Source organism: Cygnus atratus, chromosome 4 (genome assembly GCF_013377495.2).
Source record: "Cygnus atratus isolate AKBS03 ecotype Queensland, Australia chromosome 4, CAtr_DNAZoo_HiC_assembly, whole genome shotgun sequence".
Lineage (NCBI taxonomy): Eukaryota > Metazoa > Chordata > Aves > Anseriformes > Anatidae > Cygnus > Cygnus atratus.
The window spans coordinates 69,765,437-69,887,332 of record NC_066365.1 but is presented as its reverse complement, the minus strand read 5'-3'; the positions used below and the strand labels follow the sequence as shown (position 1 = coordinate 69,887,332).

The 121,896-nt window shown below is 43.0% G+C and overlaps 4 protein-coding genes across 14 annotated transcripts; 1 reads left to right on the top strand and 3 right to left on the bottom strand.

Annotated features, from left to right (window-relative positions):
* Nucleotides 1–10,038: 10,038 nt before the first annotated feature.
* SLBP (stem-loop binding protein) lies at nucleotides 10,039–17,808 on the bottom strand. 2 transcript variants are annotated; one of them, XM_035547266.1, is made up of 9 exons: nucleotides 17,680–17,808; nucleotides 17,281–17,412; nucleotides 14,750–14,854; nucleotides 14,164–14,223; nucleotides 13,797–13,928; nucleotides 12,999–13,148; nucleotides 11,778–11,862; nucleotides 10,925–11,032; nucleotides 10,039–10,570 (listed from the first exon to the last, which is right to left on the bottom strand). In XM_035547266.1, exons 1-9 carry the CDS (start codon nucleotides 17,721–17,723, stop codon nucleotides 10,541–10,543), a joined length of 846 nt encoding a protein of 281 aa, XP_035403159.1. In that variant the 5' UTR covers nucleotides 17,724–17,808; the 3' UTR covers nucleotides 10,039–10,540. The 2 variants fall into 2 exon arrangements, with proteins under 2 accessions (XP_035403159.1, XP_035403158.1); XM_035547265.2 differs by having other exon boundaries at nucleotides 17,281–17,448; nucleotides 17,680–17,792.
* A 3,382-nt stretch (nucleotides 17,809–21,190) lies between these two features.
* LOC118248378 (uncharacterized) lies at nucleotides 21,191–35,410 on the bottom strand. Of its 9 annotated transcripts, none has more exons than XR_004778739.2 (12): nucleotides 35,264–35,378; nucleotides 33,848–33,964; nucleotides 31,951–32,055; nucleotides 31,117–31,248; nucleotides 28,590–28,739; nucleotides 27,647–27,784; nucleotides 26,931–27,047; nucleotides 25,742–25,846; nucleotides 25,250–25,363; nucleotides 24,851–24,958; nucleotides 23,908–24,097; nucleotides 21,191–23,006 (listed from the first exon to the last, which is right to left on the bottom strand). XR_004778739.2 is itself a non-coding variant. In XM_035547267.1 (11 exons), exons 1-10 carry the CDS (start codon nucleotides 35,326–35,328, stop codon nucleotides 24,859–24,861), a joined length of 1,143 nt encoding a protein of 380 aa, XP_035403160.1. In that variant the 5' UTR covers nucleotides 35,329–35,389; the 3' UTR covers nucleotides 21,191–23,006; nucleotides 24,851–24,858. The 9 variants fall into 9 exon arrangements, 1 of the variants encoding a protein (XP_035403160.1); XR_004778741.2 differs by having other exon boundaries at nucleotides 23,921–24,097; nucleotides 35,264–35,373; XR_004778740.2 differs by having other exon boundaries at nucleotides 23,908–24,080; nucleotides 35,264–35,363.
* Nucleotides 35,411–35,648: 238 nt separating this feature from the next.
* Nucleotides 35,649–46,602, bottom strand: TMEM129 (transmembrane protein 129, E3 ubiquitin ligase). The gene is made up of 4 exons (XM_035547268.2): nucleotides 45,727–46,602; nucleotides 44,842–45,316; nucleotides 42,212–42,371; nucleotides 35,649–39,871 (listed from the first exon to the last, which is right to left on the bottom strand). The coding sequence occupies exons 1-4, from the start codon at nucleotides 45,929–45,931 to the stop codon at nucleotides 39,623–39,625; spliced, it is 1,089 nt and encodes a 362-aa protein (XP_035403161.1). The 5' UTR covers nucleotides 45,932–46,602; the 3' UTR covers nucleotides 35,649–39,622.
* Nucleotides 46,603–47,975: 1,373 nt separating this feature from the next.
* Nucleotides 47,976–70,575, top strand: TACC3 (transforming acidic coiled-coil containing protein 3). 2 transcript variants are annotated; one of them, XM_035547306.2, is made up of 16 exons: nucleotides 47,976–48,135; nucleotides 51,631–51,811; nucleotides 51,962–52,107; nucleotides 54,544–55,587; nucleotides 56,787–56,883; nucleotides 57,332–57,524; nucleotides 58,585–58,637; nucleotides 59,471–59,604; nucleotides 59,691–59,802; nucleotides 60,517–60,669; nucleotides 66,593–66,669; nucleotides 66,750–66,793; nucleotides 67,692–67,852; nucleotides 68,662–68,768; nucleotides 68,980–69,100; nucleotides 70,396–70,575. In XM_035547306.2, exons 2-16 carry the CDS (start codon nucleotides 51,632–51,634, stop codon nucleotides 70,462–70,464), a joined length of 2,691 nt encoding a protein of 896 aa, XP_035403199.1. In that variant the 5' UTR covers nucleotides 47,976–48,135; nucleotide 51,631; the 3' UTR covers nucleotides 70,465–70,575. The 2 variants fall into 2 exon arrangements, with proteins under 2 accessions (XP_035403199.1, XP_035403200.1); XM_035547307.2 differs by lacking the exons at nucleotides 47,976–48,135; nucleotides 51,631–51,811; nucleotides 51,962–52,107 and adding an exon at nucleotides 53,644–53,811.
* The last annotated feature ends 51,321 nt before the right edge of the window (nucleotides 70,576–121,896 follow it).

Genomic DNA, 121,896 nt, shown 5'->3' with positions numbered 1-121,896 from the left:
TACTGAAGGGGTGGAAGTAAATGACTGAAAAAATGAGAACGGGGATAAATGCTGAACTGCAGTCTTAGCCAACAGGGTCTTACAAGGGGTCCCCTTTGCTTCCATTTTCCCTGTGCTGCTCGTAAAGCAAACAGAGCTCTACAAACAAAGCACCGCACACAGGATGCGCAAGCCTTTCTGGAAAAAGTTGGTTAAGTCAATGAGTAAACAGTTTTGTTCGGATCGAGATGAAAGTGACCTGGAGTACAGCAAAAGCTTCTTACCTTCTTTCTTTGCAACCGCAAAGCTCACGCGACAGGACCCTTATGCTCTTGCTGAAGGGTTTATATAGTCCCTGTGCGTGGGAGTGAGTGCTCGCGGATTTGGGGAGGGAGGGGGAAGGGGGAAGGGTCCAAACAAAACATTTAAATGTACCTCCTTTGATGGTGCAGCTGTGAGAGGGCAACTATCTGAGCCTATTTTGCTGTGATATTTCAGAGGCTGCGTGGTTTTACTGACCTTTATTAAATATGCTTCAGAAGCAGCACAGAACTCATGTTTCCACAGCCAGCCTCTCCTGAAGTCCTCTCCTCTGCATAGTGTACTGCTGCTCTACACTCATACACAACACCGGCTTCGTTTTCACCCTTTCTTGTGCCCTCACCTTTCCACCTTCTCTCCCAAACATTGCACGCAGGAGGTATTTCCTAAACACTACAAGCAAAAAAGTGAGAATGAGCCCTATCTGGTTTGGGATAAAACTGCACAAAAGCCCCCAAATGAGGAAGATAAGTCAGGGTATTGTCCTTTCCCAATTCCTTTAGGTGCCTGCGCATTCCCTTACGTTGCGCATGATGGGTGCACCACTGAATCTTGGCCTCCACAGTGCGGGGAGCGCAGAGCAGGCACCCCAGCTAAAGGCAATCCAGCAGCATCAGAAATTGGGGCTGTAGAACTGGCTCCCGCGGCCACATGGCTTCAGATCCAGGTGTTGTACTGTGCTGAACGACTTGTCCAAGAGAGCAGACCCTTGGTAGCTTCAGCATGCCCGCACCACACCTCCCTACCTGCCCCGTCTCAGGATGGCAGCACGCAACTTTAGGGGATGTTTTCAGAACAAACGCATTGTAGGGCAGTTCCCTTTCCTTCAGCGCTCCGTTCTTGTTCTGCAAACCTCTAGCCCCTAGCTCGAACTACTCAACCTGCTCCTGCTAATACTGGGTAAATCAGTAAGGGCACAAACACAAGCGTGCTACAGGGCCAGGCTGGTGTCAGCAGGCTGCAGGATCGCGGATAAAGGAGCACGTGGCACAACAAGAAACCCGCTACCTGCAGCGTTAACGCTGCTGTATGGTGATGGAAACAGGGAGGGGGAGCGGGCCAAGAGAAGTTTTGCAGTTCTCTTTTTGGTTTTAGCCTCCATATTCAATAACATATTCAATAAAGGGCTAAACCATTCAGAAATGTCACAAAGAAATGCAGATACAGAGCAAAAGTCTCTCTTCAACCCCTAGCATCTCCAGCAAGCGCTGGTGTTACACGCCCGACGTGATTACAGAGGAATATGTAAATACCCTCCCTTCCAAACCATTCTCATCTTCATAACCTAGCACCTGGCTCCCTGGCTAAGTTCCCCAGTATCTCTGCGTCCTTGATATTTGCATCATTACCATCGGGTCTGCAAAACCCAGCCACTTCTGTCAGGCTCCGAGCTGCATCTGACAGCCTCCAGAAAGGGGGGAGGCGTGGGGAGGGAAAGTGTTACCTAGGAGCTTCGGGATTTTCTCCGATAGACTTGGTGCATTTTCTCTGAAGCTTGTGTTTTCTTTTTTTTTTTTTTTTTTCCCCCTTTCGCCCCACTTCTCTCAATGGTCTGGTGCCCTCGGAGAGCCCAGGAGCAGACACCAGCTGGCCCTAGCAAAGGCCACATCCCCCACCGCCTGCCTTGTTCTCTGCAGCCCGGCTATATGGATCCCTTAATTGCATGCATGTCTTTCAGGCTATTCGCCATGCATGAGCTGTCAGCAAAACCTTGCTGGAAACGCTGGAATTTCACATTTTTCATGGAGATTTTTCCATATCAACTGGGCAGTTTTACATTTTCCATGAAATTCCGAATGACTACAGAAAAATACAGCCGTGGCGTTTGGGAGGACTTGCTCAGCTTGCCTTCAGGCACCATTTGAGCGTTAAACGCAAGTGTGTGAATTTACTTAGCATCTCATTTCGGGGATGGGATCGGAAGATTTTTTTTTGTCGCAGATGACAGGGGAGAAGCATGCATTCATCCATTCATTCATAAACTCGACTTGTGGCACTGCACGCTGGGGAAGGGATCTTTCGCATCATTTTTAAAACAGAAAGAGTGCAAAGCCCTGTCAACTGACAATATCCATCCAAGCTGTCATTGCCAATCACTTGAATGGACTGCAGCAGAGAGTATTTTCCACAATGAGATACCAATGGGGGTGACCATTAGGTCAGGAATCTTATTTTCTCAGCTCACCAACCCCTGCAAATAAATTCTCACCAAAAGGAGAGAAAAGCCTCATTGATTTGACAAGCGATCAGACACTGCAGTTGTCATTTTCCCAGCAGTTGCTGGCATATTTTTGCCTGGTGTGCGAGATATGAATTTCCTGACTTAACCTATCAAGCTCTTAAAGGGATCATCCCTTTTTCATCTGCATCCATGTGAAAAGCAGAACTCTCAGCAAGAAGAGTCCGAAAGCAAAACACTGCTCTCGGCTTTAACTTGCTATTAGTTGATTTACAACAGTCGAAGTTCAGAGGGGCTATTTTGCTGTTAAGAGTCTGACACACTCACTCTACCAGCAAGAATGTGTTTTTCCCCCATCAACACCCATCTTAATTCGTAAAACAAATCTTCACCAAATTCAGTTGTTTTTCCTTATGTTTTTCCATCAAAACCAAACCAAGAGAGGCAATGAAAGCGAGAAAGCTGCATTCTTCAACGGAAGAAGTCACATTTTCAGGTCTCTTTTTCTAAGAAATACACATGGAGTTGAATTATCTTTTTGGAAAAAAGATCTTAAAGTTCTGTACTAATGTGAAAGAATCTTTACGCTGAATTCCAGCAAAGGGCTTAAATTCTACTTACAGTTTTAGCGTCACAGACTGGTGCTGGGAGACAAAGCGTGCCTTACTCCGTGCTACCTGTATCTACGCTTAAAAGTTCACATTAGACTTGTCTGGGAGTTTTTGGAAGGAATATCTTTGCTGACATTTGTACACGAAGGTTTTTAGGGAGTATTTTCTGACCACGAGGAGAGCCCTAGCTGAAGAATAATTAAGAGTCTGCAGGGATGCAACAGTCCTTCCTCTGCCTCCTCCACATCAGGCAGCTGTGGTGAAGCAAGGATCTGAATCCGAATTTTCCAGGGTGACATCTTTGCTTTTCCCATTTTTTTTTGTTTAAAAACAGAAGTTCAACATACAGACGTTTTTCACAAGAAGCCCATCCCTGCCCAGTTCTAGACACTTGCTAAAGGTCTAGCTGAAGTGCTCACCGCTTATTTGAATAGAGCTATTTTATCACCCCAGATTAAGATTTGCAAAACCTGTAATTCCGTTCAGCCATTCTATCTCTAGTTCCCAATAATAAAAATTGCCACAGGCCTCGCTTAATCTATGGCATGATTATTATTCAGAAAAATAATGTCATCCATTAATACTGGAAGGACTTAACGTTAACATTTCAGTAGATGTGCATATATATACATATATATATAAAATATATGTATATGCACATACATATTTATTATATATATGTATAAATTCATCCCAATACTATATATATTTACTATCGGGATCAAAAATCTAAGAAAGTTATATTCTGAATAGTGCCGCAAAAAATTGATTAAAAGTCAGGTAAAGCCTCGCATCCATACTTTACGCTTCGTGCCATACTTGGTCTAGTATAAAGATTGTTAATTTGCCCTAATGGTACTCTCTAAAAAGAGAAAAAGAAGGGAAGGAGTTTTATGGTCAAACGCCAGAGAAAGAAAATTAATAAATTTTCTGGTAAATTGACAGTTTAATAGAGTTGGTATCAAATGCATTAACTGTTGCCAGAGCATTGCCTGTTAATCAGCAGTGTATATTTTCTTGCTGGTCTTTTCTTTGGAGCATATTGTTCCAGAAATCCTAGTTGCATAGTGCAGCATGAATTTGCTTCCAGAGCAGCCTGGCTAGCTTGAAGTTCTTCCTCCTTCTTTTTCATTGCAGACGAGGAATACTGCCTGTGCTCAAGGACAGAGGACCACCAGAACATCATCTTATTCCTTATACATTTACCAGTGCTGGCTTTGCCACCACCTTGCATACAATGCTCAACAATTCAGGCTATGAGCAGTCTCTAGATTGTACTGACACTTTTTTAACTACATTTTCTAGCATTCTTTCCTCTATGCATTGTACATGGTAACCTTACCAACGTGTTCTTTTCAGTTGCTGCTAATTTCCTACTTTGATTTTACACCCAACTCTGCAACTACAGCATATAATTTTTAATTCATACAGCAATGCTTTTAGAGCACTAATGATCTAGTAGATATGCGACTAACACAGTCTAAACGATTATGTCAAAGAAAATGAATTCAATGGTCGGAAAGGTTCTGAAAACAATTATCTGTGGACAAAATCCTAAAAGGAGTCTTCTTTGGGAAATTTAAAACCCTCAGGGAAAAAAAAAGTTTCCTTTATTCTTTGCATATGAAAAAATGTCTTTATAGCAAATTAAAAAAGCATTTTTATATACTTCCACTGTATAGCAGTAGGGGTTTTTAAATGCAAGCAGGCTAGTGCTATCTGTCAGGAGGACTTTCCCCCCCCCAGGTCCATTTTTTTTTCTCTCTGTCTGCTGTTAAGTTTCTATTATCCTCCATTCCCTGTAATAATGGGCTTAAGATCAAGTGAAACTGGAAATGGAAAGAACAGTGAAAGATGACAGACTTGAAGGGATTTTATTGGAACTATGGGTTGCTCCTAAGGTCAGAATCAGTAAGTATAATTAGATTCCTAGCATTTACAGCAAATGTAAAGCAACTCGGAGATTTCTTTTGTGTGCATGTAATTAAACATGCACTTTTACTGCCCTCTGCAGTATTGCAAAGTTACTTTGATTCCAGCACATGAAAGCTGTTTGAAAGAACAGACACAAATCTTCATCTCTATATTGCGCTCATATTTCTGAAAACAAAGCATTTTTCAGAAGAAATGGAATAGCCCCTTTCTAACCGGACACAAAAGGGAACATTGTTTTTACTAATAATTAGAGCCTTTTCAGTACCTCCCAGGAACTCTCTCAATGGGAACTTGGATAGAAAGAAAGCCCCCAGCGCAGACAGCTGAACCCCAGTTTAACCCATGAAGGAAGCTCCAAGGTTCCACTTCAAACTAGCTTATTTCTCAAGTGTATGAATCAGCACTTTGGGGATAAATTCGTTTCCTACTGTGTTTCAACACAATCCAAGGGAGGCAAGTGGCAAACTCCGAGAAGAAACTTGCATTGGGAATCCAAAAATACAGTGCGGGGCAGAAGTGACAGATGCTGGACCTTGATTCCTTGCACATCTTGTATTTAGGTAGTGGATGCTGCAAAATGAAATACCAAATGTATTGAATAAATTCTGCCCTGCAACACTGCTTTCTCTCCTCATTTCTTACATATACTGCTTCCTAACTACACTGGGTTCTTTGAAACTAAAATGGATTTTGACCCTTCCCAAAGTAACTTCAATCTCTTTGCCGGTCATGTTGTATTTTGCCAAAATTATCCCTATTTGTCATGAAGCTCTCAGGAAGGAATTCCCAAATAGTTATTAACCAATCTTCTCACGTTTTGAGAAGCCATATAGAAGAAAACAGAAGAATGGGAACTTCCACTAAGTTCAAATTTCTTTCAAAAGAGCTCTTTTTCCAATCCAGTTTTGATTAAAAAAAAGCCCCCAGTAGACTTCCCCACAGATCCACATTCAAATGTAATTACAAAAACCTTGCCTTTGTACCAGGGATCTTATGTGCATTAGCAACACAACAAAGCAGATAATCCTGAAAATAACTTTAGTAAATACACGCATGAACAAAATGTTGTTTGAATGGGTATTTTTGACTTAAAAATGGATTCATGGAACAAAGCTGGCTTTAGCTTGGCTTCCTTAAAGAGGCTTAAATCATTGCATTGTCAAGTCTTTTTCAGAACATCTGTCCCACCCTTTCTAATTTTTAAACTAGCTTTCCATTTTCCTCTGTATTTAACAAAAGGGTACATACCTTCCTGTAAGCTTTATGTGACACCAGCTAAGTAGTGAAGGAAGGCCCAGTTAATGCACAAGTGAAGGAAGAGCTGGGACAGCTTAGCTCCTACGTGCTCAGCACGTTACCAAATATCCAGTCAAAAAAGATGGAGCTTTGAATTAGCCAGAGCCAAGACTACTGTCAGTTTGCTAGGCATGGTATGAAGGATGCTGAAAGAGGACACAAGGCTCTTGCGATGAAGGGAGTAAGAGAAACATAAAACAGAAGGCTCAAATCTGTAAAAAGCAAGGCTGATAGATTCTGCTGCCCATGTAACAACCTGCACATTTTTAAGGGGCTTTAACCTATTAACTCTGCTGTTTGACTCACCAGTTCTCCATCTGAAGCAAACTCCATCGTAGGCAATTATGCACAATTGAAAAAAAAAAAGATTTTATTCTACGTAATATTATTTTATTAACTAGACATTAACTTAAACAGATGATGTTATCCCACATTTAACCACCAGAGGACTTCGCTGAGAGCAGCCCTGAGGAGAAGGACCTGGGGACATTGGTTGATGAGAAGCTCAACATGAGCCAGCAATGTGTGCTAGCAGCCCAGAAAGCCAACCGTGTCCTGGGCTGCATCAAAAGCCGGGTGGCAGCAGGGCGAGGGAGGGGATTGTCCCCCTGTGCTCTGCTCTCGTGAGACCCCACCTGGAGCCCTGCATTCAGCTCTGGGGGCCCCAGCACAAGGACATGGAGCTGTTGGATCAGATAGAGACAGGAGGAGGGAATTGGGGTTGTTCAGCATGGAGAAGAGAAGGCTCCAGGGAGACCTTACAGCGGCTTTCCAGTATCTAAAGGGAGCTGCAGGAAAGCTGGGGAGGGACTCTTTGTCAGGGGGCGCAGTGACAGCACAAGAGGGAATGGTTTTAAACTAAAAAAGTGAAGATTTAGATTAGATATTTTTAAGAAATTCTTCACTCAGAAGGTGGTGAGGCACTGAACAGGCTGCCCAGAGAAGCTGTGGATGCCCCATCCCTGGAAGTGCCCAAGGCCAGGCTGGATGGGGCTTTGGGCAGCCTGGGCTGGTGGGAGGTGTCCCTGCCCATGGCAGGGGGCTGGAAATGGATGGACGTTAAGGTCAATTCCAACCTAAATCACTCTATGATTCATTCAATTTTGCATTCAGTGAAAAAAATATATATATTTCCTGCTCATTATTTAGTGAAAAAACATCTCATCTCAGAAAACATGGGTGCTCTCTTTAAACCCCTACCTAGATGCAGTCCATAAACACGAAGTTCTCTAAATCGCTGAAGTGAAGGGGAATAACTCATAGGATTAAAACCAATACCACAGATGCCCTGTTGTTTCAGGACAAACTCAAAATCTGAGCCTGTTTCATAGACACTGAACATCGTGCAGCTAAAAAGACTTCTAAGCTGATACGGTTTACCAACAAGTACCAGTGCTTGGGTAAGAACGCATGTTGAACACCCCAGACCTGCATCTAACGGTTGCTTTTAAGCAAGCCAGGAGAAATAAATTATCTAAGCTTACGGATAAACCTCTGAGAAGTTTCTCTGTAGAAACTTAAGTGTCCCAGGATGCTTGCCAAAGGAGAAATATTTTATACGTTTTGTTATAACAGAAAGGCACTCTACTCTTTGCCTAACATCTTCCTATTCTGCATAGGTACTATGGTTCTTTGTGAAGTTTTCCCCTTTTTCCCCCAGGCCTGAAACTTTTAGCATGCACCTTTTGCTTTACTTACTAAACAGCCTTTAAAAAACGCTGTAAAAACTCAACCCACAAGTTTTCTTTTAACTTTCTGACTCTCTCCCTCATTCCACTGGGGGGAGTGAGTGAGCAGCTGAGCGATGCTTAGCTGCCTATGGGCGTTAAATCGGGTGTTAAATCTACCATCCCCCCTTTAAAAAGTCGAATTGCTTCTCTTGACTCCAGTACTGCCTCATCCTGGTTCTCCACACGAGGCTTAAAATTACTCACTACAGGAATAAGGTGATATTGTATGACCCGTGTTACCCAGGAGACCAGACTGGATGTATCTGCTAGCATCTCTGGACTTAATTTTATTCAAAACAACCTGAACAGCCTGGGTATAATATAACCTTGTGTCCTGGCTTCAGCTGGGATAGTTAACTTTCTTCCTAGTAGCTGGTAGGGTGCTGTTTTGGATTTAGGATGAGAATAATGCTGATAACACGCCGATGTTCAGTTGTTGCAGAGCAGTGCTTACTTACACTGAGTCAAAGACTTTTCAGCTTCTCGTGCCAGCCCGCCAGGGCGCACCAGGGGCTAGGAGGGGACAGAGCCAGGGCAGCGGGCCCAGGCTGGGTCGGGTTAAACCACAATACCTCGACAAGTTTTGCCACGCTATGTGTGGGAAGTTTAGATATAGCATGGTATTATGAATAACATGGAGAAGCCAATTCACTGATCATCTAATTCCTTGCACAGTCTTTTCAGTAAAACAACAGCAAAGTAGACAGCTCGACTATTTCTACCCGCTAGAGCAAGTGTACGAGCAGCACGAGCACCTGGTATCTCCTGAAAACATGCAAATTGAGACAACAGCTCAGTGTCAACTACCACCCTACGGTTATGCAGAATCAAGCACTTCAGGACTATGAATACAGAATCAAGATGAAACAAAGAATTAATTTGCAGCTCTGCAATATGTAGTTCTCTCCAGAAACCCTGCTGTACTAGTTCACATTGAGTAAAGACACCACCTCATCTAACATTAGTACTTTATTCTTGACCGATGCTGAAGTGTGTACTATCGGTTGCTTATTTACGATATGAATAGTTTTGTTCTTGACTTCGTGTGACTCATTACGAACCTTCAAAATATTTAAAAGTGAAACAAAACAAACAAAAAAAACCTTATGAAAACATTTAGTACCACCATTTGCCAACAGTAAGCGGCACAGTGGCAGAACTACATTAAGTTTTAAGCGGTTGATGCAAATTAGATGCACTAACCATTAAAAAAAAACAACCAAACAAAAATACATAATAGTAGGTAGTCGTGATTTGGAATAGTGTTCCCAAGGAACTTCACGTGCAATTGCCTGTCAGCCCTATCACCCAAGTTAAAAACCTTGATGCTCAGAACAGTTACTGTGCTGCCCAGGAAGTCTGGTTTTAAGGCCATTTAGCACGATGAAGCCTTAGGTAAAGGCATCAAATGCCTCCAGTGTGACATGGAAGATCTTGGCTGGACCTTAAGACCACCTTATCTCCACACCACAGCTTCCTCTTGGATGTTTCCCCATCAGATCAAGACAAAAGCTACAGAATTTTAAGAGTGCCTGACAAACTTGACAACTAGTAATAGTCCTTATAGGTAGGATACTCACTGGAGAGTTGAGAAGTTTGCGTCTCCTTTGAGCCTGAGAGTGTTCTAACACCAACACCCAGAAATTCCAGGTTAGAGGTCAAATCAGGTGAGGTCCAGTTAACAGAGCTTCAAGTGTCCACCTAGCTTTTCCAGCAGCAGTTCTAGAGAACGCAACCTTGTAACCAGCTCAGGGAGACCTACTAATCTAAACTGCTTTGAAGGGGACTGCAAAAGGCTCACCCATTACAAACCAGTCTTAAATTCACCACGGTGGCCTCACACAACTAGACTCTAGGTCTTCCTCTAAAACCCATATTACACCCTAGCTTATTAGTATCAGTCTCAGATATATGGCTTTCAGTATTTTCTCTGCATTTTGTTATCCACGAACACCAGTAGTAGGAAATGAAGTTGGAGAGTCGTAAATAAATTCACATCCATTTATTTTCCAGCAACATCCCATACAAAAGCAATAGAAACATTAACTGCTTTCAGCAGAAAGTCTGTACAGTGTTATCATTTACAAGTTTTACATTTAAAATCGGCAAATTAAAAAGCATCAATTATTTTCCCTAAACATTTTGTTTTCTTGACTGTATTAACAAACAACTCATTAATATTTACAGATTTCAAATTCAGGCTACTGCTTCTTAAAACAATATTACTGCTACCTAGTCTTTACAATATTGACTAATTTCTTGAGTAATTCTTCTCCAATTGTTTCAGAAACATTTTTGCAAATAAAAGAATCTGTTTTTTTGTTTGTTTTTAAAAGGTAAGGCAGTTTAAACTTTAGTGACTGCAACAGACAAGTATACTAGTACTAATCAGCAGTATGCTTCAGCTACCGCCTGCATTACTTCCAGACGGATCTTTGTAGAGACAGATGGAAAAGCAAAATGACATACAGATGCTGAAAAACATTTCCCTATTTTGCTCTTGATCTGCAGGTGGACAACTGAAATTAGGGACACAATGGGGGAAAAAAAAATGGTAAGATCTTGATGAACTTTATAATCACTTGAGAATAGCACTGCCTTCGGCTGTTTTTTCTATTAGAAGGTTTTATAAAAAAATCTGACATACATAAATTAAAAATTAAAAAGAAATCACAAAATTTAATTCTACTTTTTACATAAATTTGGTCCAGAGAATATGTAGACCAACCACAACTTAGAGAACAGTCTTTAACTTTGCTTAACCCTTCTTACTATTAAAAGGTAGAAAACACCCAGTTTATGAATCAAGCTAACCTCTCAAATTTAAAAAGAAACTTCCCCTAAAACAATTGGCATAAGACTATTTAACTCACAGTATTGAAATCTTTAAGTGGCTCACTCAAACAGGCTTCCAAGTCAAATTCACCTTCTGCTTGATAGTCAATGTGTCTAACTTTGGTGGGAGTGCCAGAACAGGTATCCTGGAATACAAAAAACATGAAAAACAAGCAGTTATATACAGGTTTGCTTAGGCAATAATTCATGTAACTTCTTCAATTCATTTAGACCACTCTATAGCAGAGGCTTACAAACACTTTTTTTAAAGGCCATACAAAGACCTTAAGCTAGTCTCAAATCTGAAGAGATTCAAGTGAAGGCCATTGAACCACTTTCTACGGTTTCTTACTTACATCTTAAGGATCAGTGTACGCATACACCAAAACCTTATACAGATTCAATATTCATCATGAGAGATGTACTAAGAAAACAGCAAGAAAAACATTACTACATCTTCAGAACAGGGCACTGCTCAGCTGTGCTAAGTGTTTTCTAGGTATAAAAAGAGCATCCAAAATGTCTACTCATGCCCAGAAAACTGTACCAATTGTTTCCTGTTTTAAAATCAGATATTTCAATGTAAAGTAGTATTTCCTCTTTACATCACAGTTCACAAGTGACATATTTTGAACAGATGTATTCTCTTCTGCCAGCTATGAAAAATTAGGGAAGTGACCATCTCAGATGACAGTTAAGTTCTAATTCTCTAAATTCAGACTACAGACAGACACTGATTACAGCTGTGAAAGTGTCTGAATTTAATAATTGCTCAGCCCCTAAACACAGCTGACTGTGGAGCCTCTCGTGTATTCAGGCTACTCTGGTTACAATTCTAATCAACGGACCAATTACTAAACAAATATTTATGCAAATGACAGGCATTCTTACATCATTATCTTGACAGCTCGTTTGAGATTCTGTAGAATGGCTTCCTACGGATTCTGTCTCCATCTCACCAAGGTCAACAGGACTACTGTAAATAATTTAAAAGCATATACCTTAGAACCAATTACATTTTTTAATAGGAGGTTTATTGTAGTTCATGGGCACAGACCGGAAAGCAATGTCAGAACGAGAGCAACGAGACCTACAGAGGTTATACAGAGGTGACAAAAGTGCTGAGACAAAACAGAACAGCAGGTTACCTTACACAGCCAAAATGGCTGAAGACTACGGTAAAGCCTTGAGACTGAGTACTGCAACTAAAACCACCCAACGCGCAAGCAATGCCTCAATATAGAGGACAACGGTTACGGAAAGAGCAAACAATTTTTATTTCCCTGGACAAGGTTTTCATTAATTTGTTTTCCACTCAAGATTTAACAGCCACAATACACAGAACCGGGCACCAGTATCTGAAGACAGACTAGCATTTCAACACCAACAGATACCGCAGGCTTCAGGATGAAATACCACTTAACTCCCTTCTTGTTGATTACAAGTAAAAGAAAGCTAAAGTAAGCCACTGCTTTTTATATCCCACTGCTCCACACTGATTTTAAAATCATCACCATTGTTTGGGGGGGGTGCCAAGGGAGGTGATAAAGTAGTCTGTCACCACAAATCTGTTTCCTGAGGAATTAGTTACGTCTGCATCCCTTCATTCTGTAATCCAACAGTTTTCTTTTGGATATTCCCTGACCAGTTTTATTGCTTTCTGTAGAGAAAAATAACTATTTGCATTATTCTGTTCTGAGTTCAATATTCATGAGATCTCTCAGTCTGAACTCTCCAGCACTGCTTCTACCACAGCTTAATTAATCTACGCTGGCCTGAAAGAACATTCTGCCTTTCTGGCGTGGTATTTCCCACTATAAAGCACTGCAGCATGAACTCTGATCTCATCCAGTGGAAATACATTACAAGAAATGGGGGATATATAGATATGCCCTTACAAGTCCAGTCTCACCAGTTAGGTCCAGAAAGCTGTTACATACTCTGAGAAGGAACTGAGCAGCTCTCAAGAACACTAACTGTGGACAAGTAACTAATGAAAACGTTCAGTAATCTCTGACTTGTCTCACAAATGGCTACAATTCTTTATTTTTTTGAACATAAGGTGTTGTTGTTTTTTAATATATACATCTATCTTTAAGATTCTATACATACATTTCTTGCAGATCACATCCTTCTTCAGTAGGTGGATCCCAGGAATGCAGTGCAACTTTCCACAGTTTTATTTGCTGGTCCCATGACCTACGGCTGTACTTCTTAAATTTATTTGGAGTTCTGGGGTGAACTCCTGGTATACGATGGCATCTATGTTAGACATGAAAAAAATTATTAATGCTTTTCACACAGAGATATCAAATAGCTGTAAAAGTTAAGACTGCCTGCTGCCCATGCTCATTACAACCCAGCAAATTCTAAGTGTTTTTCTGAGGAAAAACAACAACAACAAAGACTACTGCACAATTCCAGTACTCAAGTGAAAGGCTGGCATCTACACATGAACATTTTAGTGTTTCCATTTTTGGGTCACATGGGGAAAAAAAAAGTCAACGTTAGATCTGAAAACTTAATTGTGCAGTTTCTGCATATAACATATATTCCAAATTTAAGAGCAACCATAGTCCATTTTGTCTGTCAGTTTACTAATGAGAAAACTGGCTGCAAAAAAAGCAGTTTCATTTCCCCTAACTGACAAGCACAGCAAAAGAACTTACACTTTCATTTCTGCAGCATGAAAAAGTTAAAAAGGCCTCATGTACAGAGTAGTTATAAAATAAACAAAAATCCAAGACATATTTAATTTGTTCATTTTGCTTATCTGGTAAGAAAAAAAAAAAAGCCTTAGTTTCGTTTGTAGATACCTCAGATATCAAGTTTAGTATGTTCACATGCTTACAAAGAACAGGTATGACCTCTATTTGAATGTTTAGTTTTCCAGAAACTCAAGCAACTTACCTAGGAACTTCTTTAATGTATCTATCGTACGCAATCGTATTTTTTCCATAGTTTATCTGTTTTTGTCTTCTCATCAAAACCACTTCATCCGTCTCAAGTTCTACTGTTGCAGTGGACTCCTTTGAATCAGAACTAAGAAAAAAATAATATAAAATGGGGGTACCAGAAAACAAGTGATACACCTAGAACAAACTTGCATGCCGAAAATTAAAAAGAAACATTAAAAATTTTCAAATGGATGCTGAGAATGTTACTGAATTACAATATCAGGGGAGACCTCCGATGAACTACTTAAACAGTTTTCAGAAGCAACACAGTACATTTGAAAATTCAAACCTATTATTTGTCAGCTAAGTTAGAAACCTACCTTCCAGAAGAGGACCTCCTTTCCCTTGAAAACTCATTTATCAGGAGTTTTCTTCTGTATCTGTAAGAGTTCAAGTCAGTATTAAGAATATACAAAAAGAGAACAGACAAGGCTGCACTGTCCCAGCTCACAGTTAATTTTACTTCTCAGTTAAGCAGTAGCCTTGAATAAGTCAACCTAAGTACCTTCCCACTATGGAATGGTTGCTTCAGTTTTTCCCTAAAAAAAACAAAACTCCAAAGGACTTTCACTTCCTAAGTCTTCCGTCTAAAAACCCTTCCTATGGTAATGATATGCCAAAACAGTAAATACCAAAAGGATATTCAAAGGAGATGATTTAAATCTGGAGACACGGGAGAGGTTTTGTCCAAAAGGGAGAGGTTTAGTGACTTTCCAGTGTGCTATGTCACTGCTACAGGACTTAAGCCGCAGCTGGCCTAACGCAGAACTTGCTACCTCTGGCTCTCAGGCCAAGGTTGGTCTGATTTTACTACAGCATTTAAGTTAAAAATACAAGTCAATGCAGATTCTACAGGAAAACTGCCATTTTCCCTCCCTTCTCCACATGTTAAAAACCCACGGGCACCTTGCAATTTCTTTGTTAACGTTGGTTCTCATTTCATCTTCTTCCACTGCAGTTCCCCAGTCTGAACACCGGGAAAGGGGGCCAGGGCCTTCTGGTGTTGTAAAACTGAAGAAGAAAAAAATTACAGATTTGTTTTATTGTATTTCATCCCTCTCCTACCATCTCCCCCATTCACAGCTTGATAGCTATTTGACATACTCATGTATAGTAGTCATGATAATTCTGAAGATCTTCTATAGTTCTATGAAAATGGTAGCATTTTAAAACTAAACAATTGACAGTTCCATTCTGAGGTTGTCTGGTTTTGTTTTGTTTTAGTTAAGAAGTTTACGTAGATATCTGTAGAAACTAACCACTGTAACAAGTTACCTAGCCTACACTTCAGTAAGTTTAAGTTGGTTTCCTTCAGAATATGGTATGTGAACTATCATCTTCACTCGTTTACTCACTTCCGTATTTTCACTCCACTGAACAATGTATCAAATATTTACCCTTTCATGATTGCAGACTCCTTAGCTATAAGAGACAAAAGTTAGAACATGTAATTATATTATACAGATCATTAAAGAAAACACTCAGTTTTCAGTTGGTAACCTGAGATTTGCTCTGACCTTGCAAACAGCATTTAACAACTTTATTGCAGCCCATTAACATCACGAGCAGATCTGGACTATTAAAAGGGAGTAAGCTTATAACCTTTCTCAGCTGACAGTTGCCCACATTCAGATTATTAAATATGTTTTCCAGACCACCTCCTGTCCTGATGATTTATCTTCCTAAAGTACAAAACCAAAACCACGTCCTACAGACCAGAGTTTTCTCATTAGATCTGGAAATTCTCTGGAGAGTTACGAAGGTTCTGCCCAGAGAAGTCTCTTGAAGTCAGGGAATTTGACCCATCTGCACTAAAACCAGCTCCAAATCCCTCCCTGCTCCCAACTCAGAAATAGGCTTGCACTACTTTGATGTTTTTGTTAAATTCACAGTGGAAGTCCTTTTTAGATGAACCTCAGTTACCAACTCAGAAAAGTTTAAAATTCTGTACCAAACAGCACAGGTCCCTTTGCAAATATCTGTTCATCCAAAAATGATTTCTATCATTTACTTAAATCCATCTCTAACTGAAAAAGCAGGCCACATTTGATTACTGCTCCCCAACGGAAAAAAAAGGGTGCACTGCTGCCTGTCCCAAAGTAAACAATTCAAGCATGCTTCCTGAAATTAATTTAGTAATTTATTTTTGATATCAGCCTTTGAGCCGTTGACCAGTGTCTTCTGGGCTTACCATCAGCAAACAAAAACGTGTAATTCTACGGTACAACCCATCTCATTCTGGATCAGAAGCCTAGGTTCAATCAACAGGGCTGTAGGCTGCAACTCAGATCCACTGATGAGAGGAACAAAAGGGACCCTGGTATTTATAGCTCAGATGTAAACAGTGCTATAAAATAAGATACGTTCACTAAATTGCCATTTCCTGTGCTGGGGAAATGGTAAGGAAGGCAAATGGCAGCACTAGGAACAGAATGACTGACCTCAGAAGTGGACCCCCCTCCCACATTTGCTCGCATATTTAGAAACAACTTTTTGGGATGATGTAGCATTCTCAGAAGTAAGACTTCAGAAAAATAAGCGCAGATTACTTTGCAGACTTGCATGTTTCATCAGTCAACTTATTTTTTTTTGACCGTAACAGTAAGCACAGCCTGTACCCACAAAGATACACAGTTTTTTTTTGTGCTGTTAGCACTTCATGGTAAACAGCAGTAAACAAGCATAAAGTGCAAGCATAAAAAAATGAAGAAAAATAGTGCAAATCATGAGAATTAATCACAGAATGGCTGAAGTTGGAAGGGACCTCCAGAGATCATCTACTCCAAGCCCTCTGCTGAACAGGATCTCCTGGAGCACATTGTGCAGGATGGCCTCCAGGTGGGTTTTGAGTATCTCCAGAGGACACTCCACAACCCCTCTGGGCAACCTGTTGCAGTGCTCTGTCACCCTCACAGCAAAGAAATGTCCTCTCATATTCAGTCGGAACCTTCTGTGCTTCAGTTTGTGCCTGTTGCCTCTCATTCTGTCGCTGAGCACAACTGAAAAGAGCACAGCTCCATCCTCTTGACACTCTCCGCTCAGATATTTATATGCATTGACGAGGTTAAAAGATTAAAGAGCCTTATTTCTCAAGGAGCAACTCTGAGACAAAAACACCGCACCAGATTAATTTCTTCTGGACCAACTATTTAGTGTGTGTGTTGGAACAGCACAGAGCTGTGTCAGGGGAGGATCATAGTGGGTGCGAGGAAAAATTGCCTTGCTGTGCAGGCAGTAAGACCCTGGGACATGTTCCTGGAGAGATGGCTGGTGCCCCGCGCCTGTCGGTGCTCAGAAGGCATCTGGATGATGCCCTCAGCAACATGCTTTAGCTTCTGGTTTGCCATGAGGCAGTTGAGGGCTCGATGACTTCGTGTTCCCCTGCAGGTGCTGTATTCCAGAGGGGTGTTTTCTGAGGGGAGCAGCCCACGACCTACCTGCCCAGCCTGCCGTCGGCAGCCCTGCCGGAGCTCTCGTCCCTCGCCTCCCCGCCGTCTTGGCTCTGCCTCCGCCGCTTCCCATCCGCGCCGCGCTTCCTCCCCTGGCACCACCGAGGGGCAGACTGCGGGCTGCCGGCAGACAAGACAGAGCCGTTATTTCCATCTCTGTTAAAAATAATTAAGTAAATAAATAAAAAAAAAAAAACGACTCGCCGCCTTCACTCCCCGCAACGAAGCGGCGTCCCCTCAGCGAGGGGCCGGCGGCTCGCAACATGGCGGCGGCGGCGCCCCCCACACGAGGCGGCCTCGCTGAGGGGAAGCGAGGGAGGGAAGCGAGGAGGAACGGGTGAAGGGAGCTGGCCGAGGGGGACCTCCAGGCTCCCCGCTGGCTCCTACCTGGCGGTCTCGGCGCCGTGAGGGCTCCGCTGCCGGGCAGCCATGGCGTGGGGCGGCAGGGAGAGCAGCCGGCCCCGCTTCGCATCTCCCGCCGCCGCCGTGCCGAGCCCGCCTCCCCGCCGGCCCCTCCACCGCGGCGCCGCGGGGGGATACGCAGGCGTGTGGAAGGGCTGAGGAGGGGAGAAACGCGCCCGCCGAGCCGCCGCCGAGCCTCGCCGAGAACCAAGAGGGCTCCTCGGTGGTTCACGGAGGAACGGGAGGCGTCAGGACGCTCCCGGCTCCGTCCCCGTCCCCCCCGCCGCCATGGTTGGGCCCGGCCCGGGGCGTGTTGGCGGGAGCTCCGAGCGCGGCCCCCCGGAGCGCCATGGCTGAGGCACCTCCCCCTCGGCACCAAAAACCCCGCAAAAAAAGGCGAAAGAGGGAAAGGGGAGGTTGGCTGGGATTTAAAGGTTAAGGCCTGGAGGCATCAGGACGGTGCAATAATCCAGGAGGAGGAGAAGGGTATTTAAACAGCCCGTTCAAGCCCACACTTAAGAGCTACAGTATAAATTTATATCTTATAAAGAGACATAATCTTAAATAATAATTAAGATCGGTATCGAATAACATTGCTTATGCCATAAGGTCGCTAAGCTTCCAAATAAGTGGAGCTTTTTGGGTTACTATAACTTCAAACACAGGCATCACGAGTTCCCATCCACCTGTGATATCTGCTGCATGCTGATATTTACCAATAACCCAGAAACTGTCTGGAAAACACCCCCAGGAAAACACAAGCACACCTTTAAATATCATGTCTCTGCATTTAGTCTAATGGACTAAAGGTTGATGACATGCTTTGGGAAAGATGCATAGAAACCAGGCAGTGTTTTCTTGCTGGACAATGGATGTAGCTATTGCAGGAGCAATAGTAAAGGCCTCTACATAAAGGAATTTTATATCTACAAAGAGGTGTTGTTTTATTTAAAAAAGTCATTAGATTATTTTTTGGAATGTAATAATGGCCGGATTTCTGCAGATTCTGTCAGCGTTCAAAAAGTGGCAAGGTGGAAACAAGAATGGGATGTTTAGATAAAGATAACACGTAATAGTTGTGCTAGATTTCTGGTTGTAAATTTAGTGCTGTCAAGGGGTTACTTCTCAGGAACTGTAAGCTTTTTAAGAACTATTGTCCCTATGGCCATAGCAGCACTCTCTTGCTGCAGAAGCTGGCACAATTTTGCATTAATTCTAAGAATGCAGTGTCCTGCATCACGAACCCAACAGTCTCGCACTGACCCAGGTGGCCTCTCCGTTAGGGGCATTTGGTTACTACCTGCAGCATGGGATAACTTATTTTCACTATCCACGTCTTCATCATGTCTTTTAAATAAATTAAAAAATATTACCACTGTACAGCAGCTAACTTTGAGGGTAAATACATCTTACACGTCCTGCTTTCAGATCTTAGTGTTTTACTGAGCATGGAGCCAGCCTGTTATCACAGAACGACAGCATCTTGGAGACTTCCTACAACAGACCTCAAAGAGAAAAAGCACAGGACCTGCCTACAAACTTTGAGGAAAAAAAAACCCATGAGGTGTCTCTGGGCATAAGAGCGAAAGGAAGAGGTCAGATATAAAGGTCTCAGATCAGCACAGTAATATTCTGCCAGGGATCACTGCAGTATTACCTATGTAGTCTTGAAGGCCAATAGGAGGAACCTACCAGCTCTGTGAAGCTTAGCATCGTCCTGATGTGGTGAACATCCTCTTCATGGTGATTTACAGAGCTCATTGTCTCTTGTCTTCCTGTAGCGGGAGAAACTCACACTATTAATTTCCCCCAAAAGGCCCAAACGCTATTTAAGCACTTGGCTAAACTTTCTTTTGCAAAGCTGGGCCAGACAACGGATGGATGAGTAAAGACATTGCCACAAACTTCCCAACAAAATGAACAGCTTCAAATTGAAAGTGCTTACTGCCTGCCTGCCCTTGTTGAGCTGCACCAGGCCAGAGCAAGAATCTTCAGCCAATAGTTTGCAAGAGCTTTTAGAAATTAAAGTTTGAAATCTCAGCAGGTAGCTGGCTTGCTTTGAGTTTTTGCATTATTTTGATTTCACAAGTGGAAAAAAAAAACCATTGAGAATGCACTGAAATTAATTCTTTCACTTGTAGAAAATTAATCTGCATTCTCATTATATATATATATACACACACACCCCCCAGAGACTCCTGCTATGTATGCATTTAGAAGTGTTTTTAGCTGTTTCATAATGCCCTTTAGGTAGTGTCTACATACACAGCGCTCCTGGCTGAAATCAATAGTATTTAGGGAAGATGTATTGAGGAAACATGTAAGGAAAAACTGAGTTCACTTTCCATCATCTCATGTTTTTCTCCCCCCCCTCCTCAAAGTTTGCACACAGGTCCTGCACTTTTCTCCTCTGCAAGACCTGTTGCAGGATGTCTCCAAGTTGCCCATCTTTGTGGGGTAACAATCAGGCTGGCTCTGTGCTCAGGAAAATGCTAAGATGTGAAAGCAGTACAATTTAAGTGATGTACCCATCTTGGAAGTTCCTTCCCCTTTGCCCACATCTCTTGTGCAGCATTTGTATAAATATCTGTGCTCGCGCAGGAATGTTACTGCTGCAGTAGCACTGCATAATTACAAACTGAGCACAGATTTACGCAAACTGCATTTAATTAAAGAGGTTAAAGTAATGGAAAACTATCAACTAGAAACATTTCAGCTTTGCTTGCCTGAGTTATAAATCCTTACGTCAAATAGCTTTGGATAGATAAACAAGCAAATGGATGGATTGCATTCAAGTTTTAACTGCTCTATTTAGACTGATGGTGTTGCTAATTAAAAGGTGTTAAAATGGTTCTATATCCAGTGGCAGCACTGCAGGAGATGACTTTAGTAGAGCTCAAACCTTATCTGCTCAGTATCATTTCCTTCATTATGCTATCATAGCTCGTCCAACTGTGTGGAACCTGGATTAGGGAACAAGCCTGTCCAAAATGTAACTGCCACAGGCAGATTGGTTATTCTATTCCTAGTTTAAGTATCTTCAACCAAGAAATACACATTAAGGACTGACTAATTACAAATCCTATGGATTTTTGTCCATAAATCAGCTGCAGACCCCATCTATCACAGACAAAAGCTTAAGGGCTCTAACAGATGAGCTTAAACATTTCATGATAGCCTATTACCCCCAAGTGACAGCTCCACCTGCTCCACAAGGACACCTTTCTCCAGGTAGAATAGGTTCTGGAACCTCAGCTGCCCCCTACCACCAAGCTACAATGCATTAAATGCAAGCTCATGACAAGATGTCAAAATACAAACTGAGGAGTTGGACCCAATCCAAATGTACTGCAAATTTTCTTCCCTCCCCTTTCAGCAAGAACTAGACCCCCATCCAAAAAAAACACCCTAAAGCAAACAAAAAGACTACCGAACCCACATACTCCTTTTATAATGAAGCACCAACAAATTCAACACGGAAAAAACGACTAACAGGGATTTTTAAAGTCTTTAATTCTTCTGCATAAAGACAATATGCCAAAAACATAACATTCTCGTATTTACAATCATAAAGCACGTGGAAACATGCACACTGGAACGATGCTCTAAATATTACTTTAAAAGGTGCTGTACAGATTTGTACCCTGTATACACACCCCATGCTCTGCAGTGTGTGACTGAGCCACCTTGTGCTGGGATACTACCGAACCCCGTGCCTAAGCACAGATGGAAGAATCCCAACAGCCACAGGAACTGCACAGGACAAAACTCACCAACCCACAGGCAGCTTCCCCCCACACCACCCCACAATGGTGAGAGGTTAAGTAATTTTTTTTAGGTAGCAAAGGCCTCAGCCTCTTCCTGTGTTTGGAAACAGAGCACAGAGCCAAAAGGACATCCTTACCACTGAGCAGTAGCTGTGACCAGTCCTAACATACTCCTGTTAAAGCAGCAGCACATATTCCCCTGCGTAATCAAAGTTTGTTCTTTGCTGGGAACTGTCAAACTCGTGATAAAAAACCACTGTAGCAAATTTCTACACATGTGGCATGCCTTGGCAAAGGCAAGCTAATGCTCCAGCCCACTGCAATAATGCTGTTTGCAGTCAGGTTTTCCTGATACACCGGACAGATCAGAAATGTGTCTGAAAATCCCAGACAAGCACAGAAATTCTGCAAAAACTCATCTGGAAAAGATCTTAGCAACAACTGGAAATATGGTTTTGGAAGGGACTGGAAGTAGTTCCTGAGGAAGCAGCTTATTTCTGCTTTAGCAGAACAGCTGGTTTCTGGCCCTTGGGTACATGGCAAGCCCCACAACAAAGCCACCGTGCACCGTCCCTAGGCCACGGTTTCTGCAGAGGCCTTACGAAGGGCTGCAACAGCAAAGCTGAGCTACTGCAAAGAGAATTCCCAGCTCTAAGAGAGACTTGTACCTCAATACATGCTACATAAGTCACAAGGTCTGTAAAAAAATTCTTCCAATTGAAACATAGTTCTGGTCTAAACTCCACTGGAGCCACAGCCCTCACTTTTGAGGTTTTCAGCGCAGTGATAAAAAGGTAGAGCAAGGGAGAGTCAGCACCATCGTGGAGTTTAGCCAGGACACCCCATGTCCAAGAGCAGCCCCAAACCTGCAAGTACTGCTGGCTCTCCTCCATTTCCTATAACAACAATACCACTGACCTCATCCACTTTCAGCAGATTGTTTTTTTAGGACATGCTGCAACACACATGAAAGTGAAATCCAGGTATTCAGACAGTCATTCATCCCCTCGAAGAGACAGAGCTGATTCAAATAAACCATCTACCTTTCCCTTTCTCTCCTCTCACTTAGGCAGATGCTAGCTTAACACGTTTTATCTCAGAGAACGGAAAATATGCTGAAGAGATGATCACCAAAAGTTAAAAGCAGTCTGTTTTTAGCAACTGAAGACAGGCTGGAATTATCTACATTCTTTTGAAGCAGTTCTCCAGGTTGCATGTACAATTCTGGTCCAGTAGGAGAAAGAGGGTTTAAGTCCTTGGTTTAACAGGAAGCATTCTTCGTTCTGACTCGATATTGGACCAATTCACCAGCAAAACAGTTCACTTTAAGCATCACGGTCTCCAAATAGCAACAGCAAAAGCCATCAACTGAAGTAGCCTTTACAGTATGATGCAAGTCATCTGTCAGTGCAGGTCAAGAAGAAACAGTCTCACAAACTTTAAGGAGCATCCATCATTATCTCAGCAAAGCTTAATGAAATTTGAGGTTTTACACTTGAGGCAGAGCTCGCAGAAGACAATCTATCCTTAAAGATCTGGAGAAACCTAAACAAAAGACAGATTGTATTTATAAATACAATATATCTAGTAATTAACAGTAAAACATTTACTCTCTTAAGCTGTGGTATTACAGTACTAAGAAATGGATCAGAGCATTGTACAGGGTGAACTTAAAGCACAGTGTAAAAGACAAAGCCATACTTCCCATACTGAAGGAAGTGTTACAGGCTGCATGAACACTTTGAGAACGTAACTTACTGTAAAAAGAACACATACCTGATATAACTAAACTATTCACCAATAAGAAAATGAAGTGAGCCTATATCCCAACCCCTTACGTCATCTTCACCTAAATATTTACTAATTCACAAAATACATTTCTCTCAATTCTTATCAACACATTCCTGACACGTATCTGAATTATTTTTTTTTCTCTTTAAAAATCAACCAGATGCATTCAAAATTATAGACATGTAACGGGGCTCAGAACAGCTCCATTTATTTTTTTTTTCCTGAGACTAAAACTCCAAGTAGAAATTTTCAAAAATGGGGCGGAGTGGGGTTCTCCTTCATAACTCACAAGCTGGTTTTAAAGCAACATTCGCTTTCCACAGATAAGTCAGAAAGCTCCTGCCATTTGAGAGCTTGAGCTCATCACTCCTGAAAACTATTGTAAAAGGTATTGTCTCTCTCTGAACATTGATCTTTGTATCCCAGGCAATCTAGGTGTTATCTCAGAGAGAAGCTATTTAATTCACTTTCTGTATTTTGCGTGTCACAAAGATAGCTTTTCAATTAGAACGAGTGATTACGAACCCACTGAGCATAAACAATCATTATAGCCTTGTTTAAAACCAAGACAACTGCAAAGCAGGTAAATATCAAGTGACTACCCAGAAGACCAGAAAAGCTCCCAACTCTGATTACAGATGCATGCTTTTTTCACCTGCTCATTTCACCTTGTGCTGATTGTACATATGCTGACTGTAAATGTCGTCTTCTTTCAGCACAGAATTTATGAGACTTTACCAGTCTTCCAAGTCTTGATCTGCTGATCTCGTGCTATATCCTATTCTTCAAATCATTCTGTCACAGGAGGAAAGTCCTTCTTTGATAGTTCTATATACAAAGACAGACTAAATATTTACAAATACTGAATTAGCACTTTAGAAAAAATAACACATTAGGCTTTAGTCATGCTGAAAGAATTTAACTTAAAATAATTGAGAAAACAGCAAAAAAAATGCTAGTAGAACAGCTTTTTTATTAGAGTGCTACCTGCCTTTTCCTCATATTCCTAGGGGAATGCAAAATCTAAGTAGTGTAAAACTAGTTACGTGGCATATTTTTAATGAGGCGATATTTTAATGATTTTATTATGCAATATATTTCATGATAATGACTGTTAAAGACATCTGTATCCTATTCCATATTTCAGTCTTCATTAAGCGTAGATCAAATTACATAAACTACTATGCTCATAAAACTGACTCAAGATACAAACCATCCTATTAACGCATCAAAAGGATCTACAGTTCAAAAGAAAAAACTTTAATTGAAACCTATTGCTGCAAATGCAGAGTTGATTTCATCACAAAATACTAAGGGCAGAAAATCTGCTATTAAAATAGTTTTCAAAAAAAAATGGCAATTGGGTGATAAGACGCATTCTCTAACCAAACAGATAAATATGTCAATTGATTAAGTTTGAAGTATTAGAACTTTCAAGGTAATGCATTAAATACAGGAGGATAAGACAAAATACTTATCATAAAGGAATAAAAAAAGAAACTGATCAGCTTGAGCTGAACAGTTGGATTCTGTTACACAATGCTGCACATGGGCTAATGAAACAGAATAGGTAAAATAAGTAGTCACCATGAACTCACCTTGGTATTTAAATTCTTTTTGTCATTATTCTCTCTTCAGTGCTTCCCCATCCCTTTTCAGAGTATTCTGACTGATGTCCTTCCAGTAAACTGCTACAAAGCTTAAGCCTACAAATAAAAATCCACGTTTTCCTTCTGTATCCATTTTTCAATTCAAAATGATTAGGTGGCTTTATTACAGTAACTTTTTTCTACTAAGAACAGCGACAACCTCCTACTTAATCTAATAGACTATCACAAGAGAACAGTAAGGATAGAATTTTACCACACAACACATCCCGAAAACCAATAGTAAAAAAAAATATCATGAAAGCTTGGATTGGAATATAGTAATAATGCAAGCTTGCTTCTAACTTAATACGTGGAAAAAAAAAACAATTGATAAGCTGCATTTTATACCTCTCCAGCCTGCAGTCTGAATCTCTAAAAGTTTTGCTGTCAGGCAGAAGGATGCTTGTGTTTTTCTGTTTCTGATCATTCCATCCTGAGGAACAAGTCGCTGGAATCAGGTCACTGCATAAAAACAAGGAACTGTCATTGTTACCAGCTGTAGAGCAGCTTCACCTCTGAGGAGAAGCAAGTTTTCAGCTCCTAGGCTTAGCAGGCTGGTAACAACCACAGGGACCAATTCTACAAATTGCCACATTGCTTTCCGTAAGACAACCGGGGAAAGACTGTCAGCATCTTACAGCATTTCCTAACTGCAGAAAGCACTAGGTGGGGAGTTAGACTACGAAAAGCCAAGTAAATTCAAAGAACAAAATTAACTGTGTGTTGCAGGAAGGAGAAAAAAGCAGTATTAAACAAGGATGGAAAAGCAAGATAAAAAAAAAAGCCATGAACACCTTCAGAGCATGAACAATTAACAGAGATCATCATTACAGTATTTACCTTATTTCTATACCATGTTGTACTGTCATTACTTCATCATTGTTGCCTAAGGTCTCCCACTCTGAACAATTCGAAAAAGCCTTCTGATGTCCTGATTCAGTAAAACTGAAAATAAAACGAGAAGGTCTGAAACCATAGAGCTTTATATCATAGTCCCTCCTAATTCTTCACAGGATAAGGTGCTAAGCAGAGAAAAAACATAACCGTATAAGCATTTTTCCTAAGGTGTGTGGAAAAAAAACTACTTACCCCCCCCCACCTTAAATCATTGCTCCATTTTTTGTGGTTCTGACACAGCTTTATATAGAGTGAAACCACACTCTCCTTTATTAACTTATTTTCTTGGACGACTTTTACACCAAAACTACGAAGGGGTAAGAAGAAATAAGACCAAAACCAACCACTAGAGTAGAAATTTAATTCCCGAGCAACTTTAAACAAAAAAGGTATTAGCCTGAAAAACTCTACCTTTCTGTTAGGCATTTTTGAACATTAAACTGACTCTGTCCTAGTCCCAGGCTGGGTCACCAATTCTGTTGTTCCAGAAGCACTTTTTTCTCATACTACCTTTCATAAGCAGGGAAAAGCTTAATCAAAATACAGAAAGGATATGAAAAGAGAACTTTTCATAAACACAATTTCTCTATAATATCTGTAGTAAATGTAACAGGGTAATAAATTAATAGGCGGCAAGTTTCAGTATTTGCTGACAGACTCATGAATGCACATTTTTTTGTGCATTCCATTCCTTCACTATAACATTCATTAACTTCTATATAGCCAAACTTCTGCATGCCAAAAGGTAGAATGCAGCGCATGTAACACGTACAGGAAGTAACTACTGCAGAGCCACAATAATTTCAGAATTACAACCACTGAAGCAGAAACCACATTCCATGTGGAATCAAGAGCAAGACATTAATGTCATCTAAACATATACACAAGAGAACACCTGCCCCAAAATAACCTGTGCTGTATCTCCTGATGTTTTCTTCAACTTTGCAATAGAACACTGTAAATATCTCCAATTATACAGCATAATTATTCTGGAATGATTTCCTGTCCTCACTAAATTGCACATGTTTACATAAAATTAGAGCTATTAGCAAATGGAAGGATAAATTCCAGTTATATTCCAAAAGTCTGTTTGTAATATGAATGCATCACCACATGGAGAATCATTTCATACCTTTCCAGTGCATGGTACATATGCATATAATGGCTTTTGCCCTTTGAAACCACAGAAGGGTCAGGATTGTTTCGTTTTCTGCGTTTCCATACTGGAGAACAATCAGGAGAGCAGGAACTACAAAAATAAGATGTGGAGTTTTACACAGTATTTTTCATCTGTGTTTAAACGTTTATCAGTTGTGCAAAGTAACGGCATGTGACACACGGGAATATTTTTTTTCTTCGTGGTGTGATCCTTCAGTCATAACAGAGGAATACCGAAGAAGAAAATGGCTCAAATTTGGTAATCACTCCATTGTATTCTGAAAACTGAACCCAGTCAGAATTGCCCAAGAAACTCCAGTGAGCTTGGAAGTGGAACCATTTTCAGCACACACAACCCCCGATCAAAGTAATTCAGTAGAAGAGAGGTAAGTGCATGAGGTGCTTCAGTTTTACACTCCCTGCTGTTCTGCTGACAAGCACAGTACTGCTAAAACACAGAAGCAGAAAGAATGCTGCTCTTCTGCTGTTCATCATACAATTCTGTAATGCTGGTGGTTTTTCCACATTCAGTGCTCTGTACCAGAGATGGTCTACATTCAGCAGTGTAAATGTGAAGCTCAGTCCCAGCATCAACTGCTCACAAAACATTTCCTACAAAAAAAAAAACTAACAGCAGCAACGTGTATTTAGTTATCTCAGTAAGTTGATCAAAGAAGTTTTACTTCATACCTCTCTGGTGCATAGTCTGTCTGTCTGTGTTGGTTTCCACACTCACTCCTCTTCAGTTTTTCATCAAATACGGGGAAAACAGAATCATCATCATCTCCACAAAACCATTCCTGAGAGCTGCCTGAGGGTTCTGTATTACTAAAAACAGAACAAAGAAAAAATCTGGATTTAAAATACTACCCAACTAGCTTACTGCTCCAAGAAGAAGACACATAAGAAGTGGTTAATGGCTCATCTGATACAACACCCAAATGGTGCAAACCACTGCAGGTTAATCACAACACAGCTAAAAACTATTTACACACTGCAGTTGCAGTGCTTACAGAAGTACACTCACTCTTCTACTCCCACTTTACTAGTCCAAAACTTGTGAAATGTTAAGTGGTGTGAGTGAATGAAGCTAGCCTTGTTACAAAAATTCAAAGGTATGAAAAAAAAATAAATTTCCATCTTGAACACAGTTGCCACTCTCCAGCAAAGAGCACAAAACTCTCTCTAATCTTCACAGAATTCTTGAAATCTCTCATGTATCATTATCACAGGACAGTGGTTCTGCTGACAACAGAAAAAGGAAAGATGGAAAGCTTGTCAAGGTCAAGGAACAGTAACGACCAGATTTCTACTTATGCTTATCCTTTTCTAAGATAATTTTGTCTTGTGATGACTGGTGTAAATGCACAGGGGAATAGTGTGTACTACCGCAAAGAGACCAAACGCGTTCTTCCTTCAAGTGGAAGGAGATTCATTGGAGATGAATTTAGACTAAATAAAATGGACTTGAAGATTAACAGAATTCAAAAATTAAAACAAGGTTTTCAAGTAGGCTCCCATTCCTGAGTCTGAGACTTGTTTCTTCTCCTGCTCCCAGTTAGGAACACTCTGAAGGAAACACAGAGTCTTCCTGTGAAGCAGTAGGTGCGATGATCAATTCACCAATACATACACTGGCTGCAGATCCCAGGTCTCTTCACTAGGAGGATCCCACGCGTGCAGTGCTATCTTCCACAGCCTGATCTGCTGGTCCCAGGATCTACGGCTGTACTTCTTAAATTTGTTGGGTGTTCTAGGATGCACTCCTGGTATTCGTTGATTCCTGTAAATACACAGTAATGTTTGTACTTCAGGATATTATTTTTGTTCTTCAAAAAGTCCTGTCCATCAGATCAAGCAAGCAGTAGTAGTCTAATAGTTTTCCTATTTCTAAACACTTACACTGAGATAGGTATATTCTAAAGCATTGCTGACAACAGACTGCACAACCAACAACAAAATACCGAATCAGACCAGAGGTTCATCCAGTCCAGCAAGACACCAAAGCAGGTGCCTACTGGCTGCAGACAAACATGAAACCAAAGAAACATACCTCAATAGCATCCTAGCCTCTGGATATTTTTATCTCAAACTTTGTGAATCTCGTCCAGTTTCTTTGTACTCACTATTGTACTAGGCATAGCTGGGATGGAGGTAGCTTTCTTCATAGGAACCCCTCCGTGCTGCGTTGTAGATTTACGGCTAAACAGCGTTGATAAGAAACTACTATTTTGACTACTAATATTTTGACTCTTTTTTCCCTAATCTGCCCAGCTCCGTCCTGCAGCCAGTAAGCTGGGAGCAGGCAAGAAGAGGGGAAAACAGCTGTCACAGCTGACTCAAATTGCCCAAAGCAGTATTCCATATTATTTAACATCCAGCTCAGCAATAAAAACTGGGGTAGAGGAAGAAGAGGACGTGTCTTCCAAAGTGGCTGCTTCTCAGAGACCAGCAGACAATCAGTGTTCTTGTGGGAGGCAGTAAGTGATGGCCTTTGCATCCACCAAGTTTCCCCCCTCCTCCTTTCCATCACCTATTAAATTTCCCTGATCTCAATCCATGAGTTTTCTTAATTTTGCTCTCCCTATTCTCTCTCCAAGCCACTGGGAAAGGGGAAGTGCGCAAGGAGCCGTGTGGGTATGTGGCTGCCAGGGGTCAACCTACAAGTGTCTTCACTGAACACTTCTTCCACCGTTTTCCACGCATTATTACAAGGTGGATTGCTCTACTTCTAAATATCATTTTTCCTTTGGGAGCGTGGAGAGCTGTGTACCCACATGCTCCAGGTAATACACAAATGGTGTGCCCTTCCTGAATCACCGCTGGGTAGATGCTGGAACAATGCTGGGATCAACCAGTGACCGGAGGCAGTATTTCTCAGATGGTGCCTCCAACCCAGACCCTGATCACTACTGGTAAGTTCACTCAAACCGTGGCTCCAGTACAAAATACTGTTCATAGGAACAAAAACGTAATCATGCTTTAAATGACACAAAGCACCTTTACCTCAAGTAGTTCTCCCTACCACCTTCACAGATCAATATAATCATCCACAGCAGTTTTGCTATCATTTTGTAAGATAAATAGATCCCTGCTTAAGAACAGTATTATTAACTGCCCTGTTAAAATGCCACCCAGAAAACTTTTTAAATAGTTTACCCATTTTTTTTCCCCTCCTCAATGTTGTTCTCACCTTTTCCTATTTTCCACCTACAATTTAACTGATCACAGCACAGCTACACAGCAGCCAGGCACCACTGTAAGACTGGCTGCAGTCCTATCACTGCCGACACAGAGACAAGCAAAACCACAATTCAAAAGGCAGTCTGCAACGCTGAAGAAAGAACTTTACTGAAGATGCGATCATGATATTGTGGAATATCTGTGATCATTTATGACATCTGTTGTTGATATTTAATCAAGTTTTTAATATTTTGTTCAACAGAAAGCTTGCTGCACTCACTGCACTGGCTGGCAATTTTCACCATAGACTCTTAGAGTTGCATTCTCTCGATTCTGCCTTTTTAAGTATCAAGTCACATTAAAACCAAAAACTCTATGTAACAACCCCCAAAACTAAAAACCAAGAACACAGATGCACATCCACATGTTACTGCAGAGTAGTTTCTGTATCCTGATAGGTCTGCAGTAAGCAGAGGGGACTAGCTAAAAAGACTTCAACTTCCACAATTCATATAAAAAAGCCTTAAGTGGAATGACAAAGGAGGCAAGAAATCCAAATTTTGGTTTCAGTTAGTTACTGACAGATCATTGAAGATTGGTTGCTCTTACCAATACTTAAACGCAAGGCTCCATTCATTCCTCAGACATCATTTCCTGGTATCAATTAACTTCATAATGGCCTACCAACAGTCACCAGAAAGGTCTCATTAAAAATCCGATTAATACAGATTTTTTTTTCAAGCACGATTGCCACTATACCAACAGCAATACACAAATCCAATACTTAGCTTTAAATCTTCACTAACTAATCTTGCTCCTATACAAAAAATACCTGGCTTCTCTATAAAGAAAAGAATTGATTCAAGTTTTCTTCACTTATCATTCCTATTACTTCAAGCAAACTAAAGCTGTGTGCTGACCTACACTTCACAAAGAAAAACAAAGTATTTGGAAATGTGCAACACGGTACAACTTACTTCGGAACTTCTTTAATATATCTGTCATATGCAAGTGTGTTCTTTCCAAAATTGATCTGTTTTTGTCTTCTCCTCAGAACCACTTCATCTGTCTCCCTTTCAGATGGATTAGCAGAGTCACTTGAAACAGAACTTAAAAATAAAAGTTAGAATGAGACTGTTGTAGAGCTATTAAGGTGCTTTTCAAGTCACATAAACATATAGTCTGCAACTGCAATGACAGACAGCAGGCACAACTCTTACTTCTCTAGTTTACAGAGCTAAAAATTGGACTAACCAAACCAGCCACTAGAACAAACTGACTACTGTTTTCTAGGTTAATGCAATTGCTCAGGTTTGTAATAAGCAGACATATACTTGATGCTACTTAGTGCCAGAGCTGCCTTACAACAAGCTTACAGCTAGTCCCACAACAAGGAAATCAAGTTGTGCATGATTATTGCATACATGAGTAACAACCTCCTAGTATATATTAAAAATTTTCAGCTCAGTAAAACAAAGATGGATAACATAAAGGCTTGAATGACCTCATAGCCATTTCTCTAAGCCTAGAAAATTGGTTTTCATTTTCCCACCTCACTATCTCTATTTTCTTGTACAGACAATTGTAATGAATATGAAATTTAACCTGAAAAGGAAGAGAACTTGCAACGATCACACAACCAGCTTCTGAGTTCTCCAGGCTACTCTCTACTTAAGGTTTCTTTCAGGCTTGATATGAAAAAGCCTGTCCATATTTCAAGTCTTCGTTAATGCATGTGAAGTAGTTGAAAATCATCAGACGGTTATTGCTAAAACCACACAACAGTAATTCAGTAATTATTCAATACTTACTTTGTCATTTTCCTAGCCGACGTTCTCATTGTTTTGCCTTCTTCAATTCCATCTTCCCAGTCGGGGCAATTATAAAGAGGCTGAGAATCTTTTGCTGTCACAGAGCTGTAAAATCAGAACTCTATATGAACATTTGTTGCTCAACTGTATTTAAGCGACAGAACCTTCAGTGGTAGACAAACACAGCTTCCTCCCTAACTGTGACACCATCAGAGTGTTCCTACTCCATTTCAGTTCAAAGTCAAACAAAACATCTCAGCTTAAGTCACCTTCTGTGGCGATGTAAAATAATTTGTTTTCTTTTCCTGAAAAATTAAGCCGTCATAAAGTTTTATATCAAAACATAGACCTTAATCTCTTATAACATTCCCAGCTTAGCTACTGCAAGTAGTTCTCTACTGCAGTTCCATCAAAGAGAAAAATAAATGAAATTATGTAAGGTCAAATATCTTTCATTGGCAAAGGACTTCATAAAACACAGGAGAAATGGAGTAGATTAGAAAAACGTCCATCACCCAAGCAGAACTAAGATCCTGACAGACACCTGTAACATTTCATACTTTTCTGGCACACCATTTCAAAAATGTAAACTCTGCTACATGAGGACAAGAAGGGAGACAGGAAGCTGCTTAATAACTAGTGGATTTATATTTTCTGAGTGAAGTGACACACACCAGTTACAGTTAAAAAACACAGTACAACTGGATAATGAAAACTGGAAACAGTGAAAACTGGATAATGAAGCAATATTCTAAAGCGGTCAGAACTTTTCCTTTCACACTGAAGTCTGTCCACTTCTTCAGCACTAATGCCTCAACTTTTAACATAAAGTAAAATAAAGTAGATTTAGTTTACAGTCTAACTTCCCTGAACTGTTTTGCATCAACAGTTGAAATTACCATCGATGCTGTTAAAATTATTTTAACACTACATGGTATGAAGATCCAGCCTACTCAACTAAAAAGAACTTTTTCTTCAACTTACCTACTCAACCAAAAAAAAACCAAAATATTGTGAATCAAAACAGATGTGTTAGCAATCATAACATGCAATTATTATTTTTTTTTTTAATGACAGCGTCAGAGACATAGGGAACACTCCTGAAGGTAAGATTATTTTTCCTAACCTCTTCAAATGATTTATTTATTAACTGAAACAATATCAAACATACCATCAGAAATTATAAGAGCCACCTTCATATAATGCACTACTCGGAGATGTACAACTCACACAGAAGTTGTCATGTATCTTCAGTAAAATATTTAACCTCTCCTAACTTACGTTCTATGCAGTATTCTGCAGGTATCCAAGCATTCACCACTTCTCATACTTCCTGTCAGACATTAAGACACCAATTGCAATCAGTTGTTCTGCCTGAGGTCTTTAGTCTAGAATATCCAAGAAGCAAAGCAAAATACTCATGGAACTACCTACCTATAATATTTGATTTCATCAAGTTATTACCAACACTAGACTGCAAAGAAAATTGTTATTTACTAAAAATTGTAGTAAAGCTGAATGCACTGTCAAGAGAAGAGACTCCGTCATTGTTTGCCCCACTCACATAAAGATGTACAAACAAGCTAAACATAAAAATTAACAGCACATAGCTTCCATGGGAGATTTATACTACCACTGAAAACATCAATAATAAAGAGCTTAAGCTACTGCCTCAGCATATACCATTTCTTTCTTTCATAAGCATTACTTGCTGATGTGATGGCATGTATTTCAATCAGCCAAACTGAATGGTCTACTGTCGCAGATATAGTTTGCTAACTCCGTGCTATGGCATTATAAGAAAACATTTAATTCAATCACATCCCAAGCTTCGTCAAATTGCTTAAGACAAGTGTGCCAAGTGAGTATTTAAACAAACTTGACATGTATTCCTTACCCCTCCAGCCAGTGGTCTAAATGACTGCATTGATATTCACCAGTCCCCAAAGAACCTGAACCATTCCAGCTTCTACATTTCTGTTCTCGTTGCCAGCAGTCTGGATCTTGCATATAACTAGAAAATAAGAATTTTCATCAAGTCACGGGGAGTCACTGAACACTGACTATGTAAAACACAGTATCATCATTTATAGTTACAAAATGCTGATTACTTTGGCACAGAGATATGCAATTTGTGCCAAATTATTCATTCAAGCGATGCTAACTTAGAGAGTGTGTTAGACAATGCAATTACTGAGAAAAGGGTCTTTTACTATTGCAGTTATAACAGCTGAATTTTAAAATAGACTGTTCATTTTTAGAAAAGCAGAAGTACCCTTTCTCTATTTGCAATAAAAAAGGGGGAAAACACAACTGAAGACCTTGAATATGTGTTTATAGAACTGCTGACGTGTGCCAAAATTCACAGACAGTCTGCAATACATCAGTTTACATTTATATACTATTCTATTCATCATTTAACTCTTGGAAGAGCCAAACATACAGAATCATCACTTCAACACAGGAAACAGCGCGTTTAAAGAGAATTACGTCAAACGTTGACATGGAAACACTTTTACACAGGAAATAGTTTACCAGACACTGCCTTGGGGTCCTCACAAGCACAGAAGGAGGTAGCGTGGGGCACTTGTAACAGGCTGAAAGGACAGCCAAGGATTGCTGAAGGGGATTAGGGGATTAAGTTACCTAATTTTTCCTTGCCTTCCTCCTCAGTTCTGGCGGCTTTGACATCTTAAATGATAGGTTACTACATAAAACAGCTTCACAGCCCTGGCTTCTGGGGTAAGAACCATCAGATCTGCCAGCACCTCCCTGAGAGGATGAGCCCGTGTTGCCGGCTCCACACTCCGGGCACACAGACCCTGTCCCCGTAAGGTAACTGCACTTTTTTAAGTCAAAAAGTGAAAGCGAGGGAAGGGTTTTGTTATTGTAATCCTGGATTAACAGCCTAGGCTTTCTTCCTCCACCCAGACTCGCTGTGGCAGGTCCCGGCTCCCAGAGGGCTCAAAGTCACTCACACACCACACTTACTCCTCATCATGAATCCAGGCAAAAGGACGCTTTCGACGCATTCCTTTTCACAAAGATGGTTAAAAGACAAAACGCCTCCCTAGTCACCCGTGACAATGACTACCCAATTAAAACACCTGAAACAAGCAGCATACAAACCCCAACAAAACCCCCGCGCCCCTTAGCGCTGACCCTAAAACACACCACCAAGGCAAAGCAGCACCTTTCCTCCTCACGACCACGAACCAAGCCCCCCACACAACCCCAGATCCCCCCAGAAGCCGCCTTGAAGGAGCCATACCCTCACCCCCAGCCCTCCCCGGCCCTCCGCGGGGGCTCCCACCTGTGCAGCCCGCCGGGCCCCCCGCCGCCAGTGAGGCGCGGCAGCCCCCGCCGCCCGCCCGACATGGCTGAGGCGAGCCCTGTCGCCGCCGCCGAACATGGCTGCCGGCCTGGCGCACCGCGCAGCCGCGGTAACGGCTGCTTGAGGGGAGCCGGAGAGCGGGCCGCGTTCGCTTGACTTACTTTACGCAGCCTTCCTCATTCATACTATACTAGGGAAATGTATAAAAGAAGGAATTATCAAGTGGTCCTTCAGGAGAATGTTAGCCTTTCTTCCACTGTCATATTCTGAGCTAAGGCCACACCAATAAATTTGTCTGCTTTCCACTCACACACAGTTTTAACTGCTAAACATAACTTAAAAATGAAAAACAATAGTCTTTCTTGCATAAAATCAACTGTATTTTTATTCATCTCTTCACAAAGTTTTAAAATGAACTATATGTAGTCGTTAAGCCTTTAACTTAAAGGCTATCCAATAACTCTGTTTTAAAATAGATACTCTGGATAAAAAAGCAACACAAATAACAAACCTTGTGATACATCTTTGGAAGAAAATGTCTCATAGTGCATGTCAGAGCTTGAATGTTCATATCTCACCTCCTCAAATAACTCAAAGTTTCTTAAGAAATGTCACTCATCAATTGCTGATGTAAGTTTAGGCTGACTGGAATGCTACATAGCTGCAGTCTACAACACTTCAGCACAACAAAAATACTCAATTGGAAGTGATCACATAATAATCAGGTATTCTTGTTGCAGGTTTTGGCAAGCCTCCTGGTAAACAAATGCATTTATAGCATGGATTCCAGCTATATCCTGCTTAGACAACATGCCTTTTGTGGGTTACCAAATTATGCTTGTCACTAACAAATATTTTGTCAATATTATCTGAAATGTTACAATTACAGAAAAACAAACAAATCACAACTGTGGAAATAAATAATACATATAGCCACTGCCCATGTTCTCAGAAACACCTGTTCAGCTGCAGTGCATATGGAAATTTGGGCTATATATGTCTACATACTTATGTGGTATTTACACAGACACTATGCAGCCACATATAGGTTGTCTTACTGTAATGACATTACATAATGTACCGCAGTTTACTAACATTACCTACCTACAGGTTAGTGACGTGGAAGAACATACACGCAGCTGAAAAAGGAACTCTAAGTCACTCCTAATTCAAGAAGTTTTTATTCTTAAAGTAAATATTTTAGCCCATAACATTACTCAGTTCATTTTTCTTTTAGAAAATTGCTGTAAAAAAAAATAATTCTAAACCCTACCCCTACGTTTAAGAAACATATCATGGTTGGGTGGGAGACAATGTATTTATTTTTTTACTGCAAGCAGAATGAGGGCCTGAAGCTATCACGAAGACAAATTCCTATTTTTGTGCTATATAAATTTCATGTTCAGTGAATTATGCAAGACAAATAAGATTATCAGAATACCTGTGTTAAGAAACCTGTCATGGTTTTTCCTTCTACTATCTCTTAGAAGAAAACGTCATACAGATTTTTAACAAGTTAGTTCTGTAACATAGCCTTTAAGAAGCTTACCAACTTTGGAGACATGCCAGATTACTACAAGAATTTAAACTTGGAAAAATGCTTGTTTTAAGGAATTTAAGACAGGCAGTATTATTAACATAAATCATTATTTTATTTTTGTAATTGTTACAAAATTTTCTTAGAGGCACTTCTGTGGACAGAACACTACCATAAAAAAGATGCAACAGTATTATACATTTATGACTATTACTTTGCTATATTGTCATACTGGCAAAAGAAATAAGATGCGTAAAATCAAAGTTCCACTGAAAGGAAAACTTTCAATCAATACAAAGAAGATAGAGTTACCTAAAGAAAAACACTACTGCAAAAGCAATTGGGAGACTAGAGCTTTTACTACATGAGATATTACTGGCAATTGACTTTTTTTTTTTGATAAATATCTGCAACTACATGTGCTTATTGTCTAAAGTTCTCAAGGCCTTTATGATTTTAACTTCATAGATCATTACAATAAATATTTTTATTCCAATCAGGGAAAGAGATATAGGAATTGACTGCCAGTGACAGAGTCCAGAATCCTACCTTCCCTTCTGCAACTATTTCAAGGACCATATCCTTTATATCTGTGCCATATTATGCAAACTTACCGTTAAGTAAATGGTTCAAAATGCTTATTTATAAAGTCTACTGTATAGTAAGAAGGTGCATGCCAGGTGATACCACCTGGCCAACCCTGTAGGACTCTTCCAAAAGTTAAAAAAGTCCTGCAGAGAGACTACTTCATACTTCCAAATAACTTTTCTACAAAAGTACTGGAAAATTCACTCATCAGCTCCTTGATTTTCTACTAATTTTCAGACTTGACAACAAAAACGAAACTCAATTTTATGCTATTCAGATGGCACATGCCATTTAAGATAAAATTGTACTGCCAGTCTCAGTGTTAAATTTTTACCCTTTATGATCCAAAACAACAGGTAATGAAAACCAGAAAAAACACTCTTATTAATAGGCAGTACAGATAACTGTGTAGTAAAAGTTATATATGTAACAACTGAGATATACTCAGTTAGTGTCCTTAAACTCAAGTTTGGTCTTTTATAAGCGCAAATTTAAAAACAAACAAACAAAAAAGAAAAAAAAGCTCCTCCACCAGCAATACAATATAGTATGTCAGATCTCAAATGATGCTGTCAAATCTGTTTTCAACTCCTTATCGCTCTCCAAAACATGGCTTAAAGCCACATACATAACCATTTCCTGACCACATTACTTTAATTGGAGTTTGGTGCATTCAGCATACATCCTATGGCTAGGCTGATACTAGCAAAATCTTTTGCGGCTGCACTTCTAGTACTTGTACCATTTTTAACACCCTGCTACCTATTCCTTCTCAGAGCAGTCTTGCTTCTCAAGGATGTCAAGACTTTTTCAGTTAGCCACTGGCATGTTACGTGTGCTTCTGATTCACAGAACCTTCTGATTACACACTATATAAGGGAAGCATTAGGGCTTTCATTTTCCTAGACCAAAGCATTAAACGACTTCTTTTTCTCACCATCTGCCCCACCTGTCTGCCAGAGGTTACTGCCCCTCTAAGATGGACTACCTGGATAAGCAAATACCTGCATCTCAGCCACTGCAGTGCACAGATCAGCGTGAGAACTCAAACACACATTCTCCAGCACCTTGAAGCTTTTCACCAAGCATTGTGACAAGCAATTGTTCATTGAAGGGTCTGATGGACATACAAAACAGTAAGCATGGCATTTAGGTCCAGGAGAAGGACTCTCTTAAATTTATGGAAAATGCTTTGATTTAAATTTGCAAATTATCCTAGTGCAGACCATATCCCGAAGTGTGCATCAGTACCCTCTGAATGTTAAAACACTGAATACTGCTTATGAGCAGTCTTGAAAGTGCACACCTGAAAAATTCTGATTAGTGAAACGAATGATGGTCATTCTTGGGGCATCTAGCATGGCAACTTATACCTCTGTGATCCCGGCATCTCTTTCAGGGAAAAGGTTACCTTTCAAAACTTAAAGGCTTTGAAAAAGCTGAGCACTCTTTCAGAGTAATTTGATGGTTTGGATATTTGCTGCGCTCCTTTCAAATGTAGAAAAAGATCCATCATCTAGAAAACACTGAAACCCTAAGCAATATAGCTCCTGGAAACCAACAGATTTAATGACGCACAGCATTAGCAGTGTAAGTAAGCAGGGTACGGTTCTGAATCCTTATGTTGTTTGAAATAAATATGTCCATCAAAAAATAAACTAGAGGCAGTTGGAATAAAAAGTCCCTGTGGGAATTGCATATCTTCAGGAATTCAATTCCTGAGTTTACAGAAACCCATCCCCTTTACAAACGGAGGGGACCAGCAGAAGGAACTCAACTGGAATACTTGCTTGGTGAACACTCGCCAAGATGAATAATAACTTGACAAACAGATTAAATAAAAACAAAGGTATCAATGAAGACTAACCAAAGTCATTTTTTTTCAGTTATCCCTTTATGAAAGAATCAGAAATACCTATGTTAAAAAGAGAATACTACTGCAAACATGGACGGGATAACCTTATTCCATCCACAACATAAACAAAATATTGCAGTTCCAGAAACTGACATCTGATGAATAAAAAAACAAAGACACAGGTAAAAATGGAAAGGAACTGAAAAGATCAACATCCATTTTAAAGGCTGTAAAAGAAAGCTCTGGAGTTTGAATTCCTGTAGAATGTGAAGTGTAAGAAAATGCCAACAGGCCGTTTGACCAAAACCACTATGAAATACCTTCAGATTTAAAACGTTAAAGCATATCCAAGTATTATTCATCGTATTATGCAAACATCTAAAATGCAGAACTTGGCTCGGCAAGTTGGACAAGGCACGCGGCTCGACAGCCAGGTCTCTGGGTGCTGCTGATCCTGTCGGCTAGCGAACCATTTGCCCATGCAGGTGAGGCACCACATAGGACGACAGTAGCATTGCTGGCATTCCCCTTCATTTGGCTCCTGGCAGTTCTTGATGAGCTTGATGTTTGCAATAGTCTGCATACACCCTATGCATGGCTCCAGCTCCTGAAGGAGAATAATGTCAAAACTATGAACTGCACACAAAGGCTTGCTATTGCTCTTCAAAAGGCTTTCTGAAAATTATCTGCATACAAGCACAGCATGAACCTGAGCTGGGCAGAGCCTCAAGGCAGAACTGCCTCATCAAAAGATAGCATGTGCTTCAAGTCTCCAGAGCTTCCATGAGAACACAAACTAATGAATGAGAACAAATTTACTCTATAGACAGAAAATCTAGAGCTGCTGCGTGAAACTGATTAAGCACAAATGACTGAAAACAGACTTTCTTCAGGTCTCTGAAGATCTCCACCTGTTTCCAGAATACAGCAGCCACATTAAGGTAAACAAGCAGCCATCTTTATCATTCTGACATGCTCTTTTTCAAATAACACAGAAATATACAGTTAGGAAAATAAGCAAAGCAAACAGTTCTCACCACTTGTTACATCAAGTGGTTCCTATATTCCACGTTTGTAAATAAAAGACATAAATAACAGGAAATATGGGGTCTCCTGAAATCAACGGGCACTGGTCTTGAGGAACCAGAAATTTACTTAATTTTTCTTGGAAAATATTAGAATGATTGTTATTTCCCCACAGTCAGTTATGCCACATGAGCTTGCAGTTGCATACGGAGATCATCTTGCTCTGAAGTGTTTTAGCAATTAGAATCATAGAACGGTTTGGGTTGGAAGGGACCTTAAAGATCATCTAATTCCAACCCCTCTGCCACTAATTAATTGATAAACAATAATAAGCATTTCCCTTGTGTCTTCCAGCTAAAGCTCTCCAAGAACTTGATTAAGTTCAAAAGACAGCACACTGAACAGGCAAGGAGACGTGAATCCTGTTCATACTGCTATCATGGATTTATAAAGTTCTGAGAAAGGCATCTTAACACCTAACTTTGTATTTATATTAAAAAAATGGAAATACTTATCCATCACCTACCTTTTAAAAGTTTTTTAATGGTATAAATGAAAAAACATTGAAGTGCTTACTAGCATTTACAAAACTATCCTCACAGCAGGGTAAAGCCATACTATTGATGTAAAATAGCACTGATATAACAAAAAGCAGCTCTGTTTTGTGGTCTCTGGCTACCACTTCCAAAGCACATTTTACTTTAACCACACAGGCGGTTTGATCGTGGAACAGATACAGACAAAAACTAGTCATCTTTCTTAGCCTCTTTACACCTCAGTCATTTCCCTCAGTCAGGTTCACTGCTGACAAAGTCTTGTGTCAACACGGAGAAAGGAAGAGTGTAGGATGCAGGACTGCTTCTTTCAGGGGCTATATAAGGTTTTAGCTTGAGAAATTAGAGTTTATCTTAGTTTTTGGGCAGGAAAAACTCCAGTGCAGAAAGATTAATTAACTTTTTCAATATGTTCATGGAGCTTTAGAGTAGGGAAAAATCACACGTATTTTTAATGTCTTTTAATGTCATATTATTTTGTTACATTTTTTAATCAATGTCAAACCAAAATTCAGTAGCTCAGTTGACACTTAAATATGTCACAAATTAAAAGCCCTGAAAGAAAGCAACTCTATCAAATAAATAGTATCTTTTCTTTTTTATGTCTTCACACTGTTTGCTGGCACTGCAATCAGAACGCACAACCTCACAATGTGCAGACACGTCTGATCCGGCTTTATTTTACCTATTGCACGTAACCATGCAGTGCAGATAGTATAAGCTCCATGATACTGCCCACGATATCAAGTACTCACTCCACTAGCTGGCACATCTGCCACAGTCTTACTGCAAGGTCACCAGAGCTAGTTCAGTCAATTGCCTCTGTTACACTGAACAGTGCTTTAGTCACACTTATGACTACAGCACAAGTATAATAATAACCAGGTCTCCACAAATGCTACTGAAGGAAGGACTCCATGGCCTTATTTACAACTAAAGCAAGCGCCAGTTAAGTATCTTTAATTTATTAGAGGAGAAGATCCAGCAAAACCTGGCTGTCTAGAAAAGCAAGCTGTAATAGAGCAAACTGCCTAAAGCACAGTAACAACAGCTGTTATTCTAGGTCTCTGTAAACCTTCTGAAAATACAACCTCACCATATCCAAATGTTTTCAAGTAAAAGTTTTATGGAAATTATTATAGGGGACTTTCTTCTACTGTGCTATTTCTCATGTCTCAAAAATGTAATGTTCACAATACAGTTCGTTTCTTAGTAGAAGGAACAGAAGCAGCAGCCGGATCTACATAATAAATGTTTACTGGAACAGGTGAGCCCTAAGTAAACAGAGTTACCAATTACAGTAATCACAGGCTCACCTATATTGAAAAATGTAATTATTACAGTCTCACACAGATAGAAGGTCTCACCTGAGTGCTTGGAACAGAATAAGGCTGGTTAATTTCCACCAGAGAAGTAAAGGTTTCTAGAAATAAATCACTGAGGCTTTGATGGATCACAACATTAGCTGCATTGCTGATGGGAGCACGGAGCTTTTCTCGGAGCTCCCCATACTCTGTGGAGTTCAGCCTGAAGAAGAAAAGATGGAACAAAATGTTACCTTGGTTATCCATTCAAATACCTTGATAGTACAGTGCAGAGATTACCATCAGACAAGTGGATACATAGAAAAGCCATGTAGGTTGGTACATACTGGTCAGAATAAATATGACAGCAATTATTTTATTTTATTTTGCTGTTTGTTTGTTTGTTTGTTTCTGATACAACTTGAAACATGATGTCATCCTGCCTGGATCCCAACCTGCATATATAAGTAAGTTCAGGCTTCATGTCCAGCCGGTTCTTCATCATACCCTTATCAGATTGCCAACAGGATATTCCAGAGATCAGCTAAAACATCATAAAAGGAAGGCTTTTGAAGTCATTAGCATGAATAAAAGTAATACTGGTACATAAATCATACTTTAACTAGAAAATACTGCATGCACACTTTCTGTCCATCTTTTTAATGCCTATTTACTTATACAATAGAACAAGTTCATTATAATAATATATATAGTTCCCTAGAGTTCATTAACTCCTGAGGACAGAAATTACAATTATTATATGATGAGGCATGTATCACATCCCGAAACAGTACATGTAAGTATCAGAAGAATGTCAATTGGTATCAGTTTCTGTGACTTTGTGATACAATTATAGATTAAAACTGTAATTTCACAAAGGCTACAAACGGCTGCTGAATGTGACACGCTCTGATTTAAGGCAGCAGCAGGCTGTGTTTCACACTAGGTCGCCTCTAGTAAAATAAGTCTCCCTAAGAGAGTTGCACAGGCCTTACGTGGCACCAGACTTTGTACAGATCCTGTAGTGACACGTTACTGTCATTACCCTTTTAAATGTAACAGCTCTGAACTGTAGATTCAGAAGTCCCCATGTCAGTGTTTCCGCTCATTAAACAGCTTTCATGAAGGAGCCCTGGGAACATCGCCCTGAAATTCCTTGGTCATTCTGCCACTAGCTCAGTTCCTGCAGCACAGAGCAATGCAAGGCCAGTTTAGCTTTCATTCCTGGTGGTCTCCATTGTTTTAACTGCTGTAGGATAATGTAGTTTGCTGACTACAGTGTCTGTGCAAATAACAGAGACCTTTGTATCCAGAGAATGAACTCACACTGAACACGCAGAGAAACATGGCCTGCCTACACAAAAGCATTTTTCTTTCAGAAACATCCCACTGTATCTACTTCTGATTCTGCATATATACAATGATCCTATATCCTTAAAAAAGGGATTTTTGTCCTATGGCACTTTTCTTAAATACTGTATGACTGCAGTCTAACTGATTTGCTCTTTTTGACATGTCTTATTACAAGAACTTCTAAACAGTCTTCTTGGTGCCGTTCTGTTTAGCCACAGAATTTGGGTTTTTGGAATTTTTTTTCCCTAAAAGGAATTGCCAAGGAAGTCACACTTTTCTCAGCAGGGGATGTAGTTTTATCACTCTGACACTGAAGCACTTATAGAAGAAGATCATTTAGTTGTTTAATACTTGTTTGGTCACCACTCTCACAGGCCTGTAGAAGCATCCTCTTTTCATTGGATTCTGTCATGCTCACCTGAGCTAACCTCTAAGTTTGAGCCGTTCACCTGGATGTCTAATACAATCATCTCATGCCTCCCACATGCTTGCCAGGACCCCTCTGTTCACCTAAACGTCTGGTAATGTCTACTTTTAGTTACCTGGTAAATACATGCTGCTGACTTACAAATTTACAGCAAACAGGCACTCAAATACCTTTTCAAATATGTAGTTGCAGGAGCACAAACATGGCTTTGTGCACTCCTTTTAATGACACAAGAACAACAAAGACTTTAGCACCGTTCTAATCAGTGTTACAGGTTTCTGCAGATCTTGTACTTTTGCCCAGCTACACAGAAATACTGCTAAAAAATAGCACAGGCCCTGGGAAAACAATCCATAACAGTTCACAGAACATTTACTATGATTGACTGCTATGAGAATACATAAATCATAAATGGACCAAAATTATTTCCTTGCTTAAAGGATAGTTGGCTTGCTCAGTGAGATCTCTTTTGTCCAGTGACAAAGTTGCAAGACTTGAGCAGGAGGGGGAAAAAAAGACACAGGTGAACAATAGCCAGTCTTAGACAAATCACTATTTCTTCACCCCCCAAATTTGTGAGACCAAAGATTCAGAGATTCTCCCTTTCTTTCCTATTCTTCACCTTTCACCTAAGTTTTTCCAGTTACTTCTTTCTGCATCCAGAACAACCCTTTTCCTAAGAGAGGACCAAACGGGGCAGTCCCTCTGTTTAACCGTTGTGCATTTATTATTTTAAGTACATGAATCTTTCTAAACAATCTTTCTTCGACACACTGTGTGGTAGAACTGTGCTCACAGCATCTCTCAACACCAGGCAGGAAGCAAGGAGACTTCAGATCTGCCACAAACACACTTCATTAGCACCATCAAATACCATATATATAACATAACAGGGTAGTATATTTTGTTTTACCGAATATCAAACGCCTTCACGTAGGGATTAATACTGGCAACACGGATGGTGAGGAACTGCACAGGCATATTTGAGTCTGGTGTGAGCTCATGCTGTCTGGAGTCTGTCACCGTCAAATGAATGTCCTGCTGCTGGGCAACATGTAAACAGTAGGTGGTCACCTTGATCACCCATGTGTCCGTAACGATCACCCTCGCTCCTGGGGCTCCAGTAGCAAATTTGTCAATTCTCCTAAATTCTGTATTGATGGAAGAAGCCACTGCCCTCCATCCTGACTGTGGGAGAGCATGAACAGCGAGCGTCCGGGCTAACGGATGGTTATTCCAACCCTTCCGTGACCAGTAATATGCCAGGGCACCAGCCACCGCTGGAAAGAGAACAGCGAAAAACAAGAAAGTTTTCCATCCACTTGAAGCCAGGTAGAAAAAATAAAGGTGTTTTTCAGGTGCAGCGAAGCACATACCAAGGTAATAACCTGCAAGGAAGAGGAAGCAGTTAAGTACGCACGTAAAGACACACCCCTGGATCTTACAGTTAATCTAGCCAGTGAGCTCACCCCCAGGACAGCTGTAGGATGGTATCTGTCGTCCTAAGCAATTTCATACTTCGTACCCTTACCTGTCACTGAGTTTTACTAGAAATATATCACTCAAGGAAGCCGATTTGAGGTTCCTGGTTAAATAAAACCCTCTTTTTTTTTTGTAACAGCACGGATGCAGCCAGGTAGTTTCAAAGCTTAGCGTTCCACCGAAGCCGGAGAGCTCCCGCAGCGAAGTGCCGCGTTCCCAAGCCGCCCGCTGTCAGGGAGCTCGCCCACCTTCCCGCACCCAAGGGTGGCAGGCGGGTGCCAGCCCCCTTACACCCCACCGAAGCCGTGTCTCTCACCGAGGGGCAGCAGGGAGTGAGCCAGCAGCGTGCCGGTGCTGCGCCGCAGGTGGTACTGCACGAAGGCCGCGTCCTCGCTGCCCAGCCAGGCGGCCAGCAGGCTCTGCACCGTCAGCCCCGCCGAGCGCACCTCGTCCGGGGGGAAGACGAAGCAGACGGCGAACACCACGTACGCCAGCGTGAAGGTCACCGCCGGGCTCTCCATGCTGAGCCGCCGGGGCGCGCCACGGCTCGGCCCGGCTCGGCTCGGCCTTGCGAGGCTCCCTGGGAGATGTAGTCCTGCGGGCTCGCCAAAGCCCTGCTGCCACGGCACGGCACGGCACGGCCTCAGGAGATGGCCGTGGGGAGGCTGGGCAGGGCCAGGAGGGCTTGGGGTTGCTCCTCACCCCAAGGCTCTTCTTGTCGCGTCACCTGCGGTCTCCATCCCCGGCAGCCAGACACGTGAAGGCGGGGATGCTGAGCTTCATAAAGTTCATAAACTTTTAATTGTACGCTGCACAGGCCCGGCGGATGAAATTAATTAGAGTTCTAAACTCAGAAGAGCGCCGTATGAAGATAACATCCTTCTGAATTAGGCTAATGTTTTACTTAAGGCTCTGAAAAAAAAACCACCACAAAACAACAACAAAAAAACTTTTTCTCTGGGCTTCCTGTTGTGTTTTACGTAATATTTTCTTTAGGGGATGATCAGTTAAGACCTTAATGGGAGACAGATTTAAAGGTACGTTTGTGCACTCCAAAACACAGTAGAATCCCGTCTGTGATTTCTGGTTACTCCTGAAATAGAAAAAATAAATAACTAATAGCCACAAACCGGCTGTTTCTCTCAGAACGCAACAACCCCCCTGCCTGCACCCTGTAGTAACCATGAACTGCAACATTTGTCTGTTATAAAGAAAGGGGAAATTGTGTAATTGGAGAAGCACAGAAAAGAAACCCTTGTGCAACGTTTTAAGCTGCTACTGAGAAAGAACCAAGTAAATAGGAAATGCAGCCCCCACAATGGGAAATCTTATGCTGGCAGATGCTTGCTGTGTTACTGATGTTGTTGGGGATCAGGAATTCATGGTTGTTTAGTGGTTCTTGAATAAGATTGCTGCATCAATACAATTAAACTTGGATTGCGAGCATCTTATTTCATCCTAAAAGATGGCGTTGTTACAAAGTTTGTTTTAACAATCATTTCATTGTTGCTGTCTAATGACTCAGCTGCAAGAACCGTTTTAATTTGTGGGCTGGACTATGAAGATTAATAATAAAAATAAGCTTGTGAAGCCTTTTTTTTTTTTTTGTCAGAGGAATGTCGAAGCAGAATAGCTGAGATGTTGTGGAAGTTATTGTGCCTGCGGGAGGAGGGAGGAGAGGCAAAATACTCTAACAGCTACGTGGGACAGTTGTGCAAAAGTCCTGAAGGTCCATGTGCCTTTATTTACCAACACTGATTTCTCAACAGAACCAAAATTTACATGTGAACCTAAAACTTTTCCGACTTCTGAGCTGATCCTGCGTTATTTTCTGTATCAGCAAGTTTCATTTCTTTTAAAGGATCTTAATGGGAAAATAAAAACAACAGCTTTTCATGAGCTCCCTCAGGGGACGCTCTGGGTTTACTTCCAGCGACCCCTCACAAAGCCTGGCTCAGACCTGACTCCTCCAGTCACCTACACAGAGAATATTAGTCTATACCCGTAATTTTTTACCCGTTTTTGCTTTGTGTGGACATCAGGGGGGGTGTAGCACAGACTAATGAGCACAGGCAGGCACCCGCCTGGGTCCATGAAAATCCCTATGGGCTATCAGTGCTTTGTAGCAGCCCTCTTAGCTCACTTCCTTCTGCTGCAAGTGGGTTTTGGGAATGAAAATGTTGTTTTTCTAAAATGTCACACCGAAAAGTGGAGTTATTTACCACAGGATTTACGGATCCGATTCTCTGCCCTGGTGAAGTGACTGAAGTGACTACACTTCAGTCCTGTGGGGCCCGAGCTTAGGGTGTCAGTAACACCACAAATTTACCCTGAAGAGCACCAAACACTGAGTTTTCTCCCCACAGAACCAGCAGGTGCACGCCCTAGCGGGAAGCAGCGCTCAGCCATTCAGCCGTAACAGGCCGCAGCGCGGCGCCACGGCGGAGCGCCGCAAACTACACTTCCCAGCATGCCTCACGCGGCAACACGCCCTTCCGCGGTGCCCTATTGGCGCGGCGCCCCTCAGTCCCCGCCCCACCTGGCAGCGCGCTTTCCCGATTGGCTAAGGCGTTGTGAATGACGCTTCCCATTCGCTGGCTGGAGCCGCCGTTGAAATTTGAAATCCTGAGGCGGCGGCGGTGGCGGCGGCTGAGCGGGGTTGGTTGGTGCCTGTCGGGTCCCGCTGGACGCGCTGAGGGGGCTCGGCCCCGGGTCCTGCCGGCAGGTAGGGCTGTGGGGGGGGGGGGAGTGAGGGGGTCCTCGTTGTGCTTTGGGGGGTGCTTGGGGACCCTTCTGTGGTTCTTGGGGGTCGAGGGGGGGGGGTGGGGTTGGGAGGGTTTTGGGGGGGGGGGGGGTCTTGTGAGGGGTTTTATGGGGTTGGGGCCAAGAGGGAGGGCTCAGGGGGCGGCGGGGGGCTCAGGAAGGGCTTGAGGTGTCCTTGGGTTTTGGGGGCGGTGTAGGGGGGTCCCGGGGGGGGGGGGGGGTGCGTGGGGGTGAGGGAAGGGGGGTACGGGTCTGGCTCTGTGAGGCTGGGGTCCACCGGGGGGGGGGCTCGGTCAGCAGAGATGCTCGTTTCTGGCTCGGTTGCTGGGGGCTGAGGCCGCCTTTCGGTCCCCCGCAAGGGAGTGGGGTGAGGGGGCTGACTGCTGCCCCCCACGGCTGTTCTGTGCTGGGGCTGCTGCGGGTTCCCGTCCCTCAAACGGTTTGGGAGTCGGGTGGCCTCTGCAGTCAGGCAGGCTATGATTGTGAAGGAGGCTGTTAACGGGAAAAGTCATCGCTGGTGCCGAGCTGTTTGCGCTAGAAAGGAAAGATTTTTTTTTTTTTTTTTTGAGGAAAAACTAAGTGAGCTGGGCCTGCTTAGCCTAGAGAAGAGGAGACTGAGAGGGGATCTCATCAATCTCTACAAATACCTGAGGGGACCATGTGAAGAGGATGGGGCCAAACTCTTCTCAGTGGTGGCCAGTGATAGGACAGGGGGTAATGGGTATAAATTGAACCGCGGGAGGCTTCATTGCCATATGAGGGAGAACTTCTTTACGGTTTGGATGACGGAGCACTGGAACAGGCTGCCCAGCGAGGTTGTGGAGTCTCCTTCTTTGGAGATGCTCAGAACCCGCCTGGATGTGGTCCTGTGCAGCATGCTCTAGGTGATCCTGCTTGAGCAGGGGGGTTGGACTAATGATCTCTGGAGGTCCCTTCCAACCTCAACCCTTTTGTGAAAAGATAGCTGTCAGCTCTGTGGGGAAACACAGCAGCACGTGCCTTGGGTCACTTAGTTATGCATGAGCTGCAGTTAACATGTGAAAACCAGCCTGAAATACTGGGTGTGAATGTTGGTCTTACTGCATTACTCTGTCTGGGGTGAGTGCTCTGTATTTAGCTGCTGGAGGGCTTCAAAAGGAAAAATAAGTAGGAAAAAAAAATCTGCTTTTGCTTTGCATGTTCAGTGCAGGCATTTGAGACCATACTGGCGTATTGGGTGTTGTGCACCTGGGACCAGTAGTAAATAACAGCTGCCAGGAAGCCCTCAATTTATAAATTGGATTCACTTGGTGTCACCAGACGTATGTTCTCAAATACAGAATGGAAGACTGCTGCTTGTACATAGATAAATATTCTTCAGAAACACGAAGCAGTTTCATTTTGGGATCTTCATTTTGGTCATAGTGGGGGAAAAACTTGTCTTTCACAACCCTTACTTGTATGCATTGGCCACTGACCACCTCAAACAAAGATGTATTTTTTTTTACTTAAATATTTTAAATAAATGCAGAATTTGACTTCTAGATTTAATATCTAAAAGTCTGGACAAATATACATACATGTATACAGGGTCAATTTGTTAACCATTTTAGTGATTTGAATCTGGTGCACGTGTAGCTGAATAACAAGCCTGAAGTCTCCAGGTGAGCATCCCATGCTTATGGAGCTTGTTTTAAAGGTGCTGCCAACTTCATCACATCTTAGGCTTTGTTTCTAAACTAATTGATTGCACAAAATAACTGAAGATTTGTTGGTTTGTTGTCCCAATTTTAGCTTGCACTGAAGTGCTTTATTTCAAGTTCTACAGGTTAATGTAAAAATATTTTGTGTGTAAAATAACTTGGGCTAAGTGTGAGTGTGGTGAAAGCTAAAGAAAGAATGAAGAAATAACAAATAGAGGCGTACTTTGCATTGCTTCCATATCTGTTGTTTGCATTCTATTGCTGATTAAAACCCTGCTGTTGTCAGTTTCTCAGACAAAGCAGCTGAGCTCAGTAGAGAGTAGGAAGCAGACTCTCCCATAAGGATTATTGTAAGAGTGGGGAGATGTATGCAGAGACTTAAATATGGAAATTTTAATATACAAGGGCAATGAGATTGCAAATGTGACTTAAAGCTTTCAGTGGGAGTGTTCTTGTTACCTCTTTATGAAAATTAAAATGATCATTTGGAGTCTTCCTCTGCCAATTTTGTTGACTGCATGATGGAGGATGGAAAAAAAGAAGCTAATGGTCAGCTGTTTGTTCAAATCAAGCTTTTGAGATCATTTGGAATGGTTATCCGGTGCAGAAAGCCAACATCTCTACTTGATGATCCTGGTTATCTTGCATAAGTCCTGTCTCATCCCTTCTAATTTTAATTCCTGTGAAAGAAATCACTTGGTGAGAGGCCTGGCAGATAACTGTGCTTCTCAAGAGTCATCCTTGATGGACACTGGTTATACCTAGATCTTGCTTAAAGTGGCTCTTGTGTTCTGGTTCTTTTTGGTTGTTTCTGTTTTGTCAGTAGCACCACTGAGAACTGTTGCTTTAATTTTTAAAAACAGAGGAGACTCCAATGGGAATTAAAAGTAGGCTGAGTTCAAGTACATAAAACATGTTAGCTTGCCTGGGATACTTGAAGTGTTCTTTTTGTATTCCTAACTTATTTTCATCTTTGAGCTCAGATGTGATGGAAGCTTTAGTTTCAAGTCCTTCACATTTGAAATACTAGTAAAATTAGACAAGCCTGTATGGTCTAGTGAAGCTTTGTGCATGTCTTATTTAAGAGCAATATTTCAGAAATATCTATTTATTACTTTTTTTTTTTTCAGATTTACATACTAGTAATGTCTATACAACAAAGGATTCTTAAGTATATGTGCTTCACAAAAGCAGCATGTGTTCAGACAGTGCTGGAAAAAGCTGAATAATCTTATTCAGGACTCTGATCCTAAACACACCCTAACTAAACACATTTGTTTTGTTTTTTTGCTGATATACAATGTAGAAATGAGACCATGTGAATAAAATAGAGGAATGATTGTTATCTGCCCCTTGCAAAAGCTGTAATTTTGCTTAGGATAGGATGCCCTATTACAAGAGACGTGACTGCACGTCACTGCTGGTTTTAAGGCGTTAGGAATGAAGAAACTTGCAAATGATAGAGCTACTCCTAAAGGATGGGCAGCTTAATTAGTAGGGTAGTATGTTAACTGGAAAGCATAATATTAGCAATTAACTGCCTAGACCACTAGCAAAAGCAGAGGGGCCGGACAAATGCTGCATTTAGATGCTTTCATAGTCTCGAGGTACCTTTTCATGTCAGGATTTTTAATGCTTTTAACGCTGCTTTTGAAGCTGTTTTTTTTTTTTTTTTCTAGCCAGTGCCAGGCTTCCAACTTCGGTTATCTGAAAGTGCATCTGGCTGACCACACCCTCTCATTCATGCAGTGATGTTGTATGTGTTGATATTCTAGAATGAGTCTGCAGATTTTAAATGCAGAAAATGGAGAAAATGGAGAAAACATCAGTGATGATCTAACAGCGGAAGACTGTGGCTTTTGCTTCGCACCACCGGAACCTACAGGGAGACCTTCCATTCTGCGCCTGTCCCAGAAAGAAAACTTGCCACCAAAAAGCGTGGCAAAAGCTATGAAGGTAAAGTTTTGCTTTCATATTGATTATGTTCTTCTTCCTCCTATGACCTACACAACTGAATGTGTATGCTGTTTGGAGCTTGAAAATGTTCTGTTGTTCATGTTCTTCTTTTTTTCCTTCCCCCTGCCCTCCCCCGTCACTTTCTTAAAGGTAACCTTTCAAACTCCTCTAAGAGATCCTCAAACTCGAAAAATCTTGAGTCCTACCATGACAGACAAACTTGAGTCTACTTTCACGCTTGATGATTGCAGTGAAGCCTTGCACGATGATCTTTTATCTGCACCCATCAGTATTGAGTAAGTAGAGTATTCACTGCTAGCAGCATTAGCAAAGGGGGACATCTGCAAGCTAATTTCCCCCTTTATAAACCTGTATATTTGAACTGTAATATTGTATTTTGTGACAAGATGGAAATAGTAAAACTTAATGCTGACTTTGATACACAAACTTCTTTCAAAGATAACTGTTACTACTTTTAAGAAAGCCTTCTCATGGTTGCAATATTGAATATTGAACTAGATTTTTAATTCCCTTAGTAACTGATTTCCTAGAGATGACTATAACAAGATATATTTCTGAGTGTATATATTTATCCTAGTAAGCATAAATAATTTAAGAGAAAAGAAGCGCTTTAGGCAGAGAATGAGAAACTGCTTCCTACGGTAAGGTTTCCATGCGAGGCTATGACTATTCTGAAGTTAATCAAGCCATAAAATTTCATCTTTTTTATGTTAGGTACTGTTTTATCTCTTTAGGCTTTCTCCTTAGGATACATCTTCTGGAGGGTTAGCTTGAATTGCCACCTTGAGCCAATGAGTGTTAAGATTAAAGGAAATCTAATAACACAGGGAATATCATGTCAATTCCAAGGAAGAACAGTCTAGCAGTCTGGGTCTTAAGGAGGCTGGTGGCAACTGTCTAGAGAAGAGCACAAGGTCCGCAATGTTACAGTTTAGGGTTTTGCAACCTCTCTTTTACTACAAGTATTGCTATAATGGTATAATGATAAAATATTATCTAAATAGGCAGGCCTCAATGCATACTGTTCTTACTGAATTTTCAGTCCCTTCTTAAACTTGTGCAAACGTCTGGCATCTACAGTGCCCAGTGGCTGGCAAGAAGCCTCAGATCTTAACTTTGTCTTCTGTGAGGAAGTACATCCTTTTGTTTTCAACTACCCTATCGTATTCATTTGATCCCACTTCTTGTGTTTGGTAGAGGGAGAAGGGAGAAAGATTGAATGCTTACATGTTCATTAAATATTTAGGTTTGCTTCAGCTTTAAATTTGTGCATACACTCTAGTTCAGAAAAGTACATCTGAGCCAGCCACCTCAATTTTTAAGTAACTTAATTATGTTTATGCCTCAAACTTATTGCTTAATCAAAGATTTGGTACATGCATGGCTCAATTGAGTTAAAAAGGCTAGCACCTGATTGGCTTTAGTTAGGGGCATGAGTGTGTGTCAAGACACCGCTTTTACTGTGCATATCTTTTCTACGTTTAAAATATAAGAATCTGTTTGTAGCAAACAAACTAAAGGAGTGGGTCTTGCTGAAAGAGGTCACTTTTGACTAGTCTCTGAGTAAAGTAAGCCAAGTTTCAAGCAGGTGTCTTGCTCTGGGCTGGCATTTATTAGGTTAAGCACTGAAGGAGAATGGGAGGGGCCTGAGCAGTTGAACAAGTCTGGGGCTGAACTATCGCAGGGAAGAGGCACTCGGACCTGGTGAGAAGAGCTTCCTGAACTCTATCTCCCGCCTTTGCTTTTGGGCTTATCAAAGTAGTGTTTTTACTGACGGGCTTTTAATCATGACCTGCTCTACAGCAGATATGAATGGCACATAGAAATAGCTACTTTGAGCAGGGACAAAACAATGGGAGGAAATCCTGTTTCAGGAAGTAATGGCTTAACTCTCTGCAGTCTGAGGCAAAGCCTCAGAAGTTATGTAAAGTTTGGGGAAATAACGTGGAGAGCAATGACTTGTAGAATACCCAGCAGTAGTGAGTACACAAACGCATTCTTTAACCTGTTTCTTCTGCTAGAGAGTCTTATGTTTTACTTACTGGAGAAGTATTCTCTTGTATACTGCTTTGCTCTTCAGCTTTTGTGTTGTATTGAGTTCAGAGTGCCTGAAATGCAGGATCTGTTTTGACATACAGGCCTGTGCAGATGATATCCTGGTGGATATTTTCAGTAGGGGGGGAAAAAATCTGTTGGTGACCAGACGGAGCATTGACTAGAATGGGAGAACCTGAATCATAATTTAGTTTAGTCTTTGTCTTGTGACTCGGTCATGACTCATGGATGAAATTACACAAAAATGTACAACTTGTTGTGCCTTTCCTCAAACTGCTTGCTGTTAATAACTCTTCCTAAGCAACGTGTATTTCACACCGCTTAGTGACATGGAAATTGTATGTTGTAGTGAGTACAGGTCATCAGAGGTGACTGGCATAAGGTAGCTGTGTGTAGAACTGAGAGCGTAAGAATACTGAGTACCTTCAAAGATTGATTTTCATGTAGCTTGTATGTGCTAGCTTGTGATTTCAGACTGTTTAGGTGGCAGCTGAATTTTTGCTTTTAGGGTATTCTTTTGCTCTCAGCTGCTCTCTTATTACACCAGTAATTTTTATCTGAAGAAAGCTACTTGTGCAAATATCTCTTTAAAGATGATGTGAAATGCTATCTAAAAAATAGCTATATCATGTGTGATTTGACTTTTTTTAATGCAGCCCGAGTCTTCAAAAGACTGAAGCTGAAGCAAGTAATACGGAGATAAATACACAAATGCCAGAGAAAGTCAGTGCTGCTGCTTTCCCAGATGATGAGATGCCAGTAAAGAGCCGAGGTTCCTACAATCTTGATTTTGATAACTTAAATGACATCAATCCCTTTCAGAGTTCAATGCAGCTGCAGAACTCCCCTGGAAATCTGCAAAAGTCTCCTGTAAGAGTATCTAGCAGCCCTGGGAAAACTTCTGAAAAAAGTAGTAATTCTCTTCCACTGGATAGTACAGCTTCTTCAGCTATAGCAAGTACTGAGCATCCAAGTGAAGAGGAGAATACTTTTTTTGCTAGAAAAGAATCTGTTTTGACAGAGTTGGAGTCTAACAAACCCAAGCTGTCCCCAAAGCAAGCTATCAGTGACTCTTTGCAGGAGTCAACTTCCACGGAAGTAAACCAAGTTGATAAATTTGGCAATCTGGGTCCTAGTAGCTCTGATGTAACTGATTCTTCCAAAACCGGGGAGTCAAAGCTTCAGAATGTTTCAGTAGCAGAAAAAGCTTCTGCAGAAGAGTTGAAGCCTCTGGAAGAGCCTGCTGTCTCCAAAAGGGAACCTTCAGAAAAGCCTGGTGTCCCCAAAGCTGGACCAGTAAAACTGGAATTTGACTTTGATAATACCAGTGCTAGAAAACCACCTCCAAAGAAACTAGGTAAAAGACCTGGAATTAAACCACCTTCCAAAAAAATTCCGACTACCAAAACAAAGCCAGAGAATACTGAAGTGCAAAATAAAAGTAATGTGGAAGATGAAATTCCTGTTCCAAAAGCATCTTATAAGTTTGACTGGGACAAACTTGATGATCCAAACTTTAATCCCTTTGGAGGAGGCTCTAAAATTTCCACCTCACCTGAATGCTCTGAACCTAGCTCTCAGAAAGCTCACCTGCAAGAGGAGCAGGATCACACCTCACCAAGAAAGGAGCCTCTTCCAGTGGAGCAGGATAACAGACCAATTACTGATGAAATTCTTGAGAAAAAAGAGCCCAGAAGTCCGTAAGTAAATCTGTGTAACTGAAAGTAGAAGTGCCTTGAACTCATGTGAGCAAAAAGTAGTTAGATGGTATCTATCTAATAATTATTAGACTCCTACACCTTCTTGACTTTCTTCCTCCAAGGTTGGCTTGCTTATATTGCACTTGGTAACCTTTATCACAACATGTCGCAGCAGCTAAGATTTCATTGGAGAAACCATGGCTAGCTCTGGGCAAAAGATATCCTTAAATTTGGAGGAAGGGAAGGGGGTAGACTTATGTGGAAAGAGCATTAATGCCTTGGTCAAGTAGCTCTTTGCCTACTCCAAGATTAAAGTAAAATGAGAAGTATCAGGTAACTACTATTATCTTTCAGTAAACAGGTAAGTAGGCAGTGTTGCACATCAGGTACTACACGGAAGAACTAGGCAGTTCTGTTCTATACTTAGTGTCTTGGCTGAACTCTGAGGTGCTGTTTCTTCCTTGCGTTTTCTTGGTATCTGAATGCTGTCTCCTATAAAAATGCTTGTCATGAAAGTTCTGTTTTTTTGGCACCAGATGAAGCAAGCTTCTACTTGAGAATGGGAGATGTTGTGTTGCTTTTCCTAGGAAGTGTAACTATTAAAATGTCAGCATTACAATAGGCAGCCAGGAACTCACCTGAAGTAAACTGCCAGGAGATGCTGATTTGACAGAAATGTTTGCGCTCTTGCTCCCAGTATACTGTAATCAGCTACAGTTTACCAAAGTGGAAAGTTATGCCGTCAGCATTAACTGAAGTGTTGGACCTCTCTAATGAAGTTCTGTGGCTTACACCAAGAATCACAGCATTGCTTTGGTGAAAAAAATAGCAGTCTGCTTGTAATTCTGCTCTTAATTAAACGAAAGCCTATCTTTAGTTTAAAAATGAAAATAAAAACGTTGGGCTGCTCAAATGGAAATGAGAAGGGTGTTAAGTGAATAGGAACAAGTGATACTGCTGTGATTTTTCTGCTTCCCACATAGCACTGCTTCTGCTGGAGGTAGAGCTTTGTCATTTAAGTTGTGACCAGGCAAGACAGAGAATTTACATCCTCGTCTTCCTTGAAGCTTCCTGTACTTGGCAGTAGAAGCGCTCGAATAAGCTTAGTTTATTCAGTGCTTCAGTATATCTGATAAGTAAAATTCAGAACTGTCTGTGACTGGGATTTTGACTCTCTTTTTTTTCCTCTCCCCACCAAGGGAAATCGGCAAACAGAATGTGGTAGAAGGCAAGCCAAGAATGCCAGACACGCCAGGGGTTCAAGGAGAAGCCGAATGTCCAGAGGCACCAGCAATGGTAAGGTATAGAAAAGATAGCCAGCTCTTACCAAATTGTTCCATGGAACAAAGTTCTTTGCAACTTAGCCTTGTCAGACCCATGTTTGATATTTTATCCAAGGAATATTTTTTTATGAAGCTTCAGCAGTTCTAGAGTGAATGTAAACTGTGCCGACTTGTCTTTTGAAGGTAACATCAGAGACAGACAATTGGTGCCATGGTATGTGGTATCATTTTTGATCAGCAGTTGGATACAAGGACAAACACAAGGGTGTGGATTCTTAAAAAGTGACTCCTGTACTTAGTGTTGGTACTGTTTAGTTCCTATGTCTGTGAATTACTGAGGCTTATTATCCTGGTTGCACAGCTAATTTGTGACAAACCAATTTGATTATTATTGTGATTTTCATATTGCATTTAAATTGTTATTTTAAACAATAAAAAGGATTGTTTTTTTTTCTCTTCAGGAGAAGCAAATAAGCCCATCTAAAGTGTCTCCAGATAATGCCTCATCTCAAGATAATTTAGTTTCTGCTGACAGTGGGAAAAGGTCAACGTCTGCAGAAGAAACTAAACCTAGCTCACACAAAACTGAAATAACAGCAGATGAGCAGACAGCAAGCACTGAACCTGAAGAGCTCTTCAGACCGTCAGCAGAAGGTAAGGATACTCCTTCAGAGCAAAATGGAAGATATTGTTACAGTAACTTCTGTGCATGTATTTCTCTTCAGTTTTAGTACTGATTTTAGCTTTTATCGTCCGTTTTGCTCTTCTGGAAGGATTGTTGGGGCTAAAAGAAAGCCCAACACAATAAATAGCAGGGTGGGAAATGTACCTGAGCTTGCTTCTGACTTTTTCTGTATTAATGGATTAAGCTAAATTCAAATAGCTGGCTATCAGCAATCAGCTGCCTGTGAAGATGAAACCTAAGCTTGTGTAGAAATAATCTATCTGGGGCTTCAGTGGCAGCTTTTCTTTTTTTTTTCTTTTTTCTTTTTTTTTTAAGAAAACCTCTGCCCTTAAAATCACTTCTGGTATTAAGGGGTTTCTAAATGGAGAACACTAGAGCTATGCAACTACCTGTAATTGTGAGTCTTGAGGGTTACTGCAAGCCCTCAGCACTGCTTGAATACTCACTGCTTCTTGCTGTGTGGATGGTCTTCCTGCACTTACATGCGTGTCTCAAACGCGTACCACATAGCTGGTGTTAAACACCTGGAAAGGTTATTCCTTGTAGGATCATTGTGTGGAAGGATGAGCAAATGACTTCAGTGCAGTCTGCAGCTTAGTACTTCAGTGGAATCAATGTGTTGAGAAATGACTTATGTCTTCATGGTTGAGCTTTGAGCTGTAGAGTAATTTTAAAGATGTGATTGGTGGTCTTACTCTTTCATGGGACACTGTATAAAAGAGTAGAATATCTGGGTGTGCTTATCGCTTTAACCAGGGAACGACAGAAGTTCTTCAACTGTGTTAAGTTTTGCATATTCTTACAGGTATCTGGGGAAAAATAGTGTCAATAAATTCATTTATCTTAGAAATCTTTGCCTGATTTTTATTTTATTTCTTTTTAAGATAAAAGTACAATATCTTTTAGCAGATGGAAAATGAGCTCATGAGATAGGAGCACAAACTTACTGGCTGTATACACCAGCATAGCTGTAGATGCTTCACTGTGAGATAACAAAGATGCAACGTTGTCATATCACTTCTTTTCCAGTTCTAGGAATGGGCAATGAAATAGACTATCTGGAGCAGTTTGGAACTTCATCAGTAAGTATTGTATTGGAATGCTTTGTTTGCTTCCCTGGCTGGGTGGAAAGGAAGCCGTCAAGCCTTAAGTGTTTTTGTGAAGTAACTTTGAACTTGCTTACAGAAATACAGGTTTATTTCATAGGAGTGTGTCTATAAGGCATGGTGGAGAGGGGAGAATATGGTTATAAGCAATTCTGCAAAGGATCAGACGTCCTATGCTTCCAGTTTGCAGAGTTTGCCATTTTCCTTATAGTGGTGAAGTTTGGATGGATGACATTTCCCATCTCTGCCCAAATGGCAAGAACAGCATGCTTTGGAAGTGCAGGATCATTGTTTTGAAAAGATCTTTTAAGCCTTTCCGTTTCATGGGCAGTTTCAGGAAATCTGACTCTGAATTGGCTATTTCATGTTTCAGTCAGTTCAGTTCAGTTGTTTTTTCCTCCTGATTTGGGCTAGGGTGGGAGTGGCTTTGAGTATAGAGTGAATATACTGAAATTAAATTTGTTTTTTAGTCATACTGTGTTTGTCCTTATTGTTATGTGAACAAAAACAAAAGACAAGACTGCTCATTCAGTTTATAGTACCATCTTTCAGCATCTTTACTGATTTTGAATAGTTAGTAAAAGTTTGCACTTTTGGTTCTATCTGTGAGCAGAGGACTGTTCACTTGATGTTACATAAGGACTTAAGAACTCGGTGCCCACAAGCTTATGTATTTTTCTCCTGAGAACAATACTCTGGCCACAGAAGAATAGGCTCACCCTCTCTCCAGAGGGTTATTTGTGTGGGGGTTTGCGTGTGTGTTATTCTATGAAGCAGCAAATCTGCAAGTTTATGCCTTTTCCCCTCAGTTCAAAGAGTCTGCTTTGAGGAAACAATCGCTGTATTTGAAGTTTGACCCTCTGTTGAGAGACAGTCCAAGAAAACCAATTTTTGGCACTATTGAGACAAGTACAAGCATCATGACTGCTCCACCACTGTGTGGGTAGGTATTGATTTAATCTAGACTGTTGTATGTAGTGTTACAAGAAAAGGCAGCACTTGAATATTATGTCGTGTGTTTGTTTTTAGCCCTGTTTCTGATCTAAGCAAACTGCTTGAGGAAGCTGAAAAGCCTGCAGCGAGTCTTCAAATTGAAGAAAAACCAAAAGGATTAGATCTTCTAGGAACATTTACAACTTCTGTAAGGATGTCTGGAGTGATACTAGGTTTCATGTTGCTATTTTGGGGAAGGGGTCAGCCAGAATCTGGAGTTAAGGCTTTCACAGCTTCTAAAGATTGCAGTATACTTAAGGCTTATTCAAATTGTTGTCCTAGAAGGGTTGGATAACTACTCATATCAAAGCTGAACTTCTGGATGGACTTAATTTTCTTGTATTACAAATCTTTTTTGTGGAAACTGGTGACATTGCACATAGTCTAGGAGAATTTGAGCTGTTTTTAAAAAATGCTTTAATCAACCAACCTTTTTCATACAGCTGAAGCCACAAAAATAAGACAAACTTGTATTTTAATTGCCCTGCTGAGATGAAAAGCACTTTTGATTAAACTTGATGCCATGCAGTGTAAGCTTCAGAGCAATGAACACCCTTGTATGAACAGAATTGCACACAGTATCTCATCCTGAAAAGGTGTTTTATTTACTCATAGGGAATAGTGTGGTGTCATAACTATCAGAAACACAGCAGATAATTGGTGGCTAGCACTGTGTTACACCTCAGATAACTATGTAGCTTTACAAAATACCTACAAGATAAGAAAGCTATGGTAATTAAGTTATGGAGGTATTTGGGGGGGGGCTTATTGGAATATATTCATTTACATTGAGTAATCTACAAACAGCTAATGATTGCATAAAAAGTCAGAATCACTTAACTCAACTTTTGTCTCCTCACAGGACACAGGTTCCTTAATCCCAGACTCCCTCACTAGCAACGTTTCTCCGCTCCCTTTTGCTGCTTCCACAGATGCTGCGGTGGATGCTATTATAGATGTACTAAAATATAGCCAAAAAGACATGGATGCAGCTGTTGAACTGGTTAAAAGAGAGGTATGGTGACATTTGACGATGCATAGCCTTGAAAATCCCTTTCGTTTAAATTGTGTTGTAGAGTTCTACGCTTGGCAGTTCTATCAGTCATACTTGACATAAACATCTCATCCCCAAAAGCCTGTTGTGTGCTTGATAGGAGCAATAGGTATAGAACTCTGAAGAGCTGATATTTAAGGAAATACGTCAAACTTATGTCACACTTCACTTTTCTGCCTTGGAACTGATCCATATTAAAAAGCATTCATTATCAGATAGAATGATTTGGGGCTTGATACCAGTTATCGAAGTACTTCTTATTAAACTACCCAGGAAATATCTGTTCTTATCAGTGGGAAGGAGGGGCTGCTTTTCATATAATTACTTCAGTAAAACAAGATAAATCTGTAATGTTAATTCAGTGTGGTGATAACTCCTTTGTGGAATAGGGAGGCATGTCAGTATGTCCAGCTACTAAAATAAGTGGTGGGGAGATCTGGAGCTCACTCTGGACTAACGTTAGTTGGGAGCAGCAGAAAGAGTCGGTGGGATTTTAAACACAGACTCACAGAATGGCTGAGGTTGGAAGGGCCCTCTGGAGGCTGTGTGGTCTGATGGCTGCTCAGGCAGGGCCACCCAGAGCAGGCTGCCCAGGACCACGTACAGGTGGCTTTTCAAGCTCTCTGAGGAGGGGGGAGCTCCACAACCTCTCTGGGCAACCTGTGCTAGTGTTCCGTCGCCTGCACAGTAAAGAATTGTTTCCTGATATTCAGGGGGAACCCCTTGTGTTCCAGTCTTTGTCTGTTGCCTCTTGTCCTGTCACTGGGCACTGCTGGAAAGAGCCTGGCTCGGTCTTCTTTGCATCTTCCCTTCAGGTATTTACAGACATGGATGAAATCCCCATGAGCTGCTTATTTCTCCAGGCTGAATAGTCTCAACTCTCCTTGTAGGATAGGTGCTCCATTCCTTTCACCATCTTGGTGGACTTCTGTTGGACTCTTTCCAGTATTGGGGGATCCAGAACTAGACCCAGCACTCCAGGTGCAGCCTCACCAGTGCTGAGGGGAAGGATCGCGAGGGGAAGGATTGCCTCTCTTGCCCTGCTGCTGATACTTTGCCTGATGCATCCATGAATAGTTAGCCTTCATAAGAGCAAGGGCACGTTGCTGGTTCGTGTTCAAATTGGTGTCTACCAGGATTCCTAGATCCTTTTCTGCAAAGCTGCTTTCTAGTTGGGTGTCTCCCAGCATGTATTGGTGCCAGTTGTTCCTCCTGAGGTGCAGGGCTTTGTACGTCTCTAGCCTGTTGAGGTCCCTCTAGATGACAGCATGACCCTCTGGTGAATTGGTCATTCCCTTTTGTGTCATCTGTGAATTCACTGAGGGTGTGCTCTGCCCCCATCATCCAGGTTGTTAATGAAAATGGTAAACAGGACTGGGCCAAGTATTGATGCCTGGGGTACTTTCCTCATTATCTTCTGTAACTAAATCACTACAGAAATCACTTTTGAAACCCCACCTTCTCCCTGATGCCAAAAGAATAGTGTATTCCCTCACTTTAAAAATATGGATGCTTAATTATTATAGCTTTTGGATTATGTGAATTTACTAATACTGAATATTGTAAGAGCAGGACTGAAGCATCAGTTTCCATAAAGCTAGCCTTCACTTCAAAATTAACTTCAGAAGAAAACAGCATTCTAAATTCCCAGCGAACAATATCGCAACCAGTAAATGCCCTTAGTGAAAGTGACCTGCAGCCTCTTGCTGCTTTACATTTTTTTTCTTTCCCTTTAGAGTATAAAAATATTACCTTTTCTGGGAGTAACTTTTTATCCAGTATGTTGTCTAGTACACGAAATGAGAAATGTGTGACTCTGGCAGGGGTCAGCTCTTAGTGCAGTGATCTAAAATAAAGATGTTAGATAAGAACAGGGAGTAAAGCTTGTAATATTTTGAACATAGTTCTTTGAAGTGAGAGATTAGAGCACCATTAAACATGTAGAAATAGTTGCAGCAAGGCAGGTGTGACTGTGTTACAGCAGCTGTTGGGGCACTTAAAAATGGATAGAAGTGCTTGGGTTTACTGTATTAACCTGAAAGCAAGATGGATTGAATTTAAGATGTTATTTTTGTGAAACAACTCAAGCTGATGAGAGAAGGAGGGAAAATGTATTTTCCTTCTGAGCAAATACGTCATTTCATGAAAGCATGCTTTTTTGTCTGCTGAACCATTTCAGCTGAGTTTGCTAATGAAAGCTTCTATCTTAACACGCTTTTGCTGTTTTAGCAGTTGTTCCTAGCGTAACTATTGTTGATGCCTTCTGCAAGCATATCTCCTGAGCTGAAATGTTCAGATTCTGCTTATTTTATATTCTTTTTCATTTGTGGCTCGCTTCCTGCCATCTGAAATATTACAGTACACTTAAAATGCATTTACTCTTAAAACTGCCCAAAAAACAGTATACTGCAGTGTACTGTGCAACTTTAAGAGGACGCCAGCAGTAATTATGTGCTCTTACCTTCTCCTGTTCAAATTTCAAGGCTGTTTTGGGCCTTGTTCGATGTTCAAGGCCTCCCACACTGCACAGTCAACTATCAACATTATAGCTATTAGTAGAAATCCCGGGACAAAACTGAATTCCTGGAGTTTGCACAAAATATTTAGTATTAAGCAGTAAAAGCATTCTTTGCTGTTACTGTGAGCTCTGCTTTAATTAAACTGATGTGAAATGGTGGTGTGGCTCTCTACATTAGAGAATCTCTTGATGTTGTGGAACTCCAGGCTGGGAATGATAAGGTTGAATCCCTGTGGGTTAGGATCTGCGGGAAGGCCGGCAAGGCTAGCGTCCTGGTCGGGGTCTGTTATAGACCGCCGAACCAGGATGAGGAGACGGATGAGGAGTTTTATAGGCAACTGACAGAAGTTGCAAAATCGTCGGCGCTTGTCCTTGTGGGGGACTTCAACTTCCCGGATATCTCCTGGAAACACAACACGGCACAGAGAAAGCAGTCTAGGAGGTTTCTGGAGAGCGTGGGAGATAGCTTCCTGACGCAGCTGGTCAGTGAACCTACCAGGGGTGGTGCCCCGCTAGACCTTCTCTTCACAAACAGAGAAGGACTGGTGGGAGATGTGGTGGTCGGAAACTGTCTTGGACAGAGTGACCACGAAATGGTAGAGTTCTCTATTCTTGGCGAGGCCAGGAAGGGGACCAGTAAAACTGCTGTATTGGACTTCCGGAGGGCTGACTTTGAGCTGCTCAGGACGCTGGTTGGCCGAGTCCCTTGGGAGGCGGTTCTGAAGGGCAGAGGAGTCCAGGAAGGCTGGGCGCTCCTCAAGAAGGAAATCTTAACGGCACAGGAGCGGTCCGTCCCCAAGTGCCCAAAGACGAGCCGGCGTGGAAGAAGACCGGCCTGGCTCAACAGAGAGTTGCGGCTTGTGCTTAGCAGAAAAAAGAGGGTTTATAATCTTTGGAAAAAAGGGTGGGCCACTAAGGAGGACTACAAGGATGTAGCGAGGCTGTGCAGGGAGAAAATTAGAAAGGCCAAAGCTCATCTGGAGCTCAACCTGGCTACTGCCGTTAAAGACAACAAAAAATCCTTTTACAAATATATCAATGCGAAACGGAGGACTAAGGAGAATCTCCATCCTTTACTGGATGCGAGGGGAAACCTAGTTACTAAGGATGAGGAAAAGGCTGAGGTGCTTAATGCCGCCTTTGCCTCAGTCTTTAGCGGCAATACCGGTTGTTCTCTGGATACCCAGTGCCCTGAGCTGGTGGAAGGGGATGGGGAGCAGGATGTGGCCTTTGCTATTCATGAGGAAATGGTTGGCGACCTGCTAAGGAGCTTGGATGTGCGCAAGTCGATGGGGCCGGATGGGATGCACCCGAGGGTACTGAAAGAACTGGCGGAGGAGCTGGCCGAGCCGCTTTCCATCATTTATGAGCAGTCCTGGCTATCGGGGGAGGTCCCAGTTGACTGGCGGCTAGCCAATGTGACGCCCATCTATAAGAAGGGCCGGAGGGCAGACCCGGGGAACTATAGGCCTGTCAGTTTGACCTCAGTGCCAGGAAAGCTGATGGAGCAGATTATCTTGAGGGTCATCACGCGGCACTCGCAGGGCAAGCAGGCGATCAGGCCCAGTCAGCATGGGTTTATGAAAGGCAGGTCCTGCTTGACGAACCTGATCTCCTTCTATGACAAAGTGACGCGCTTGGTGGATGAGGGAAGGGCTGTGGATGTGGTTTACCTTGACCTCAGTAAGGCTTTTGACACCGTTCCCCACAACATTCTCCTCAAGAAACTGGCTGCTCGGGGCTTGGACTGGCGTACGCTTCGCTGGGTTAGAAACTGGCTGGATAGCCGGGCCCAGAGAGTTGTGGTGAATGGAGTCAAATCTGGTTGGAGGCCGGTCACAAGTGGTGTCCCCCACGGCTCGGTACTGGGGCCGGTCCTCTTTAATATCTTTATCGATGATCTGGATGAGGGCGTCCAGTGCACCCTCAGTAAGTTTGCAGATGACACCAAGCTAAGTGCGTGTGTCGATCTGCTCGAGGGCAGGAAGGCTCTGCAGGAGGATCTGGATAGGCTGGAGCGATGGGCTGAGGTCAACTGTATGAAGTTCAACAAGGCCAAGTGCCGGGTCCTGCACCTGGGGCGCAACAACCCCAAGCAGAGCTACAGGCTGGGAGATGAGTGGCTGGAAAGCTGCCTGGCCGAGAAGGACCTGGGAGTATTGGTTGATAGTCGGCTGAATATGAGCCAGCAGTGTGCTCAGGTGGCCAAGAAGGCCAACAGCATCCTGGCCTGTATAAGAAGCAGTGTGGCCAGCAGGTCTAGGGAAGTGATTGTCCCCCTGTACTCGGCTCTGGTGAGGCCACACCTTGAGTACTGTGTTCAGTTTTGGGCCCCTCGCTACAGGAAGGACATGGACGTGCTCCAGCGAGTCCAGAGAAGGGCGATCAAGCTGGTGAGGGGTCTGGAGAACAAGTCTTACGAGGAGCGGCTGAGGGAGCTGGGCTTGTTCAGCCTGGAGAAGAGGAGGCTCAGGGGCGACCTTATCGCTCTCTACAGGTACCTTAAAGGAGGCTGTAGCGAGGTGGGGGTTGGTCTGTTCTCCCACATGCCTGGTGACAGGACGAGGGGGAATGGGCGAAAGTTGCGACAGGGGAGTTTTAGGTTGGATGTTAGGAAGTACTTCTTTACCGAAAGGGTTATTAAGCATTGGAACGGGCTGCCCAGGGAGGTGGTGGAGTCACCATCCCTGGAGGTCTTTAAAAGACGTTTAGATGTAGAGCTTAGCGATATGGTTTAGTGGAGTACTTAGTGTTAGGTCGGAGGTTGGACTCGATGATCTTGAGGTCTCTTCCAACCTAGAAATCTGTGTCTGTGTCTGAAATAGCTATGTTTATTTTTAAGATGACTGAGGTGTCTTAAATTTGGAAATGTGGTAGGGAGAGGGATTATTGAATAAAGATGACTCCAAACAGCAGTTTAATCTTGACCAGCATAGCCTTTCAGTATTTGCTGTCTTTCCTGTGTTATGGTCAGTAGATGTGTGACTTACTTTATCTGATTTGTAAATAAAAAGGGGATATATGTCACTTGAGAGAGTGTTACTCCTTGGCAGAGCATTACTGGCCCATGAGCAATGACCTATGTGTAGGATGAATAAGAGCAGGCAAGTGGTGGACTGAGCTGACTCTGATCTTGCCAGCTGAGAGAACTTGGTAACACTAGGAATGGTGCAGTTTGAGTTCTAGTTTTCACCTACATCTTACTTGACTCAAATTTGTAAAGAAACACTCCACTTTGAACCTGTTAAGCAGTTAGAATTTGACATGGATAAAATTAAGTATAACTAAGCTACCCTTTGGACTGTTCCTAGTATCAAATCTTGTATCACTTCCTGAGAAAGCGACGGGTTTACTTTTCCCTCAAAGGTTCAAGAGAAACAGTTGGAGACTCTCGAATGGAAAAAGAAGTATGACAAGCTTCATATGGAATACAAGGAAATGGGGTAAGCATTGCTTCTGTGCCTGCTTATTTACTCCAGCTACTTCTTCCATCTTATGGTCTAACTTTTGTTTTCCTTTTTAGAAAAATAGTTGCAGAGTTTGAAGGTACAATAACCCAAATGATGGGTAAGTTCTGAATTTACATTTTAGATTATTTTGGGGGCAGTGCTTAGCCTAAGGTTGCCAACTGAACTTAATACTGTTTCACTTCTGATGTCATTAATGTTTCAAGTTCTTTCAGGGTGAATAAGGTTTCAGACAAGGTACTTAGAGGGTAACATTTCAATGAATATTCATACAGACCTGGCTGTGTGTTGATTTAGTAGATGATAATGACATTGGGAGGCAAGCATGAACACATCTAACATCCTCTGACGCTCCAGTGGACTGTGAACTACCACTTTATTAAAATTGGCAGATCCAGATGTCTGTAGCTTGTTTAACGGTTTATTATCTGGCCTTAATTAAGCGATAGGATATCAGTAGATCTTGCTGGACTGATCTGGCGTTTGCTTCCATCAAGTTTGTCTTCCTAACTTTGAAGAACATTAAGCGAAATTCTTGTTACATAGGTACATTGTCCTAGCTGACAAGTGAATTAGCCAAATCTGTGCCTTGCTTAAATGTAGTTCTTTAAGGAAACTGAATAGTATGCTAGGGTTTTTTTCGTGTGTGTGCTTTTTTAAAAGTAAGCCTGTGGGAAATGTAGCTCAGGTGTGCTAGCAAAAAGTTTTCCTGGAAGGGTTTGCCAGACAGTTTGTCTTGTTATCCCAGTCTTCTCCAGTTATTCAACTATTGTGATAATCACAATCTTTAATGGCCTTGGGGTTAGGACAAGAGAATATTTAGCAAACTAAGAGAATATTGCTACTTTCCAGCATCCTTTTTGGAGGAGACATTACACTATGAAAAAATCTCTTTTCATAGTGTTATCTGGGGGGTTATTTGTCCATACTATGGATCTAGCTTTATACTAATTCAATAACTATCATGAGTGTAACCCTGTTACCTCCGATTTCTTTAGAGGATGCTCAGAAGCAAAAGGAGCTTTCGAAGAAAGAAATCCAGAGGATGGTGGAAGAGAAGCAGCAAGTTATTTCAGATCTGAATTCTATGGAGAAGTCTTTTTCTGAACTCTTTAAGCGATTTGAAAAACAGAAAGAAGTGCTGGAGGGTTACCGTAAAGTAAGATGCTATAATGCAAATAATATTCTTACAAGATAAATAAGACTTCCTTTCCTCTTAGAGAAGATCATAAGTTATGAATTTCTAGAGCAGCCATTAATTAGCTAGTAGAGGCACAGCCTGTAAAACAAGTTGTCTGCTTTAAAGATTAAAAAATGATCTATTATATTTAGTGGCTGGCTTAAAGTATGATAATGATCTTTCTGTTAGAAGCCGAAGTCTTTTCAAACAAAAACGAGCTGTTTCTTATTGTATGCATATTGGTTTTTCTGTTAATTATGGGGACAAATCTACTGTAGCAATTTGTTGCATAAGGGCAGCTTGTTTTCCCCTACGTAGTGTTGAATGGTTGCTGAAGAGGATTTTCTATTACAAGTCAAAATGATATACTTACTGAATGTTCTTTAGCTTAAACTGGTGAAGTCAAACATTCAGAGGCCGGAAGAATGAAGCTAATGATGATCATAAACAATGGTTTCTTATACAAAATGCTTAGAATTATTCAGCAGAAACCAATGCAAGACTTCCTTCATCTTGTATTCTTTCCATCTCTCCACCCTGCTTTCCAAAGCCCTTTTCTGAGCACAGAGTTAAAGCATCACCTGGAGACAGTGAGTTGCTAAAGTCAAGAGCTGGAATTAGTAGGGAGACTTGGCACTTGTTCCAAAGCTTATGGGACTTAGCAATTGTTCCTATTACTCTGATTGGTAAATACTGTCACTTTGTAGTTAAGTAGCTGACTTGTAAAATGGAAAGACTTTTGCACATGGTAGTACATAAAAAGCTAACTAAACTTCTTCCTGGGACAGAATGAAGAGGCTTTGAAAAAATGTGCTGAAGAATACCTGGCTAGAATTAAGAGAGAGGAACAGAGATATCAGGCACTAAAGGCACATGCTGAAGAAAAGCTGCATCAGTAAGTACCAAGCCAAGAAACCGAGTACTAGGAGTGAAATATGCAGTTCTCCTCAGCTGCTGTAAAATGGGGCTTGTTGATGCCAAAACTTGGCGTAAAGTATTGATTTGGGGGGTTAATATTCAAAGTATGAGAATCTAGTGTGATTCTATGAACAGTTCTGCTGTGCTGTCTGAAGGTGATATAAAAACTCATTTTGCTTCAATTCCAGAGCAAATGAGGAAATTGCCCAGGTACGAAGCAAAGCTAAATCGGAGACTGCAGCACTCCAAGCCAGTCTCCGCAAAGAACAAATGAGGATCCAGTCTTTAGAGAGGAGCCTTGAACAAAAGGTTAGTCAAAATGCCATGAGTGAGTCTCTTTAAGATATTGCCTTAGACAAGCTGAAGAAATACCTTGCACCACTACTGGAAATAGTCCTAGTAACTGTGCTGGTTTTGGTGACTGCTGTCCAGGTAGGTGTTGGGAAATAAGTACTGAAATTGAGTCTTGACATAATTGACGTGTGCCTTATCTGTATGTACAGATTTTTTTGGAGCAAAAGGGCTTGTTCCCATAGGTGGGTCACAGAAATGACCAATAGAGGCTGCTGCCTCAGCAGGCTCTCTGAACTACTGAAGGAGTTAGTGTTCTGAAACTTAAACACATCCAAGAGCAGAATCTGGAAATGATCTTGAATAACTGCCTGATTCAGCTTGTTTGTAGACATACGATTTGTAAGCCATCAGCACTAGTCAAGCTGTTTTGTATTGGCTGAACTCTTTCAATATTGTTCAGGCCCTTAATCTTTATGAAACACTGCGATCAAGTATACTTCATGGATGAAGTCTTGAAATGCTTTGTAAAGCCACATCAGTTTCCTTTGTTAGAACAAATAAACAGAAGTATTTCTGAGGTTTAAAACTTACATTGCTGGAAATGCATGCTCTTAGTTCCACTGCATCATGGTTGTACTTCTGCCAACACTGAAGACTCAAAAACATAATGCTGATGCATTCCTGCTGTTAAGAAAAAAATAATCCTGTATTTATGTCTTTACAGCTATGGCTAAGGTTTGAATAAATGAGGAAACAGTAGGCCTGTAACTAGAAAGACGAGATGAGCCATTTAGCACAGAACTATTTTTTTTCTGTTAAGATTTTATTTTTCTTGTATTTTATGTTAGAAACTCTTATTAAAATGGTTTAACCACGCAAGCGATTAACACAAGCTGGAAACTAGTGCCACATGTCAGTAAAAGTACCAAAGCATCATCCCACAGAGTTGTCTGTCTTGTGAAGTTTAAAGTCCAAACTGTTGCTACCATCTTGAATTTCAGTATATGTAATAAAATGACCTTGAGTCTGGAAAGTCTAATTTTTCCAAAATTTTTAGATACAAATTGATCTATGGAATTCTGTCCAAGTAGAGAGACTATAGTTAATTCTGGTTCACTTCCTGGGCCTCTTAAGGGTACCATGAGACCTACAAAGTAGACTGTCCCTTTAGACTAAATTTGTGTAAGTTACTAGCATAGAAATAGACTTTTTATTCTGTGTTGGGAAACATGACTTATTGTGACTCAGCTTGCTACTTGGCTGTAGCATAGCTTACATGTACCTGTAACTCTTCTTTTTTTCTTTAACAGACGAAAGAAAACGATGAACTAACAAAAATCTGTGATGACTTGATTTTGAAGATGGAAAAAATTGGATAGCTTAACTGTCTTTGTAAATATTTCTAGTTTCTCTGACTCCCTGTCCCGTGTGTTCATTCACTCTTTTAATTATGTATGTGGGGGAAAAAATAAAACTTCTGATTTGCACTCCTCTTGTATATTATTATCTCTTGTAGGAAATGTCAATTTACTGACATGTTTATAAATACTGAAGTTTAATTGTCCCTTCTGGTACGTATCAATATATTGCATATTTTCACATATGTCACTCGAAGGAAAAACTTTTAATCATCTTACCCTCAGTCTCTTCCCTGTGTGAGAACACCAAGATTTTGTGATAATGACCTGGCTCTGCTGATGAAGGTCAGCATAGGCCATGTCTCTATTTTGCACTTCCTGCTATGTCATTTCAGTCAAAACTTTCCAAAGTTAGAGGATTGTAACAGAACTTGACCTGTCGCAAATGCTATAAAGAAAGAACTGGAGTTTTAAGCAGACTAGGCGTCATGTCCTGTCAGTGGTGACTTATGTTCCTTCTTTATAAGAGACAGTTGTGAACCTTAAGAAGACTTGATCGGTGTTTGCAGTAAATCAGGCCAATTACTGATCTTGAAAGTGAATACTGAGCAGAATACTGTAAAGGAGTGTTTTGTACTTTGTTCATTTCCAAGCAGGACTTGGCAGGGGGGAGGGGGAAGGTGTGGGATAATGTTTTTTTCACTTAGTGATGTAAAAAATCTCAGAACTTCAGCTTTTCTTTATTAAAAGAAAAATACAAACCTGAGCTGAAGTGATTTGTTTTCAGATGAGCTAAGCAGCCAAGGGCCTGGAAAACAGGACAGACTTGCTTGCTACTCTACTGCCATAATGTTTTTCAAGTCATTAGTCTGATGCTATTGACTTTCCAGTCAGCCATCCAGAGCTCTATGCCACTCTTACGGAAAGGCTTTGAGGAATGTAGTAGGCTGCAGGTCACAGGTCATAATGAAGTCAGTTTTAATTAGGGCAGTAGTAGATATGTCAGATAAGTTATTACCTAACAGACCTTTTACAGGATTGTCTCATTGGGTAAGCTTACAGCTTTTTGTTTAATATTGCTGGGAGGTCATTCCCTCACTTGCCTAACTAGTAGCTGCATTTTTCTCTCAGAAGGGTTGTTGCTGCTGCGTGTGCTCGTAGCTGTACTTGGAGCCCTTCCCTTATTTGTTAAGGGTAATTTGCTTGGGCAGGAGGAAAAATGACTAGCAATACTTAGGAGATCGTAGAACCTGGGGTATGCTCTGGCTAGGTAGCTACTTATCATTATTAGTATGTTTACAGGAAGCTGTATGTAGCTGGAATACTAGAGACCTGTTCCACTCTAGGGTTAACTAACACTTCAAAGCTCATGGTGTGTTGAGTTTTCTTTGACTTTCACATTCCCAGGTTAGTGCTGAAACTACAATGTGAAGTCAGTAGCAATGATATTGAATACCCACTTCCCGCAGAAATTGCTAGATTTTGTTAATGTATTGCTCAGGAAGTGCTAAATGGAGGCAGAGAAGAAATAGTTCATAGAACAGACTGTACAAAAACAAAGCCTTGCTATCTGAGCTTCAGATAATGGGGATTACTTCAAGCTGTGTCTTGGAGCGTCCCTTGGTAGCAGACTTAACAGGTACCAAATTTCTCAACTCTGTTTGAATGTGAACTCTTGCTCACATTTTTAATTATGGAGAGTAATTTCTATTGAAGTCCTCAGTGAATATTGAGGCTGCAGGTTGATGTTAGCCTGTAGTTAGATAAGATTAAGCATGCAGCCGCAAAGGGTAGTCCTCTTCTCTCTGGTGTTGGATCATGGATCATCTGCGGTGTGATGATCCAGGTGGACTAACTGGCCTAGGCAAAAGGCTGTTTGATTAGAAGAAACTGGTTTGCAGGGGATCAGTGTGCTGTGAAGGTTCGCTTTGTACATCTTGCACAAAAAGAGGTAAAAAAAAAAAAAAGACAGGTCACTTCAGGAGAATCCCTGACTAGCTTAATGCAAAACTGAACTTGAACTAATAACTACAAATTCATATTATTAGGAATAAACTTGCAATGCCAAATCTTCCCACAAGATGTAGCTGCTGCTCTTCCAAGTACTGACAGGGCTGCATGTTAGCACACTGCAGAAGTGGAGATTGTCCTTGACTAGTGCTTAATACTAATAAGGCAATTGTTCTAGTAGATTCCTGTTGGGAGGGATGAAGAGCTGCAAAGTGATGTATGCCAACAGACTGTATATAAATAGTGATAATGCTATCTGGAACTTCAGTGCTACAGCTATCAAAGTAGTATCATACCAACAATTAATAGAATCAAGTTCTTTAGAGTTGGCTGGGTGACAGGGTCTCTGTTGCTAGTTTTGCCCTTCTGCTCTATGGATGTGGGATAAGGGGAGTTGCAGGCATTTTGTGTGTACCTTTAGGAAACCGCTGCACAAGGGAGTACTGGCACCCTCCTTACCTTCCTTCATTCCTTCAGGGCGAAATGTCCAAGGATGGCTTCGAGTGGGCTGCATGTGCAGACTGTCTCTGATCCAGTAACTCAGTGGATAAAGGGAAGAGAGCTGTGAAGTGGAGAAAGGAGAGGAGCCTCTCAACTTATTTGTTCCCTTGCTTGAATATGAGGGCATTGCATATACCTTAGTTCCCAATCTGCTGACTGAGGTGGATGCAGATCAAGTCCAGTAAGAGAGCAGCATACCAGATAAAACTTTCATTTGGTCTCATTATCATGCGTATTATCCAGAATCACATCTTGTGTGGCTGTTCATTGCTTACTGATATTGCCTAATGGAAACTGCACTTCAGTAAGATGTTGAGAGACAGCACACCACGGTCCTACCGCAATCTGTGACTACTGTGCTGTGAAATCTGCCTGAGGCTCTCCTATTTGCTGGTTGTCTCCCTGCCTACAAGATAACTGGCTGTATGTGACAGTCATCACTTGAATAGAGATGGCTGTGAATGCCTGTGCACTGAAGAGGATGAGTTCTTGAATGTGTGAATTACCAAAGCTTATCACCTAAGTATTACTTAACTTTCAGTTTGGATGACTACATTTTGCTTGTCAAGTTTGTGCACGGCTTTTTTCTTTTTTGCTGCTTTGTATGGTCTGCTTTGACCTTTGCATTTTAAACAGCTCAGAAGGGATAACTTTTATATATTGCACCTGCAGAGAAAAATATCTTCAATTTAACACTCACAGTCTGGAAGAAGAAGTCTAATATTTCATAATTCCTCGTTGAAGAGTGTTTAAGTGTCACCGTCCCTATTTCAAAGCATCATTCTTTTTTACTATAATTCCTCTAATGCTGGACAGTCCCCATCAGAAGAATTCACCTTTACAGCATGCAATATAGGTGGCTGGATGCACAGTACTAAAGTTGTGTTCCAGTGGGATGAGGTTAGAGTACACTACCCTCAGATAGGCGTCAAGCTGGTTGGTTTGTTACATTATTGCTATTTATCATCAGGAAGCAGATAATAGGGAAATAGCGTACTGCCCGGTGCCTCTGTGCTCACTTGTTTTTCTTTATTTATACTAAAATAATATATATTTGTATAAATATAAGTAATTGCTAGGTGCTGCACAAACAGAGGGTGACAGTTCTTGCTCCAGACAGCCTGTTTCTGGTTCAAGTATATGGGATGAGATATCTTTATTTCAAAGTTGATCAGGGTGGATCAAAGGTCCTGAACCTGCTTGTGTGAGCTAACTGCACTCGTGTATTTATAGTGTATTTATAGTACGGTCTTTCAGGGGACTGGGCTTTTAACGCCTTTTCATGGCATTTCCCAGGTTCTTCATATGACTGAAGTCTTAAGGGCATGCAGCTGCCCTTGGACTCTTCTCAGCTGTGCCACTGTGCAGGCAATCTCTGCACTGATGTTGGTTTATGATGGGACTCCTTTTTCTGTTAGGCTTCCAAAGCAACTGCAACTGCTTAGCCTTGGCTAGCATGTCCAAAGTCACCTTTCCAGCCATTTCAGCTCCTGTTCCATCATAACCCGGTTTCAGCAGAACACTCTTCATGGTCCAAGTACAGACTATTTGGTCTCATGTCTAGTTACAGGTTCTGAAGTCATGGCTCAAACCCTGTTGCATTTAATACATATCTCCAGACTGATTCCAGAATTGGAGGGTTGCATTCGGACTTTCTAGTCCTTTTTGGACTGCTCTGGTTTAAAGAAATGCCATAGTTTAACGTGGGAGAGTTTCAGGAGAGTCATCTCAGTGTGAAACTTGAACCATGCAAGGCTGAATCGGTTGCTGTGACTTCAGGTGGACACTTAAATGTACAGCTTCACTTCTAAGGCTGCAACTGATAACTCCAAAGCAGATGTAATTCATTTCTGTCCCTCATTTAAAAACAAACAACCAAAACCAACACTTTAAATTGCACAGAAGAAAGCCAGACAAGTAATGGAACATCTATGTTTTTCTCATTTTGGAGGAAAGGTTTGCTACCTGAACCAGTAAACAATATTTTAAAGCAGAAAAGAGAAATTAATACTTTTTCCATTAGAAAACAAACTTAGAAAGCATTTACCTTCAGCGTGCTGTATTGGCTGAACGAGGAGCTCTCAGCCTTGTCAGAAGTCATTCAATCATGGCATAACTGATTCTTTTTCGGTTTTGAAAGATTCCTGTGATTTTTTTGAGCTTGTAAAATGGATTGGTCACGGCATTTACTTTCTTACAGATGTCTTTTCCTTTCCTGTATGCCTAGTGCTGGCAAACTAAATAGTGCACAGGGGTGAAGGAATTTCTGTGAGTTTCTTCCTACTTTTAGTGATACGAGTGTCAGTAAAACAGCAGTTTACATCAAGTATTTGCTTTTCAGCACTTACCACCAGGCTTTTGCCAGTGATGTCTTACTCTCTGAACGTCTCTGTGGCCGTTTGCAGACTGGGAACATAACTCTGTCAGACTCTGGATTTATTTTTTTTGAGTCTGCTGGGAGAGAGGTTCCCAGTGTTGAAATCCTGCTGGCTTTAAGAGGGTTGTGGTGTAACTTTATCTGTCTCCTGGAGTCCTTCCTGACTCTTGGTGTGCTAGAGAGGAGAAGCCAGGCTGTGAGGCTGGCTCCTGGCTGGTGTCACCTGCCAGAGCACTGATGGAGCTGGAGCCCAGCTTGCGTATGATCCCGGTGTCCCAGAAGCAGCTGTGACAGTTTGATGGAGCAAACATATTATGGGTTGCAACAGATCACCAAGTGTGCTCGCATGTCACATACCTTCTTAGGCATAAGAAAAGAGCTGCTTGGGACACAAATGTGGTGAATCTTCCTCCCTGCATCTCTTTAAATCACTTGGACTTGCAATGCAAGACTGGGGGAAAGATCTTCAAGCCCTTCCACTACTGTGTAGCTCTAGTCCCAGATCTGGTGGCTAGCCCTCTTGTGCAACAGCAGGGTAGAATTCAGATGCTTCTGGAGGACAAGTGGTAGCATGGCATGGAGCTGTCTAATGAACCATTCAATGTTTTTCTTCAATTTGTCTTGCAAGCTCGCTGAGCTATATTGTATCCTCGAGCCAGTTTTGCTTTTTAATTTGATGTCTTAATTTTTTTGTCCAATTTCATCTACAAAGAAATATAGTTTCTCTGCATTGCCTTTTTTTCCCCCAAAATCAAAAGCCTATATTGTTCCCTCCCACCGTAAGTAAATGTTGGGCTTTTCAAATTCAATTAACTCTCTTCCTTTTGTACCAGTTCTTCAAGCTGCTTCTCTTATTCCCTCGTAGCTAGCCAAAAAGAGAACAAAACTTGCAGAAACGTGATTCTGGCTTCAGGGAGCAAACACTACATATTAAATAGTGGGAATGGGCTGTGCAGCCCACAGGGTGGGAGGACATCAGGCAGTAAGGGAATCCAAATGTTTTCCATGAATTTCTGGACGTGGATTTGTCCCCAGCTTAAGTGAACAGGTACCATTAAGGAGAGAAAAAAAAAAGCATTGCATGGTAGACACAGGAAAAAGGAAAAAGAGAGAACGTTATTTGGGAACTTAGTTATGCAAAGTTCCATCATGCAGCAAGTTCCACCACTTGTCTGGCTCTGGCACCTAAACCACCCAGCCCCTGCCTTTCCTTCCATTAGCAAACCCACCTGGACTGCATTTGGGAAGCAAGTGACAAGCGTTACCCTGGCTTGCGTTGAGGAGCTGTGCAGGAGCCTTTGCCCAACAGCTGATGGTTTTATTTATAATCGTGGCGCCACAACTTGTCATTCCCTTTGAAAGCATTGTCAGTATGATGAGGGAGAATTATGTTTGGGTTGGAAGAGAGGTAAATGTTGGTCTAAGAATAGATCCTCAGCCTAGCTCCTAAGGAGTGTTGAGCAAAGCTGAGGAGATGGAGGTGTGCTGGCCATTTTCTATTTCCCAACCACAGCAGCATCTGCTGCTAGCCTGTTTAGTGCTGCTGTTCACCACATCCCCCATAGCTTGGAGGCAGAATGTCATTGAATATAATCGATAACATTAATCAATAACTTTTTTTTGTTGGATCTTGCAGTAAAGCTGGGGTTTAAGTGATGGGGAGCTGAACTTGAGTGCTGGGATCTAAGTGCTGAGTTGCAGTGTGTGCTTTTAGAAGCTGCTTTGGTCCTCCCTGCCTCTGTTTCCACGGTGGTAGCTGGAGAGTGGCGAGGGCTGCTGCTTTGCACAACGCGCTGGGAGGTTTTCAGTTCCAAAAGCTGAGCCTGTTACTAATATTTTCCGTCTGATGGGCAGCCTGGAGCTAGCACTCCGAATTTTAGCTGCCCAGATCTCGTGATAGAAAAGCTGTTGTTCTGATAAATGAACTAATTAACAATGAAGCATCACATCTGGTAGAAAAATCTCTGCTGGAGTTTCTATGGAGATTTCTGTAAACAAATAAAATCTTTTCCAAAACAGTGTTTTGATCAGCAGTTGTTTCCAAACAATGGAACTTATATCTGGGTCTCAAATCTGAAATCTCCAGCTGAGATCTGGTCTGCCTGGAATCCAGGACATGGGCACTGGCTGTGGGTTTAACTATTTAATGGAGGTGACAGATGTTTAATAAAAAAAAAAAAAGGCAAATCTTATTGTTGCACCGTTCATGTTGTCTGTGACAACTGTTCTGGGTGATGAGCAGTGTCTGGCTGTACATCGTGGTACCTCCGAACCTGCCAGCCCAGCAGACATCTCCCCTGTCAGCCATCTCATAGCTGGCACCATGGAAAAGTTCGTGTTTCTCCCAGTCTGGCCCCAGCCTGTCCCTCTTTCTCAGGGCAAGCTGTGTGAAACACACGTGGGGTTGCTTTGGAGGAGAGGCTTTCACTGGGAAAAGATCATGCCAGGACCCTTGGTGTCCATATATGCCGATACACTTCAGCTGAGGGTCTGACTTGTGAGCAGCTCTTAAGTTTTATTTAGTCTCGGCTTAATCAAGATGATCTCTGAACCTGGGGCTGCAGCTCTGGGATGTGGGGGTGAGAAGCTGGGCAGTGCTTGGTAGCACTGGTGGAGCACTGGTTGAGCAACTGGTAATGAAAAAATGTGCTTTTTCTAAACAAAAATGGGAACAGCCCCGTATTTTCTGTAAAATGAAGGCTTTTAAAGAGTCTCAAAGTGGTGGGTGATGCTAGGACTTAGGGTGAGGCAGAAGCCCGCCCATAGCAGAGCCCCCAGCAGCTGGTGCTGTATCACCCGCTGTTTATTTAGCTGGCACTGACAAACCCATTGCTCAAACTTGTGACATTTCAATACTTGGGGTGACTCAACATGAGCACGGAGCGTTATTAACTTCTTTCTGGTGCCCGAGGTCCTGCGAGTGACAATTATTCAAGGCAGAGCCCGGAGTCGGTTTGTCTGCTTGGGGTCTGCGATTCGTACCTCCGAGCGCTGCTCTCATCTTCCACCATAAATCCCATCCGAGGCGCCCCGGGAAAGCTTGTGCTTGTGCTTTAGATAATGGCCGACCGTGGAGACCAAAGGAGGAGGATACTGGTGGGGACACCAGGATGAGGTGGTGTGGAATGAGGGGACTGAGAAATGGGCGTGACTGGACAATAACTGGACCAGGTATAAATGAACCACGAAATGTTCTTGGTCACTTACATATGGACTGGGAACGTTATCATCCAGGCTGCAGAGAAAAGAGTTAGGAAATACCTGTATATACGTGAGAGTAAACATTGCTTGTGTTCAGCCAGATCCTGAAAGGGAAGAGTCCCATCTGGAAGGAGACAAGCGCTCTCAGTGCCATCTGAAGTAAGGGGGACTTTGTATTTTCCAGGATTAGGTCCTATTTGAGCATCCATCCTGACGTGAGCAGGAAAAAAATGCGATTGGAAATGGTGGTGGCATATTTGTCCTTTCCTATTTACAGATACATAAATATAAATAAGAACATGGGTCAGTACATATATATATATACATACATATATGCGTGTATATATACGCGTAAGCGTCATTCCTTGCTGTCTGATCCAAGCTCCAAACCTCCAGATGAGGGTCTTGCATGTTCTCCACTATGCTAAAACGTGGCTCAGGATCTTACCAGCTCAGAGAAGCATTCCTGTAGCGAAACGAGAGTCCCAATCCACCAGTGGCACAGCACTTTGCAGGGCTGCCAGGTTTTTTTCAGCTGATTTGCATGGGCGGACAGGGAGCAAAGCAGCTTGATTGCTGTAGGCAAGGAGTTAAGGTACCTGTGCTGCCTGTCCAGGTGTGAAACTGTTGTGCACTTAATTACTTGCTTTGCTCACAGCGATATTCAGTTTCTCAGCTTTGTAAGAAATATAATTTACGGGAACTTTATACTCCTGGCAAGCAACCAAGCAATTAATTTGGACTGCATCTTTCAGTTGCATTTTGCTCTGATACGTGGCTGTGAAATCCAGAGGATGATGAAGAAATGGATAAAAGGGTATTACATTGTGGATTCTTTCAAATAAAATGAACAGTAGCTTGGGTTGTAGTTTGAGTAATAATGAGTAAAATACAAAGGGAAGGGCTGGAAACCTACCAGAGATCGCAGGAGAAACGAAGTGGATGGGCCAAACCGAGTTCCAGGTTTTCTGGTATGGCTCAGGCAGGGTTGTGAGGCCTTTTGTTAGCAGCAAGCACGTTTCCAGGTCAGTGCAAGTATGCTGAGAGGGGCCTGGGCTGTGAATTCATGGCAAAGGATGGTGATAGACTCCAGAGCTCGGGGCAGCATGCTGCAGGGTGTCTGCTGGGGCACGGGGCAGAAAGAACCAGCATGAGTTTCAGCCCGTGGTTCCCGAAAGGTCGAGGCTCCATAAATAAATGTTGTAAGTGGGCTTTAATTCCCCGATTAGGATTAGTAGTTCACACCTTTGCTTTCACAGCTTTGTACTGCTGGTAGAGGTCTGCAAATAAGAAAAGGTTGAAAACAAGGCTGCTTCTTCCCTCGGAACATCAAAAGAAGGCATAATGAACTGCAAGGCCACATATCCACACCATCTGCAGCAAGGAGCAGGCAGGAGTTGGCTGTACAGCTACGTGCTCTCAATTTGTTTCGTTCCCACTGTGCAAGCTACAGGGTTAGCACCAACAGGAACCAGCATTGTCTCGATAACAGTAATAAACAGGTCCAAGGCACGTTTCAGCATGGCTGTCATGCATGGGAAGCTAGAAATGTCCTGGTGCTATACGGCCAGTTCCTTAAGGGTTTTAGACATGTCATTTGCATGGATTTCAGTGGGAATGAGGTATCTGCTCATGACAAGGACCCAAGTGCTATTCCTCCCCACTACGCAGTGCTTTGCACGTGGGGAGATGGCAGACTTGGGATGTACCCCTGCCACCAAGCTGCATTTTGCTGCAATTCCCTTTTTTCTGCAATACATTGTAATGTATTGTACGATTCCAAGGGTAACTTTACAAAGACCCCATAAGTAAATATATGGTGGAAGCAAATAGGTGTCACTGCAGTGGAGTCAGACATTTCCTCTGGCCCAGAGCTGGCCTTCGTCCCAGCTGTTTCCTCCTGCATGAGACAGCTCCAGGGTGGGAGGCTGCTGTCACAGCAAGTTGCCTTTCCTTTTCATCTTCTTCACAGCTCTGCAGATGATCAATGGACTGCTTTCAACTCTCAGCTTTCCTTTTAGGCCACTGGGGAGATGATCTGTCCTTCACACAGAAAAGTAGGGAGGTGACACAAGAAATCCTCTTGGATAAGTGCTGCAGATCAGTCGCAGCAGGAGCAGAGGGGGAATTGCAGGAAGGAGTTGGTAGGTTTTACGGACTGTGGCTTTCAAAGACTGGTGAGCTGGGGCCATGCTAAAGGTCTGCAGAACACACCCAGGACTTTTCGCTCAAGATGGTCCACCTGGCTGTGGGTCTGACACGAGCCATAAGCTTCGTGAGGTGAAGTCCCAACCCTATTCTTCCCTCCAACCTATTACAAGATACAGCCACCCTGACAAAAGTAACAAAGAGCCAATGTCTTCCACAGAAGTAAATGGAATAAAGAAACCTTTCTTGAAGACTGTGACCCTTGCTCAGGGTGGCCCTGCTGGGGCAGGGCTAGGAGCAGAAGGCCCCAGAGCTCCTTCAGCCATCCTGTGAATATTTACTCTAGCTTTGACTTGCATAAGGTGGTCTGGCAAGAAAGGCAGAAATCTCAGCTTCTGCTTTCTGTTACAGGTGGAAATTCAGACGTTCCCCAAGAAATTCTTACAAGTGACCTGAATTTTACTTAGACTTAGCATTTTCAAGCTTTGTAAAAAAAGTTTTAAGAGGCTCTCTCAGACCAAAATTTGCTGAGTGAGAGGGAGCTGCAAAACGGGGACTTTATTTTCCCACTAATCTCTTTTTTGCAGCCACTGGTGAGGAAAAAAGAAGCTTTTCTCAGCTCTTAGCTCTTTTTTTGCTGTCAGACTTTTCTGCTGGGAGAAAGGTGATTCATTTTTTTTCCTTCTGCTTATTGTGACTTGGGATTGTGCACACCAGAAAGCAACTGACCCTGCATAATAAATTGGAGGCGACCTGGAAAAAAACAAGTAAGTTGCAGTTTTTTGGGCGTTCATAAAACATATGCTCTAAAACCTGTTTGTATGTACATTGATGGTTATTTCCATTTGCCAAGGAACTACATGTACGCTTCTGCTTTTTCAAAAGTACATTGTGTGTGTTGTTGACGGGAGGCACTTTGGCTCCAAAATGCTGCCAAATATCATTGTCCAACAGGGAGAGATTTTCCTCTCCTTCTCCTTCTCCTTCTCCTTCTCCTTCTCCTTCTCCTTCTCCTTCTCCTTCTCCTTCTCCTTCTCCTTCTCCTTCTCCTTCTCCTTCTCCTTCTCCTTCTCCTTCTCCTTCTCCTTCTCCTTCTCCTTCTCCTTCTCCTTCTTTCTCCTTCTCCTTCTCCTTCTCCTTCTCCTTCATCTTTCTTCTTCTCTCCTGTTCCCACTGCACCTCTCTCCCTGTCCCTCTCCCTCTATATCTCCCTGTCTTCCTCTCCTCTCCCATCCTATCTGCACGTCTCTCTTTTTTTTTCTCCTCCTCTCCATTCTCCCCTGGCCAGAAAATCTTCCCATCACAATTTTGCACTGAGATCTGCTATAATTTGCATTAAATTCTTAATTAATATAAAATTCTTGGTTAATATAATTGCGCTTAACTAATTTAAATACAAAATTGTTTTGAGTCATGATGTGAAGCCACCAACGTTACCGAGAAAGCCAAGGAGCTAAAGTTGTTATTTTGGCTCAGAGAGTTTAATATGAAATGCAAATGCAGATAGCCTCTTTCCCCCAGATTTTGTGCCTCTGGTTGTAGCATTCTGGTTCAGGAATGTCTATTAATATTAAATAATACACTTGGGTGACTTTCGTAGGTGGAAGCCAGTACAGATTTCAAAGGACTCCAAAGGAGGCCCTTCATAAAGGAAACAAATAATTACACATTGTTTTTTTATTTTGTTATGTTTTTACCTTATTTGCCTCCAAGAAGCTTTAAATAGGCTTTCTTTGTTTGTCCACACTGGAGAAATATAACCAGGGAATTTGGCAGGATCCCAGATCCTGGCAGCAACTGCCAATAAAAGCTCGCTGAGCAAGTACAAAAAATAAAATCACACAGTATCATTTTTAACTTTGATTAAGTTGTGCTGAATTGCTCCAAGGGAGGTAATGGCAAGCTCCAAGGGGTTAGGACCAGCACGGGATGTGAAGGATGTTTATCTTGCAAGTGTTTGCTTTGTGTTGTATATGTAGTTCCCACTGCTGGGGAAACACTTTGTGAAAAGCCCACTGTTGAAAGTTTGGGGAATAAACATTGCAACAACAGGAACAAACAAAAAACTTTTGTACGTGCATAGCAAGTCACTGTCAAATAATAAAGTTGAGTATGCTTTAAAATGCTCTTTGCCATCCAGTGATGGGGCTGCCTCAGATTTGCTGGCAAGTGGCTGAGTGATGCCAGGGACTGTGGTCTTCAGCCTGATGCATCGTGGCTGATGTGCCACCATCTCAAGGAACGAGCTGGCACATGGCATGGTTGTGTGGTCACACACTTGTTTTACGATGAGCACAATATGCTATGGCCCATCTGTGGCGTGATGCTATATAGGGCAGGAAGCTGGGGAAATTGGCTCCTGCTATTCCGGCCCTATGTGTTGTGAAACGTGTTGGTTTGGGAATGCTCCTGGAGTGGGCTTGGCTGAGAAGGGAGACAGCTGAGTGATGGGAGCCACCACCAGCCCCTTAGGTGGTTGTCTGTGGGTACATGAGGACCAGAGGCTGCGACGTTTAGGATATTTGTGTCTCACATTTGGCATGGCAGGGAGTTAACATGACTCTGTGGTCATGAAGCCAACCGATGGGGCCCATACATGGGGATGCCCACCATCCTGAGGCCTGGGAGCTTCACGTTTCAGTCTTCAGATGCTTCACGTTTATATTTTCTTTAGGGCACAATGTCTTCCCTCAGTACCCAGGATGCCAGGGATGTCAGGGCTCCAGGGTCAGCCTGTTCCTGCTCTGCGACCACCCCCAGGGTCCCCCTGCACAGCACTGAGACCATGGATCAGTATTGCCTCTCCCTGATCTTATCCTTCTCCTGGGGCAAAACCACCTTTACGTGTGTGGAAGAGAACTGGTGGGAAAACTCCTCTAATCCCATCTAATTCCACCCAGCCTGGAGACCTGCTCCACATCTGCCATTGGAGAGCCCCAACACCTCCATCACCAAAACTGCTTTATTCTTGCCTAGCTTCTGGCAAGTAAGGGCTATTTGGGGACACAAAGTAGGTCTCTTCCTCCCTGAGCTGTTATCCAGAACTTAGGTACTTTGTTTTTTTTTCATTTCTACATCATTGCCCTGTGATAAATGATCCCCCAGCTCATCTCGCTGTCCTGATTCCCAGCTTCCCTTCACTTGAAGCCATACGCTTGTTCAGCTCAGCGGTTGCAGAAAGCGTCCGCTCCCTGGACATTTCTGCTGGCCTTGCTGTTTGGAGTTTTAGCTCTGCTGCCCTCAGTAATTCCTCCTGAAAATCTCAGGTCCCACAAAGAGTTCTCTGTCGAGCCAGGAAGCGTTTGTGTTTCACAGTCTGTGTGCAGATGCCAAAGTTCTCAGCTGTGGAGCAGAATTCTCTACTCTGTCTTCCATTCCTTGGTTTCAAGTAAAAAAGGAAAAAAAAAATCCCCAAACAATAGTACTTCTCCACATTCTTCTGGTTGCTGGAATCCCAGTACTCATCAAATGACTCCTCAGCCTTCACATTCCTTTGGATATCATTCTCAGCAGCCATGCCCCACTCGATTCATCTGCTTTTCTCCACAGCGAGACAGTACAATCAGTTGTGTCTGCATTTCCTCCACTTTATCCCATTATCAGCTCCATTATATACTCTGTGCTTGCTCCCACATTGGTCTGAAGGTGTTTTTTTCCTCTGGAAATCCACTCCCAGGAGTCCTGGCACCAGTTTGCTTGGTTTCCACATGGTTTGCCTGCTGACACACAGCTCCGGAGCGTCTCTGGCCCAGGCTCCGTCATCACGTTTCACAGATCACATGCTGATGTAACTTATGTTTTTTACACTGGAGATTTTTATTTTATTTTTCTTTAACCCAAAGAAAGAGTAAAAACTGTGGTAAGTACAAGGACTACAGCTGGGGTTATGTTTTGCCTTTCTGCATGTGTCCCAGGCCCTCCAGCAGCCCTCCTCCAAGTGGGGCTGCAGATCAGGCCTTGCACCAGGCCCTTCCCCACAGGTGGTGAACTCTCTGATGACAGAAAGGGAGCAATTTGGTCACCAGATGTGAACATCTTGTCCTGGTGAGACAACCTGTGGTGCCAGCAATGTCCTGAGCAACCTGCTCTGGCCTGGTTTGAGCAGGGGCCCTGGATGGGACGTCTCCAGAAGTCCCTTACCACCACAGCCATGCTGTGACCCTGCCTTAAGCAGAGGTTAAGGCCTGTCCCTGGGTGTCTGCAGGTTAGGACTAAGCCTTGCCCAGGATTCAGGGGTCCAGCTGTGAGGAGATAGGGTCCTATGGCAGTGGGGAGATCTGAGCATGCACAGGGGGCTGTGGGAAGGACACTGGCAGAGACCCCCCCCCCCCCCATCAGCTAATCACTACACAAACCCATGTTATTGCAAATAGGGAAAGTCTGTACTCACTTCTATTTCTGGGCAGACTCCACTTGGATTTTGCCTTAATTTTCTATCTTAATCTACCTAGACTGACCCGATTTTGTGTTTTTTTTTTTTTTCCCTCTCTTTTTTTTTTTCTCTATCCCTATTTTATTGACACTTCATCCTTTGGACTCTTCATGTCTTGGACTCTCTTCTTGACCTAACTCAAAACATAGGTCCATAATTGCCTGTCACCATTTCAATATCCTGCTAGCAACCCCTGAGTTCATTTTCTCCTCATTCTCTGCACTAGAAGCAATATTTTTACTCTGTTGGTGCAGCACCTGGTCTCATCAACTTCTCTTCCTCTATCTATCTGCAACATTGTCGTGGCAGAGAAGAAGCTGTTGCCACACGGGTGACCCCTGATTTTGGTTTGTCTGCACTGCAGGGAGGGTACAGCTTTCAAGCCCTTGCATTGCGTGCCCCCAGCTCTCCTTTCTTCCCTATCACTTGCTGGGTTTTGCTCTCAGCCTTCAAATATGTCATGTTTATGTGTGGATTTGGTCCCTTTCCCTGCCAGATCAATGGCAGGACTCCTAGTCAGGCAATCCACAGGACCAGACTTTGTCAAAGCATGTTTTTGAGTTATTTATGGCTTCTACTAAGCAGCCAAAAAGCATGGGGCCAGATCTTCACATGTTGTAGCTATTGGGATTTCTTTGAAGAGGCAGAGATGTTTCCATTGCTGTAAGCCTATGTTGTGAGTACAACTGGCAGGTCTGGTCAAGAAAATTCACCAAGTGTCTGGGTACCAAGAGTACGAGAGGGCACAGTGAGGACAAAGCAGGCAGCATCCAGTGTCCACATGTGGAGTGACAACCACCAGCCAACAGAAGTACAGCTCCAGGACAGCCCATGATGCCTCTTATCTATTTCACCTGGCCAGGTGTCCTGCTCTTAGCAGTGATAGAGTTAATTTTCTTCCTATGGTGCTGTGTTTTGGATTTTGAATGAGAACAATGCTGATAACACCCTGATGTTTTTGTTGTTGCAGAGCAGTGCTTACACTAAGTCAAGGATTTTTCAGTTTCTCATACCACCCTGCCAGCAAGGAGGCTGGGAGGGGACAGAGCCAGGACAGCTGGCCCAAGGGATATTTTGTACTATACAGCATAATTCTGAACAAAAACATTGGGGAGGGCACTGCTCAGGGCTGGGCTAGGCATTGGTCAGCAAGTGGTGAGCAATTGCATTGTGCATTTCTTGTTTTGTATATTCTTTTATCGTTATTATTATTTTCCATTCCTTTTCTTTTCTATTACACTGTCTTTATCTCAACCCGCAAGTTTTATGTTTTTTTGTTTTTTTTTTCCAGTTCTCTCCCCCATCCCACGGCGGGGGAGTGAGCGAACAGCTGTGTGGTGCTGAGCTGCCTGCTGGGTTAAACCACAACACCAGGACAGCAGAAGAACCAGAGCTAACAGCTTATGGCTCAGCAGATTCCTTTTTTTTTTTTTTTTCTGTGCTTGAGCAGCAACTTCTTTTCAACCTTCACCTGGGGCTGAAACTCCATTTTCTGTTCCTCAGGGAATGCCATCATTTCCTCTCATCCTGTATTGCACCAAAATGTCGGGGCAGGTGATGAATGTGCCAGCAGCTACCAGGTGTTGGAGCTACATGGAGCAGTGGTGGGGACAGACCAGCACAGAGGGGCAGCTCCCACGTTGTGGGAGGAGATAGTACTGATTCCTGGCTTGCCTTACAGTGTCAGGGGGATATCTAGGGAATGCACTTCATCCCAAGCACGTGGCATCTTGTTGGATCTTGGTTTCTCTGTCCAGGAGTCTCTCAGTGTTGCAGAAAGCCCAAAGAAGCTACAATAAAATAATACTAATGATAAAAATAACAAAAACAATAACAACAACAACAGCAATAATAATAATAATAAAAATAAGATAGTCCCCTCCAATGGACATGGGGAAGTTCCTGCGTATCAGGAGAGAAGGTTGTTTAGACAAGACAGGGCAGAAGTGTCTGGCCAGCTTGGTGTCTCTGTGGTCAGTCTGGCTGGAGATCTGCCAGCTGAAGGGTGAAGGAGGCACCTGAGGTGAAAAATTTATGAAGAGATTGTAAATGCAAAATTCTTGTCAAGTCAGAGCAATGAAGTGAGGAGAGACGTTTGCTCTCATTGATTTTCTTTCTGGAAACCCACAGATTTTCTCTGGCTGCTCCTGAACCATTCTGTAGCACATTTGAAAGTAGAAAAAAAACATTTCTTAGGGAATAACCAGTGTTGGGCAGCAAGCCCTTCAACTCTCAACATATTTCCATTGACTTTCACATTTTTTCCCTCATATTTCTGTTGGCCTGCGCTATAATTTAGACACTTGCTTCTACACCTCTTTGGTTAAGGTTTAAACAAAACTAAAATCCCACGATGCTTTACTGTGCAGACTTGGGCCTGGCTAAACTTTCTAGGCTCTTTAGCTCTGCTGACTATTTCTGTGTGCTGCATAGTAATGTTGGTTAAAAGCTCTTCTTTTGTAGTAAATGAGAGCCTGCTTGTATTTATTGTGCTTCTTCTTGCAGAAATGCCAATAGAAGAGAGCTACCAGCACAGGTTTGCGTGGGTGGCATTTTTGTATATTGTCACTAATGCTTTCAGGAGAGGTAGGTAGGATGTGTATGCTCAAATAGCATAATTCCTGTGCCCCCTCCAATGCGTCACTGGTAAGTTGATAACAGTGTGGAAGTCTCAGAGGGAAGCCTTGATTTACACCACAGGTTGATCAGAGATCATAGTCACAGGGGACAGAGGTAGAATCATAGACTCACAGAATCATTTAGGTTGGAAAAGACCTCAAAGATCATCAAATCCGGCCAAAGCCTCAATTACTTTCAGATTTTATCCAAAGATCATCTAATTGGTAGATTTTGCTGATTTTGAGGACTCTGATGTGAATAGGTCACATTCAAAGCAGGGATTTTAGCCTCTTTGCTTCAATGAGAAATAAGTTCTCCAATGACACTGTATAAAGGTTCATTTCTGTGTTATCATGATTGAAAGTATCACCATCAATAAGCAGGGAATATGCTATAGTAACATAATCTGAGTACAAAATGTGGGTTACAAATCTACATCAGTAATTATCTGTGTGTTCTTTAACTAGTTAATATGACGTGATAGATAAACCAGAGAAAAACAATGCACTTTCTCCCTAATTCCTTATATATAAAAATGATGAGCTGGACATGAGTTCCCCCAAAACTATGAAAAGTTGAAAGTTGTGCCATTTGTCAGTGGAAAGGTCATTTCACTGACATTAATCCAAATTTGATTTAAAGAGCTATAATATCCTCAGACACCATTTTTTTGTTGTTTGTTTATTTTGATTAACATTATAAACAACACCTAGTCAGGTTTGTGGCTATGAGGAATCCCAAACTTCCAACCCATGAATACCAACTGATGAAAACTGACCTATTGAAAAACTGCCCTTGCATGCACATGCTTCCCATCACTGCAGCCAGGATACAACCAGTGTCTGCCATCCATGATTTGCTCCCCTGCTCGGTCTGTCCCCAAAGGGAGTGCTGGACACACCGACGAGAGTTTTGCTCCAGCAGAGATTGTCCATTTGTCTAAGTCTATATTGCGGCTCAGGAGATTTCTGGATGCATTTAAAAACTGTATTCTAAAATAATCATGTTGGGATTTCTACTGTGTGTTTTGGGGGCCTTTCTGCCCTGCCGTGATGTCTCAAAGGTTTTGCTGTTCAGCACGAGCTGGCAGTCTCACCTGCTCACTCGACTTACAGCCTGGGGTGCAGAGCCCAAGGGCTGTTTCAAGGTGCACGTGAAAGTAGCGAGTGCTGGAATCAGTAGTGGCTGTGAACCCAGCACAAATCTGCCAGACTGAAAAGCTGGCACATTCACCCACCTTGCCACCCCTTTTATACCAGTGACTGACAAGGCTTGAAAGGATGTTTACACTGGAGCCAGGCCCCATTAAGTAAATTGAACTTCTCCCCCTCCCTTTCCCCTCAATCTGGCATCCGAACACTTCAGCAGAATAAATATAACAGCTACATAAAATCTACTATTTACTTTTGATCCACTTATTTGCTACTTTACTGCATGCTTGCCCAGTTACATCACTGGCCACTTGCTTGGGGAGCTCAGCCCGTGCTCTGCTCAGGGTACCTCTGCATTGTGAGCACCTCTCGAGCTGCTGGGGCTGAGTGTGGGATGGAGCCTGGCCTCCAGCCCTGCCTACCACATGGCGAGCTGTTTGAAGCTATGATCAAAGGTGAGGTTTTTCTTCTCAATATTCGCAGCAGCTGATGCTTTTCTTTGGTGAGATGTTAGGAACCAGGTGCTTTCAGCCCAATGTTGAAGCTGAAGGGTGGTGAAGCCTGCTGGCCAGAGTCAAGTGATTTGTACATGAGTACATCTTTTCACAGCTGTGCGGGTGGCTGCAAGACCTGGGAATCACTGCTAAGTCACTCCTGGTGCTAAAAGCCACTGTGGCCTTGCATCCTCACCCAGAACTTGGCACCACCCGTCCTTTGACACCTCTCTTGGAGAGAGGCTGTTTTTTGAAATCCTACGCACCAAGACAGGGTTGACTCCCATAATCATCTGAAACTTCTTTCCATGTGGCTCTTGGAGGAAGTTTGACTGCTGGTGGGGAATCCAAAGCCATCCAGCACTCCTCCTGAGGACTAGCCTTTCCCTTCTCATGTGTCATTGAGGATCACTGTTCTAGGGTCCTCGGGGACACTCCAGTCCCACCAGGATGCTTCCAACCAGCCATGAGGTTTCTACCAGAGAAGCAAAGCCAAACTCTGCACATACCTGTATATTATAAAACTGAAAGGAAGTTTTCCTATGCATGCATATCTAATGTAGCAGAAAATACGTACTTCCATCCACTGCCATCAGCAGTGCTATAACCATTTACCCTGACTCACTACAGGGGAGAAGGCCTGGAGAGTTGTGGCTTGGCTGATTCAAGTGCACGAGCCTGTTCATATCCCTCTGTTATTATAGCTCCCCCTTAAAGGAGAAGATTAGCACTCCATTTAACAGCTCTTTATATGACAACACACCATAAATTAAGTTCAGCATAGAGGCAAGTGTGTGTGCACCTCCAGGCCTAGTCTCTGAGCCTTCCTATTAGGAGCAGAGCAATATTGCAAATCAAGATGTTGTCTTGTGGCTTTGCCACAGTTAAATCCTCTTCAGGTTTAAGCTGAGACTCAGGAAAGAATCCCCTGGAGCTTTCTACTCTCTCCTGAACAAGGCTCCAGAAAGAAGTGAGAGTAAGCTATAATAAGGAAACTTGCCAAAACGCTTATTTTCCAGGCAAATATTTCAAGCTGGATGAAGGTGTGAAGTGTCTGGGATGCATACAGGCAGGCATGAAGAACAGACCACATGTGGATGGGGGAAAGAGGGATTTGGAGAGGCGTTCTGGAGAGATCAGAGGGGGTGACTTTGGATGTTGCTGATGAGACCAGCTCCTGGCCTCAAGGCTGACACTTCAGGCAGCCAAAGGCTGAAGTGGATGGGAGTGGGGTGCTTTGGGGACCTACACAGGATTTAATGGAAAGAAAGTAGAAACAGAGGGTTCTGTGAGATTAATTAAAACATTTTCCTAAGGGCTATCACAGCTTCTCTGTAATTGATTATATCTGAAACTCATGAAACACCAAGCCAATGCAAAATCTGAGATTCTGCATTGACTGATGAGACTCGGGTGGTTTGACTGGTCTCCAGCTTGGTATGTACTCACTTTGGAGACTGGTGACCATAACCACCAAAAGGGGAAACAAGCTACTGGCAGTGGAACAGATTGACAAGAGAATGGACAAGAAGGAGGGATTCTGCCCATCTTTACACAGCTGCTGTCTTCAATGGTAGCTGGTGCAAGACAAGGCTCTGGGCCATGTATAACAGCAGCATGGGTGAGAGGGAATGTTTCAATTCTTTTACATCTCTATTACAGTGTCATCTCCAAACTGAATCCCCTGTGATGGTGTCTGCAGTGGAGCTGGGAAAATAGGAATGGGAAAACTGGCAATCTCCCCCGATTCCTCTGTATGGGGTGAAGTATACCTTCCGCCTGCACCAAAACCATCAGCAAGAGGAGTGCGTGAGAATAGGAAGGCTTAAGCACTTGGGGCACTGTAATTATAATTTTAAGGCACTCAGTGACCTGGACCCAAGTGTGAGCACAGATGCACCTGGGCTCTGCTCTTTTGTGCATAAGAGACACGTCTCTGAGGCCCTTTTAGTTTTGGTCAACGCAAAGATCAAAGAAAGGTCTTCCACAGACTGCACGCACTGCATCCAGCTTATCTCCGGAGATGAAGCTACAGGTCCTCAGGTGCAGGGGCAGAGAGTGGAAGTCTCACCCCGGTGGTAACAAAGCAGCGCACGTATATGTATTCTGATACGTAGGGTTAGCAGTTTCACACACTTCATAGCTCTTTGCTCATTCAGGAATGTGGTCACTGCACACAGGCATTGAAATGCCAGTTATTTAACAGCGCAGTGTTGCTCAGCCAAGGAGAAATAGGAACAGAAGTGTATTTCTGCCTCTTATTAAAAGGGCACACTTTTGAATACAGGGCCTTATTCTGACCTCAGTCACTCAGAATGGCTCCATGTTAACAAAGGAGGTAGTGTTGATTATACTGTGATATAGAGATCAGGATCTGTCCTGTTAGTTGTCTTTATATTTTAATCAAAATTTCAACAGCATTGAAAAGCTGGTTGATCTTTCAAATAACAGTTGCTCTCATTAAAAAAAAAAAAAAAAAAAAAAAAAAGAAAAAAAAAAGTGTTTTAAATTGGGCTGTTCAAGGAATGTGTAAATTTTAGTCCATCCCAGATTCAGCTGCAATTAGCATCACCATTACTATGCTGATTTATTCCTGTATAGTCCCTTGTTACCCAGAGAGAGACAGAGTGAATGAGATCAAAGATGCTTGGTCCTGGCACTTCAGCATCTCCTGGGAAATCTCTGCTCCCTCCTTCCAGGAGCGCTGCTTTGGCTTTGCAGTTGTGGCTCCAGGACCTGGTGGTTGCTGCTCCTGGTACCTGAGACCACGGTGCATATAGCAGCTTCCTCCAAAGTGCTCAAAGCATTTCCTCAGCAGTGGCAGGGGTTTTCATCCAAACTACCTATCGGGAGCACGGCTGCTGGTCCGGGTTGCCTTGTTGTGCCCCTGCATCATGTGGGTGGCCGTGGACAGCTATGGGATGGCACATGCACCATGTCTTGGTCTCTTGGTCCCGTCTAGGTTACTAATGTGGGTGTAACCACAAGGTACAATCTCTGTTCCAGAGAATTTCATCTAATGAGCACTGGTGGGGTCTAACTCGGCTGTCGGCAGCACAGCAGATCCTGCTTTCTGTGGAGGAGAGGAAGGAAGAGAAGACAAGGGGGAAATCTATGTGTTCCCCTGGGTTTACTGGTCCATAGCTCCTCTGACAACACAGCAAAACATAGATTTGTTGCAAAAAGAGGCCGGATAGGTTAGATTAGGACTAATCTGTGTCTGTGTCCAGCTCTTCCTCCTGCCATTCTGCGTACATCATGATGCAGATGTCCCCAGCTGCTGTCCTCAGTGGTGGCATGTAGCACTGGGGCCACACAGGGTTGTCCTTTTCTACACAAACCCCAGTGCTTTGGCCAACCCGTTTTTCAGGATTTAATTGTTTCCAGTTCGTTCTGGGAAAGACATTGCTCTAACCCATGCTCTCAGCACTGGCTCCTCTAAGCAGCTGAGTGCTGTCTCAAGGGCCAGCCTGGGGAGCTTAAAGTGCTGGGGCAGCAGGAAGGGTTTCCCCCTAGACCTGAAGACAGAGGGAAGTAGTTTTTTTCACTTTTTTTCACTTTTTTTTTTTTTTTGCTCCTCTGTGATCATGGGGAATGCTCTGCTTGCTAGCAATGTCTCAGAGCTTTATTTTTCAGATTGCTTCCTATTGCAGAGAGCTGCAAGAGGCTGTGCCCTGGGTTGCTCCTGCTCTCTTCCAGTGGCATGTTAGAGTGATTTCATATGGTTTTCTTCTATAGGATATAAACTTGCTCCTTAAATGCCCTTTGGAAGCCCTGCACAGCACCAGCTCTTGTCATGGTGTAACACTCTTGTTCTGCACTGGATGGATGTTTTTAGGACACTGAACCCCATGACCCTCTTCATTTGCCTTTGGAGAAGTAGCAACGACCCTGCTGTTGGCCAGGAAACCAGAAGCAGCATCCACAGTGGTCCTGGCTCCGTCACCAGCTGTTCTTGTCACGCTGCCCAAGCTCCTTCCCCCCTTTCACATGATGGAAGCACCGTACAAGGCTTGTACCCCTGCCGGCTGACAAGCTTCCTCCTCCAGATACATGCAGCACTACCTGGGAACAAGCTACCAGCAGATAACTTGTCTAGCTAGGACTATATCCTTTTCGCCTCTTACAGTACTACGCCTACCGTCCTGTTTTTATTACACTACACAAGCTGTATATGGCCGCATGTTACTTTTTCCAGCCCCAGAGGTGCTGTTCTGTCTGTCACCTTCTCTTTCTACCCTAACACGAGTAAATTATTTGTGACACTTTTTTTTTTTTCTTTTTCCTCAGCTGCAGATGGAAGGAGGGTATACATGTCCACAGGCAGAAGTGAACTGCACATGTGGGAGCAGGCTGTAGATGGTGCTGCTGGCCCAGGAAAGCGAAGCTGGGCTCTATTTGCCGATAATAAAAGCTCCAATAAAAGCGGTGCTACTTGAGCAAGTCAGCACTGAGAAAACCAAGGCAGCTCAGAGCTCTCGGAGCACCTTGACGGGTAAATCCTGAGCTCTGGTGCCAAAAGCTGATGTGTTGAAAATGGGATGCAGAGAGACAGCGCTGAGGGATCGAGGGCCACCGGGGTGTTCGGGGGGACAAAGAGATCTCCTTCGGCTGTCCTTGCAGACCCATCCCTGCCCATGGTGGAGCAGGATAGAGCTGCACCCAGGCCAGGACTTTTTGGGCAAAGGGTAGATGCTCTGGCAAGAGATGTAAGAAGCCACAAGAGATTAGGAATAACTGAACATCAGAGAAATTTCTTCCTAATCCCCAGCCATTGGTTTAAGCCCTGAAGATTTTGATTTCCTCCAAACCTCTTGTTTTTTGTTTGTTTAATGCCGGCTATTATGACCAACTAATCTTGTTAGCCATAAAAGCAAGCAATTCTCTTGTGGATTCCTACTAGATTTGTTGGCTAGAGGAAGAAAATCACAGGCAATTGAATTATCATGGCTTAACGAATTACCACTTCTCCGCTGAGCCCTGGCCACTGGCGATTTACAAGCTCTTAGCCCTTTGCATTTGCACATTGGAGCTCGGCAGCACTTTTAACCGAGATCTAATCTGCTTTGGCAGAGTGGTAGCATCTCCTACAACGCCAGGTACTGTTTCAACACCAGCCAACCTGCCAGGGAATAAGCCATGATCTGCTCATACCTGGAGTCATGCTGATGCCTTGCAGCAGTGAGTTCCACAGGTCAATTAGACAGTATTTACCAGCATTAGTACGTTAACACATCTGCGCTGGCCAGGTGCCTCCAGCTTCCCTATAACTTTCTAGCCCAAGCAAGCGAAAGCCAAAGTGACAACGCAAAGTGTTGGACTTGGCTGCTGTGACCTGCCAAGAGGTTTTCTGCCCCTAAATGCCTCCCTAATATACTCTCACCGCTTTTCTGTGATGCTTATGGAGTAGCTCTCTGAGCCCTTCGTCTATCCTGTGCACGGTTCCAGTATTCATGCCACTACAGCAACAGTTTGGGGTGGTTCAGAATGGATATTTCTGTGTCACATGGCAGGAGGAGCACTAGGTAATGCTGAAACTTTGGGGCTGAGTCCTTATTTAAGGACTGGCAGGACTCCACAAGTCCTGAATAAACACCTTCATCGGTCCCTTCAAGTAAATCAAGAAAACCAGCCCTCCTTGACTCCGTTTCAGGCTTGCACAGACTTTTTCTTCTTTGCCTTTCCTCTCTTGGAGGAAGTTTATATCAGAATACTGCTGAAATTCAAGATCCCTCATCTGCCTCAACCCCTAAAACAGAGGCACAAAAGAGGCATTAAAGACACCGAACATGCAAATAATCAAATGTTTTCATATGCAGAAGAACGGTTGCTTTTAGTAACATCCTAGAACACGATGGCATTAGAGGTTTTGGAATGAGGGCCTCCCAACAGCATCAATAAAGGGAAAAGGTCCAAAAAGTAAGCTAAACAGTGCTGCTGCCTGAATATAGCCTTTCATTCAGTCGTCCCCACACTGTTTCAGGCTCATTTTAGAACTTTTTTTTTGATAAATGATGGAATTTGTGTTTTTTGGCTCCCATTCAAGAGTTTATATTTTTGTTCTATAATTTCCTTAAACATTTAATTTCCTACATTAGTTGACGGTCTCTTGCATCTGCCGGAAAATTAGTTCTGGTGCTTCTGTGCCTGCACTGGGAATTTATTTTTATTCTTTTTATTTTAGTTTTTGAAGCTGCAGAGAGAGCGAACCCACCCGCAGCCAGATGCTGTGTTGGTATATAGCTTCAGCCTTGCAGATGATGTAGGAAGACACCACAGATAAAGAGATCAGAGTCAAAGGGCTCTGCTGTTAAAGTTGTCAGAGGCTCTTCTATTCCCTTTAGCTGCAATACCATGGCCATCTCCAACATATTTGAACTCAGAGGTGATAACTACATGGGAAACAGGTTTTTTTTTCTTGATTTTTTTTCCAAATGCTGCCGTTGACCTGTGGAACTCATTGCTGTGATGTATTGGTGCTGTCTTGAATGGACGGAAGTATTTCTGTAAGATCTCTCCATTCCTCCTTCGCTTTGGTAATCTTGCTTCCCAGTGCTGCCTCTGCAAACAAGGTGTTCCTTGTTTCAGGCCAACCCTCCCTACAATGGTGTAGACAGCACATCTGCAGAGTGGCAATCCTGAAAATGAACACGTGAAAATACTTTTCCTACTGGTATTTAGGAAAAAATGGATTTAGCATGGAGCAAAAAAGGAGGCACTCTTCATCACTGGGAGAGAAGCTATGGAAAGGTCTAGCACAGAAGTTGTGTTCGGACATTTCTTGTTGGAGTTGGTGAGGGGACATTGCATCTGTAAATCCTGATTCCCACAGCCCCGAGGAATGACACATGTTGAGCAGCATCCTTTGACTCTCTCGTGTCTTTGCTCATTCAGGTAAACTGGGATGAGAGACTTTTTTGGGAGCCAACCCCCCTGAGCCCAATGCCACAAACATACACCCTTGTTCTCCTGTAGGAGAGGGCAGCATTTGGCCCTGTTGTCCTAGTGGCAGCAAATAACTCCTGACACGCGGCAGCTCCTCATCTGTTCCTATCGGGCAGCCACGGGATAAATCTGCAGTGATGCAAAATGACGGGATCTGTCCCAAGTTAGATAAGTTGCACATTTTTAAAAAGTTACCAGAAGGCAGAGAAATCATCATTTCCTTGATGCTTGGCTGGAAAGAGAGGCATGTGCTTCAGCCTTTTGCAGAGCAGAGGACTGAGCGTTCTTGGCACTCCGGCAAGGACAAAGAGGTGAAGTCCTGGCCTGACATGGGATTGGACATCCGAATGGGCAGACCTCATAGCAGTGGGACCAGTTGAACCCCCCCGTCAGCAGGTCAGGTGCTTTTTGGCCAGATGACAGCATTTCTAGAGTTTAGGTCTGGTCAGGCGCATCGGCTCTTGCAAACAATTCTGATTCTAGCAACAATCTGAGCCTGCTGCCATGGTATCCGAGAAAATCCGCTCTGGTTTGAATTAGCATACCATTACAAGAGATAAAGGCGCTCTCCCAGTTGCTATCAGCTGAGGTTTGCTGAAGCAGATGTCTTTCCCTGTCTCTTCCTAAGTAAAAGCTTCCACTGACTGGACCTGAGAACGTGTCGTGTCTCGGTGGGAATGATCTGATGGAGAGCTTAACAAATACTCTTTGTTTATTAAGCCCGCAACATACACAGTGTGTTTGTGGCCACGGAGGATGTGTAAGAAAATCTTCCTGCATCCTGGAAATACTGGGAAGAGCAAGACTTGTTTATAAGTGGAGAAAGTGCCTGTTGGAAGGGATGCACGGAGGGCTGTGGGCTCCAGGAAGGCGTTATGTCTGAAGGCAGCACCTTTTGCTGGGTGAAGGCCTGTCTTTGGAACAAAACAATTGCATTTTGGAAGAACTAAGCCCAATGCACCATTTCTGCCCGTCAGCTAGATGCATCCTCGCAGCCTGTGACATGTCGACTCATGAGTTATGGTGGAAACCAAACCTTCCATCACACCAGAAAACAAGTCCACGGTAAACGAAAGGCTCTGATCCTAACTCAGCCAGGTGTGATTGCTCCACATGCCAGGAAACCCACAGGAATGCAACGCTGATTTATTTCCAGCCAAGCCCCGGGGACAGCCCTCCACCCCACCAGGAGCTCTGCAAGGGGCTTGGACCAACCTTGGGGCTGAGCTGGCAGTGAGGAGCCCACCTTTGTAAGGTGGCTTTGGCATAAGATATCTTGCCCAAAAGACTTTGGCCTACAGAGAGACCTACAAGCAGCCTGAGAGGAAGCAATGGGCATGCCAGCCTGCATGCTCTGCCCAAAACAGGGCCCATGCCTACAGGAAAACCTCATGCACAGCTCCTGGATGCAGATCATGGGCCTCTGTCCTTCCCCTGTGTCCTGGTTTCAGGTAGGACAGAGTTAATTTTCCTCCTAGTAGCTGGCAGGGTGCTATGTTTTGGATTAGGATGAGAAGAGCGCTGATAACATGCCGATGTTTTAATTGTTGTAGAGCAATGCTTACACCAAGCCAAGGACTTTTCAGCTTCTCGCTCTGTCCTGCTAGCGAGCAGGCTGGGGGTGCAGCAGGAGCTGGGAGGGGACAGACCCAGGACAGCTGACCCAAACTGGCCAAAGGGGTATTCCATACCATCTGACGTCATGCTGAACAATATATAGGGGTGGCTAGCCGGGGTGGGGGGGCCGGCTGCTCGGGGATAGGCTGGGCATCGGTCAACGGGTGGTGAGCAATTGCATTGTGCATCACTTTGTACACATTATTACTATTATTATTATTATTATTATTATTATTATTATTGTTATTGTTATTATTTTCCCTGTCTTAATAAACTGTCCTTATCTCAACTCACAGGCTTCACTTTCCCGTTTCTCTCCCCCATCCCGGAGAGGGAGGGGGGAGGGTGAGCGAACGGCTGTGTGGTGTTTGGCTGCCAGCCGGGCTAAACCACAACAGCCAATTTGGCGCCCAACGTGGGGCACGAAGGGTTGAGATATCGACAGATTTGACCCGAGTGTGTTAAACTAAAATTGGTATAAGTATTCGACCTGCTTAATAGTTGCTAGTCACAATGTTGATTGCTTTCATCTCAAGTCTGCTGTACCTGTTTCCCAGATTGAGTTTTATAGCAAGTTACTTTCTGTATGTGCTCCCTGTCGTGCTGTTTATCCTTTCCGGGCCCTGGTTCAAGATTGTTATGGTACTGTGTGGGGTAACGATGGCTTATGAAATGATGAGATATCTGGTCATGACTCTAACCTGGTATTTGTACTCAGCACTGTCGTCGACTCTATACTTCGGAAACCATATCTCAGAAACTATTAGCAATTACACCTATTGCCTTTTTTCATCAGGGAGTCAATCTCTGGAGGGGACAGGGGAAGATATTTTCTCCTACCTGTTCACTCTCCCTTCCTCCTTCACCACCCTCTTATCCCCCGAGCTAGTTACGGTAGCTCTCCAAGATGTTGAATATCCTTGGGATACTCAGACCAGCATGTTCTTGTTGTTATGTCTCCTGAATGCGCTTCAGGTTTTGTTTAAGGTTAAACAACTACTTAGGAATCTCATCCGGAGATCTGTCTTGAGGCGGGATATTTGCGAGTGGCAGGGAGTGTGGGAGGATATGGGCAGGTTTCTAGGGCAGTGGGCACCTCCAGTGTTTTGGACGTTCACCCCTGAACAACTGCAAAATCCTAAAAAACTGGTAGAATGCTTGAAAAAAAGGTGTCATGACTCCGGCAGTTCCGAAGTGACACAAATCACTGTGGCGTGCTGGGGTCTGGCCTGTGCCTATCGAGCTGCAATTGATGCTACTATCAACCTAGTGACAGCTCCCGCAGCCGTTCCAGCTCCAGCTCCCGCAGCCGTCCCGGTTCCAGCTCCCACAGCCGTTCCAGCTCCCGCAGCCGTTCCAGCTCCCGCAGCCGCAGCCATCCCGGTTCCAGCTCCCACAGCCGTTCCAGCTCCCGCAGCCGTTCCAGCTCCAGCTCCTGCAGCCGTTCCAGCTCCAACTCCCGCAGCCGTCCCGGTTCCAGCTCCCACAGCCGTTCCAGCTCCCGCAGCTGTTCCAGCTCCAGCTCCCGCAGCCATCCCGGTTCCAGCTCCCACAGCCGTTCCAGCTCCCGCAGCCGTCCCGGCACCCACTTGGCTGTTGTGGTTTAGCCCGGCTGGCAGCCAAACACCACACAGCCGTTCGCTCACCCTCCCCCCTCCCTCTCCGGGATGGGGGAGAGAAACGGGAAAGTGAAGCCTGTGAGTTGAGATAAGGACAGTTTATTAAGACAGGGAAAATAATAACAATAACAATAATAATAATAATAATAATAATAATAATAATAGTAATAATGTGTACAAAGTGATGCACAATGCAATTGCTCACCACCCGTTGACCGATGCCCAGCCTATCCCCGAGCAGCCGGCCCCCCCACCCCGGCTAGCCACCCCTATATATTGTTCAGCATGACGTCAGATGGTATGGAATACCCCTTTGGCCAGTTTGGGTCAGCTGTCCTGGGTCTGTCCCCTCCCAGCTCCTGCTGCACCCCCAGCCTGCTCGCTAGCAGGACAGAGCGAGAAGCTGAAAAGTCCTTGGCTTGGTGTAAGCATTGCTCTACAACAATTAAAACATCGGCATGTTATCAGCGCTCTTCTCATCCTAATCCAAAACATAGCACCCTGCCAGCTACTAGGAGGAAAATTAACTCTGTCCTACCTGAAACCAGGACACCCTGTCAAAAGTTCCACTCATTTCCACAGGGTTTTTGATCTGAGCTTAGGCCTCATGGTCCTTTCCTGTCAAAAGCTGGATTTCATCTCCTTCCCTTCTGCACAACGTGCTGGTTGTCTCCTCCATCCCCCTCTTCTTCATCAGGTTGGGATATTGGGAGAGCTGTGTGTGGTCCTGGCCAGCTCCTGGTTCGTGCTTGCTCCAGGAGAAATTAAGGTTTCAAAGGTAAAAAGCGTGTGTATGTGAAGTGGGGCTTATTTTTCTTGATACCAAAAATGTCTGGAAGAATGATGTTTGGCTGGGAAATTCCTGCCCAACCCACAGGTCACCTGAATTCCCAGAAAAGCAATGGTTGGAGAGCACAAAACAATATGTGAAAAAATATCAGACGTAGAAAATGTACAGTAGCAGTTCTTAGGCCAGACACGTTAGAAAAATTAAGATGCACAATCAGTTCTTCCATCCTTTTCTGCCAGGTGATGCAAGATCAGATACTGAGACTAACGCAAAAAAAAAAAAAAAGTCACAAGGGCCCGTGTACCTCTAGGATTTTTTGTTATTGTCCTGAGTTGAGATTTTTCTCTTTTCCTTGAAAAGTGGATTGCTCTGTGTTGGCCCCACTTGCTGCTCTGCTCCTTCATCTCAATATCTGGAAACCTCTGTGAGGCAGGGCTGGGACAAACAACCACAAAAGGAAGACAGTTTTAGCGAGAAAAAGTGCTGGGGACATTAGGTGGGATGCACTCCTCCTCACATAACCCTCTAACCTGGATGTTGAGGGTGCCTCCATGGGGTGACCCAAAGGATGAGAGGTACCTCGAGGCAGTGCATAGGAATGAACCTCCTCTGCTGGGGGTCATTGCTCCTCATGATGGAAAAGTACACGGATGAGTGTGGACTGGATGCCTCACTTTTAATCAGCTTATGCAAGGCGAGATGAATCCTGCCATCCTCTCTGGGGTTTTGATTTATGCCCAGGAGCTCCTACAGAGCTACATCCATGGCAGGGAGAGGCTACCTTTTCCAGAGCTTAAGTGACAAGATCAAGCTAGAAGCTCAGTCCCCTGAAGATGGTGATGGAGGGAAGAGATGGACAGACTGAGTTCTGCTGTGTAGGTTGAGGTACGGATGTCTTTGGAGTGCTGAAAAACTAAGACACTATTACAGCTGGCTGAGAATTGTCTACGTTTTATGACAAAATATAAACAAAATCAACAATATTGAAATGAAACATTTGGGCTCAGCTGTGCTCAACATTTATGTATGCTCAGCTCACACAGGATGGAGACCTGGTGGCTAATTCTCTTACATAGACCAAGCCCTTAGCTGGACTACATATCCCATGATGAATTACTGCCTTGTTGCATTTCTATGTTTTGCCATAGGACCCACTGACTTATTTTGGGGTGGGAAGTCTCAAACGTAATGAGGCTTGTCTACTAAGGAGGCTGGGACCATCAGGCATGTGCCTGGTGACCTCTCAGCAGCTCATCCAGGTGCAAGATCAAGTCTGAAACATGTCAAAATGACGTATAAATTATTGCTTCCCAGAACAATTCATTCTACGAAAAACATTTTGATATTTCAACATTTTGTCCCAAGTCATAACGGAAACAAATACTGAAATATTGGAAATTCCTGTGGGATGAAATTCCTGTGAAGTTCATTTTTGCACTTAGTGAAAGTAAATACAAAAATGTCTTGTGGGTGATTTCTTGTTTTTTCTCCCTTAATTAAAGTTTCCTGATTTTTTTTCCATGGTGTCAGGGCCAGTTTAAAGTGCTTATTCCTTTCAAGAGCTGTTGCACACAAATAGGCCTTGAGATGTCTCCATAGTGGGGAGGGAGATGTACATGGAAATCCAGATTTCTAGTGAGGGTAGTCCAAGGGTGGGGAGCAAAATCTCCTTCTTGCTCAGTTATGGGCACCTCTTTGCAGAGCACTGATTGTTGCTGTGGTTTGCTTGCTGCTTTGCATCAATGGGATACTGTCAGGAAGAAACAAAGATATGCATTTTTTATTCATTTTCTTCCTGGCATATATAAAATGTGCTGCTTTGTTGGAAACCTTTCGGTTTATTTTAATAGCAGTGTGGGACGTCAGGAAACATTCAGATTTCAAGCCTTGCACAGTGGCAGAATTCACATTTCAATTAGGTTTGCAGGAAGGCTTCCTTTAGCCAGCAAGGTGCTCACCAGTGCTAGTGTTCCTCTGCAGGAACAGTGTTCCTCTTCCTTATCCTCCCCTCATCCCTAGCTCAAGTGACCATGGCTAGAAAGTTTATTGCTACCTTGTTTGGCAAGGACTTGACGCCAGTCTAGGGCTTTACAAAACAACTGGCATTTTTGGAAGACTTGGCCCATCTGCATCCTGAGTTTCTTAGCCTGAGGTCCAAAATATAATTTTCGCTCTTCTTCAGTATACACAAATATTACTGAGTTATGATGTCAGCTCTTTCTCCAGAATTTGCCTTTTCACAGAATCCCAGAACAGTTGAGGCTGAAAGGGATCTCTGGAAGTCATCTGGTTGAAACCCCTGCTTAAGCAGGGCCATGTAGAACTGCCAAGGGCACTTAACATCTTTGGTGTGTTTGGAGTTTGCAGGTGGCCTCTGAAGGGGGTAAAGTTTGGGGGGCCTGTGCAATCAGGGTGGATCACTGCTGTATGGGTCCCCTGCTTTTGCCACTCTTCCAGCATCAGAGTTTCCCAGCATTGATGAGCATTTCCCAGCCGAAGCAATTTAGGACGGTTGTCACTCAACACAAATGAACTGTTATCTTGAGCACAGACTATTCCCTAGCATTTCCAGCACATTAGGAACCTGCTTATTATGTTTGTCTTTGGAAAGGAAAATATCACACACAAGAACAAAGCCCCATGCTCATAACAACTGCAGGGTATCAGCACAATATTTACAATGTGGTGAGCATGGGGAGACACAGAGGGGAATGAACTCAAGGCTCTTTGTACATCCACTGGGGCCATGGCCCCACACCAGCATGGGTCCAGAGAGGTGATGTTCCCGAGCGACTTTGAATCCACTTGCAGAAACAGATTCTCCTGAAAATTGCTGTGCTTCCTGTGTATCTAATTTGGGATTAGTGGGCCAATACTGTGGTAATTTGAGCAAGTGGTTTTGGCTGTACGGCCCTCTGAGTGAATTGGGGTGGCTCCAGAAGGCACAGCTGCTTTCGAGTCCTTCTCTGCAGATTGATGTGGGTCTGCTGCTCCTCAGGTGGCGGTGACCACCATCAAACTGGCCACTGCAGAGAAGTTATTTAGGGCAGCAGTTAGGAGAACGATGTGTCTGAGACGCAGAAACAAGCCAGGGAGTCCTTTTTGCAGGGGCAATGCCTGCTGGCAGGGGGTGGATGGCTTACGGTGATGTCTGCAGCCATGGTTTGACAGCAACTGATATGATGCCTCAGCACTTTTATTAGCCAAAGCAGCAAATTCAGTATAAATATCCCCATCCCACTGCCACTTTAGCTTCCTACAATAATCCTTCCCATCTACATCAGTGGTGAGTTTGTACATGTCTGTTTTGAGGCCTTCGCATCTTAGGAGAAGTTAGCCATAGGAAATGTCAGGTAGTAAAAAATATTTAGTCATTTGGGATTATTGCCACTGCATGGCAAAATGACTTGAGGTAGAGACTTACCAAGTTATTGGACTTTTTTCACCCTTGGCCCCCATTCAAATGAAACATGGGGAGTTATTTTAATACAACATGTACTACTAATACACAGCAGCAGTGCTCTGTCAATGTAAGGGTATAAAAATACTGTATTTCTCAGCTGTTGCCCAATTTTCCACAAAATAATTAAACTTCTCTAAAATTCAATGTGCATGGAGAGATTTCAGACCCAGCTTAGGTGTGGTGGGACCAGGAGGGCAGATCTTGTGAGTGATCACAAGCAAGGCTGCATGCCCTGATAGTACCCTCACATGTACCTGAGCTCATTGCTGCCATGGTCCAGCCTGCACATCATGATTGAATTGTGGAGAAATAATGCTAGCAGTGCTGATATTGATGCTACATAACGTTTCAGAGAATGGACATATTGCAGAGGAGTTGACTGGATTAAAAGAGATCACATAGATATGCTCTTAGAGATGTTTGTTTCTATGACTTTCTGGAGACTACAAGAAATCAGGTTGCAATGCGCTCGCTGGGCACAAAACTAGTAAGCAGTCTGAGCATCAGAGCAACACACACAGTGCATGAGTATGAGGAACAGAGAAGTGACTTTCAAGTTGGATGGAAGTTGTGAAATATTGGTATGTTGAGCACGAAAAACTCATCAGCAAATTCAGACTCTGGGGTGGGGGATGGCTGATATGGCAAATAAAGCCTTGCGAGCACACTTCAAGAGGTGCATGCACAGGAAGCTGCCAGGCAGGGTGGAAGAAAACAAGCAGCAGGAGCTGTGGCTGTCTGCAGGGTTTTCCCAAGGGGACCAGACAGTCGGGAGGCTGACGGTGAAGTCCCCACAGCCCTGCTTGTGCAAGCCCGTCCCCGTGGGCAGATTTGGATTCTGGTCTGGAAATTGTAGGTTGCCCCTGTGTCTGTTCCCCCCTGCTCACAGCTATGTGTGCATGGCCGGGTGTCATGATCAAATGCATGGAATTGCCCTGGAAAGGCGTTTTCCTCTGCTGTGTACAGACATGCCCAGTGCAACAGCGTTTGGGGCTATATATACTGATTGAAATAAAGAGTGAGGAAAGCAAAGCTGACATTGATGATTGTTAAAATAACTTTTTTTTTTTTTTTTTTGGCAAGAAAGGAAAAAGTCTTCTAACATATCTACTTCTCCCTCAGGCATTGAGGAATTTGCTCCCTGCTTCATTTGCTTCCCTGCTGTGCTCTGGTGCATGATTCAGAGCAGACCTGTCCTGCCATGTATGCTTCACACCACTTCAACCCGACAGACTGAACAGTGATGGAACCAACTCCAGGAGAGACTGTCCTACCTGGGGAGATATTTCTGCAGGGCTGCAAAGCTCTGCATTATCCCCCAGGTTAGATTTGGCTTTGAAAAGCCACCCACTGCCTCATAAAGGCTGCACCAACTACGCATGAGCATCCTCCAGCTGGAGGCGCTTCTTGGGTTCCTGGTTTTCACCACAAGAAACCTCCACGTGAATCTCCCCCTGGAGCAGGCTTGTCCTGCAGAGTTAGCCTGTGTCTGCTTCTTCCTTGACTTCTTCTGCTGGTGGGATTTATGGTGTTGGTACCCCACAGGAAGTGGAGAAAAGCTGTATTTTTTTCATGGTGCAAGGCACTGTACAAATGCAGAATGCAGGAAAACAAGAAGAGGCCAGCTGGTGCTGAGCTGGGTGAATCAGCAACCACTCACATTTTTCTTGTATTTATTTTTATCATAGAGAAGGGTTTTTTTGTTCCTGAGTCAGGGGGAAACTGCCTAAAGTACTGCTGGTATTTGCTTCACTACCTTCCCGTGAGTGTAAATCTTCCCTTCTCCTTTCTCTCTATGGGGGCAAAACATCCAGTAAATCCCCTTTTTCAAACCAGAGATCAGATATATCAGCAGGCACAAAATGAATTGTGAATTGATTTTAGATCTCCGCCTCTGCAGGGGGCTCTAGGTCTGCTAAACTTTCACACTTGATAGCTGAAATCTGCTTGTGATTAAAGGGGAAAATGAAAAGCAGATGGCCGAGGTGAAAGGTGCAGATTGCTCTGTTTTGCTGCCTGGGTTGGTACGTCAGGCTGCAGCGCCATGGAAAGGCAGTGCCTGACATGCAAACCCAGGGCAACCAAGTCAGGTGGAGATGCCATGACTTCACTTCAATGATTGCCTCAAACTCTGGTTCCCATATGCTAAACTTTGGAGAATATTGCAGCAATTGCACAGACAGGGCCTTATATCTCCAAATTCACTGTATTTTGCAAATACCCAGTGCTAGTGGCCCTGGGACAAACCCTATATGCCTAGGGAAGGACTTGGCTGGCAGCAGCCACCTTTTGTGGGGCCTGAGACATTTCAGCAAGAAGGAAACACCATCCCCAGCAAGTAGTTAGAAGCAGCATGAGGGCAGGAAACCTGCAGGGAAGGAAGCAAGAAGGAGGGTGGCATTTGGTGATGAAGCAGCCACACATGCAAACCCCAACATGTCTGATACGGGCAGCATGAGTTTTGTTTGTCTGTTCAATGAAAGGAAGGGACCAAGTCAGGAAGAAAATGCCACTGTAGAGAAACTCAAAAATTTCTTTCATATTTCAGAGAATAAAGGGACCATGTTTTCAAGACAATGTTGATGAAGGGCCATATTCAAGTTGTCTAGCTACAGGATGCAGCTTTAGAATCATAGTACCTTCTCTGTACAGGGAGCTATGGCAAGAAAGCTGAGTAATAAGTGTCCTGAATTGCTCATTGCTACCCGAATTTTAGCTAAGTTGATAAATACCTACTGGAAAATGTGGCCTGAAGCCTGATTTGTTTACTGTTCAAACTGGTTTCACAGATGGAGAAGAATGAAGCAGAAGAAAGCAATGAACTGGAGAGTAATGCATACCCATGAACTGAAGCTACTTCAGGAGGAGGTACCTGAGACCCTGAGACAGCAGAGAGGTGCTCTTGTACCTGGTGAATCGGCTGAAGCACCAGCATTGGTAAACAGAGGTGGAGAGGTGGCTCCAACCTTCGCTTACTTCTTTCCAAACCCTTCCTCTTGGCTCCCTTCTCTCACTTTGGCCATGGGCTGAGATCACATCAGGACTTATGCTCCACATGGGCTCAGGCACTGCTTCTCAGCACTGCAGGCTTCAAACCAGGAGTTAAGGAGTCCCTCCTATCTGTCCCCATTTCAAGCCTTATCACATCTCTGAAGCAGCATCTCCAGCCTGGGGGAAGAGGGACAGGCCAAAACACAAGGGTGGGGGGGACATGCGAAGTTTGGATTGGACAGGCGAAGTGAACCTTTGCCTTGACTTTCGTGCTAGGCATATATTGCCAAAAGGGATGAATAATGTTTATGCGTGAATTATCAACACAGCGAATCCCTGAAGCAATAAGTTGCTTCCCGCTGGCTGGTGAATGTTTTCACAGTGGCTTGCAGCTGGGCGCAGCACCCCTGGAGCAGTGCTAAAGACAGGCAGAGCTTTAAACTGGTTAGAAATCATCACCAGTGGGCTCTTGTGGTCACACAGGACATCTCTCTAGCTCTCTTTTTCAGCTGGGGGGGCATGCTAAGCATGTTGTGCTGCTGTTTTCACAGGCTCTCTGATGTGCACATCCTGAGAGATCCTACCACAGGGGTCAGACAGACACTTCGTTCAAGTCTGTAGATGAAGTGGTGAGAAATTATTAAGAGGATTAGCTGCTGGTCCAAATACATGTCTCCTGGAGCAGCCAAAATACTGCTAGACGCAGGGAGAAAAAAATGTGTTAGCTCATACTCTTCCTTTTGTATTGTCTATGGTTTCATAATTGAGGAACTCAGAGTTCATGAGGAAGCTAAACCAGTGCAGCAGCAATAAGGGTTGATTCCTGTATCAGACTCCTGAAAGGAAAGAAAGCCAGGCACGTTATCAACACGTGCTTTTAAAGCCATGCAAGTTATCAAAAAGAGCCAAAGCTCTACAAGAACCCCAAAGGGTGAGGCCAGGCCCCGCCCCCACCAGGGGGCCCAGCAGCCATTTTAGGGAGGGCTGAACTGAACTGATCTGCCATTTTCTGAGGCCTTGAAAATACGAGCTGAAAGGATATTTTGGCTGGACTGGGAGAAGTCCCTGGCCTCCTAGAAGAGGCTTCAGCACCTCTTTTGCCCACCTTTCTGCCATCCTGCTGCAATCTCCCCCTTCAGGCCCTGGGATATATTTGCTCAGGACCTTGCCCCCTAGGCCAGCAGTATTCCTCTGAAGCCTTTTACTTGAGTCAGTCTTTATTTCTTTATGTTTTATGTGATATACAGCCAAGGGTGCAACTTATTCAAGTTCCTGCAGTTGTTCTTGCCAGAATAAAGAGAAGTAAGAGCTGTCCAGTTGCTTGACTGCTCACTACAGGCCTGGGACCCCAGGTGTGCATTCCCTTAAGGACAAGTGGAGATACTTAGATTCCATGTTTGGTTTAACCTGTGGCTACAAAAGAATAATAATTCAGATCTAGACTGGCTGACACTCCAGAATTCAGGACTATGAAAGTCTAAAGTTTTTGTTTCTTAATTGTGCTTTGCCTACATATGAAGCTGAGCAGTGAACATAAATTACAGGAGAAAATTGATTTGGACATTAGAAACAGTAGAAAGGCAAGGAAGCACTGATGGTGTTAGCTGTGGGATCTGCTATGGGGATCTGTGGGAATGGGTTTAGATCTCATCTTGAGGCAACAGAAGGTGCTATGGGTTCCTGGGATTGTTTTCAACCATTTTCTATGATTCAGGGCCAAATTTTCCCTGGGTGCAAATTTTTTCTCTACTTCTGGTCCTAGTGATTCTGTTATTCTCTCTTGACGTAACATAGGCTGAGGCAGTTACTTTCTTAGGAAGGTGAAAATATCTCCATATGTTAATCTGTAGTCCTGAATTCCTTTGAGATGACCATAATGATATAAATACAGCTATGAGTTATTATCCTCTGTGCTTAACACATAGATGTCCCACTGTACTCTTTGTTTGGAGTTCATTCACGCCATGCCCATGCATCACTTGCTGCTAACAAACTTGTTGATTCTGGATTTGGATTCACAATGTTCAAGGGATCTGCTGTCTTTGCAGCCTCGTACAGTTTTCTTCATCAGCCCTTTGACTCCCTCTGGATTTATTTTGTGGATATAAATAAAGCTTATTCGGCAGTTCTTTTAAGTGAGCTGAATATAAGTGGGGAGAAAAAGCAACAGACTTAGAAACACAGAGAATGCAAGAAAAAAACCTCTCGCTGAATTGTCAGGACTCCTCTGTTTTTATACCAAAGCTCTGCTTGTCTGAACTCATGACCATTAGTCTGATCATGATGGAAACAGGCTACATGTTCCAAGTGTATCAGAATTAATGATCAGCTTCTGCAAAAAGACGGACACTATTTCTTAGTCTTAGCCTGGCTGGTGCAAAGTTGTTTTCCAGCATATGGGGTGTTTTTATGAATCTGTGAGTAATGTGATGTCTGTCAGAATTATTTGTATTATCACTATTAATTGTAGCTACCCAACTGCCATTTTAACTGTCTGATGGGATGCAGCAATATCTTTGCGACATGAGATCATGACAGCTACGGAAAGGTGGAGGAGAAAAGTTTCCAGATCTCATGAAAAAAACACTGGGATTAATCCTCATCCTGCTGAAGTCAGATTTCAAATGATCTGATGTCCACACAGGCCTTCCTTCAAGTCCATAGGACTTTCCTGGATCTACAAATGTTCATTTTCCAGTACTGAACTATATTCAATCCTTGGGTGTCCAGAGAGAGACTTTGCAAGACAATAATTGTTTGAAAATTTCCAAGTAATGGTATTTGGAATCTCCTCCTTATCCTGAAAAACAAAACAAAACAAAACAAAACAAAACTGTTTAATCAAAAGGAAGAATGGAATTAAAATGATAAGGATGAAATGACTCTTCAGCAGCTCATGTAGGGTATAATTTGTTGCTTGGCTCAGCCTGGTTCAGTGAACTCTCCTGCGTTCAATCGTTCAGTTCTGAGTATTTAGAGCAGCTTTGCAGTGTTTCCTAGCTAGAGCAGTGCAAAGGTTTAAACCGATAAGTAGAAGTACCTGAGGCTTTCTTTTTTGCTTTTCCTACTCACACTCAGAGAGAGGGTGTGAAGGATAGAAGGCAAACTTGGATGTTTGAATTTCTCTTCTGGAATGATGCTGTTTAAAAATTTGCTTAATCTTATCAGTCTGGCAGGACTGTTCTGTATGTGTGTGTATTCCCTTACACAATTAGAGGAAACAGCCAGAGTGGTGGAAACTCTGACGAGGTCACACCAGAAATGGTCAGTGGCTGAACAGCCATAAAAGACCACCCCACAATTCCCCTCTGTCTGGCTTCTTGCATTCACCACCAATTGCAGGCAGGGTTTAAAGGTGATCCTTACTCTCTGCCCACAGCAGGGGAAAGTTATGGCTTTCTATGACTTCATTGGGAAACTGCTGGGTCCATCTGCAGAAGCACCACCTGGATGCTCCCTTCACCTGAGTGTCCAGGACCCTGATACTATCCTCCAAAATGAAGGCCCTTATGAGCCTGAAATGTGATAATCCAGTGTCAAAAGATGAGACAAGTTTGTAGGGTAAAAAAAATTTATTATATTACTTTATCTAGACTGAAAAATATTGGCGGGCTGTGGGACACACAGGTCCATTTTCAGGGCAGATGTGAAGAAAGACTTAAATTCCCTCAAAATGTCCTAGGTAAGCTGTAGGAGAAGGGCCTTGTGCCCTGCAAGCTGATGTCTATTTCCAGCTTTAGCAGTTAATACCTCTCTGAAGTTTGCCCACCGCTGTCTGTGACAACCAACACATGGGGAAACTAACATGTTGTCTTGATAACTGGGGAGGTGCATGTGTGCACCCTCAGCAGACAGTGACAAATTTAAGCAAGCAGAGACCTCGGTGAAAGCACACTGGGGGAAATGAAGAATAACAGTATTCATTGCTTGGAGGGAACCTGGCAGGATGGGCAGTTCCCCTCGTATTTTGGCACTCCTGCTTCTGATCTGGGGACCCTAAGAACTGAGGGGAAAAGAAAGAAGGGGAGAGGAAAGAAAAAAAAATCCTTGTTATTCAGACTTTTTTAAACCCCCATCAAAGGGTTGGTTTGTGTTTTGGACATGTCTCAATGTAGGTTGTCATTAGTGACTGACTAGCTATATTTGAATAGATACAAGTGACAACTCAGAGCCTTTTCCCAGCCTTTTTTCTTTTAGTCTGGTATGTGGAAAAAAAAAAAAAAAAGGTTCATTGCATTCTAAACTACATCTGCAGATGGTGTGTGCTCTTTGGCTCCAGTTGGGGCTCGAAGTGAAACACCACAAAATGCCTATTGTTGCTAGCACATTCTGCCCTGCTCTGGTAAGAAGCCCTCTTTGCTCTCAGCAGATTTGGATCCTGGTTCCTGTCCCTGATGTTTTCATATGACCTTTTTTGGATGGCATGCCAAACTTTCTGAGGTTTGCCTGTATCTGATTATAGGCTGGTTCTTGGGAACGGGAAAAAGGCCATGGTACCAATTCTCGTCCTGCCCCAAATGTAGGCCGCATCCCAGGACCACTGAGGTCAGCAGATCAGTAACAGTGGTTGTCAGAGGGAGTCTGAAACGACAGTAACTCCACTGAAGCCCTTGGAAGGTGGATAGAGTTCACTGCTGTTACACTTCCAATAAGTAAGGAATTTTGATCCCCAGAGACATTTGAGTCCCTGATTCCCAGTGGTTTTTTAGCAGGTTAGGAGCTGTACAAATAATTTGTAAGTGTGAGTCCAGTGCCTCAGGATGTTCATATCTACCTAACATTATTTGTGTTATTGCTGTATACTGAGATCCTGGCTGGAACCTGGACTCCTTGAAATAGAGAGAGAGACATACAGGCTGGGATTTATCTGTCCCTGTGCTGATACTTACAGTGTGGGTGCCTGCTTTGGAGCTATAGGCTATGGAAACAGTACAGTCAATAGAGTCAATAAGGAGTGGGATATCATGAAATAGTCACCTAAAACTGATCTCCTAAGAAAGTCTGTCTCTTTTTTCTTCATTAACTGACAGCTGTGTCATAGATGTCTAAATTTAGGTAGGAGGTGTGCCATCCAGAATGGGAGGCAATATCTCCTTCAAAGAGGATGTGCTGTTAGTCAACACAGCTTGGGCTGGGAAGTGAAATGCAGATGCAGTGAATTTTAGTCACTTAGGTACTTTTAGACTGTTTTTACTATGTTGACTCTCAGGTTTGCCATCAACTCCCCTGCTGCTTCTCCCAGTGGTGAATCTCTTATTCACACATGGGCCTGGTCTGCTTTAAACTGAAGTCTTTAAAAATGAGGTATCCAGAGTCATTAGTCACTCCTGAAGTCCTGGTCTACCTGGTTTTCCTCTCTGATCCTTTTCCCCTCTCTCTTCTCACTCTTTCAAGCTCAGTTGTTTTGGTTACAAGAAGTGCAAACATTTCTTTCTTGCAGCCTTTGTCCAAAATACTTTCATCCTAGCAGGACACTTTTTGCTATCTTCCATCATCTTTGGAGCAGATCAACATGTTTTGGAAACCTAATTCTCCAGTGGTAGGGAAGCGGTATTTTTCACCTGAGCTCAGTAGTGTTTTAGACCAGCTGAGGCTACAGCTTTTCATGTTCTGTGATGAGCTTCGATCAAAGATGGGAAAACATGAAAATGTTTGCTGAATTTTGTTTTATGGATCAGAGGAGGCTTTTCACTCCTTCATGAGTTGTTTGGGACTTAAAAAACAAGCCCCCAGTCCTTGCATATTCAGTTCAGATGCTGACAGAGCAGATGGTGAGAGAGTATTTTCTCTTCAGCCTCTCCATGTGCACTCACGCAGTTTAGCGCAAGAGGCCTTGATCCCGCCTGGGCCTGTGGCCATTCCTGCAGTACACATGCTAGATGATAGCACATTTTCTTTTCTCATGTCAAACGCTGGGTGTGTTTCCATCCCTTAGATAAACTTTATGGTGTTTCTATTTCCCTTTCCCCCATGGTACTGATTATCCCAGAAATAGATAGGAGCTGGAAAGCTCTGTTCTGGATCCTGTGTTGCATCTGGCATTGTGACTGGATCCATTTTTGGGGCTGTGATAATTTTGTGTTTGCCCTTGTGCCAAGACTCTTCTGTTTTTAAGTTTTATTATTTTTTCCCTCCATGAATTGTATAGATTTTTTGTCAAGTGTTTCTTGTTTGAATCTTCTTGTTCTCTTCTTCTTTTTATCTTTCCACTTCTCCATCTCCTTGACTTTCTTATTCTTTGTCTTTTGCTGGGTCACTCACCCTGGTCTCACAGCACTGAGCTGAGACCCCCTGGAGGTGTAACACAGCAGCAGTGGGGCACGATGTTCTTCAGAGACTAAAAGAGGGCAAAAGTCTTTAAGCTTAGCCCTGCCTGAAGAGAAGCTTAAACCCTGGATGAGATACTCACTTGTTTATCACGCGTGATCTTGTCACTCTGCCATTATTCTGGAAGGCTGTGAAACTTCGGCAGAATGAGGATGTATATTGAGTTGATACAGAAAGCTTTGGTGTCCTTCTGGGAAGAACAACACTTCAGTGTTGGTTCTTCTACCCGAACAAGTATGAAACATATCTCCCAGGCTGTGGCCCAAGCTGTAGGTGGTAGCTGACTTTGGTCTGTCTGAATCCTGAGCAGAAAGACTTTGTGTGTGGCGACTCCCTGAAGGGATGTCAGGGAGAAAAGAGCTTCTGCCTGAGGCAGCGACACTGACCATCCTGGGCAGCTAACAATGACATAAATGCGTGGCCTGCCACCCTTGGAAATAGCGAGACCACTTCAGCTTTTCCTTTTGAGATGTTTGTAGGGCAAACTCCTCGGGAAGGTGGTCCAGGAATTTCTAGAGTGTCTCACCATTTATGAGCAGATAATTACTTTTGTGTGAATGATTTAAGATGTTTGAGTTTTTCCAGATGCTCCTTAGGTATCTGGAGAGTTACGTCTCTCCTTCTCCTGCCTGTTCCAATGGGGAGGTAACTTCAGTGTCTGAGGAGTCTGCTACTTTGGAAACTCCATAAATATGAACCTGGGACATCTCTTGCCAGGGGAGGCAGGATCTTCTCCATCATTTGTAAAGCTCTTTCAGATCCTTGAGATGCAGTTATTGTTTTGACCTTATTGTGAAATCTCACGGGTCATGACTCAAGAAATAATTGTCCATATGGAAATAAGGACAGGACTATTGAGCATTATAGTCATAACACTTTAAAGACTAGATAAACAAGTGCTATGGGAAGGACATAAACTTTTGTTTCAAGGCAAAACTATTGTGGGTCAGGAAGTACTTCTCCTTTCAGACCATTTATTCTGTAACCGATGGCTGCAACAGAGGCTGGACACTGTCAGAATCAATATCCCACAGCAGAGGCACCTCTGTTTGTTTGTTACTTCCAAATTTTGCAATGAATTCATTGGGATAAACAATCTTTTGTTTTGCTCTTGCAAATTTAACCACCTCCCCACTTCTTGTATTCCCATACTTTATTTCCTTCTTGGCACTAATTACTTGCTTTCAGTCAGCATGTTTCTGCTTTCCAAGCCTGTAAGCCATGATCTGGGGGGCACAGTCACATTTACATCCCTTCGCAGATGGCCCGTTTCTAGCACTGTCAGTCCTTGGGGTTTGTTTTTTGCTCTCTTTATACTCAGGGACAGACACTGCTCAGTAGGTCTTTGTGATTCTAATCTTTTTTTTTTTTTATACAGTTTGAGGAGCAATGAACTTGAAAAACAAGATCCCTTTCTCTGGGGAGAGAAGGCACCTGAATTTTGGCCTGTCTTTACCACCCACTAAGGATGTGCGTGACAGTTTAGAGAGGGCTGAGAGCAGTGTATTCGTCGTCATTGTAATGCCCTTTGTTGTTTCCATATAGTTCCCATTTCTGCAGACACCATCTGTTTGTTGGGATTTTTTTTTTTCTGCCTCGTCATTGCAGGCTTCAGGAAATGCCATCTTGCCAGGTGGCATCACTATTTGCTACTGCTACAGCAGCTCTAGAAGCAGGTGCAGTTTGTGGCATAATGTCGCTTTGTGCCAACCCATTACAAGCCATGGCCCTTTCAGGGACTTGGATGGGGTTATTGCTTTAGCTCAGCTCCATTCGAGACATGGGCATTGCATCTGAAGTGCCAGTGGCAGCTGACTTCTCACTTTGATTTATGCTAACCTTAGAGCTGCTGGTAATTGCTGCATGTTCTTGTATTCAGAAAGCTTACGCAGTAGCCAAGGAGCAGGGATGCCTTCATGCAGCACTGGGAGGATGAATTGCTCATTTTGATGAGCATCTCAGACACTTTGGGGCATGTGAAAAGGCCTGCCTGTGTGCTTCTTCTTGTGACAGCAGAAAGGCTGGTGGAAGAAGAATTGATAATGCTGCAGCTCTGCTCTCCAAGACTTTCTGAACTGATTTGTGGATATTTTATCAGCCAAAATAGTACATGCAGAGCAATGGTTTTTTATAGTGTGATTCTGTGGCTCATTAAATGAGTTGGATGACCAGCTGGGGCTTGTTGTCTTCTTGGTATCTCTTACAAGTAGCACAAGGGGGAAGTGGTCAATACACAGTTTATCTTGGCAGCTTCATCTACCTGCTTCAACTGAACCCACGGGGCCACATCAGAGTGCACAAGAAATGGTCAGAAATTCTCCTCATACTGGTGCCTCCTCTGTGAGGGCCCAGAAGATGTTTTGTAGCTGTTTTACATGTGAATATGTGTTCTGGAATAGGCAGTGAAATTCTAAGCTACCAGGCATTTCATATTTTAGATAACACCTCTCCAAACAATTCCTTAGACTCTTGTTGCCTTGTTCATTTTTATGCACTGCAAGGAGAAGATTGCATACAGCCAGGAGATTAAAGAAGATGGGAAAGGAGAAGCTGGTGTCAATGCACGGTGATGCTGTATTACAAGTCCTTGTGTAGCAATATGCTCTTTTCTGCAGCTGCTCAAAGAAAATTTATAAGGAAATATGAAGAACACAGGTGATGTTCAGAAATGAAGTGGGAACAGTGCAAATGAGATTCCTTTTGAATCGCCTACAGATGCTCAGGTGAAGAGAATGGGAAGAGCTTTTCACTGGGTGAAAATCAAACACCAAGGAATCATAGGTAAGAAAATCTGTGCTTTCTCTCTTATTCTGTTGTCTGCCTTTGCACATTCTTCCCACTATTTGCAAAGTACAGTTTAAGTTCAGTGCTGTGACGTAAGTGACAAGAGATCTTAATAAGATCAGTTATTCCTAAAAATACATGGTCCGCTAAAGCTAGGAAATCTTATGACAGGACCAGAGAGCCTTTCCATCTCCATCCCAAAATGAAGTCAAGCAGAATTTGGTGTTGTGTTTGCATCTCATCCTCAATTGCAAGGACAGTCAGGACAACTTACATCTGCTTTGCTCCTACTGCCCTGCTGCAGACATCACAAATGCCAAAGCTGGTGCCCTCCTCCCTCCCCACCTTGAAGCAAAGCTGAGGTCTTCTCTGACATTCCCTCAGCCCGTCGGCAGGAGCTCTCAGCCTCATTTGTCAAGCTCAGTGTAGCTTTTCCATACGCAAATGAATACCAGATTGCTGGAGGAAGTTGCGCTCTTTTGCCCTGCCCCAAGTGACGAGGTGAGTGTGTAGCAAACTCCAAGAGGCTGCTTTTGTGTTCCATGTATCAGATTGATCTCCTGCAATGAGCACCTGGGCTGGACTCCCTGAAGCCATTAAACTTGGAAGGCAGTGCACTAATGTTCCCCAGAAACTGTCTCTTCTGTCACTGTCAAGAACATCCTTCCAGTCCCTTGCGGGTGCCAGCAAAGCTGTAAACGTGGAATCTGTTACAGTCCTTCAACATTTTTGTTTACAGCTGCTCTAAATACATTCATGTGAGTAATCCCTGCACCTCAACACGTTTCCCACATTGCCACCATGTACAACTATCCACTTAATGCAATTCATCATGCTAATAGAGATAATCTGATGGATTCTTCTTTTATTTGCTCAGAACAAGTGTACCCTAGAGACAAGGATGAGTCTGGAAGCACTGTGGAAAGCACTGCCTTTGGAGCAAATTTAGGTGGTTGTTCATCGTTTTGTTTCTTCAAAATAAATGTCAAATTAAAAGCATCACCCAAGTCTTGTTCCTCTTTCTGGGCCTGATCTAAAGCTCCTCAAGAGGTGCTGAAATCACTACTGTCAGTCCAAGAAGCTTTCATTTAGGCCTTTTATTCATGTTCATTTCTTCTCAGCAGTTACGTAAATGTTAATATACAGACATGCTGTTAAATGTGCTGTGAGCAGAGTTGGCAATACCACTAATAAAGATCCAATAATGATTTCAACCTAAGTGAAAAAGAGGACTATATGATCATTCCCTTTGCCCGTCTATCTTTGCTTTTATTTTTTATTTTTTTATTTTAAATCTCATGGCTAATTTCAAACCAGTATTGAAAGGAAGAGGAAGATCTCCAATACAATGAAGTTTCTGCAATTAGTTTGAAACTTGGCAGCTGGGTAGAGAATAGAGATGCGGGATAGTGATAAGTATCCCGAAAATGGGGAGAAGTGGTTGAACTTCTTCCAGTCTGTTTGTCAGTGTGTTATGCTGGCTGGCCAGACCATAAGCACATGTCTTGGGACAAAACATGGGGTATTTTGGTGCTTCTCTGGTGGGGCAGAGCAGAAGGCTTGGGGAGAACTAGAGTGATTGCAGGGGGTTGGTGTTGGCAGCCAAAGGGCTGGTGTTGAGGTGAAACCACATTTCCTCAGTCTCAGTACTCACACAACTGCTTGCTTAACGTGGGCAAAAGAATGTATTTTTCCCTTGCATTGTGCATAAAATTTCCTGAAACGTTTTGTCTCAAATTGACTTGAAATATTTAGCCTGCAGCAGATATCCGGAGCATAACATTTCAGCCCACACAGTTGAAGTCTGGCAAAATAGGGATTGATTGAAAGTAGGGTTTATTCCAGGACCATTCAGGAGGAGACTGAAGGGGACAAGCTCTGCTACTCGTTTTACCCCACTTCTGCAAAATATCATTGGAAATGCTGGCTACTACAGCCATCCTCCAGATATAACTGAGTTCAAGTAATAGAAGCTATTTCCCAAAACAAAAGCTACACTGAGGCTCTCCAGAAACCCAGTGCTACTGCCCGAGGTGTTTCGCTGGCAGCAGAAGGCAAACCTGGGGTCAGGATATCATTTTGGCTGAACTGTGTGTGCAAAAGCAAATGTGCCAGAAGTACCAGAGAAGGAGAGAGGAGGTGGCAGCAGAAAGCCCAGAGAGGCCACAAGACAGCTCTGAGCATAACACCAGCTGACCGCTAAGAGGGTGTTTTGACTATAGAGTTGACCAGAAGAAGAGACCAAGAAGACAGGGAAAAGTTCTTCCTTAGTTTTCGGTTCTCACTGTGCCCAGTAGAAAATGGGAACATGAACTTTCTCTACAGATAAACAGGACCGCATCAAAAATACTCAATTCAATTAATATCTTTTGTAATGGAAACATTCCCATGGTCCTAAGGATCAGCTCTGTACTGTGGCTAAATGATATTGCACTAGATTTACATATACAATGAAAGATATGCATATATGCTTAAAATAAAAGAAAGCCACTCTGGACTAAGTACCACTTTATAGGTTTTTGAAAGAAGTCTACTTAAATTTGAGTTTATTCCCATCTGTCAAGTTGGGTGAGATACATATGATCAAAAGTAGATGCATGGAGCACAGACATTTCCATCTGAGCTGGACCCTGCAGCTGCCTTTTCTATTTTTTATATCTAGGGTATAATTCTGCATGTCTTAAAATAGGCCTCTAAAGTAGGTCAGACAAGGCTCTCCTTAAAACCACCTATTGAAGAGCACGAGGGTGGCCAACTCTACCTTGTCGGCATCTGAAATTAGGTGAAATAAATCTCCCCCACTGCTGATCCCCAGGTACCTGGTGCCTAATGCCTGCCCTGGAGTGGGTGGTCTGATCTGTCAGGTCCTGGGCTGGATGACGGGACTGTTTGGAAGTGGTTTCCACGAGCTGTCTGTGCAGTTTCCTTTGCAGACAAATTTTAGCTTTTTATCCCTTAGACGGTGGTGGGACACTCCAGCCCTGACCGTATGTTGTCTTTCTGCAGGAGATGTGTGTGATGTGCCTCACTTCTGCACCATTTTAGCAATCCAGCTGCTGACCCTGGGCACTGTTTTTGCTCTATGTGGGATTTTTGGTGCCACTGGGTTTGAAGTGTTGTCCATTAACCCAGCTTTAGCAAGCTTACAAAAGAAGGAGAGTGGCGTGGTGAAAGCACCCCTCTGGGTGGCAGGAGATCTGAGCTCGGCTCTTCACTCTGCCACAAAAAAAATATCACTGTTGATCTTGGGTGCGTTTCTTACGCTTTTTGCTCCACCACAGTTTCCCCATCTGTAAAATGTGAATGATTTTTACCTACCTGGCTGAAAACTGAGAACCTCATAACTGGAACTCGAGGAACCTAGAGGGAAGTTCTGGTCTGGATTTGCTCATGACAAAGCATCTACTAACATATTTTCAGCCGGTGCCTGGCAGAGCATAAATGTTCAAATTTCTGTTTAAATAAGCTCTTTCATCAGATGAAAGAACATACCAGGAACCGGTCAGCAGTCTGCTCTGCAGAGTGGCCCCTGAAAGGGGAGCTCAGACCAAGGAGTTAATAGCTTCCAGGTAATGAGGAGAGCTCAGAGCTGCACCAAAATGCAGTGGGAGCCCAAGGACTGACCCAGGGAGCTCCTTTTATTCTGAGCAATCCCATTTATCAACTGCTGGCACCTCTGCAGTGGGAGGGCAAGGAGAAGGAGGGCACTCCTTTGGTGGACATTGAAGCGTAACCTATGCCATAAAGGTTTTGACTTTAACTGGCATGAATTAAAGGCTTTGGTCAGGTTGGCCTTGGAATTGTTTAGGATGAAACCGATTCCTTTTAGCCTTTGAAAGGGTCCAATTTAAGCTGTTTAGCTGAGCAGCATGGAAAATACTGCACTTTAGTTATTATGTGGTCGAACTGAAGAGCAGATGCCATTTACCGATAGTGCTCGATCCATAACCTCACATCCTTTCGGAAACACCGTACTCATTACACTTTCTATCATTGTCGTGATGGCCACCAGCGAAGAAAATCCAGCCTGTTTTATCCATTATGTTTCTTGGATTCCATGTTGCGTAGATATCTTACATGTCCCCCAGTCCATTCGCTGCAGGGCAACACGTGTTCATCTCAGGGCTTGCACTCCATTCAGAAGTGTGTGTTTTGAGACACAAGGGCAGGAAACGCTTCTGCTAGATGTCAATGGCCTTAGAATTTATTAGGATAAATGTGGTCACAAAGGCTCTTATGAAAAGAAAACACTTCTAAGAGACTGATTACTTATTCTTTTAACCCTAAAGCTTGTTTTTTTTTTGTGTTTTTTTTTTTTTTTGGTTGGCTGCAATGGCATCTTGCTTTACTTCTGCAGTTTGCTGCCTTAGACAGTCTAAGGAGATGGTTTCTGCTAGCAGCATTGAAAGAGGCTGCTCTGTGCCTCCACAACCGTCCAAAACCAGAGGCTGATTATTTTGCTCAAACCCATTTTACATCAGTGTGGCTCCTCTGAATGGATGTTGATCCCACTATCATCACAACTGAATTGTGCTGATCTCATGCGTGCCGATACCTTATTCATTATTCATTATTAACGTTTTGGGTGGAGGTTAACAGGGATTCTCACCTGCCTTGAAGTGATATGAATTTGAAAGCTTTGTACCAGCTGACTGTCTCACCTAAATTTTGGACAATAAGTCCAATAGGTAGTATAGACAAAGGAAAGTGTTAATTTTGACTGCTTTTTGGAATGAAAAGAGTGGTTTTTTCTTCACAGGTTCCCTGAGGAGCTGTGAATGTACATGGAGGAACAATGAGAAAAAATTAGGAGAGGAAAATTCAGGACAACTGCTAGTAAACTGAGGTGTTAATCTTCTGCCCTGCTCTCACCCCTCCACGTGTGATGACCATTTCTCAGCAACATGCAGTGGGAAAAGAGATGGAAATGGTGAAGGAATGAGAAAGACATCTTGGTTCAAAGGGCCCTGTCTTCACTTGCGTTTCAAATGAAGAAGAAAAAAGAAATAAAACACCGGTCCCCTTGAGAAAAAAATAACCCTGTGAGGGGACTCTGGGGCTGGACTGCCAGTGCTGATTGCTGTCCCAAAGGCATAAAACCCCCCACTTTGAGCAGCTGCCCTGCTTGACATGATGGGAACTTCTGGTGCCACACCAAAATGAGCGTGAAAGTTCCTTGGTAAAGAATTTTATACAAAGATTGGATGAAAAAGAGCAGAGGCATAATCCTGCCCCGGCAGGCAATAAGCCTGGATGATCTTGGAGGCATTTTCCATTCCTCTTGTCCCTGTTTTGCACCACAGTGATTAAGTCTCAAAGTGGTCGGTGTTTATCTAAACCCTTTTAGTCTGGAAAACGGGCAGGAATCCGCTGGAAGGAGAGACTTCTTGTGAGTTTTCCTGCCCTCCCTTGTGCTGGCGGTTGGAAACACTGTGGGGCCGGCATTGTTTGTGATCTTTCTTTGCTCCCACTTCTGGCCCAACTCTTTGGAAGTGCAGAACCACACAAACAAACAAAAAATAATTAAAAAAAAAAAAGCCCTAGGAACAAGACGCTTCAAAGTCAGTCTGAACGTCAGCAAAAAGGTCTGCTGGAAATGCTTTGTCCTTTGCGTGTGGAGCTAGATGCTGTCCCTGCTGCGGATGCTGCATGCACAACTATTTCCCCTGAAGCAAACCGTGCCTGTGGCTAAGTGGCACAAGGGGAAATTGTCTTCTCCATGCATTATACCCCTGCTCATGGAGGTGGGCTTTCCTCCAAACCCCCGGACACCATCCTGAAGGTCACGATGATGAGCAGAGCAATGATGCAGTGACAGCTCTGTCCTCCCACTGCGCTCTTTGTGAAGGGTCTCCCTGCTGCAGCTGGTCTGCGATCTTCCAACGAGCTCTTCTTTCACTGTGCTTGTTTACGTCTTTCTTTTCCTTAGGTCAGTAAAAGCTGGTTTTTTGAAGCTATGTTTCCTATTAGGAAGGTTTCTGTGG

What these genes read in the sequence shown, in the direction of transcription:
- SLBP (XM_035547265.2), bottom strand. Translation starts at nt 17,723, where the DNA reads ATGGCTGCCCGGCAGCGGAGCCCTCACGGCGCCGAGACCGCCAG. An exon ending in GTTAACAAAGAAATTGCAAG is followed by an intron (nt 14,224 to 14,749) that starts GTGCCCGTGGGT and finishes GAACTCTTACAG; the next exon opens with ATACAGAAGAAAACTCCTGA. An exon ending in GGATGTGATCTGCAAGAAAT is followed by an intron (nt 11,863 to 12,998) that starts GTATGTATAGAA and finishes AATTATTTACAG; the next exon opens with TAGTCCTGTTGACCTTGGTG.
- LOC118248378 (XM_035547267.1), bottom strand. Translation starts at nt 35,328, where the DNA reads ATGTCGGGCGGGCGGCGGGGGCTGCCGCGCCTCACTGGCGGCGGGGGG. An exon ending in TCGGCTAGGAAAATGACAAA is followed by an intron (nt 31,249 to 31,950) that starts GTAAGTATTGAA and finishes TTTATTTTTAAG; the next exon opens with TTCTGTTTCAAGTGACTCTG. An exon ending in ACCTGGGATCTGCAGCCAGT is followed by an intron (nt 27,785 to 28,589) that starts GTATGTATTGGT and finishes TTCTGTTTTTAG; the next exon opens with TAATACAGAACCCTCAGGCA.
- TMEM129 (XM_035547268.2), bottom strand. Translation starts at nt 45,931, where the DNA reads ATGGAGAGCCCGGCGGTGACCTTCACGCTGGCGTACGTGGTGTTCGCC. An exon ending in GTGAAGGCGTTTGATATTCG is followed by an intron (nt 42,372 to 44,841) that starts GTAAAACAAAAT and finishes TTTCTTCTTCAG; the next exon opens with GCTGAACTCCACAGAGTATG. An exon ending in ATTCTGTTCCAAGCACTCAG is followed by an intron (nt 39,872 to 42,211) that starts GTGAGACCTTCT and finishes ATTCTCCTTCAG; the next exon opens with GAGCTGGAGCCATGCATAGG.
- TACC3 (XM_035547306.2), top strand. Translation starts at nt 51,632, where the DNA reads ATGAGTCTGCAGATTTTAAATGCAGAAAATGGAGAAAATGGAGAAAAC. An exon ending in TCTGCACCCATCAGTATTGA is followed by an intron (nt 52,108 to 54,543) that starts GTAAGTAGAGTA and finishes TTTTTAATGCAG; the next exon opens with CCCGAGTCTTCAAAAGACTG. An exon ending in AGCAGTTTGGAACTTCATCA is followed by an intron (nt 58,638 to 59,470) that starts GTAAGTATTGTA and finishes TTTTCCCCTCAG; the next exon opens with TTCAAAGAGTCTGCTTTGAG.